Source organism: Lissotriton vulgaris, chromosome 1_1 (genome assembly GCF_964263255.1).
Source record: "Lissotriton vulgaris chromosome 1_1, aLisVul1.2, whole genome shotgun sequence".
NCBI classification, from domain to species: Eukaryota; Metazoa; Chordata; class Amphibia; order Caudata; family Salamandridae; genus Lissotriton; species Lissotriton vulgaris.
Genome location: NC_141685.1, coordinates 732687688 through 732809583, shown reverse-complemented (window position 1 = coordinate 732809583; position 121896 = coordinate 732687688). Strand labels below are relative to the sequence as shown.

At 48.5% G+C, this 121896-nt stretch overlaps 1 pseudogene; it reads right to left on the bottom strand.

Moving 5' to 3' along the window:
- Positions 1 to 13252: 13252 nt before the first annotated feature.
- Positions 13253 to 96877, bottom strand: LOC147747727 (uncharacterized; annotated as a pseudogene).
- Positions 96878 to 121896: the final 25019 nt, after the last annotated feature.

The following is a 121896-nucleotide window of genomic DNA, read 5'->3' as shown; positions in this document are numbered from 1 at the left end:
AAGCCACCGAAGGGAGTAACCGCTGTTCTTTCTCTTTGCATTTACACGTGTTGACCCTTTTTCGTTAAACGAACAAATGGGCGATTCTGACCTGGCAATGTGTTCACTTCGAGGCGTGCCCTTTCTCTGTGCCATCCGGGGACGTCTAGGCCCCTGCTTCCTCCCTGAACCGGCGGGGGAAGTCAGGTCTGCGTCACTTCTCTAAAATGGCTGGGGAGCCAGGCCCCTACCCCCCTTTAAGTATGAGTTGGGACATCCAGGCATTTATCCTCTCCCTGTACCGGTAGGTTAAGCTAGGCCTCGCTAAGTAAGAGCTGGGGCAACCATGCTCCTTGTCTCCTCTCTATCGGTTATGATAGCCAGACTGTTGCATCCTCTCTGATTCAACTAGGGCAATGGAAGAAAACCAGCAAGAGACAGAGGCCTGGTTAAATCATCTGGTTCAGGCAAGTAGCAGAGACCTGGGTGCTTCAACCATCTTACCCTGTGAACTTGCTTGGCTAACAGGCCTCCCCTCTTACAATTAATTCAACGCATAACCTGCAACCCTCGTTCTAAACAGTTTGGTGTAACCTGAACTGATTTCCTTGACTTGTATCTGCCTTTGAGGGGGACGCAAAAAGTGTGTAGAGGGAAAAAAGAGTGCTTTAAAATGGGCGTGCCCTAAGAAGCTTTAGATTGTAATTCTTCCAAAGATGCATAGCCTATTATTATTGTAGGCATAGCTTAAAACAGTTAAACTAAAGTTCTGTGCTGCCAACTGCTTACCAACCAACTAGTAATTGGGTGTCTCTCTGTGAGATTTCTATTGTATCCAGCAAGGCCGGCTCTAGTGGTGGTGGCGCCTGGTGCAACAATCTTTTATAGCGCTCCCCTAATTACTTCCTTAACCACGAATTTCATTAATATCACCCTCCCACAGTGCCCTTCATCTCTTAATCACCCCTCCCTCACATTTCATTAGCTTTTTAGTCCTCATATCAGTGTATGGTTTCAGAGCACTTTACATCACGCATACATAATACAGAGAAAGTTAATCATGCATGTGTAAATCAGTCTATAGCAAATGTTACATAAGACAATGAGGATTACATGGTGTAGGAATCATGTAATCCATACTAATAGGCAGTAAATATATCTTATGAGTGTTTGGTATGGAGAAGCACACACTTGGGATTTAAAACTTGCTACAGTGATTGAAGTTGGCATTAGTAATAAGAATGTATTTCCACCCCTGCTAACCCTTTTTAGCAATATTAGGATAATAAAAAAATGGGCAAAAAACATAACACTCTAACCCATGCCATGTAGTTTGCATGCAGCACTTTGAGTGTTCATAGGTCACTGTGCTATATTAGGATTGTAACATAGGAACGGCAAGTAACAAAAGGATCTCTGAGAAAAGCATTAACCCACTGAGCGATCCACATAAAATCACGTTCTGTGATATGCACATTTTTGCAGCAACCATATTAACCCTATGTGCGCCACTAGACAAACTCTGATCGTTCTCCAGCAGGAACATTAATCACCAGATTTATCTTGACATTTTTATTGTTGCCTAAAAGCTGCTGAACACACAAGGAACCCATAGGTTATTTGTAAATACAACACACCCCAAACTCAGCACCAGGTGCGGCTGCACCGGTCTCCCCGCCCCCCACTCTGGCCCTGGTATCCAGACATGTCAAACAGTGCACACAGTAAACTTTCCTCTGTAGTCTTTCTGTTATCCACTTATGCCCTTTTTGTACCCCACTTTCTGTAATCCTTTATCTGCCATTCGCACACTTCTTCTCTTTAATTTTCAGCATAATTTATTCACACTCCCCTTCATGTACTTCCTTGCATTTTTCACTTCACCATCTCCTACACACACGTTCTCCTACTCACTTGTAAGCGCTGTGTAGTCCTGGTTCTGCCCTAGAACATAGCTTTCTGTTTCTAGGTTACAGGATCTGGACTGTAGAACATGATGTAGCCTAGGAATGTGAGCTACTGGTCAGTTGACCGTTGCAAGCCTTGAATGCTGGATGGGGTCTTTACCGCTGTAATTTAATAAACCTACTTAAAGTCAACACTGGATTGCTGTTCTCTTCTTCTTCAAATCATCACTTTAATCTTACATTTGGCGACGACTGGAAGAACTTACGTGTCCACTGGAGACCCCAACTCATCGAGTTTACCTGATTGACAAAGCATCTTATGCAGGATGACTACGCTGTGATGATCATTGACGTGCCTTTATGAGACTGCTTGGAGCCCTTTTCTTTTGAATGAATTCTTGGGAAAGGTGCTATTTTTAGTCTTTATTCTCCCGCTGTCTTGCACATGAAGGCGGCTGTCATTAGGAGGTTTGGCACGCTAGGAAGCGCGTGCTGACATTCTTCGCATGCTGGTATTGTCAGTTGCAACAACTCTGACGTAATTACTGGTGTTCTTACTCTATCTCCAGGGTGAAGTACTCCTTACACGTTAGACGCATGTAATCACCCACCTCAGACATATGGAGGCCATTTTGGATTGGATTTCCTGTGCTGTGGACTACAGGAACTGCGTTAGACGTACTTACGCCTCTGCGTAGGACGCCCTGGAGTACATATTTGTTTGGGTTTTTGTCATTTCTTTTTAGTTATGTGGTTGCGCACAACTTCCTTCTTCTGACACTCTGATGCGCACAGCCTTGTTAACAATACGCTGATAACTGCAGACTTTGACAACTACAGCGCACAGCCCGATTCGGCAGCACCGGCAGATCTTCCTCTGTTTAACAGTACAGACAGCTAAATGTGGGTACTGGTTAGTGTCTTGCTGATGCACCCAGCATTTGTTGTGTTCACCATATGCTTTTCTTTATGTTCACGCTTAGGTCCACGGCTTCAGCTCCTTTGTGCTTGTCCTCTGCTAAGCTGATGCGCACAGCGTGTTCATATGCACTTCTTTATGTTCATGCTTGGGTCCAAAGCTTCTTTGTGCTCGTCATCTGCATTGTTGAAGCTCGCAGCTAGTTCATTATCAGTGTGAGAAATGAAAAATCTTTATCTCAACACTATTTTTTACTAATTGTGGTTGCGCTTAGTGGGTTGTGTCACTGAAGTGTATAATTTTCAGTTTATAAATATTTGATGTTCAATAATTGGTATAATCTGTGTGTGCTGTGTAGTAACCACTTGCTTCACAGAGAGGTCAATGTAACTTAGCAAGTACAAGATTTAATTTCTACAAGATTCTGTTGGGCAGCTTCATTTATACCCATGCAGAATGTTCCTCCTCCAACCTTCTTTTTGTCCTCACCTGGTAGCCGAATCTCCTTGGTTGAAATGAAAAAAGTGTTCACCCATTATCCTCGGGTATGCGGGATATCACTTAGTGCTGAAAAGAAAACATCTTTTGTTAATGCACTGCTTTGGTGCAGAGGGTCAATGAGTTTTTGAGCATCTTCCTGAGCTTTCGGATAGTGATTCGTCAGGTCTCAATGAGTTTGAGATCTGCATGAAACATTTGGATTTACTCTATTTTCTGATGGTGATTATGGTTCTGGAAAGGTATCACTTTGGCAGAAGAATGCAAAAACAAGAAGAATAGGTGGAACAGTATATCACTGAGCTGCGTAAGTTGGCCTCGACGTGCAATTTTGGGGCGTCAATAGAAGAGCGTCTCGAAGACCAGCTGATGTTGGGTTGTAGTATTGATAAAGCCAGAGACAAGTTTGTGGCAGTAGGATAATCCCTCTTTGCATGAGGTAGTCATGATTGCAAAAACTCATGAACATTCAAAAGTTTGTTTGGAAACAATTCGGAAAAGTGCTTCGCTTGATAAAGCTCAGAGTGCTGTTATAAAGTTGGATGAAGATAAAGACAAAGAAAAAAATAAAGGTTTCAAAAACTAAACTTTCAATAAGGCAGAAATTAAACCTGGCAGTTCAAACAATTTCCAGGGTACTTGTTTCATCTGTGGGAACTCTGGCCACATGGCGAACTTTAAGGACTGTCCAGGGTGGAACGTTTCTTGCAGCACATGGGGTGCATATGTCATTTTGCAAGATGTTGTAGGTCTGGAAGAGATCAGAAGAAAGTTAGAGAAGTGAATTTGTATGAGGAGGAGGTAGAAGAAGTTAACATTTACCATGTCAAAGGGTCTGGTGGCGATGGTTCCATAGAAGTGGTACTCGTTAATGACTCACCAGTGAAAATGTTGTTTGACTGGTGCCGAAGTGACATTGCCAATACTTTTTGTGAGCAGTATCAGATAAAGAAGGTCACCTTATTGAAGCCTGACATGCCAAGGATGTATGGGGGTGAAATTTTGATCTCCTAGGATACTTTTCAGGGCTCTCAAAATCCACTCGACCGCTCGCATATGCTAGCTAAATTTAACTAGGGCTAGCTGTTTTTAGGTCCTAGTCTTCCTTTCTGGCGAGTAGGAAGACAAACGAACCTTTGTCCTCTGTGAAAAACGGAGCAAATGTGACAAGATGACAAGATTTAAAGGCATTTTTGTAGCTCACAAAGTTAATGAGCAATAAAGATGCCTTTTTAATTCTGGTTATCTTGTCACATTTGCTCCGTTTTCAGAGACGGAGGTCAAGTAGGTTGCAATTAGGTCGAGGAGATTTTTCAAGGTACTAGTCCTGCAGGACTAGTACAATTTTTTGTGATTTGTCTAGCCCTGCTTTTAGGGGACAATTGATTATAAAGGTAGAATCATCCCGGGAAAAGTGTATGTTTCCATGTGAGGGTGAATCATTGATAAGTTGGTTTCACCAACGTGATTTATGTTTTTTTTAAGATCCCAATGAGAGCCCCTCTGTGTGTTTAAAAGAGATTCCGTCTGTCAGCTAAGTGGGTAGAGAATGCAAAACCTGGGTCAAAGAGATTCCTGCGGTGTTTGATAGCACACTGGGCTGTCTTAAGAAGTACATGCATCCTGGTTCACTTCCTAAGGTAGCAAAAGTCCGCAGTGTTCCACTTATGGTGAAAGAAAGTACGAGAGTTGAATTAGACAAATTGAAAACCAATGGGATTATACAGGAGGTTAAAGCAAGGGAATGGCTTTCTCCAATTGTTATGTCCCATAAGGCCAATGGGGAGGCCAGGCATTGTGTGGACTTAGGAGAACTCAAGAAGGTGGTGGTAGTTGATCAGTACCCTTTGCCCAACATCCATGAAATGTTGTTCTCTTGGGGAAGGGGGTGGTAGGGGGCAAAGAATTATTCATCACTTGATCTGACTTAGGTTTATCATCAAGTCAAATTACACTCCGCTTCTCAAGACCTTACTGCCTTTATTACACCCTTCGGTACCGTTACTTTTTTGAGGATGCCTTTTGGCTTGATCTCTGCAGCATCAGTATTTCAGAGGGTCACGGATCACATATTGAAGGGGGTTGATGTTGTCAAAGTATACAGGGATGATGTTTTGGTGTTAATTGTGGATTTTGAAGAGCATGATGGGAGGTTGAGAATGGTCTTGAGAAGACTGTGATGCTGGATTGATTTTGATGGCAAACAAGTGCACATTTAATGTGGTGGAAATTGAAAATTTGGAACACCTGGTGTCAGTGAGCGGTATTAGACCTAAGGCTGCTTTGACACAATTTGCAAACTCAGGACTCCACTGAACAAAGATGAATTTGTAAAATTCTTGAGAATGACTGTATTTTATCACAAGTTTGTACCCAATTTCGCCGGTGTGACTGGACATCTAAGAGACCTTTTGAAGAAGGGCTGTGAGTTTGTATGGTCGAAAGCTTGTGATGAAGAGTTTGAGCATCTTAAGAAGTGTCTTAGCGATGCGCAAGGTCTTGGCAGTTTTGATCCAAAGAAAGACTCCCGCTTCAAAGGTTTAAGTGTAGTATTGTTTCAGAAATCTGAGGGTGTGGAGAAAGTTATTTTGCCTATGTCCAGACGTTTGAGAGGTGCAGATTGCAACTATTCAGTTGTGGAAAGAGAGGCTATGGCTATTAATCGGTCTTTCTGTAAGTTGCATACATTTCTTTGGAGGAGCAAGTTTGAAGTATTGACGGATCATAAACCTTTAAAAGAAGTTTTCACTAAAAAGGGAATTTATTTCGTTTATCACCGTATACGAAAGTGGGTGTTGCCTTACAGGAGTTCAATTTTGTTGTCTCTTATTTGCCTGGTTCCAGTATCATTCTTGCTGATTGCTTATCTAGATTAGGTGATGGGCATAATGAAGGGTCTAAAGAGTGTGATTATTTTGGGGGTGAAGAATTTGAGGAAGAGGTTTCTGTTTGTCTGATTAGTGATGGTATTGTCTCAGAAAGTGATTGGAGAGACATTAGCCAAGGTGATGACTATGATCCTTGAGGGGTGGTGTGAGAAGGATTGTAGTCAGGACTTAAGCATTTACAATGCAATAGGTCTCGCATTAGGAAAGTTTGAGCTATTGGTCTTGTAAATTACAATTTTTTTATTTGTGTTGTTTTTGAAAATAGCTAAATTAATAGCTTATTCAATTACAATGCTAATAGTTCTAACTTTCGCAAATGTGACACCTATAGCATTTGTAATGCAACATGTTTTGTATTTACATGACTTAGATGTATTGATATTACAAATAACAATGGCTTTTATTTTTTTTAAAATAATTAATACTTGAATAAGTGATTGTAATTTATAATGGCAATAGCTTAAACTTTTGTAAATAACTTTTGTGAAGATTATGTTCAGTGTATTTTATTGTGACGAAAATCCAAGAACAGAAGTGAAATATTAACATATTTTTGTGACATTTGTAATAAAGCTTGAAACATTGAGAGAACATATTTGAACCAGTGATGCTGTGGTGGTCCTGGCAGATTTAAGCAAATTCATGTTCCGGTTTTTGGATAGGGTGGACTAAAAACAGTGGGAAGCAAGTTTTTATTTGTTACAATGCAGGGCGAGTTAGCAGCGGTATAAGAAAGCAATTTAATTGAAATGTACCTCACTGTTTTTTTTTTAAAGTGGCATTGTATTTATTTTTTTAGTGACTCTTCTGTGATTCTAGGTACTGTGAATCTGTGCCACTCAGTTGATGAAAAATTGTTGTCCTTTTATTTTTGTGAAATGTCACCGTTTTTGGTATTCAAAACCTGATCACTCGCAGGAGGGGGCTGCAAGTATTTAATTTCAGAAAAAAGACACTAAGTTCTACCTGATAATAGCAAAATAGTGGTGTAGCAGTTCAATTAAAAAGATCTGGATGTCATGGGGGGGATTAATTCACCGAAGGTGTGCTGAAATAATGTGTTGCTGACAGAGAAACGTAGCTTCAAAGTGCATTGTGATGTTTTTAAGTACCACAAAGGCGTCGTTGATCCACTGTCAGCTGAGCGAAACTGGTGGCGTCATGGAAACTGCAGCGAGACGCCAAGCTCTGCTGGAGCGAGGAATGGCAGAAAAAGCGGTAGTGGTGCCTGCCTGGAGACACAACGTTATTCAGAATGTATTTAGAGCCTCGCACATGAGACTGTTCCAAAACAAAGGAACTGCAACTTGGTGGGATAAAAACTAGAGCCACAGAGTCGGGTCTTTAATAAAAACGCCTTGATTTCTGTGTGAGGTGTGGTGCATACATCAAATCCTCTTTCCACAAAACATGGGTACTACATAATTGCAGCTTTAATGTAAGACAGTGCTAAAATAGTTATACTTAAGATACCCAAGTGCTCCTTCCCCATTAGCAGCCCAAGCATGACGGGTGGAATTAACTGCAAAATACAAAACTAGCATAAAGTCCCCAGCTTAACAAGGGGGTCAGCTTGCTGTGCTGCGCGGTGCCCACATCCCCAGCCTGTGGTGCTATAAACACTAGACCGCACTAAACTAGGATTGCCAGAAATCGAGCATATCCGCTGTGGCGGCTATCTTGAATAGTTACAAAGTAGCAGGGAAAGAGAAACTGTCTAGGAAACAATTAAGACATATATATGCACCATAACTCCTATTAAGATGTAGCTGAACGACTGCATTACAATGGCCGCCATCAGGGTTTTTTAAAAAGCTGTAATTTGGATATTTCGCTACAAAACCTATTTTTTCTGAGAAAATTAAGATTCATAAATAACCTCTTTCTGGGATCGAACATACTTTATAGAAAAGACATTTTTAAAACAATCTAAGTTACGTGTTTCATTGCGCAACTGCGCGTTCTTCAAAGTCGTTGGTGACAGCCAAGACGCTCTAATGAATGTGTCCTAACATGGATCGTGGGTTTCACCGGATGTCCTTCCTCTATGTTCATGCCGGCCCCTAATAGGAGTACACGCTGGGCTACTTCGGTCTCTTGGGTTAGGCAGAGCTCGTGGTTGTATGCCGGTTCAAGCGGCGGAGGATGGAGGCCGTAGGTTCCATGGAGGTGCACGACGGGGAAGGAAGCACCGGTGAGGAATTCACCAGCGTATCTCGCAAGAATAGCAGCGGCAATCGTAAAAGACAAGCAAACTCACCGCCGCAGCCCGGCTTCAACAGGAAGCCAGGCAACCTTTGTTGGGACGGGGCCAGACAAATACAGGAAGCAGACGGGAGTCTACCCCGCGCTCCTGTGCCCGCCGGAAGATTTGTGTCTCAGCGCGGCACCCGCCTGTTGCCCAGAATGACCGGATGGCTGCCGAGGGACACGAACGAAGAACCTGGTGAGTGGGGTGTGAGGGGGATGTGTGCACGCTGCCATGCTGTCGGGAGTCAGAAGCGCACAAGCCCAACGTTATCAATCCTTAGTTGTAGGGGGGGCGGCGGGGGTCTTGGTGCGCTTGTGTGTGTGCTCTGTGTGTGTGTGTGTTTGTGCGCGCGCGTGTGTGTATGCGACGGCGGGGGTGGGTTCTCTGTATGTATGGGTGCGTGCGTGCATGGGCGCTCGTGTGTGTGTGTTTGTGTGTTTGTGTATGCGTGTGTGGTGTTGGAGCTTCCGAGGGGGGGGGAGCGTGTGTGTATGCAGTGTGTGTATGCGACGGCGGGGATAGGTTCTCTGTATGTATGGGTGCGTGCGTGCATGGGCGCTTATGTGTGTGTGTGTGTGTGTGTCTGTGTATGCGCATGCGTGTGTGGTGTTGGAGCTTCCGAGGCAGGAGATGGGCACGGTGCCGTGCGCGCCCACGAGGTCAAATCTGCGCTAGTGCCACTCTTGTGTCTTCATTCCCCAAAACGGCTGACAATAGTTGTCGAGCAGACAGCAATGAATGCTTCGCATTGAATGCAGGGCGAGCTCGACCTAAAAAGGATTTTGGCAGGTCAAAGATGAGCTGACAGTGGTTGATGGTCTTCTTTTGAGGGGCAGCAGATTGATTACTTCTCACACTTTATGGGAAAGGCTATTGAAGCGTGCCAATACCAGTCGTCATATGGGGATTGTTAAAACTAAAACTAAAGCGAGATTGAGAGAAGCATAATCGTGGCCAGCCATGGATGTCTGGATTGAGAGGGCGGTTAGGAATTGTTCTGAGTGTGCGTGCAGCGTCAAGGTTTTGAAATGTAGAACGCAACCTATGGTGTTGCGAGAGCAGTCTAATGAGCCTTGGTCGATATTGCCATCGATGTTTTGGGGCTTGTCAAACTAAGATCTCGTGTTTAGCTTGTTCTGGTTTGTATGGGCATGTACTCTGGATGGCCAGAGGTTAAGGTTTCGAGCTCTGTTGAATCTTCGGTGGTCATTGACTTTTTGGAGGGTCTTTTTGAGAGGGAGTGTTTTCCTCGGTCTTTACTTTGACAGTGGTGTGCAATTTACCTCTGGTGTTGTGGAGGAGTCGCTGTCTACTAGGGGAATCAAACACAAGAAAGCAGCTCTCTATCTTCCGGAAATCAATAGTGTGGTTGAGAGGTTTGTGAAAGTACTGAAAAAAACTTTGCAACAGGTTGTAGCAACTGGAGTTGACTGGGAGGGGGCCATGAGAAAGAAAGTGGGGGAATATAGATTTACCCCACATTCATCTACAGGGTTATCTCCTTTCCGACTATTCAATAAGAGGGTAGTGAACACAGACGTCTGTCCTTCGTGGGTCTCCACTAAAAAATTGTGAGTCGATGAAAACTGTGATTGTGTGGAAGGTTGGAGAGAGAGTGGTTATGGAGAAGTGGAAGACATGGTTTGATGGGAGAAGAGCTGTCAAAGAAACGGTGGTGTTTGTGGGTGATTGGGTGAAGATTAGATCTCCTCGCTTAGGTAAAGGGGGTTCAAAATTCAGTGTACCTTTCAAGGTGATAAAGATTTTCAAGAATGCTATTAAAATTAGTGACCACAGGGTGTGGAACTTGAACAGAGTGCCAAATGTCAACGTACTGATGTGACTCTATGTTCAGATGTTTCTCCACAAGGGAAAGTTGACAGGCCTCGCAGAGTGGTTGGACGTCCTTTTAGATTGCAAGATTGTGTTTAATGAGTAATGTTTTATCTGGTTTTTGTAATCTATTTATTTTAATTCGTTTTCTCTATGTTCTTATTGTTTAATTGGTTGTTATTGAGAGGGATGTGATGTAGTGTCCTGGGTCTACCCTAGATCATAGCTTCCCGTTTCTAGATTACAGGATCTTGAATGTAGAACATGATGTTGCCTTGGAATGTGAGCTACTGGTCAGTTGACTGTTGCAAGGCTTGAATGCTGGATGGGGTCTTTACCACTGTAATTCAATAAACCTACTTCAAGTCAAAACTAGATTGCTGTTCTTTTCTTCTCCAAATCATCTCTTCAATCTTAAACACTGCATTTACTTTTGCCCTGTCAATATTTCAACAGCTGTTTACCTCCTTCAAACACTTTAGCATATAATTTATAAGTTATGGCCATTGCTCTGTCGTATTACATTTTATTGTTCAATTAATAAAGATTTACAAAACCTAGCCCAATTTGTGATTATTAAGCCGTTAACCACTGCGGTAATTCCGCTGCGGTGCGGGCGTTTCCGTGCGCGGGTGGGGCGCGTCGGCCATTGGCCGACGGCAGCACTGGGGAGGTAACGCTGCCGTCGGCCAATGGCCGACGGCAGCAAGGAAAGGGTTAAAAACATATATTTAATGTAACTTTATGAAAAAACTAACTCTAAAATAATGCATTCTCATTTAGTTTTGTGAAAATGAGCTTCAAGAGCTTAGCAAAAACACATAGGACAACTCAGAGATGTCCTATGTGCTCAAACACTACCTCACCTTGCATGTTCAAAGCCCCACATGAGTTGGATAATTGTTTCTTTGTAAGAATGCAGTCTGTCCTGGTATGATTCTTTTGATGCTGCGACTCATTTTCTCCTGAATTCGTTAATTGGGTCGATCTGGAATCTTATGCAGCTGATGTTGTTCCAATTGAACCTATTCATTGCCTAAAGTGTTTTTGGCATGTAGTGTATGATTCACAATGAATTGTAGCTTTACCGGAAAGTGCTGAAGTTCTTAGATCTTTTGTGCACAAGAGTAGTATCAACTTTGTTTTTAGCAAAGATTTTAGGGTTGTTTTCGAAGTTAATTTCGGCCATTTACAATTGATTTCCAGAGCTGTTCTTGGTCTTCCTGAATGGTGTACCAATGGATCTTTGGTGCAATCTTTGTTGTCAATGACCTTGTTGAGATGGAATTTCGGAGTTTCAACTGCAGAGAGTTTTATGCTGTAGCAATATATTAGGAAAGCTGCATTGTAGGCAAGATCTTGCATTTGTAAACCAAACTCTAAGCACACTTGTGAGCATGTTATGGCGTCTGGGAGACAAAATAATTTTCGGAAGATTTTACAGTGAATTTGATCTAATAAAGTATTGATTTTTGCTGAAATGATCGGTAGTATATAAGGGAGAGATGGTAGGAACAAGGAACTCCACCCTGATTACCTTAAGGATGGCGTCCTCTGATGGAGTGCAAACATATAAGTTGCAGCCGTGTTTTCCTATGTGTGAAAACTGGTGAACGCCGTTGTTGGGCATCTAAATTACTAGGTAACTTAATAAGGGTAAGAAGTCAAAATTCTTGGTCCTAGAAACCATTTCATTGCAGCTTTATTTTTATATTTACCAAAGATCATGATATAAGGCTCTCTGGTTCCCTACTTTATTCTGGTCTAGGATTACAAGGCTATCATCGTACTGCAAAATCCACAAAACACAGTTAAAGGGGGGCCTGGGGGTTAATATTGACCAGAATGCCATATAAGATAATGTGAAGATGTTGATAGTGCTGCAGTTGTGAAGTAAGCCCGTCTGATAGTGTTGGTTTCTCAGTAGCCCAGCATTCAATGTCTTGTAGAAGTATTTTGGCTTATGCTTTTGCCTCCGTATCTTAGAGGGCTATAAGACACTAGTTTTCAGGGTTTGCCCTTGTTGGAGGAAAATCTATTAAAGTAAGACAGAATAATTTTGCACAATAATATGGTTTTAATCAATCAATCAATTGGGAAAATCAGCCAGTCTCAACCAGACACCAGGGTCTGAAGTTCAAAGTTCTGGATTAAACGCAGGAGTATATATACTGGAAAATCCACACAAAATACGGGTTACAAATTCTTCTATGACGCAAATAGCAAGCTGGGCAGATAAGATAGTACCTAAACACTGTAGATGCCTATGTTTAGCAGAAGCCCCTTCTGGTGAGTTTTTCATTTAGTTTTTAGAATAAGAGTGAGATAATCGTAGAAACAAATTTTTGTTTTTCTGTATAGCGAGTGATTATCTCTTGTTTGACGTCCCCGGGCCAATCCCAGCCTATCTGACTCGAACATATTCTCAACAGGTTTGGGCCTAGGCAGAATCCACCATTGTTACCAGCCTCTACTCAGTGCTTCATGACAGTGCAAAAAACAATTTCTACTGTTGATCTCTTGTTTGTTAAACAGATACAAATGTGGTGACATTTTCTGTGGCGTCTATACTAATTATTGATGTCCTGTCAAGTTTGAATCTGCAAAGAAATTTCAATTTCTGCGTTTCAGCGCAGCTACATTATCCATGCAAATTTGATGTGTGTTTCCTAAAACTAATGTGTACTGTGACCTGTGTAATTCTGCGGAACCTTTTTTAGCACATCCATTTATTAGCCATGGCTGGTTCACTACTTACTTAGGTTCTGAACTGTCCCTCACCTGAAATGTTTCTATTGGGGTTTGGGATTTTATATTTGTGTGTATATGTCTATAAAATGTATTCCTATTATTTCTGTACATCGGTGCCTCCTCTAGTTGATTCTTCAATATTTTTTCCATCTACTAGGGGGATCACCTTATGCTTGCTAATCCATCCCTCAGCTTCATTAGTGGTTTTCCTAACCAAAAAGGCTCCTCACATTTTAGCTGTCATCCTTTTTCAATATGCTATTGCTACCTGAAAAACAAGACACATCTAGAGAAATATTGCTATAAAAGGCAACAAGGCCTTAAACAACCCCGACATCCAGGACGGCACCCATTCAAACCAGCCCTCAAACCACCCGTCGGGGGCATCCCCTTAATCAACCATTTTCTTGTGTAGGTCATGCAATGTCTGAACGGCCTCAGTCAATGTCGCATTGTCCTCATCGTCCTCAAATTAAATCAGGGTCGCCAAGTGACCTTATTCCCGCCAAGATGATTGGCCCCATGATTTCCCTCCTGGGACCTCCCATGTTAGATTTGGTGAACATTTCACTAACAAAAGGTCAGGTTCCAGCAGACTGGAAAAAGGCGGTGGTGAACCCGATTAGGAAAAAGGCATCTTCCCCATGGACAGACCTCTCCAATTTACGACCTATCTCCCTCCTACCCTACCTGGGCAAGGTTACGGAGAGGCACGTGAACACCTATCTCTCTCAACATCTTGAGGCGACGGATGGCCTGGACCATTCGCAATCGGGGTTCAGGCCAAACCACAGCACAGAATCAGCCCTTCAGACGGTGACCAACAACATCAAAATGGCACTGGATGATGGCAGCTCAATGATTCTGGTGCTGTTGGACCTTTCCGCCGCTTTTGATACGGTGTCTCACACGGTGCTCCTCAACCGACTAGGCGAGGTGGGTGTAGAGGGAGAGGCTCTGGCATGGATGAAGAGCTTTTTGACTGGTTGTTATCAAGAAGTTAGGCTGGGCTCCCACAAATCCACTCTTAGGGAGCTCAATAAGGGAGTGCCACAAGGCTCGTGTTTGAGTCCTACACTCTTCAATGTGTATGTGGCCCCCTTAGCCAACTTAGCAAGATCTTTCGGCTTCACCCCAGTGTCGTATGCCGACGACACCCAACTCCTTTTTCCCTTCAAAAACCTTACACCTGCAATAAAAAGATCTTTTGCAGATGGCATGAGAGCCATTGCAGAGTGGATGTCATCTAACTGTCTGCAGTGTAATGTAGGGAAGACGGAGGTCATGTGTTTTGGGCAAGCGGCGACACACTGGGCATCCGACTGGTGGCCCTTAGAGCTGGGCCCTGTCCCTATTCCCAAGAGTACAGTCAGGAACTTGGGAGTGCTTTTTGATCAGCAACTTACTTTCAAAGGCCACGTTAATCAAGTTGCTGGAAACTGCTTTCGGGCTATTGGTATGTTAAGACGTGTCTTCCCCTACATACCGGACCATCATAGAAAGACGCTTGTACAGGCTCTTGTCATCAGCAGGGTTGATTACTGCAATGGTTTGCTCCTTGGAGCTAACGAGGAGCAACTTAGTAAACTGCAGGTAATCCAAAATACAGCTGCAAGGATTATCCTGAATGCCCCTCCAAGGACACCCTCATATCCCCTGCTGATGAGACTCCACTGGCTCCCAGTGAGGAAACGAGTCCAGTTTAAAACGCTATGTACTATCCATAAGAGTATGATAGGGGAGGGCCCAAAATACATGACCAAAATTTTCCAGCCCTACACTCCAGGGCGCCTTTTGCGCTCCAGTCATCAGCAGTTACTGCAAGTACCCAGAGTAAAAAAGACCAGACAAGGCGGCCGTGCACTAGCCCATGCCGGACCAATACTCTGGAATTCTCTGCCCCCGGAATTAAGATCTCTCTCTAGTCACCTGACTTTCCGGAAAATTTTAAAAACCTATCTGTACCCTAGCAAATAATGCCCTGTAGCTTTTTACTTTAGTTTGGACATACGATTTAAATCAGAACTCTCCTTGTTGCAGCAATAGCGCGGAGATACCCCTTCAGGGGTCTAGTCTGGCGCTTTACAAGAATATAAAATAAAATAAATAATAATAATAATCGTTGGCCGGCACATAGCAGACCAACCCAGTCTTCTTACATACCCCTCCGTCCATGGCCGTCACGAAGTCCAGTACATGGGCTACATACCATCAGTCTAAGGGCTTGGAGTTCTTCCTTGATGGTATTGAATCTATCTTTAATTGCATTGATTGTCTTCATTAACTCCCAGCGTGTCGCTTGCAGCCAGCGAGCAGTTGCTTTTGCCTGAACAAATGGTAGGATGCTACCAAAAAAGAGCTGGGCATCGTTTAATAGTCTGTATTCCTGTGGGACTTCTTTCCAAACTGGCGTACCATGCTATTCCACAGTTTTTTGTCCGATGTTGATGAAGCAAGGTTGTTGGATGGCCTATGATGTGGTCATGTAACTGGGAAATGTCCACACCTGGTATCACCAGTGAGGGGGTGTGTAGAGCCACAAGGGAGCAGAGGCCATTCCAGTTCGGGGGGTGGTTGCATGCACAGCCTGGCCCCCCACATCCAATAGTGATCAGTCAGGCTGGAGGTACCGCCCTGCAAGTCTACGTTGTAGGTGATAATCTTGCAGTTGAGGTTGTTCCCAACCTCAACCTACTATCCCATTTCCTCTGAAACAAAGAGAAAACTATTAACTTCATTGCTTTTCTTGGTTGCGTGGTAATTCCTGTCCATGTATATCTGTATAATTGCATCCCATATTTCTTGACAATGGCTTATCTTATCAAATCTTAAGTGACCGTTTGTCTTGGTAACATCCCATAATGATATTGCTCTACGTGTGAACTTGGCTCCAGTGTGCCATTTGTCATGGGCAAATACTGATCCCTTCCTGTCTAAGACCTGGTCTGCTCGCTCAGTCAGGGGGTAGAGGGTTAGCTAAATAATTACTAAATTTGAACGATGGTTAAGACCTTCCAAAAATGCCTCGGTACAGTACCCCTTTTCCCACCCTGTGTGTGCCCTCTTTTGCCCTGTCTTTTTCATTCTTGATATCTCTTCCATTATCTCTTTTTTTTCTGTCAGAACTTGTAGGACCTCAGGAGTGGTGTCCAATCTAGTTGTTGTAACTCGTGCAGTTACAGGGACAACATGAGTTGGTTGTAGCTGTGCTTTTATTCTGCATAAAAGGAGGTGCAGTAGACGGCATGTAATATTTAGGGATACCTCTTTAGGGAGATGAAATCTGTCTACTGCAGCAGCACAGGGGATGAGTGAGCATATATAACAGCTTGTGTTGGATATGCCTACGCTATACATGTACTGGCACCACATATTCTCAAATAAAGCAGTATGGAAAGGGTGATGGTCAGTATCATTATCGACAGTTCTGCACATGCTTGTAATAGTTGATGTAGGATGAAAGGAATAAAAATGCACTAGGGCTAAGAATAGTAGTATTAGTGCACAAAGAAAGAAAAACAAACAGAAAATATACAACTGAAAAGAAGCATTGTTTATTGTTGACATGACGGAGGGGGTTTTTACTCCGGTTGCTCCTCCTGTTCTCCCCCCTCTTTTTCCTGCTCGATGTCGGAAGGGATGGATTGGATTGCATGGTCTGGGCTAAGTGGATATCTGTCAGATGAATCCATGGTTTGTGGCCTTAAACTTTCACCCCTATAATCGTGCTTTCAGTCACAGGAAAGGGTCCATTATATCAGCTATCCTTCAACTTGCGCCCAAAGTTTTGGGTGTAAACTAACGTTCCCAATGGCATTGGTGTCTGTTGGTCATCTACATGAGGTGCATGGTCGCGCTTGTCAGCTATACGGTTGGAGAAGAACTGAGCAATCTTTGTTAACTTTGACATATATACATTCATTTTAGTTTGTACAACTTCAGGTGAACTCGGTCTCAAACTTCTGCTTTGTTAATGGCACAAATGTGCTCATTGTTCGGCCTGTCAAAATTTGATGAGGAGTCAAATGGGGATCTGATCCTGGGGTGTTTATTAAGGCAAAAAGTGCTAGTGGGAGACAGTGCATCCATTTCTTTTGCAATGTCACACATAGTTTACTTATTTTATTCTGGAGGAGGCCATTAAGGCGCTCCACAATACCTTTGCTTTTGGGATGGTAAGCTGAAGACAGTTTGTGCATTATTCCCAACAAGGTGGTAAAATGGGAGAAGATATTATTGACAAAGTGGGAGCCATTGTTGGATCTGATCGCCTCTGGAATGCCCCACTGGGATATTACCTTGAGGATCAGGAAAGTATCAGCAGACTTGACATCACAGTGGACACAAGATCCTGCTTCGATCCACCTTGAGAATGGGCAAAATACAACTATGAGGTAGCGTTAACTATGAGGTAGCGTTAATTTGTTGCAGGGATTCTGCACATACACAAAACTATGCACAGGAATATGGGCCCTCAGTGCATAGGGGCTATGCCTTCCTACCACCTTAGTGCCCAGGACCGACTAGCGATGGTGTCTCATTTGCTACCCTCCTCACATATGGAGAACCTAATGATCAGACACCCCATAATGCACAACTTCCGGATCTCTCATGAATCGAGGTAACAAAACACACCCTTTCGCCAACACTCGTACCTGTCCACAGTAAGATCTGACAGTCATGGAAATATTTCAAAATGTTTATTTTATCTAATGTGCTCTAAGATGCAGTATACGTACGGGCCACAACAAGAGTAAATATGCATAACACAAATATAGTTAGCATTGCAGCAAGACCATACATAACAAAGGGAGACATCATTATATAAAGACCGTGGAGTAAGGACTATAGTGCCTAGGCTCCCTCCTCGTGGATAGAATAGGTATTGTTATATAATAGAAGATCTCTGTGCTTTGTCAGCAGACCCCATACCTTAGGACATAGATCGTCGTTCTACATCAAAGGTGCGTGTTGCTATGCTCCCTGGAAAGGTCTCTCTCCAAGTGTGTCTCACCCAAGCATGCATCCCCATTTTTTTTTTTATTTAAATCTGTTTTAATGATTTTTGCATTCTTATGAAAGGCAGCAGGTGCTTGGGAAGCTGTTTTTACAGTAAAAATAGGTTGGGTTATGATACATGTGTAACCATCAATCATCAGTATGACATGCATTTCTTTTTACGTTTGTGTAAGGCGTACAGTTGATAACGTACAATTCCTTCTGTAAGAGACCAAGGATCGCCCCTGATCTTCGACCAGTGTAACATTGTGTAGAAAATTACCTCTAAATACAATGAAGTATTGTTGGGACAGTTATGATGATCCGCAAAAGTCCTTCCAGTACATTCACCATGGGCCTCCGAACAGATGATGTATCAAAGAACGAAAACAACATTGACCGGTCCATATGTATTTATCCCCCCTCTGTCGTCTCCCCCCCCCCCCCCCCCCCCCCCCCATGCACGCGTCTATCTAGCAATTTCTAATCTGCCTAACATTTGTCCCCTCCTGACTGTGGTGTCCACTTCTGCGCAGGCATTTAGTTAACTCCTATGTGTTCACGGAATATCACAGCCTCCTCTCTGGGGGTGTATGTGGCTCCCATTACTGGCTCGCAGTCCTCCTGATCAGGTCGCCCCTCCGAACCTCCTCCCTCAGCTTGCTGCAGTGCGTGGAGGAAGACATCCCCTTTGGTTGCTATGGATTCTTTACGTAGCCCCAGTGTTTCTTCGTGATGAATGGCAGTTCCCCCCGCTTTGGCCCATGCTAGCAGCGGTGATGCCACACGTGTGTGCGGTGGGTCCTTCGTTAAAAGTCGCTTAGCGACCACTATCCCCAGGTCCAGAAACCTGGATATTACCTTTGTGGCAGGGGCCCTCCGAAAGTGATGCAGTAGGTATACTGTCCACTCAAAGGGTAGGTCGCGATCTGTGCATGTATGTAGCAGTCTGCCTATTGTGTGCCAATATGGATGTTTTCTAGGGCAGCTCCATAGCATGTTTATCAGTTCAGCCCCTGGTTCAGCACATCTTGGACATGCCGCATCTGTGCGGTGAAAGTAACGATTGATCGTTGCCGGCGTGAGGTATGCCCTGTGAACAATGTATAGCTGTATTTGCCTGAATCTCATATTTCTAGGTACGCGTACAAGGCTCTTTAGTATCCGTGTCCATTCTTTATCCGCTAGTTTTCGCCCCAAGTCTAGCTCCCATTTATGGCGAAGTGGGTCTAAGCTGAGTGCCGCATGGGTCCGAAGAGATGCCGTGAACCAGCGTATAAGGTACCGTCCACGCCCCATGATATGTAAGTACCATATGGTGAGGTGTGGGCTCAGCTCGGTATTCATGTCGTCCACCCCCCCCCCCCCCCCCCCTCCCCTCCTCTTCCTCCCATCTGGCTGTTAGTGTAGGTATCAGTGAGCGATGTGTTAGGAATTGTCCCGTTGGGAGCCCTTCGTCCCCCACTAAAGACATATACGGTATGAGTGCCCCATCACGGTACAGGTCTCCTAATGTCTGTAAATCTTCCATTTAGCTATTCCATGAGTGAATGGGACGCAAGTACTGCAGGCCCGCTGGGAGATACCTCTAGTGGTATTGCTGGTGCTTGGGGGATAATGTTTCTGGTGATAATTAGATATCTGCAGTAGCATTTGTATGCCACCGCTAGCAGTAGCAGTGTTGGTGGTGTGGCCTTAGTGGCGGGTTGAAATTGCCTGACTATTTTTTCCAGCGAGTATGGTGGTAGTGTGGTTGCCGTGTCCGCTTGGTTTCTATCCGCAAGCCAGCGGGCTATCCACTGCAGTTGGGCAGCCAAATAGTAGTGCTCAAAACGTGGTGCAGCAAGGCCTCCCTGGTCGGTAGGCAAGTATAGTTTCGCTAATGCCATTCTGTGTCTTGTGCTTCCCCATAGAAAGTCCCTGAGTAGTTTAGTTATGTTAACAATGATTTGTTAAGCGCACTGACACAGATTCGTTTCCTGGTGCTGTTGAAGACGGAGTACGAAGTCAGAGTTTAAAGCCTGCAGAGTTAGTGGTATGCTTGTTCGTAGAGCCAGGTCTTTAAGGATTTCCTAAATGACATGAGGTCCGGATATAGCCGGATCTCAAGAGGAAAGGCATTCCACAGGCGAGTTCCAGGGTGCCGAATCTGCAACTGCCCGAGCGTTTGCGTTTAAAGGATGGTGTCTGTAAGAGACATTGGTGAGCCGAGCGTAGATTTCGGGACGGGACATGCTTCATGATAAGTTTCGTAATAAATGTAGGACTTTTGCAGTGAAGCTCTTTAAATATCATACAGCCACCTTTGAAGGTGCAACGCTGGGCCACAGGGAGCCAGTGAAGTGTCTTCAGAAGGGGGGTGGCTGATTGACATCTGGGCTGGCTCAGAATCAGTCTGGCTGCATGATTTTGCACCATCTGAAGGCGTTTCAGAAGAAACTGAGGGAGGCCCAGATAGATTGTGTTTGCGTAATCTAGGTGGGAGATCACAGTAGCGATCACCACCTGTGTCAAAGCTTCCAGGGTCAAGAGGCGAAAAACCTTCCGGATTTTTCTCAATTGGAAGAGACACTTGGAGACCACCTGACCCACTTGTGAGCTCACTTTAGTGAGCGTAACAAAAAAGGTTGCTGGGATATATAAAGGCTAGTTGGCGACGTAGTACATGAGTCTGGGAACATCACCATCTTGGCAAGTGCCACCCTGCCAGTGACCGCCAACTGAAGTGTGCTCCAGAATCACATTTGCGACTGGATTGCTGTTAAAGCCCTCCCCAGGTTCCCTTTAACAAGTCTCTCGGTTGGCGGTATATCTGGATCCCCATGTAGCAGAAGATGCTCTCTCTCTCCATAGCACTCTTTTACCATTCAGAGTGTATCCTGGGTCTCGACCTCCCTCATTGAAGGCATATATGAAGGACTTGTCAACATTCACTCTCAGTCCAGAGATAGCGGCGAATTCCTGCAAGAAGTGCGCCAGTTGATCAGGTATTCTCTCTATGTCCTTAACTCTGAGTAGAGTGATACCTGGTGTATTTCATCTCCCAGGGGTATACCAGCTCCTATTGTCATTCGCATCGGCTCCGCTAGGGGCTCTATCTCAAGCGCGAATAGGAGAGGGGATAAAGGGCAGCCTTTTCTGGTGCACCTGCGCACTGGTATAGCATTAGATATGTACGGTCCTAGTCGCACACGGCCTGTAGGATTTGTGTACAGCAAGTTGACCATTTGGAGAAACCCCAGACCCGGATCGTATCGCAATAGTGCTGCAGATAGGTAGCCCCGTTCTAAGCAATCTAATTCTTCTTCCAGGTCTAATATGAGACACCCCGCCCTGTGCCATTCCTGTATGGCATTTGTTGCCACCATGAAAAACTGCCTCCCATTCAGGGAGGTGCTCCGTGCGGGCACAAAGCCGTTCTAATTGGTGTGGATCAGTTCGGGGACCACTTGTGCCAGTCTTTCTGCTAACACTTTGGCGAGTATATTATAGTCCGTATTGCGTAAGGCTAAGGGTCTGTATGAATCCAGGGCCGTGGTCTTCCTATCTGGTTTTAATAAGAATACGCCCTCTAGATTGGTACAACTGGGCATAGTGTTCCGTCATGGCCCTGTGTGTGAGCTGTGTGTGCGGTTAAATTATGGCATCGTAATCGCTCCAGTAGGTCTTCGTGTTTTGCGCGTAGCCGTTCCAGGCGGCTCAAATCCTTTGCAGCTCTTCCCCCTCACGTTCGCACCCTAGCAGCTGGGTTTCTAACTTCGCAAGTGGGCAGACAGTTGCCTACGTATGTTCCACGTGTCCCCCAAACAGTGCCCCCTGATCGTTATTTTAAAGGAGTCCCATTCTATGAGCGCACTGCTCGCAGTACCCTCGTTGAGTTCGAAATATGTGAGGATGGCCGTCTCCAATGACGAACGGAATTCTGGATCTTCCAGTGCAGTTGTTTGGAGACGCCATGTGGGTATTGGGGGGTGGTCCGCCTCCCAGCTAAGCTGCATCCACAGACAGTTATGATCGGAATGTGTCCGACCGAGTTATTCTCTTTTCACGACAAGCTGGAGCAGCAATTGAGAACCCACTAGTCTGTCAAGGCATACATGTAGGTCATATACCGCTGAGTAATAGGAGTAAATATGTTCAGTGGGGTTTAGAACACGCCATACAGCCGGAAACGCCCAGTGAGTGAGCCAGTCCGTGAGTGTGAGCGTTAGACACAGCAGAGGTTCTGTTAAGAGGGGGAAACTATCTATTTAGGTCAACGTTGAGCACCAAATTGATTTCCCCTCCCAGCATCCAGGGAAGCCCAGCGTAAGGGTCAGTGCTTGTGATGTACCAAAAAGGAGGGCCGGTCCACGTTTGGGGCGTATATCGATCCTAGCAGTATCGCTTGACTATTGAGCTGTCCTCGTACGATGGTGTATCTGCCCTCATCATCTATTGCCACTTCCTCGCAGACGAACAGGGTGCCCACCCTCACCCAAATTAACTCGCCTCTTGCGCGTGCGGAGTACACAGCACCGTATACCTGCCCTCCAATGCCTGCACAGTCTGTCTAGTTCTACTTGTGTCATGTGTGTTTTCTGTAACAGGGCAATGCCTACCTAATGTCTCTGGAGGTAGGCGAATATTGAATATCGTCGTGTGGGTGTATGCATGCCACATATATTCCATGTTAGTACATTAGCTTGTGCCATTGCTAGTATGTGTAATCGCCAAGGATTGCAGGAGTAGACATTGCGTTGGTGAGTGCGCGCCACGGGTAAGCAGCTGTGGACCGGTCTGTTGCAGCGAAAACATCAATTCAACTTTAAACATCATAACAACTGGGGCGAACTCTGCGAAGATGTCTGTCCAAACTTCGTATCAGATTGTGTGAAGAAACGATCCCAGTGTAGTGCTTGGTGGGGTCGTGTGTGCAACCGGCGCTCTACTGTGACATTTCCATTCCCTTCATGTTCAGTAGGTGTGCCATCCGGTTAATCGTCTAGGTCAGTGTGTGGGCACAGGTGAATGCAGGTTTTTTTTGATAATCAACTTTATTAGGCATTTAAAACAACAAAGGAAATTCATTAGTGCAGCTCATTCAACACATACAGTAATGTACAATCGTTAAGCCGTATGTCGGGTCAGTCTTCTCCAGTCCGTATACAAATCTTGTATCGTTAGACAAAAGGCAGGAGTCGCGCAGTATATCTCCAGTCCCGGTGGAATGAGATTGAACCACTTCCCCCAAATCCTGTGGAACAGTTCCGTTGCCCCCCTGGCTTCAAAGAGGGCCTCCTCCTGGGTCCCGCACCAATCAACCCCCCCCTCCTCCACCCACCCACAGTAGGCGGCGCGGCTCGGTACCAGGGCCTAGCTATGTCTCATTTGGCCACCGCTATCTCCGTCCCCAGCAGGCGCTTGTCCGACCTGGAACCATCCAGACCGTCAAAGACCCCCCAACAGCAGCCGCAATGTCTCGTGGGGAACATCCCAGCCCAGGGCCCTTTGTGAGCTCACGCTCCAACCCCCCCCTCCAGAACCCGGCGAACCCGAGGCAGAGCCACGCCATGTGATAGAAATCCGCGGGCGCTAAGCCGCACCTTGAGCAATTTGGGGAGGGTCGTAGTCGGGCGCAGAAGAGGCGCTCAGGGGAGAGGTAGGCCGCATGCAGATAGTAAATTTGGACCAGGCGTAGTTTGGCCGATGTGGTTAGGGTTCTAGGCGCCATGGGGGCATCCCTCCATTCCGCCTACTCCAGGGGACCCACCCACTCCTCCCAGCGAGCGCGCAGCGTGTCTAGGGACGCAGGGCCATTATTGACTAGGGAACGATAGATGCGGGATACCCGCCCCTCCCCAAGTTTCCCATCATTACCTGGGCCTCCTGCGGGCGGACTGGCAGTGGGAGATGCGTCTGGAGCTGCAGGTATCGAAAGTGCCTGGTGTGGAAAAGGACATGGTTCCGCTGTAGGTCCGCTAAAGCCCGGATGTGATCCCTGACCCAAACGTCCCCCAGAACCGAGACATCAACCAGATCCTACCGACGGAACCCATCCAGGGCCGCCACTTCCCGGAGCCAAGTGCCATGCCACAGTGGTGTTTGTCTAGTAAGTTTGTGGTTCCAGCCCGTGTAGCGCAGAGCTGCACGCCAAGCCATGAAAATCGTCCTAGTAATAGGTGCCAAAGAGTGCGGCACAGAACTGCCATACAAGAAGGCTTGGATTCGGGGGAAATCCGTTCTTGAGTTCCACCCGGTATGCTGGGTCGGACCAGCCCCCCGCATACCAGTCATAGACAACAAGGAGTTTGGAGGCAAGGTAGTAGAGGAAGAGGTGAGTCACCCCAGTCCCCCGTCGTAAGGGGGAATTCGGGTGCGTGCCAGGGATAAACGCGGGCGACCATTCCCCCATAGAAAGCGGGTCAGAAGACCGTCTAACTCGCGGAACCAAGCGCGGGGGAGGGAGAGGGAAGTGTTCTGTAGGACGTAGAGAGAGCGCGGGAGGACCATCATTTTAAAGAGTGCTCTCCTCCCTAAGGGGTTGAGGGGGAGCGACTGCCACTTTTTAAGCTCAGCCTTCATTCGGGCAACCAAGGGGGCAATATTCATTGCCTACTCCGCTCCGGCAGGATGGATATCCATATCCCTAGGTATTTGACTGATTGGCGCCGTAAAGGGATGTCCGACTGCCAGTCGAAGCAGTCTCTCGAGGGGTGTAATCGGAACAAAGTAGATTTAGCCACGTTGAGTTGGAGTCCGGAGACCTTTCCGAAGGCCGCGATGGACAGCAAGCTCTTAGGGCCCGAGGTCGCCGGTTCTGCCAGATACAGGACCACATCATCGGCGTAGAGGGCTATTTTATCTATGTAGCTCTCGTTCCAGGTCCAGCCTTGGACAAGGGGGTCCTGGTGAATGATCGCTGCCAGGGGCTCCATCGCCAGTGCGACTTGAAAAGGTGAAAGGGCACACCCATGGCGCATGCCTCGATGAATTGGAAAGGCCTCAGAGAGCACTCCATTGAACAACGCCCGGGGGTTGGCATAGAGGACCCCGATAAGACGGCGGAAGAAAAGACCAAATCCCATCGTCTCCAGCACATCCTTTAGGTAGTCCCAGTTCACCGTGTCAAAGGCCTTTTCAAAATCGAGGAAAAGAAGGGCCAGGTAGGGGGAGAGTCAAGCACAATGGGCTAAGGCCAAGTGGAGGCGCCGGATGCAATGGCGAGTGCCCCGATCGGGCATAAATCCGCACTGATCTGGGTGGATCAGGTCCGGCAGAAGAGGCTTGGGCCTCTGGGCTAGTATGGTGGCGTAGAGCTTGATCTCTGTGCTGATGAGCGAGATCGGGCGGTATTCCGCGCAGCTCGTGGAGGGTGGGTGGGTCTTGGGGATGACCACTATTGTGGCCAGGTCGGATTCGGAGGGAAAAGATCCGGTGTCTGCCACATGGTGAAAAAGGGTCAGTAGCTAAGGGGCCAGGGTGGCCCGGAAGGCGGCATAATATTCCTGCGGGAACCCGTCAGGGCCAGGCGTCTTGCCGGGATGTAATAGGGGAATAGCCTAAAGCACTTCCTCCAGGGTGATGGGGCGATCTTAGGCCTCCCTGGAGTCCCGCGGCAGCGAGCGAAACATAGCACGCAAAGACGCCTGCTATGGCCTCCGGTCGTATGCAGGGTGTCGTCCTGCGCCTGGATCTCTGGGATGATACGGTGAACGTTGGGGTATGACCCGAGATTGTGGAGGAGCTTACCATTTTTGTCGCCCCACCCGTATATGCGCGCCACCGAAGAGCGCCAGAGCATCTGGGCCAAATTTAGGGAAATCTGCCGGATTTCCTCTCGAATTAGTGCTAGTTGCCGCGTAGGGTCGGTCCGCGCGTTCGGCGAGTGCTTGTTCCGCTTCCATCCGCGCCGCCCTGGACTCCAACTCCACAAGTCGGCCAGCTGGTTCGCTCGTTTGGCGTGTACAAATCCTCTAGCCACCCCCTGAATCACGGCCTTACCGGCCTCCCAAAGGGTACCGGGCGACGGGACCGACCCCTCATTGGTCAAAGTAGTGGGTTAGCTCCTGATCGAGTGAGTCCACCAGCTCGGGGTCCTGGAGGAACCAGGCGTTAAGACGCCACACTGCTCCCGGACCTGCCGAAGGCGAACAGTCAGAGGGAGATGGGGGAGTGGTCCGATAGCCCTCGGGGTAGAATAGCCACCCCGGAAACCGAGTGACAATCAGTAGCCGGAAGGAAGAGAAGGTGAATTCGGGACTGGGTATGGTGAGAGGCCAATGTGTGGGTGAATTGCGCCTTGCGAGGGTGCCAGACTCTCCACACGTCGCACAGTCCCAGAGTGGAGGCCCATCCTGACAGGGCTGCAGTGGAGGAGATCCGAGCCGCGGACGGGGTGCCGGTCGTGTCGCACCGGGGCTGCATGACAGCATTGAATTCGCCCCTCACCACAGTCATGCCCCGTGGGAGGGTGGAGAGGATTCCCGTAAGGCAGCGGAGCGTCGTGGAAAGAGGTGCAGGCGGGATGTACAGGCTCAGGATATTCAGGGGGCACCCCTCCAGCACACCCGAGATCACCACGTAGTGCCCCTGAGGGTCGGTGTCAACCCGGGTGAGGGTGAACGGCAGGTTCTTCCTAAGTAGGATTGCCACCCCCTGGGACCCACGCGCAAACCCAGAATGCCAGACAATCGCGAACCCACAGCGGGCCAGGAAGGTACACTGCGTGCCTAGGAGGTGGGTCTCCTGGAGTAGGACATCCGCAACATGAGGGTGGGCCTATCGGAGGATGGCCGCGCGCTTAATGCGGTCCAGGAGGCCGTTAACATTCCAGGAGAGGATGTGGAGGGGTTTAGTTGGGGTGTAAGCCATCAGGTGGAAGGCAGTTGTAGGAAGGCCGATAAACTCTGGGGGGGAAGACCCAGGAAGAGGGGAGAGTCAGCACCGTGGGGACCAGGGGGAGGCAAACCAGGCCTTCCGGCGGACTAGAGGCGCCAGGGGCCGATAGGGAGAGGGTGGGCAAGGGGGGGGGCAGCCACGGGGTGCCTCTCATGGCGGCCCCTCAGCGGCTAATAATAACAAACCAGTGAGTCATTGGGACTAGGAGTCAGACGGAGACCCTTCCACTGCGACGTGCATAGGTGGAGAGCTGCAACCTGCCACCCGCGAGTGGCAACAACATGGGCCGAGGAGCTGGAAAGACCAGGCAAAGGGCTGCCCATAGGTGGCCAAAAACAACAACCAACCAAGGGGAGCCAACGGACTCCCTAAAAACACCCCGCACCCTACACTTCAAAACAGGAAGCATCTGTCGCCCCAAAGTCATTCCCACAAACAAGAAACAGCGCCTTGAAGGGGAAGGGTGCTAAACTAAAACGGTTAGCAAAGGGTAGGAACAGTGGTCAACCCATTAGGGAGGACCCCCCTCCATGGTGTAGGATGTTTACCAACAGTGACAAGTGAAAAGACCTCACATTTGAAGGATAGGAGAAAAGAAGGGTTACATTCTAGAGATAGTCTTGTGTCTCTGGGGTGGTGCAGAAGAAATCTCAAGCCCCCAGCCGCAGGGCCTAAAGAGTTTCAGTGGGTCCGGTTATCAGGCCCCAGCCGAGTTCAGTCCCGGCGCCTCGAACATGGGCGCGGGTTCGGGCCCAGGATCAGAGCATTGCATTGCGGTGATTCCGCCAGTCATGAGTCGAGTCCTTCTCGGATCTGCGAATCATCGGGCTCCTGGAGAGGTTGGTGTCCGACATCGAGCATCGTAGGGCATCTGAAGGTCCGGGGTCACCGCCCAGGTCAACTAGGGACGGAGCCAATGGTGGAGGTTCAGGAGCACTCCGGTGCGCCTGGGGTGAGGTCCGCCGGGCCCTCGGCACTGGCGAGTGGGACCCTCGCCCCTCGGCACACACCCCTCCTGCGGGATCCAGTCCTGTGGCGCCTGGGCTTGGGCGCAGCGCTGTTCCGTCGGTCTGGGGCCCTTTCGGGCAGGGACTGGGTCACTGGCAGCCGGAGGGGCCTCTCCTCTGTGAGCTAGGTCCACGCCACCTGTGGGGAGTCAAAGAAGAGGGTCTGCCCCTGAAAGAACACCTTGAGTCGGGCTGGGAAGAGAAGCCCATAGCGTATGTCCATGGCCCTGAGTTTCTGTTTCACCTCCTCGTAGGAGCGACGCTGGGACTGGACTTCCCTTGAATAGTCCGGGAACACCATAATCCTGGATTCTCGATAGTGCACCTACCCCAGCTCCCTGTATGCTCTCAAGATGGCGTCCCTGTTGCGGAAATTGAACACATGGAGGATGAAGGCCCGGGCCGGGGCTCCAGGCGGTGGTTTGGGAGCTAGAGATCTGTGGGCGTGCTCGATCGTGAACCAAGGGAAAAGATTCTCCTTGGGCATCCAGGTGCGGATCCAGTCCTCTAGGAAGGTCGTTGCACCCGCCTTTTCAACCCCCTCCGGAAAGCCCAGGAGGCGCAAGTTATTCCGGCGCGCCCTGTTTTCGGCATCCTCAGCCCTACGGTGGAGCTCCGAGGTCTGGTACTGGAGGCGGGCCACCTGGGCTTTAATGGTGGAGACATCATCCTCTACAGTGGAGATCCAGGACTCCGCTTCTCTAATTAGTTCCTTGACTTTGCGGAGGTCCTGGCGAATAGGGGACACCTCAACCCTTACCTCTCCTATCTTGGTCTCGACAGACGTTTGGGATGCCGGGATCGCACTCCAGCCGGGCCAGGGCCAGGTTTCATCTCCGCGCCAGATCCCTGGTCCACCTTAGCGAATTTGTCCAATGTCGTTTGGGACGTTGGGCCAGAGGTTGAGGACGCGCGGGGTTTGCCCATAATTGCGAAGGGCCAGTCGCAGGGTAGAACACCTCGGCCGCGTGACTGTTTAGGTGAGGGATCCTCAAGTTTGTATCTCACGCAGACCTTGGCACCACATAGGAGAGACGGCTGGGGCGGCGGGCTGCCCAGTGCGGGGGCTGTAGTCCGGTTGAGTCTCTGAAGGTTGATCCAGGCGTGATCGCATCCCCGGGGGAAGGCTTGGGCCCGAAAGCCCTCAGCGAGGTCAGGGAGCAAAGTGGCTGCAGCTCCCCAGCGGAGACCAGGGCGAAACCTGGGACGAGGGCCCACTCGCCGTCCCAGGGATCCCACCCGATACGCCAGTCGATCGGGCCTCCTCGCCGGTCAGAGGGGGGGGGGCGGGATAGCACCACGGCACACCGCACACCCCACCACCCGACAAGATGGCCGAACCTCTCAGCACTGCGTAGCCCCTCCGGTATCCGGGCATCAACCCACCGGGCCGTCGTCAGTGGGTAGATTCCGGGGGGAGTACCAGCCACTAAGCAAGTCGCAGGGACACTGACTCCCACGCTGGGGCGGGGGGGCGGAGACAGAAGGATAGGGTCTCTCACTGCACAGCTAATGTCCGCCGTCGCGTCCCCCAAGAGGGCATGCCAGCACTGCCCTCCAGCGTGGACGCGCGTAGGCCGCAGGGGGCCCGGTGGTGTGGTCGCAGGTAGGGCAGAGAAGCGTCAAGCCACCATCTTAGGGCTCCTCAGGGGCCAGCTGCGACTCAAGTGGTCAACCCCCCCTCCCGGAGCTCCTCACCTCTGCTGCCACTCCTCCAATATGGATCTGCCCGGGATTTTGACGAGATGCTGGCCCAGCACCGACTAACAACACTAGGGGGCCCCCATTTTGTCCGCAGGCCTTCAGTGTCTCCGAGGCGGCAGCAGCGGTAGGGCCCAAACCAGCACGCCAGGACCGGGCAGGCAGACAGCGCGAGGGAGGCTTACCAGAAACTCCCTGAGTCCGGGTGGCGCCTCGCACACCCACAGCTCCTCCAGCTCGATCTCGGACGGGCCCCCACCGCCTCGGCACTTCGTCCACAGCCCCGGGCACCGAAAGTCCTCCTTTGCCGCCACACAGCAACCCCCTGCTCCGGGAATCTGAGGGCACCAGCCGGGGTCCGCCGCCTCGCCCCCTCCGCTGCACGGGAGGACAGGGATGCAGGCACGCCGCTCACCGGGACCCCGAGTGGGAGAGGGGTCCCGGGATCACCAGGAAGACGCCGGAGCGCGCTCACTGGGGGCCGCCATGCTGCCGTCCGGCCTCCGGGACCACAGGAGCGACTCAACGGCTGGGAGCATTAAACCGGCTCGTCAAGGGCACCAACAGAGAGCAAACCCCACAGGGATCAGCACTGGGTAAGCTGATGACCTGCAGGAAGGCAGTTAACAGCAGATGTCATACGGATGGAGGAGGGGGTCCAGGAGCACTCTTAGAGTGCGACCGCCATCGTACGCCTCAGGCCACGCGCCTCGAATGCAGGGGTTATGTGTCATAGGTCGCAGCAGCATGCGTGCAAAGTGCCCTCAGTCATAGTGTATGTGTCTAGGTGGTGCTCCAGCAGTGTGGCCCGTGTGCACTGACAGACATGACATCCCCACCCGTGTAGCAAAATGCCTCTGACCCCTGAGTAATTTAGGGGGCATTATCTTTTGGCTCCACCGATTGACTAGGATGTGATATGGTGACATAGGACTGCTGGGTCATAGACATCGCATGCCACGTGTGATAATTGCCTTAGTTTTAGAAGGCACACGCCATTGTGGCATGGCAGAGTAATGCCGTGTATGCGCCTATTCTCTGTAGCAATTTGCGTAGTATGTCCAGTTCTTATCACTAGTGGTGCCTGGCTATCGTGCAATGCACCTTGTGCGGTTACTGACCCACCAGTGTCGCCCCACGCATGTAGCACTGGAGTTCTGGACTTTTTGGTTCCGTCCAGAGGTGTCAGGGATAACACCGAAGACCCCGGAGTTCCACCTGTCTCGGTGCACAAATAAACAGAAACACGGGCTTCTCGATGGTGGCGTCAAAGACCAAAGGTTTATTACTGCAGGGACACAGAAGTCACATAAACTACACACGGGCAGTGTCTAGGAGCCTGTTCGATTTGTACAAGAAGGGTTGCTTAGCCTTCAGGCGGCTTCTTCACAATGCCAGTACATTCCCAAACCTTTGTGTCCTAAACAATAAATATTTGGCGTTGCACAGGAATCGTCGATAATATTTGATGACAAACATTACGAAGAGGGGTTCCCACTATTCCATCACAATTCCATGTCAACATTTCATTCAAGAGCCGGACCGCCTCATCGTAAATTTCGTTGCCTCCCCCTAATAAAGGCCCAGAAGGAAAGGAGCAGAGCCAGGTGCAGAAGATAGAAAAGCAGGATAAGGGATGTTTGTGGGTCGTAAATGGGCAAGGCTACCGGCTTTGGCCGCCTAATCATGATCAGGCCAACGAACACGAGAACCAGTATAGCAAGGCTGGCCTCGGGCAGAGGAGGCAGCCTTTGTCGAGTCATGCAGCTACAGCATGTTCTGTTCTAAGGTGCACGTGTCACTAGAGAGGTGAATCGCCGGCTAAGCCTACGTGTCCTTAATCGAAATGAAGTAATCAGAGGTCATTGCGTATGTGAGGGCAAGAAACACAAAATGGCTGCCATGATCTAAGATGGATGCCATGGGTAGATTGGAAATGTGTTCGTAACAGGAGTACTCTTGCTCGTAGCATAGCGAAAACACCAGGATATGCTAAATGGACCATTTGCGGTTCGCTGATACCAAAATTATGTATTTACGACAATGTTGAAAACACGGGTTCAAATCGTCACGGAACCTCAGACCCTCCTTTTGCCCTTACATAGGCAATTACTCAGTCTATGTCAGAGTCTAACTCTATGCTCATCAGGTCAGTGACATGCTGTTGTATCATCATCCTTTCTCGTGCCTTTTCTCCAAACGCAGGTGGTTTTCTGAAACAGGTTGCAGCACAGAGACTACACAAAGCGGGACCACACTGGATAATCAGGCAGCATGAGAATAGGAATACTAAGATGACACCAATGACCATCAGAACCTTCCATCCCCACGCTGATATCAGAGTCCACAACCACTCCATGAAGGACCAGTTTCCCTTGTCTACATGTATAGAGTCGGACATCTTGTGTAGCTTAGAGATCGCCTCATAGACTGTTGGAGCATTATTGTGAATAAAGACACAGCAGCTCGATTGGATCATTCTGCATACCCCACCTCGATCTGCAAGTATTACGTCTAGAACCATACGGTTCTGCAACGTCATGAGTCTATCCGCCTGAAGCTCAGCTGTCAAATTGCTAAGGGCACCAGCAGTTTCGGTAATAGTAGATTCAACTACCCGTGTTAGCTGACGTATGTTTTTACTATTGGCCATAGGCCCCCAGAACGGAAGAAAACCTTTGAAGAAGTCTCCAGCTTCCTGACCAGCGGTGTCTTCCTTGCTGAAAACACCTCTTGCTACTCTGGTCTTGTGATAGTCTGAAGAAGCAGTGTATGTTGGAGGCAACAATCGAGCAATATAACATGAACGTGAAAAGTCAGCAGGCAACCATGTATACGCTCTGTCTTGACAGATGAAGTAAGTACCCCTAGCAGTAAGGAAGGCAGGGGAAGAGTTGGACGTAAACACGTAAGTCTCAACGCACTCACTTCTCCCTAGCTGAGCTCTCGGATTTCTCCCATTTCCTTGCAAACAGACCTGACCTCGGTGAGGTACGACCCAGATTGGAGTGGAGCTTTTACGCTTGCTTTCTCCCAAACTAAGGCGATACTCTGTAGAGTTCCAACTCAAATATACTCGTAATTCGTCTCTAGGGTAAGATGGAGTATTATTGACGTCCTTGATCATGTCAATAATTCCCTGGACTAAAGCTTTGTTGGCAGAGTTATATTTAGTGGAACGTGGTGGACGCGGAGGATAGGTTTCAAGGGCATAGGCAAAAATGGTCTGAAAGGCCTGAAATGATCCATTATAACTAAAAGGCAAAACCAGATAGGGAATGCCTTTATCCATAGTGTGGGGTATCAAGCCACACACCCAGCAGTCTGTAGTGTTGACCACCAGTTGGTGTTGGTGCAAGAGCTGTACGAAAGTTTTATTGATAAATTCTGAGCGTCGAGCTTGCTCATGTTCAGGAAACGAGTGAAAAGAGTGCATAGAAGAAACAGTAGAGGTAGCAGGATCAAGGGGAGGTACTGTAGTTACTGGCATAAAAATTAAATTTATACCAAAAACGATTCCACCCACCAACGTTATCAAAACCATTAAAAATGTAATAGCACATTGCATCAGAAAACATTTGCTATGAAGAATTCTGTAAAGTCTGTTTGTGCGAACATAAATCACATTTTCTCGTTGCAGCGCAGGAAGCTCCATCTTCTACAATCCGCTCGCGACCACTGATGATGTGTACGTAGATGAAAATGCCTCTATCAGCCCTGGGAGTTCCCAGAACCAACAGAAAGATCGACCTTGTGTCTGACCCCCGCAGATTCAACTAGGCACACAGCCACGACCCTACGGCTACCCAGACGGCAAGGCAATTTTAAAAACAATAAAACAATAGCAAACTTCCTGGCTGAAGGCAAAGTGTTAAAATTTCAAATGTGTAAAATAGGCAGTTTCCTGCTTTATTTGTCCATATTGCGAGATCGTAAATTGTATCTCAGTTTTGCAGGAACTGTTTGATCAGGAAACAGTGTATTATCAGCAGAGGTTGCAATGTTCAAGTTCGCAGATGGCAAAGTTTCTTCTGATGCAGAGGGCAAGTGTTCAGGAGTCAAAGAAGTAGTTTCAGGAGGAGGGTCAGAGTTCGATGTGTCAGTTATCAGTTCGGCATCGCTGAAAGGGATAAACTTGGGTGTTCGCTCGAACTCAGAGGCACCAATTCCCTTCTTAATCCAGTTGTCATAAGGAAGTGGCAGGGGCACACGTTTGACATGCGTCGCATGTATCCAGTGTTTGCGTCCGGCCACACGAATAGCAGTTCTCGTTGCTAGCAGTACTTGATAGGGGCCGACAAATCTGGGTTGAAGGTTCTTCGTCCTCGCAAAGTTGCGCACCACAACGTGGTCACCTGGTTTCAGCTGATGACCTGGACTCTCCGGTGGCTTTGGCAATGCATCGAAAACCTGTTGGTGAATAAGACTCAATTTAGCAGTCAAGTCGTAAAGGTAATCAATCAACATTGGATATTCCAGAGAACAGAACTCCTTTGGCCTTGGCACTCCCCAAATATTAGCGGGACGACCAAAGACAACTTCATAAGGACTAAGCCCTACTCTAGAATGTACAGTCGCTCTCGTGGATAATAAAGCCAAGGGTAGTGCGTCTGGCCAGGATAAACCCGTGGATGCCTGTATTTTAGCAAGTTTTAGTTTGAGGGTGCCATTGTAACCCTCAATTAAACCAGCAGACTGGGGATGGTTTGCACTGTGAAACTTTTGCTTGATCCCTAAACCGGCACACACACTCTGCATAACTTTCCCTATAAACTCACTTCCGTTATCTGACCATACAATCCGTGGCATTCCGAACCTAGGGAAATATTCCTTGAGGTATTTTGGCAGTTGATAGGGCAGTGTTGTCCTTTAGTGGATATGCTTCGATCCATCTGGAGAAAGCACAAACTACCACCAGGACGTACTTTAGGTTGTTGCAACGATCCATGTGAATGAAGTCTAACTGAATCACTTCAAAGGGGCAAGAGGGAGGAGCGAAGTGACCAGCAGGTGTAGGGACTCCCTTGCCAGGATTATGCATCAGGCATACCATACAATTTTTCACCACTCTCTCTGCACATTTACTAATCCCATCATTCTTCCAGACTGGAGCCAACATCTTACAGATTCCTTTAGAACTAATATGCGCTACTCCATGTGCCATTGTCACCACTGCAAGCACATACGCATCAGGCAACATCCAACGCTGTTGTTCCGACAAATCAATCCAACACCCACTCGAGTCCAATTTACCCGTACTCTCTTTCCATGCACGCTTTTCCTCCTCAGTCGCCTCTTTCTCAATCTCTTTCACACTTTCCACTGTGTCTTCGCACATTCCAGACTCAGAAATCCATCTCGCAGACGTAGCCACATACATTCCACTCATCATATTTCTAGCTGTCTGTTTAGCGGTCTCATCAGCAAAAGCATTCCCACGACCCACATCATCCGTGATTGCTTTATGAGCACTGCATTTCACAATCGTAACTTCAGTCGGCAAGGTTAGAGATTCCAACAAGTCGTTAACTAACTGACCATGTTGAATCTTAGTCCCATGGGACGTAATGAAACCTCTTTCTTTCCACAAACGGCCAAAATTATGGGCCACTCCAAATGCGTACTGACTATCTGTAAACACATTCACTCTCTTTCCCTTTGCTAAAACACACGCTCTCGTTAGAGCGATTAATTCTGCAGCTTGGGCAGAATTCTGACTCACTCTTGCAGTCTCCACAATCGTACTCAAAGTCGTTACTGCATAAGCAGCAGTCACATCACCATTCTCCAATTTAAAGCATGACCCATCAACATACAACGTGCCATCTGGATCTGACAATGGAGTGTCTTTTTTAAATCAATTCGTCCTTTTGTCTCCTCCTCTGTTCTGAAACAACAGTCATGGGGTTCGGAATCACTCGACTCTTGATAAGCCGGCAACAGTGTTGCTGGATTCAATACATTGCATCTTTTGATCTGAATATGACTCGCTAGCAGTGTCAGCTCGTAGCCAGATAATCTAGCACTGGTAAGGTGTTGCGTCTTGGTTCTGTTCATGAGTGTATCCACAGCATGAGGAACCATGACCACTAGCATGTTATTCATCACCAAACCAGCAGATTGTCGAATGGAAGCCGCAGCTGCCGCTGTAGCTCTCAAACAACTAGGCAACGCTCTAGCTACCGGATCTAATGTTGATGAAAAGTACGCACAAGGGCGTTGTTTATCACCGAATCTCTGTGTCAGAACACTCAACGCGCAACCTTCTCTCTCGTGAACATAGAGCGTGAATGGCTTGCTGTAATCGGGTGTACCCAATACAGGAGCTGAACATAGTGCATTTCGTAACTCAGAAAAACTCTCCTGACATTCAGCAGACCATGGCACCGGACTCGGAACATTTTTCCCAGTCAAAGCTACCAATGGTTTTGCTAAAAGAAAAATTTGGGATCCACTGCCTACAATAAGAGGTAATACCTAAAAAGGCACGTACTTCTCTCTGTGTGCGAGGAACACTCATCTGCGTAATTGCTTTTATTCTCTCTGGGGTCAACTTCCTTCCCTCCTTTGACAAGAGATGACCTAGGTAGGTCACTTCTTGGCAGCAGTATTGCATTTTCGAAGGTGACACCTTGTGATTCAAATTAGACAAATGATGCAATAACGAAATTGTAGCTGCTTTGCAAGTTTCCTTGTCATCGGCAGCCACTAGAAGGTCATCTACATACTGCACTAGAGCAGAACCTGGAGGAAGTACAAAAGAATCTAACTGACTTTTTAATGCCTGACTGTAAATGGATGGGCTCTCACAATAGCCTTGTGGAGCGCGTTTAAACCTGAAGCTTCGACCTCCTAGACAGAAGCCGAAAATATCTCTGCTTTCCTCGGCTATCGGAATGCTGAAAAAGGCATTCTTCAAGTCGATGACTGAAAACCATGTAGCTGTTGCAGGAATCAATGTTAACAATGCAGTAATATCTGGAACCACAGGAAACTGCGGAACCACAATTTTATTAACTTCTCTGAGATCGATAACAAACCTATATACTGGAGGCTTTGAAGGATCAGTACGTTTCAAAATTGGCAATACAGGACTATTACAGACATTTCCTCTAGTTTCTTCAACCACCCCTTTCTTGATCAAATCTTGCACAATCAATAAAAGTGCACGTTCGCCTTCACTAGATATTCTGTATTGAGGAATTCGTGGAAATTTGACATTTGCTTTCAAAGTGACTACATATGGTGGTATTTCCAAAAGGCCTACATCGTTAGGACCAGTCGCCCAAAGAGTATCAGGGAGAGAACGCAGCTCTGGCGGGAGTGCATCCATTGACAAGTACATCGGAGAGGTGATTCGTTTACCCAACGTAAGCTGTACTCCTTCCGGAGAACAATACAATGTCGCATATAGGCGTTTTAACAAGTCTAAGCCAAGCAGATTTTCATTACAACCTGTCGTTAAAATCAGGGGTGCTTTCAATTGACACGGTCCAACAGAAATAGACAAAGGACCAGATACTGGATTGTAAACGGGGGCGCCTGAAAAACCTACAGAAACATTTGTTAAGCCGGACAAAGGTGCGCCAGGGAGTTTCGCATGAATGATAGAACTTTTTGCGGCACCAGTATCCAACAGAAACGGTTCGACTACACCTGATGTTGCTACTGCGACATAAGGCCCACTCTGATCCACTGGAACTGATACTACTCCCTCTCTCTGTCCATGGCTGTCCTAGTACTCATTTTGCTGAAATCCCTCGTCATTTTCACAATAGTCTTCGACATGATACTGTTGCGACCTATTCTGTTGAGCAGACTGTCCATTTCGCTGATCAAAGTGATTGGAAGGGCGATCGTTTGTTTGTGGAGGCATAGCACCTCGTCCTCGACCTCTAGAATTTTGCACAAAACCACCACGACCTCTCTGAGCTGCTGCTGCGTTATTTTGCGCTAAGACTGGACACTCATTTTTATAATGACCCTCTTTCTTACAATACGCACATTGATTCCACTGGTATTGCGGTCTCTGAGAACCATAATCTGTCCTTTGATACGACCCTTGCTGTGTATTATTCTGATTCATGCGAGGCGGATATGCCTGTTGCAGAAGAACTTTAGTCTTTAAATCTTTTGTTTTCTTATCTGATTTCTCTTTCTCCTCTTTATCCCTGTTTTCATAATACTGTGCAGTTGCAAGTATTTGCGCAGTTGTAGAGACAGCCCACGCACTCTCGGAATCTTTCAATTTATTGCAAAGCTCTGGTAGCAGATTGTGTACAAATTTATCGACAAACAATCTCTGTCCTCCTTCTGTGCTCATATCCTGACCACTGTGATCTACAAAAGTCTCTTCGAACCTCGTGAAAAAGTCGGAGACACTTTCGTCTTTCTTCTGCCTGCATGCGGACAACTTGTCCCAGTTAACGCGCAATGCTGGCATCAGAGTCTTCATTAAGTCAATTATCCTACCTGGAAGATTAGCAATTAGAGGTTCGGGTTTGGAACCACCTATTTGCTGACCATCTGCTGCAATGATAGCTGCCCAATCACCACCTAGAGCAACTGGATGATTCTCTTTACGAATTTTAGCCCAAATTGGTTGCGGAACTACATTCCCAAATAACATGTCAATGTCCGCTAGATTCATTACACAAGCCTCAACTGTCTGTGCTAACTCCTTATAGTATCCGGCAGGATTCTTACGCGGATCTGGCAAGGCCTGTTTCACTGCTAACACTTCGGCTCGCTTCCACGGAATGTGTATCCACACTCTCTGGAATTGCGCCGCAGCGGCTGCAATACTAAGTCTGCATCAGCTTGTATAGCTTCGCGCCAAATTGGTGGAACCTCTCTCATTGGATATTGGCGATTCTGCTTTGTACTACTGTTCTCTAAGTCCCTTGGTGAACGAAGTGATGGATCATTCCTATAACTTAAAATTAATTCCATCGCTTCTTTTATATTTTGACCTACTATCATACCTGCAGCAAACTCTTTTTGGACCTTAATCAATTCTTCTAAACTCGAGTCAGAGTCATCTTCTTCTAACTCTTCTCGTAAAAGAGAGCACATTTCGTCGAACACATATCGTTGTGTTGGTTCGTTCCACTGCATAAATGTATCCAATACATCTCTAGTACTGTATCTTCTACTCTTCGAAATCCATCTGAGAGCCGTGGAATCTAATATTCCCCGTTCCTCAGTACTTGGGAGCTGACTACGTCTTTGTACAGAGTCAGAAGTAGGAGTCTTAATTAAGGTTTTATAGAAAGGAGACAGAATGTTAGAGACAGAATCAGTGATTCTTCGACGAACAGAAAGTGGAGTCATAATACTAGCAGATGTAGAAAACACAGTAGCAGTTGGAACAGATAGCACAGGGACAGTAGGAGTATCAAGTAAGGTAGCTTGTGAAGCAGTAGGTGTAAGCGATACAGGTATAGGCAAAGAAGTCGGCAACCCAGGAAGAGGGGGTGCCGAAGGAACATTCATATTAACCACAGGAAGTACAGGAGCTTGATTCTGAGGGGCAGGAGCAGGAATACCAGGTTGTCCAGCAACCGGCAATTGAACATTCGGTACAGGCGGAGCCGTAGTACCCTGTGCATACGGTGGGGGTGACTGTAACAAGTAAGACAACAGAGGATCGTTTTCGGGGTCCTCTACTATCTTAGTTGTACTCGATGTCAAGGCAGGGTAGCACTTGTCTATCGCTAAATTACGCTCTCTAGTAGCTATCTCCATTGCCTTCTCAGACTCGTTGACTTGCAGCTGCTTAGCCGCCTGTTCTAAAGTCAACTCTTGCTCTTTCTGTTCTTTCTTCAACCTTTTAATTTCTCTCTGTTTAGATTCTTTTCGCCAGTAACGGAAAGAATCAAACATTGCCTGCCGGGCTTTCTTTTTAAACAATTTCACTTCTAAATTGTCAAGAACTTCAGGTTCAAAACTACCATGCAGTGGCCAACTAAGGACACCGTCTTTTTCAGTGTATCGGACCCACACCTCATTATAAGATATAGGACCCACACCATACTTACAATACAGGTCATAAAGAGGAGTCCCAATCGGAGGAACCAAACATGAGTCCTCCAACCGGGAATCACTGTTGCAACCAAAACACGACAACATACAATTTTTCCGACTTACCATTTTGTAATCCGAAACACAGAACAAACAAACACAAACAGGAATGTGCACTCGAACCAAGAACTTAGGCCTACCAAAAAGCGAACCAATGTATCGATACCAGACTAAACCAATAGATTATCGTAACCAGAACAACCAGTGATAATCTTACGAAACCAAACCAAGAACTAAAAGGATTTTAAACAACCCTTACGAAGTAACCAATTAGCAACCACTAAATACTTAACTGAGGCACTGAAGACGTCACCAAGGAGAAACCCGTCACGTTTCGCCGTACTAAGGACTGCACCTCGGGTCCAAGACAGGGCGACGGTCAAGGCAACGGACCACTGCAGCCGTCCTGAACGGGAACCCTCGTGGAAGAGAACGTCGGGCCACTTTTGCGATATGCCGGGATCGATGAAGTGGGGCGCCTCCCTCAGGAATCTTCACACGAAGCTTCTCGAACTCTTCAGGCTTTTGGACCGGTACCGAATGACGTCGCCCCACGTGGGGCGCCAATTGGAGTTCTGGACTTTTTGGTTCCGTCCAGAGGTGTCAGGGATAACACCCGAAGACCCCGGAGTTCCACCTGTCTCGGTGCACAAATAAACAGAAACACGGGCTTCTCGATGGTGGCGTCAAAGACCAAAGGTTTATTACTGCAGGGACACAGAAGTCACAGAAACTACACACGGGCAGTGTCTAGGAGCCTGTTCGATTTGTACAAGAAGGGTTGCTCCTTATATACAAAATATTAGCCTTCAGGCGAATTCTTCACAATGCCAGTACATTCCCAAACCTTTGTGTCCTAAACAATAAATATTTGGCGTTGCACAGGAATCGTCGATAATATTTGATGACAAACATTACGAAGAGGGGTTCCCACTATTCCATCACAATTCCATGTCAACATTTCATTCAAGAGCCGGACCGCCTCATCGTAAATTTCGTTACCTCCCCCTAATAAAGGCCCAGAAGGAAAGGAGCAGAGCCAGGTGCAGAAGATAGAAAAGCAGGATAAGGGATGTTTGTGGGTCGTAAATGGGCAAGGCTACCGGCTTTGGCCGCCTAATCATGATCAGGCCAACGAACACGAGAACCAGTATAGCAAGGCTGGCCTCGGGCAGAGGAGGCAGCCTTTGTCGAGTCATGCAGCTACAGCATGTTCTGTTCTAAGGTGCACGTGTCACTAGAGAGGTGAATCGCCGGCTAAGCCTACGTGTCCTTAATCGAAATGAAGTAATCAGAGGTCATTGCGTATGTGAGGGCAAGAAACACAAAATGGCTGCCATGATCTAAGATGGATGCCATGGGTAGATTGGAAATGTGTTCGTAACAGGAGTACTCTTGCTCGTAGCATAGCGAAAACACCAGGATATGCTAAATGGACCATTTGCGGTTCGCTGATACCAAAATTATGTATTTACGACAATGTTGAAAACACGGGTTCAAATCGTCACGGAACCTCAGCACCCATTAATATACATAAACTTCAAGGACAAGTCTCTAATTGCGTGAGCTGCCTCTGGCATAGATCAAAGCGACACTGTTTCCTCATATTATAACATCAGAAGTCTGAGTTACTGCTGGGAGGCTCATATCCTCAGTCTTCTGGTACTGGGGACGACGAGCCACTGGCTGCAGCCGAGTCAGTGGAGCATGCTTCCAGACGCTCCCTATATTGTGTGTTTCCGAGACTCTCGACCGCTTCCAGGACGTCTTGCCGCTCCATCCTAATCTTCTCTGGGCTCGGAGCAGTTGTCCCCAGTTTTGCGTTTCTCTGTGCCTCGCGCCTCCCCCGTCTTCGGACTCTTCTTCCGGCTGTCTTGTTGGCGTCTGGGCGTGAAGGAAGAGTTCCTGTCCACAGTCCCTATTCCTCCAGCCAGTCCCATGTTTCTGCAGGGGAGTCAAAGAAGCGGACCCCTCCTTTTGTTACCACTCTGCCTGACAGGGAATAGTAGAGAGTAGGGCAATTCCAGTTCTCGAAGATGGTGCTTCACTGCCGCGTAGTTACTTCTACGTCTTTACACTAGCGCTGTGTAGTCTGGGAACAGCATAACCTGGCTTCCACTCACTTTGAGGTCTGCTAATTTTCGGGTTTCACGTAGCACTGCATCCCGGTCTCTATAGTTTAGGAGTTTAAAGAGAAACGGGCGCGGTCGGGCTCCCGGAGGGGGGTTTTGCGTTGGTGCTCGATGTGCCCTCTCTACTGCAAACTGCATTGATAATGATCCCTGGGGCAATGTGTCCCATAGCTAGCGCTCAACATAGAGTTCCAGGTTCCTACTCTCCTCCCTCCGGGAGGCCCACCACGCGGATATTGTTGCAGAGGGAGCGCCCTTCCGCGTCTTCAACTTTATCTTCCAGTGTGTGCATGCAATCTATAATGTCTTGTAGGGCAGCAGTGTGGCTCTGGGTGACAGGTTGAAGTTCCATAAGTGTCTGGCTGTGTAGGGTGACTTTCTCAGCCAGTTTACGATGGTCCATGTTTTGTAGGGTGAAGTAAGAAGTGACCTTGTCAATCTGTGATTCCAGGGAGGTTCTTGTTCCAGTGCAGTACCAATGCTTTTCACTGCCGCAACAATGGAATCCATTTTGGCTGCAAGTGTTTCGGTCGGCGGTTCTGCTGTTGTCTCCTCTCTCGTGTGGGGGGGTTCAGAGCTACCCAAACGCAGGGCTCCTTGCTGCATGTTTGCTCGCATGCTTCCCATCACTAGTTGCTGCGCTGTAGGCATTCACGCCCAGCGGACGCCTGTTGTCCCTTACTTCTCAGAGTCCCGCAACCCGGCTTGGAGCGTTAGTGTTCTCAGCAGGTGTCTGGCAGTGGCATGCGCCCCAGGGCTAGGGCCAGTCTGGTGTGTTCATAGTTCAGAGACACTAGAGCCGTATGTGTGGACCAGTGTGTTGGAGTCTGTACAGCATTGTGCAAAGCCATGCCCAGAGAAGTGAGGTCTTCGTCGCATTAGCCCTGTAACTTCCGCAGTAGGTCTGTTACCCGGGGCGTCTGACCGCTTCCTGTTCGCGGGCCTCCCGTTTCGGTGACTACGTGGGTACCGGGACAGGTACTAGGTTGCAATGTGTCTCTTCAGCGGGCCGTCACCCCTGTTGCTTGTGTGTCTTCTCAGCGATGGGTAGCTCACTTCCTTGTCGGCGCTTGTGGCTTCGGGCGTCTGCCGCAGGTGGCGTCTCCAATTGCCATGTTTAATGGGCAGCTGTGTCTGAGCCCGGTTGCATACGCATAGTTCCGGCTAAACGGTTTTCTATGGCCTGTAGCGTGATTGTGGGGTCACAGGCCAAGTGGATTCTGCTGTATACTCCTGCGGCACACACCAGCCGCTGTCTTTTAGGTTTCTCCCCTTTGGCTGGCGCCGTGCAGGTGGGGGTCCCTGAGGTTCTCCCATTCTCGTACTGCAGTTGGAAATCTCCCGGAGGAGGCCCCCCAGCACCTCGCATCTGTTTACTTCTGGCCGTTTTTTACCGGCCGCCGCGCGGCTGCTCTAGATCGTCTGAATGCTGTCTTGACGATTTTTTCCACTCGGGTCCCTACTGCTTCCCCGGGGACTGCCTGTCTCACTTCGCCTGCAGGGACTCAGCTCACTCACCTGGTTGCGCTTTGGCTTTAGGATTGTCCACTGTGGTCGGCTTCTGTGTTGTCTGCCTCGCCAGGCTTGGACCGGCACGTGCCTGAGCTCGACTATTGGTGTCTATTCCCAGTGAATCAGGCCTGCGTCCGACAGCCTACTGTGGTGCTGCTGTGAGGCCCAGGTTCTAGTAGGATTTGCTGATGTCCGTCACTACGACCTTTGTCCTCTGTGGCTGTCCCCAGCCGTTGGGTCAGTCCGCGACCTCCTTTTTGGGTTGCAACTCGTGGGTCTTCGTCTCTGTGCAGGTGAGGCCTCTGCAATTCTCTCAGCCTAGTGTTGCTCACAAGGAACTCCGGGAGCAGGGCATCCCCAGCATCGTTTTCCGGCTTGCTACTGTCTGTTTCGCCAGCCACACAGTGGCCGCACGGAAGCATCCATGAGTGGCCTCAACTGCATGTCCCGCGTCTGTCACAGTCTTCTTCCCGGTGACTGACTGCCTGCCTGCCTGCCTCTCCCTGCCGATAGGGTCGTAACAGGGATCCTCCCCGCCGTCCACCTACCGGGTTGGGCTCCGATTTTGAAGAGCACACGTCGCGGCAGTCCCCCGCACGGTTCACCACTTCAGATCGAAACTGCGATATCAGCAGCGCAGCCCTAGTTCCAGCATGGGCCGCTCCGCGCCAGTCACACTGTTACACAAGCGGCGCACTTGATGCAGCGAGGGTGTGACGCCGGTTCCGGGGGCCCAGCAGGATAATGATAGTTTTTGCCTTCCGGTGGGTTGCGTTCCAAGTCAGAGGCACCAGCTCTGGTGTGGGTGGCCTGTTGGCCGTGTCCTGCCTCCGCGCGGACGCCTGGTGTGTAGGCAATGTTCTTCATCTCGACGATCGCTCCGGCTGCATTTTTTTATATGGCATTTGTCCGTGTTTTCTGAAGCCAGTGGCTCTATGCTCTTCTGGATATGCGCTTTTCCAACACGGATGACCAGGTGGAAGAATAATTTTGTCAGATAACAAAGATATGTCGGTCGGAGTGCTAGGAACTTGCGTCCGCCATGTTGGTTTGCTTGCCGACCCCCCCCCCCCCCCCCTCCCAAGCATGACTCCCCATCATGTCAAAAGTACAATTCTGCAGCAGGACCAGCTGCATGGGGATGTTTTGTCTAGGTGCTAGGGCCTGACCAGAACAGAATAACGAGGCATTGATTTTCATCCTTGTACACGTTGTTCGGGCTAAAGCAGAGAGCAAATATAGCACAGTTCTTATGTGAAAGGCATAAATCGAGTCGTGCAAAAATAAAGGCTTGTAGTAACGTGCGCAAAAGCAGCCTCCTGGCTTCAGGACTCGTGCTAACTAAAAGAGACCTGAAACTAACCCTCTGCCTGCGTGAGAGAGCATGGCGCAAAGCCTATGACTCAGACTCTCGCTCAGAGTACCTCTTTGCGTTTGGAACTTACAAAAAAGCCATCCTAGCAAGGAAAGCCGAATTTAATGAACTTAGGATCACCACAGCAAAGGACACACAAAAATAAACCTTTTGTGTTCTATCAGAGCTGATATAAACAGAGGCATTGAAGCCCGCCCCTAGCCCGGAAGACTGCAATAAGTTTCAATCCTTCTTTCTAGGAAAGGTTAAGGACCTACTGAACAAGATCTGTTACTCCCATCATCACCGGTCCCTCCGGTCCCCTCATATGCTGCACCGCTCACCGTCTTCCCCACACTGACTACTGACTCTCTGCCTCCTTTAATGGGGCGGGTCGAGTCAGGTTCCCCAGCGGACCCTTGCCCACCGACAATTTTCAAGATGGCACTACCAGGGATTGAAGGGGAGGTACTCTCACTTCTCAATTAATCCCTGGTACACTGCATCGTCCTCGCTAACTTTAAAGAAGCACATGTCATCCCACTTCTAAAAAAAACCAGGAGCTGATAGGAAGAACTTAAAAAACTTCAGGCTTATCTCCCAACTCCCCTTCCTAGCGAAAGTGATGGAGCAGCTTGTGTTGAAATCCTTGTCCCACCATCTTGAAACAAACAACCTCCTCTAGCACAACTAGGCAGGGTTCAGGGCCCATCACAGCACAGAAATGGTTATGCTAGCAGTGCTAGATGATCTCAGGCTTCGGGCAGACAAGAAAAGCTGTGTGCCCTGGTCTTATTGGACCTACCCGCGGCATTCGACACGGTCAACCATAACCTACTTTTGTCACGGATACATAACCTTGGCATCCAGGACACAGCCCTCAGGTGGCTCACATCCTTCGTCAGTGGTCGATCTCAGAGATTACAGCTGAGTGACCACATGTCTGACTCGGGTAGTCTCGCTTGTGGAGTCCCGCAGGAATCGGCGCTATCTCTTCTCTTTAATGCTTACCTACAGCCCCTGATCGCTTCTCTAAATACCATGGAGTGTCAGATCTACAACTAAGCTGGCGATACTCAACTCCACATCCCGATCGACGGCTCCCCAGCCTCCCACGCAAGAACACAAACACCCTCAAATTTATTGCCAACTGTATGACAGCCAATTCCCTTAAAATCAACCCGGACAAGTCCGAGGTTTTGGCCATCACAACCGACTCTTAATTCCTGGAGCAACCTCTTCTGGCCTCAGGAATTGGGCACCGACCCGGACCTGGCCGTGGTTGTTAAAAGCCTAGGCATCAAAGTTGACGCTAAATTATCAATGACCCAGCAGGTGTCTGCAGTAGCGGGAACATGTGCCGGCTTGATCAGACAGCTACGGAAGCTTGCCCCCATTCTGACTTGTACCACTCTCAGACTGGTTGTGTTGGCCATGATAGTTTCACGTATTGATTACGGAAACGCCCTGTACATTGGCCTCCCGGAAAAGGTACTTGCCAGACTTCAGGTCACTATGAATGACGTTGCCAGGCTAATATTCAGACTGCCTAGAGGGGCCCATGCCACCCCTCTCCTTCAACAGCTGCACTGGCTCCCGGTCAAGCAGAGAACTAAGTTCAAGGACCTCTGCATTGCGCACAAGACCATTTGCGGCTAAGCCCCCACGTACATCAAAGATCGTCTAAACCTCTACAACTCGAGCAGGGTGCTTCGATCCTCAGAGGCCAGCATACTGGCATGTCCTCCTTTCAGCCTTACCTCTAAAGGGGGAAGAGCGGTCGGAAGGTATGAAGATGGCGGAGTGAGGAGTCGCACACTCCGTGAGCTCCTCAGTCCTCGACTTCCCCGGGCCGCCTGCCGCCGCACTTCTCCCCTAACAGAGCAGTAAAGGGGGTGGGAGACACCACAGACTCACCCCTGCTGTTTTATAGGCCGGTTCTGATTGTTCTGGACTGGTTGGAGACTGAAAAGGAGCAAGCCGGCAGCCGGGACGCTGGTCGGGGCACCCGCAGAGAGGCCTAGAGATCCTGCACGGGGAGACTCGCTCCGGTGCTGTGGCCTGCGGTGGCCGCCATGCACATCAAAGGGGCTGCGGCTGTCTTATTACGCCACCCCGGAGGGGACCGAGAGGAGTAGGCCCGGAGGAGCCGGTGAGTGTTGGCGCCGCGCCCCGGTCGGAGGCACAGCTTTTGAGAAGCTGCAGCGGGACCGCCTCAGAAGGGAGTCTTGCCGGCCACCTCCGCGTCACCTGGGGGCACACCACAGAACGTCCCGAGCTCCCCCAGTGAACTCGGGAGCCAGAAGTAATTGAGGCCGGGGCTTCGGCCTGCGCCTGGCGGAGCCGGGGCCTGGCTGCGTGGGCCGGCTCTGCGACCTAGGAGCACAAGCCCCCCCCCCCCCGAGAGACACTGTGGCAGCAGGTGAGAGGGACAGACTGCCCCACACCCACCGTGAGCATTGAGGAAGGCCCTTTAGATTCCCCAATCTGAGGACCTGAAGCATACCTTGGGGCCCAGCCTGAATACACTGCCCATTAATGCATGCGGAGGAGCGGGAGGCTCATGTGCGCTCGCCCTCCCCTCCCTCCTCCTGCTGCTGCGAGAGCCGTCCTATTGGGTAGGTGGCAGCTGGATCCAGAGGGACTGGACACCGGGGGCGAGCCGGGAGCACTTCGCCTGCCGGCCGTCCATAGGAGCCCTTGCGGCCTACCCCGCTGGCGCCTGAGGAGGAGCGACAAGAGGGAGCCTTCATACCCGCGCACACTGGCTGGAGGGGGGCGCCGCATCTCTACACCCTGCCCCCCCCCCCCATCGTCGCCCCCCCCCCTTCCCCCGGGGCCAAAGCAGGCAAGCAAGTCAGGGACCTCTGGGGAGGGCACCCGGGCCGTGTTGAGAACGCCGCAACGACCTGACCCCCACCAAGAGTAACAAGATGGCGGGCCGAGTGAAAAAGGGGGAACGCACCCTCCCTGAAATGCTGAGCAAGGGACAGTCCAAGGAGGATAAGGGACAATCACCCCCGGGCGCATCCAAGCCCCACCAAGAGGCCACCGAAGGGGAAGTACCCATCACCAGATCCTTCCTGGAGGCTCTTTTCAACTCGCTCCGTGAGGATTTTCACACTTTGAAGCAAGAAGTCGCGGGGGAAGTCCGAGAGATCAGGAGAGAAATCGACGGCCTTGGTGAGAGGGTGTCCACCATAGAAGAATCGGGGCGTGCAAGGGACAAAAGTGGAGCAGCTACAACAAGAGGTGGTGCGGCCGAAGGAACAACAAGTCGACCTCCAGGCCCGTGCAGAGGATTTGGAAAATAGGTCCTGGCTAAACAACATCCGGGTCCGAGGTGTTCCATCTGAAGAAGAGGGCACGGACATTACGGAGTACCTACAAACCCTCTTCTGAGACATCCTGGGCGAGCCTGCAGACTTTTGCATCCGAATAGACAGAGCTCACGAAGTAGGTCTACCACGGCGGACATCGGACCCACCTCCGGACATACTGGCGTTCCTACCGGACTACCCTCTCAAGGAGCGCATACTCAGGGAGGCGCGGCAACAGCATTCCCTGAAGTTCCGGGGCCACCCGGTGGCACTCTACCAGGATCTGTCAGCAATCACACTCCAAAAACAGAAGGCCTTTAAGGTGGCGACCAACTTTTTGAGAAGGAGATTCCATACGCCTGGGGGCACCTTTTCTGCCTGATCTTCCGGTGGAACGGTGCCCTAAATCAGCTCTGTTCCCTTCAAGAAACGTGCTCTTTGTTGGGCATTACCCAGACTGAAGAGAACGCATCACTGAAGCCTCCTAAGCGGCCATCTAGGGATGGGTGGCAGCAGATCGTTCGGTGACGGTCGTTGGGAACAAGTGCAAGGCTCGATGCGCAAATCATCAAGATGGAAATGGACAACACCATCCAGGAGGTGACCAAAGACACCGCTCTGGTGGAATGATTTACCTCCGGGGGAGAAATCTTCAGCATCAGTCATCCTGCAGGTCCGGAGGGAGGGGTGGGGGGCGCCGCGGGGAGCGATGTGGCTGGACGTCCATACAGGTGATGCACAACAGACCTGCACGGCAGGAAGGCAGGACTCGGACTATGCTTAACAGTTGGGGTACTGCACGGAGGTGGGAGCGGGACGTTGGATTTGTGGGGCTTGGGGAGGAGAGGCAGGGGACGTTCGGGGAGAGGGGGCTGTTGGGGTGGTTGTTTGGGGGGGGGGGGGAGGGGGCTTCTCTTTGTCCACTTTTTGTCCCTTTTTTGTTAAGTTCCCGCACGCCACACAGCGAACTGGAATCCACCCTAACGGACTATGATGCTCTACAGCTTTAAGGTCCTTTCACTCAATGTGCGCAGGCTCAATAATCCAATTAAGCGCCGAGCAGTCCTCTCCCTTCTGGAGCACTCCACAGCTGACATTTTCCTCCTCCAGGAGATTCACTTGTTGCATAAAGACCAACACTGTCTTCGAACACGGGCCTTTCCCACGCAACTTTTCTCATCCTCCTCCAAAAAGGTGGCCGGGGTGGCAATACTGGTTTCCAAATCTTTCACCGGTAGGGTCCTACAGCGGGAGGCGGAGATAAAAGGGCGACTATTGGTGTATCTCTTTCTGATAGCGGGGCTGACACTACTGGTGGGCTCGATCTACGCACCCAATGAGGGACAGGAAACTTTCCTCCACACCGCGTTAGCGACTGCTACCGCCAACACTGACCGACACCTGCCATTTGGGGGTGACCTTAACCTCGTTTTCCATAACATAGCTGATCGCTCCTGCCAACGGTCAGGCCATTAATTTTAATGGGGTAACCCAGTGACCCTCAGAACCTGGGTAATACGTGATATGCAAATAGTGGTTCTGTCGGATTTTACTCAATTTCTTTGCTCAATTACTACTTTGCTTAGTATTTGTTCATATATCTTTTTTTTTTTAAAAAATCATGAAAATACTTTTATGAAAAATGCACACACCAAGCGTTTTTACTGTAAGCAAAGTTGTAATTATTCAGTCACTTTGCAAAGCTTTTTTTCTTTTTTTTCAAACATTAAAAGTTCGGTTGTCCATACAGTTTAAAAATGAAATAACAATAAAAAAGTGCAGAAGTGAATAAACGTGATCTGTGATTAATGGTGACTGTTGTAGTGATACAGTTTCATGGAAATGCAATTAGAAACACAGGTCCAACAATAACTTCAATGTACTCAATCAGTATAGTTATTCATATTTTTCTGTTGAAATGCAGTGAGGACCAATTGGTGGATTAGCGTTGACGTTTCGACCCAGCGGTATGGTGCTGATTTATTAGCAACCGGTCAGGCCAGGCGGGAACCCTCTCTAGGTCTAGCCACGCACACCTTCGAGTTCTAAGCATCACAGATCTGTGGCGACACATACACCCACGTAGCACTGCCTACACATACCATTCCGGGGCTCATAAATCCTATGCCAGGCTAGACTACTTTCTCTGCACCTCTGAGATGGTACCACGGGCGCGGGAAGTAGAAATTCTGCCAGCCTCACTGTCTGACCACTACCCAATGGAAGCCACGTTCCGCTTCCCGGCCACTCCACTCCCACAACGACAACGACAATGGCGTCTTGGGGAGAACCTTCTTCACGCCCCATCGATCGTAGACCGTATTCAAACCACCATCACGAATTTCCAGACACAATGACAACGCCGACACGACGCGGGCCACTCAGTGGGCTGCCCTCAAAGCGGTCCTACAAGGTGAATTTATCTCTATCGCCATGGCCAACAACCGTGCGCAGAAGCAGGCCGAAATAGCACAAAGGATGTCGGAGCTGGAGCAAATGCACCAACGCACAGGGGCTACGCGGGCTTGGCGTCAACTCTGCACCGAGTGGAAAATGTTAGCCGCGCTAGATCCTGACGCGGCAGAATACGCGGCCCTACGTCCCCGGCACGCCTACTACACCGGGGGAGACCGGTGCGGATGGCTACTAGCGAACAAATTGTGTGAATAACGCCGGGGGACTGGGTACAGGCTATACGGACGGAACAGGGTGAGGTTGTCGCGGACGACGCTGCGATAGCGGAGACCTTCGGGTCGTTCTACAAATCGCTTTACTCCAGTGACACGCTCGACCTGAAGGCGGGTCTGTCTTATCTACACGGGGTGCGCCTCCCATCCCTAACCCAGGCACAGGCGGAGTACCTGGACCGACCCCATAGGCTTGGAGGAGGTGGTGTCTGCGATCTCGCGCTTGAAGCTTGGGAAATCTCCCGGTCCCGATGGGTACCCAGCATCTTTAAACAAAACATTTTGCCACCAAGTGGCACCCATCTGCATGATCTTCATTTTAACTCCTTTTCTCAGCCAGGCGCGATCCCCGCAGATTTTTTAGATGCCGCGATTTCGGTCATACCGAAACCCAGTAGGAACAAAGCTCACTGTAGTTCCTACCGCCCAATCTCGCTATTAAACATCGATTTCAAATTATGCACCGGAATTCTAGCACGTCTGCTTGCACCATACATGCAACAACTGGTGGAGCCGGACCAGGCGGGCTTCATACCGCAACGGCAAACCAGTGACCATACTAGGAGAGTACTACACCTCATTGAGGCCGGTTCACGTGTGAGGCCAGATTGCATGCTCCTCACCATCAATGCCGAGAAGGCGTTTGATAGGGTGCACTGGCCCTACCTGGAATTGGTGCTGCGTCACTTTGGCCTGGGGGATGTCCTCTGCACTCAAATCCTAAACTGCTACAAGCAGCCTCCGGCCTCTGTGCGCCTCAACGGACACACCTCCTCTCGCTTCCTAATCGGCAGGGACCCGTCAGGGATGCCCCCTCTCACCTATCTTATTTGCCCTATACATGGAACCATTGGCGCAGTGGGTCCGGCAGCACGCCCTTATTAAGGGCATTCCATTCGGGAGCGACATACACAAAATTTGCCTCTACGCGGACGATGTGTTACTCTCTCTCACTGAACCGGTCCAATCACTTTGTGCGCTCTTTATTGAACTTCATGACTTTGTACTCTCCTCCGGGTTCAAAATCAACACGGACAAATCGATTGCCCTCAACGTATCCCTGGCACCGGAGACTCTGGCAGAGGTTCAAGAGGAACATGCTGTGCAATGGTCCAGCACCACGGTTCCCTATCTGGCGATCCTTCTAGGTCCCACTGTTCAGGCTACTGTCGAGGCGAATTACACCAGACTTCGTACACAGCTCCGCGAAGAACTCGGGCGCTGGAAACGCCACTCCCTCTCCTGGCTAGGGAGGATAGCTGCCACGAAAATGACGCTCTTGCCACAGATACTTTATCTGTTCCAGACCCTGACCCTAAGGCCCCCCGAAAGGCTGGATCAAGAAAACTCAATCTGACCTGGCACGCTTCATTTGACAGGGACGTGCCCACGCTTTAAGCACGATATTGCGGTCCTCCCGCCTGCCCATGGAGGCGTCGGCGTGCCGGACCTCCAACTTTATTTGAACGCGACACAACTTTGATGGTTAGTGGAGTGGTATCAGCTGGAATCCGGGAAGCTATGGCTCTTCAAGGACCAGGCAGTAGCGGGCAGGGCGCTCCAGGGGATTCCCTTTCTCCCCAGACTCCATCGGCCACCCAATCTCTACGCGTCCCTAATCACAGGCACGGTTATGGAGGTGTGGGATCGGGTCGCCGCCAAACACGAGTTAACATCGTTCCTTTCCCCTCTAACACCTCTATTTGCTAATCCCGACTTTACCCCGGGACTGGACCCTAAGGCTTTTGAGGCCTGGTGGCGCTCCCCTGGTAGGGCTCTGGGGCATCTCTTTAATTTGAATGGCATCCTCTCCTTTCCACAGATGGAGGACTACGGGATCCCGGAAGATAGCCAGTTGTCCTATATGCAGCTACGCCATTAAGCACTCCATCCTGAGGTCCGCCCTGGAGCACAGCGATTTCTAACTCCCTACGAAAAATGGCTGGTCACCCGCACCTCCGAGAAGAAATTAATTTCAGACCTGTATCAACATCTCCTCACGGGCACTTACACATACAACACGGGCAGATGCCGGTGGGAGCGGGAACTGGGGAGGGCCCTCACACACAAAGAATGGGACAGTATCTATCATAGAGCACGGCATTCCGCATACCACGTAGTGCTGACTGAAACTCGGACTAAAGTGGCCACCTACTGGTATCACACGCCTGAGCGCTTGCATCGGTTTGATCCCCGCATCAGTGATCGCTGCTGGAGAGGGTGCGGCGAGCTTGGTGCCCTGGAACATTTGCTCTAGAGCTGCAACCGCATTCAGGGGTATTGGGTCACGATAGTGGATGACATAGACTCACACTTAGACACCCAACTCCCCCGATTCCCAGCGTGCATCCTGCTGGGACTGCCTAATGCCCTGATGTAGCCCTTGAAATCCCGGAGGGGTCGCCTGATCGCTATTGCATTAGGGGCGGCTATGCAGAACATTTTAACACACTGGAGGACTACACAGGCCCCCCCCCCCCCTATACAGGCTGGCTACACAGGTTGTGGATGGTGCTTGCAATGGAGAAGTTATCCCTGGTACAGGCTGGTTGAGGGAACGAATTCCCGGAGCTATGGCGGCCATTCCTTACTCTCCTCACGGGAATTTTGTGAACTGAGTTCCCCCGGTACCTCCGCCTTCTCCGATTGGCAGACACCCCAATCCCAGATTAAAAGGCGCCTAAGCGCAAACAGAAGCCACGCGCTGATGCCACTCTCGCACATTGACTTTCCTTTTCTTAATAAGGATATCCTTTTGCATTGTGGACAAAGGGTGCAGGGAGGAGGGGAGGGAACTGTTGGTTTGTTTGGGGGAGTTCTATGTGACCTACCATGCCGATCGGCTTCATCTAACTACATACAGGCTTACTATTATTGCATTAAAGCTTACCGTACTACACATGCCTGACACAGTGTGGTCTGGTTGTTATATCTTTTGTGAAAACTCAATAAAAGATTTAAACCATAAAGGGGTAAGAGCCTTTTCCACCTCCACCCCCCCTACTCTGGAACAAACTGCGCAAGGAGCATGCTCTTCTCCCCTTTAGGAAGAAGTTAAAAACGGTCCTCTTCTCAGAAGCTTGGGGCTTTGCCCAAATTTAACTCTTCAGTTCCCCAGGCCAGGACGTGCCTCTCCCTCTTGACGGTACAAAAAAAAGGGGGTGGTGATGGACGGAGCATCTGAATCAATCAAACACTCACACCCAGTCAAAAGATCTGGGTTTAATCCATCACCGTTCTTTAGCCCACTCTGCCACCCAAGTTCAGACATGGCTATATGCAAATCAGTCTGACCCTATGCCTCGTGGGAACAGTCCAGCCCGAACTGCCAAGCCACGTCTTCCCTGGACCGGAAACAAGCTTCCGAGGACCGGTTTCTGGCATTCCAGCCGTCTTCAGCACAGCTTGCTTGAATCCAGTGGCAAAGTGAGCAAGGGACTCGCGTCTGAGCATACCCTGCCACACTCATGGCGGCCAAAAGCGGTACAAAAGGGGGGGGTGATGGACGGAGCAGCTGAATCAATCAATCAAACACTCACTCCCAGTCAAAAGATCTGGGTTTAATCCATCACCGTTCTCCCTCTTGACAGCGCTTAGAGATCTGGCTGTGATAATGCGCTCTACAAATGCGAAATACATACATACATACATACATAAAAGCTGTCTACGATGTTCCTAGCAGCCATGTGACACCCTCCCCATGGCCAGATGATAGCACATAGCGAAAACATATGGCAATGGTAAGCAAAGTCCGATTGCTGTAAAGTGAGTGAGAGAGTGTGAGGAGAAGAGTGTTCAGGGCGTGTCAGCGAAACATAGCTGCTCCTCTGAGCCTCTGAATGCAAGTTGTTCTAAAAAATCATCCATGTTGTTGAAGGCAGACAGGGATGCCATCCAGTTGAACAGATCGAAAGAGCATACGCGCTCTTCATAATCCAGTGCTTCAAAAAGCACATCCGGTTAACTCGCATGAAATTCAATGAAACTTTGTTGCAAGAGACTTTGTGAAGCCTCACAAGTATCCCAAACCGCCAATACTCCAAGTACAGCTGCACGATTCAAACTATCATCGCCAGAACATTCTGGTCGTGGGCCAACAATAGGCCAACTAGCAGTTCATAATCCGGTTCAGCGTGTGATGTATTGGAGAGGCAGATATCCATGTTCCAAGAGAACTGGCAGTGACTGCACCAGAACACAGGTTGCACGCAAGTGAAATAGGCGTTTTGGAAGGTGAGGCCATAACTGACACTTAAAGTCGCAAGCGGCAGACCCCCAAAAAGTTCCCGCATTCACCTAGTGTACAGCTGTAGTTGGACCGGATGGTCGAGAACCACAGGATGGGCAGCCATTACAGGGCAATAGTAGAAGCCCTAGCACGCCGTACGCCAGTAAGAGGATCACTGGCAATCCTCCGAATGCGCTGAAAAAAATAGAATGAATAAAGGCAGGAATCACTCAAAATCGCCTGAAATGATTTAATAAGGCCACATCGCACAAGTTAAAAACAATTATCAAGGCCTTCAGTTTTAGATGCATTAAATATCTGGTGTACGAGCTCCCCAAAATGTAGTGGGAGATTCGTATTTAGCAGGGACTGGATTTCACTAGAGGTCCTGGCCAACTGCAATTGGAAGGTCTCTCGAGCCGAAGTGAATGTGACTTCTTGTTGAAACAATAACGCTTTGAATCAGCTTAATTCATTAAAGTCTGTTTTCAAAGTAGGAATGGAAGGCCACGGCAAACTAGCTACAAACCCTTGTGGGGGTGGAAAGAGAACATTGAAACAAGTAACACGTTCGGAAACTGTCACTGTATACGGTATGCCTACCCGTAAACCGCAGTAGTTGTGGTTATTAAGGATAAGATAACTTCCATTAGAAAGCACTGTTAGCGTTGGAATTTTGTAAGGGACTGGAATTCCTTTGAGAAAATAGGCTAACTTAGGGGCAGAGACGCTACAAGCGCCGTGCAACTTAACTTGTTTACATACTAAAGCATGACCTACAGTTGAATTACAGTCCTCCCTGTTACGAAAACGTATTTTTCATCACGTTGGCAGTGAAATTGGAATGGTAGGGACCACACCTCTTGAATGAAATTACTACCAAGGGGTTCAAACCTACTGATGGGATAATGTTTCTGGCATGCAGTGAACTGAAATCAAGAGATTGGTAAAGAAATAACCCCATGTATTAGCCACACAGAGGAATCCGTTTCTGCAATTGAAAATGGCAGTTGTTCTAACTTTTCAGTGTGTAGCATGGTGTATGTGGAGTCATTAACATAAGCTTCTGTTTGGCTGTTAGGTTTAAAGGTGAAAACGGGGCCGTAGTATTTAATTAGAACATTGGAATGTTGGGAGCTCCATTGCAGACAATGGAGTGCTCTCTGCTTCTACGGGCTAGTAAAGGCCCGCAGAGCAACATTCCAATGTTCTACAAAGGCTTCTCGAAGCTCGAGGGGATTTATATCCCCTCGAGCTTCGAGAACCCTTTGTTTAATTTGTTAGAACATTCTGCCCCCTAGTGGCAGAATGTTTTAATAGCCTTATAGCCCATCGTAGCAGGGCTATACCGGCAATTAAAGTCCCGCTGTCTCGTTAAAGTCCCTCGCCTTCGGCTCGGACCTTTAACGATTCAGCGGGCCTTTTATAGCTGGTATAGCCCGCTACGGCGGGCAATAAGGCTATAATAATCCCTCAGAACGTTTCCACTTTTTATTGTTTATGTCCAACCAATCTGCCTCACAGATAGCGCTGATTTTGCCCATGATAAAAAACAAACGCCAGATTGCACAACGTCAATAACAGATGAGAGAATATTATCCAAAGTGTAAATACATGACAAAGTATTAATACTGTTATCGACCACATCAAGCACCTTTCTTAAATTATCTGAATCAATTTGTTATAAGCGGAAAGCTGCTTCCATTTGGGACTATTTCCAAAATTCATTATAAGCAGCATTTGCAAATGTTTAGGACGTGGTGATTTTGGACCCAAAAGAAAAACAGATCAACATCGCTGGACAAAAGAGAGAGGTGTTGTTTAACTGATGACAAAGTTGAATATTCCAACCATTGTTGCCACATTTTACCCACAGAATAGGTAGTGACTGTGTGTGATTGAGGGAGGCGTGGATCAGGCCTATTGAGTGTAAAATCACTAGACATTCAAAAATCGTTTTTGACGGGCATTAGTTTGCAATGGCCAAATTAACCAGCCAAATGAATCAATAGAGGATGTGTTAAGGGTACCATTTTGGACCATTGTATTTAACTCGTCCAGAGTATAATTAGTATATTGCTGCCAGGTATCATAAGCAGCTAATGATGGAATTGCTGGTAAATTAAATGTTTTCGCAGTTGCCAAACGAATACATGTAGTTTGAGTAACACTTTGATTTAGAACAAGCAACTGCAATAGGATTAAATATGCACAATGTAATGATTCTGTTCCTTGAACCTGCCAATCTTTGGCACCCCATATTGATTTCAAATCAATTATGTCTTTCCAATAATCGTAGCCTTTTAAGAACAAATCGGCTATGAAAGTTAAAGAATATACCAATTTAGTGTGGGTCAGCATGAATTTCGTGGGTGTTTGTGCAGTCAATTTATAATAATACAAAAACAACATGCTCTCCACACCACTGGAGTCAAGCTATCCTTGCTGAAGACGGCTGATAGCCAGAAACCGGTCGTAGGATGCTTGATTCCGGACCAGGAAAGACCGGGCTTGGCAGTTCGGGCTGGACTGTTCCCATGAGGCACAGGGTCAAGGCTGATTTGCATATGGCCACGTCTGAACTGGGGTGGTGTGGAGTGCATAAAAACAATGGATTTAGGCCCAGATCTCTGTACTGGGGTGAATGTATGACATTGTTCTGCATTCTGTTAATCAACTGTTGTTTTTGCATTTTATAATAGGCTATGGGGTCAGATAGATTATAGCCTGAAAAATAGACAAACCTAGTTTTTTGTGTTTGGGCACTGCCCTGAAATGGAACGGACAGTGTTCCCATTGGGTATAGTTGACCTGATTTCTCACAGTGTTGGACTTGTGTAAAAAAGGATGCCCATAATGTTGAAAGCAGAATAAATCAGCATAATTTGCAGAATTTAAATACAAATCTTCAGATTCAAAGGCTGTATAATATTTCAAATCTGAAAACAGTGAAAGGACAGCATTTACATCCCAATTGTTGGAACGCTTCCCAGGCGTGATGACATCACCCAAGATACACGAAAGACGTACGGCCTTCAAATGATCTCGGTCAGGCCATTAATTTCGAATAAAATTTTATCCCAAACAATGCCATCAACAACCGTAATTTCTGAAATGTGGACGTGCGTTTGATCCCTTTTCATCTTATGTGATGATGTATGTGGGGCCAAAGCGCCATCAACTAGATGAACAGCAGAGCGTTCAGGTAAATAATGACCATTTATAAAGAGGAAAAAGACAGTCCAAATCCCACTGACATGAAGAGAAATATCAAAATAAGCACCATCCAAATAAAAATCCAGGGGGAAACTGCACAGTGACGTAGGACCTCAGTGAATTAGGGTGTGCCAAAACTCACCTTAGTACCCAAAATACCCTACCAGAGTAGCAATTGGTGTCACATTAGCTCCTATAGCAAAGAAACCAATGATTAGACAACCTAGAACATGCGACCTAGAACCATCTCAGGATTGGTGGGAAGCTAGAACACTCTTTTGTTATACGCTCATACCAGTCCACAGCAGGAGTAAAATAGAGACCGGGTAAGGTTAAAATGTTTAATTTAACGAAGTGATCTCCAGCGCAGTATTTTAATCACCATCAGCATACATATGGATGATAATAATACGGACCGCATGGTAACAATTCCATAAAATACAAAAGGAGGAATCCTGTTACAATGATAGTGAAAACAGGTGATAAAAGCGCCTATTTAAAACACCCTCCCTATCTAGAAACTATATATTATAAAACTACAGAAGGTTTCTGGAGTAATCTTAGGGGGACCCCATTTACCTGTCCGCTGAGTAACTGTAGATTACATCAGGATTGGTTAGTCCCTCTGCATGCCTGGAATCTTCCAAGTGTGCGCAATTCTGGCAAGTGTGCTATGATAAAGGCGCCAGAATCCTACTCTGCTTGCAGCTGCCAAATTGTTGTGTCTAGAATGTGTTACAAGGACAAGCCAATAAACGGGCTCGCTTTATGATAACCAAGCACTCACTGTACAGACTACGGATACGATGTATGTCTAGAGATGTCGAAAAACAACCCGTTTCCCATGTATAGACCTTTATCCAAGCAAAGTCAGTAAAAACAGCTAAGCAGTGTTGTGTGCAAAAGCAGCAAAGGGGAAAAATGGCGTTTCAACTTCGTAAGCCATGCTAACTGAACATACTCGCAAAAGAGGCCCACAAACCATACAACACCCCCCCATGTTTGGGGAACACACAGCACTCAGGGCAAACAGGGTAGAACGCAGAGTTCAATTTCGAAGAGGACAGAACCAAGTTCAGAAAGCCTGTCGAGTTTGAAATTTAGGAGTGGAAATCCAAAATGTATTCAAGCCAGTGGGAATACAACTCAGATTTGTAAGGAAAAAGCAAAACAAAAATAAAAATATTCACAAGTCCAGCACGTGTCTATGAAGCAAAAAATAAGCAATATTTCAGTCCAACAACGTGTAAGCACCAAATGTTGCAACTGCTTCCAACTAGAAGTCATTGTTCTCATCCGTTAACGTATCAGCCATCCAATCTAGTAAAGGGAAAGAACATACATGTTCCTCGATTGCCGGAGCCTCTAGCACCATCAGAGGACATATCTGGCTTACTTCAAGAAAACTGCGATCCAGAAAGTCATTGACCGCAGTCCAAATGTTCCAATTGCCTAGAACCCCTTGTGCGCTGCGCAGGCCATAATCCCGGTGCCAGAACAGCCTATTTCATGAGCAACTAAGGGACTCATTAGTAGATCAAAATCAAGATCAGGAGACACCGTGTTGCAGAGACACAAATCCAGGGCCCATTCGAATTCACAATCCAGGCAATGAAAACAGGCTGCACGCAAGTGAAGAAAGAGAACCGGAAGGATAAACCATACCCTACACTTAGTCGCCAAAGGTAGCGCTCCATAGTATTCTAGCATCCGGTCACACAGGTGAAGCAGCCGGACTGAACGTCTAGGGGCACATACAGCACATCCATTTTGCAATAAAGAAAAGCAGAATGCTTGCACCCAAAGCCAGGAGCAAGGGGAAACCCCCAAAGACGCTCCTAAAAAATTGAATAAAAAATGCAAGGATCACACAGAATATAGTCTGAAACAAGGTAACAAGGCCAGAGCATACAACTTTAAAAAAATGATCCAAGCCAGTAGTCGACGAGGCATTCAGGATCGTGTGGATCAAAGCACCGAAGTGCAAGGGCAGGTCCGTGTTTAATAAAGCATTTACTTCTGTGCGAGGAGTATTTGCAACGTGGAGGACGAATGTCTCATGCGCAGATGTAAGGGGAACTTCCTTTTGGGACAATAGAGCTCTTATTCTGCTCATCTTTTTTAACTCTGCTTTCAAGGTCAGGAATCGAGGGCCAGATGAAAGCATAAAGCCTGCCATGCGGAGGAGGGAACAGCACATTCTTGCAACAAGTAACACGATGGGAAACGGTAACAATGTAAGCAATACCGGCGGTCAACCCACAACACATTTAGTAACAAATAACTACCATTAGCAAGCAGTGTGAATGTTGGTGTAATTGCCGGGACTGGGGGTGCCTTTTAAAACCCACACTAAATTCGGTGCAAGTACATTACAAGAGCCATGCAATTGAAGATTTCTGCATGTCAATGAATGATCAGGTGTAGAGATACAATCTTCACGATTTAAACGCACTTCCTCACCATTCCTTAAACATCTGTAAGTGAACGGGAGGTTCCAAACTTCATGAAGGAATGCTCCACCCAGGTGCTCAAATCTGCCTATAGCATAGTGTTTCTTGCGATTCTCGAATTTAAAAAGAGAGAAAGGTAAGTTTATTGACACGTGAATAAGCCAAACAGCCGAATTTGCTTCTGCTACAGAAAAAGGCAACTGTTCTAATTTTTCAATATGCAACAGGGAAAACGTGGCATCTTTCATTGACATAAATTGCTGTTTCAAAGACAAATTAAAAGGCAGAAATAACAAGCTTGTATTCATGTAATCCCGTGGAACGCGACCATTCTTAAGTGTTTGCAAAGTCCAGGCAAACTGCATGCAATTGATTTTGCCCATGATACAACACTGCAACATCTTCTTGTACAATATCGACCACAGAGGACACAATATTATCTAAAGTGTAAATTCGGGAAGAAAGGGTGTTAATGCTATTGTCTACCACAGCTAGCACTTTTTCCCAATTAGCTTGATCTATAGCTCTAAGCCTAGAAGCAGCTTCAATCGGAGACTGTTTCCAAACTTCATTGTAAGCAGCATATATCCATCTTTTCGATCTGCAACCCGCAGGGCCCTTAACAAAATCATTTAAATTGACAGATTCAGTGAGTTTGGACAAATGCGACTTGACAGACGATAAGGATCAATGTCTGAGCCAACTCTGGCACAACTTGCCAACAGAATAGGTAATGACTGAATGGTGAGTTGGAAAACGGGGATCAACTCTAACCGCCTTATAGCCATGGGTCAGACCCAGAAAGCGGTGCTGGCAGGAATCTGCTCTTTTTTGCCATTGCAGCCAGCTTTTGGGATTAATGCTGGAAACATTAAAAGAGGAATTACTAAGCAATGCCTGTATTTCATTTAGAGGTGCACTGGTAAAATGATTCCAATCGGGCTATGCACCCAAATCAGGAAAGGAAGGAGTATTCAATTTTTTAGAAGTAGCCAATCCACAGCATGTCGTTTGTGAAATAGTGTCATTCAGAAACAAGGTATGGTTCGGGGTCAGACAAGCACGATTAAAAGCCTCAGTGCCTTGCACTTGCTAACTTTTGGAACCCCAAACAGATTTAAGATCAATAGTATCTCTCCACAGTTCACAGCCCACAACAGCCAACTGGTCTATAAAGGACTTCGAATAAAGTAATTTGGTGTGGGTCAGTCTAACCTTGGAAAATGACTCTCCAGTCAATTAAAAATAAAATGCATTAGGGTCGGTTTGATCAAAACCAGTAAAATAGGAAAACTTTTTCAAAATGTTTTTGTGCTGCCTTCCACTGGTGCGGGACAATGTTCCTTTCCACTGTGTGTAATTAACCATACTTTTGAATGAGCTAGTCTTATGCAGAAAGTGATTGCCAAAACGTTGGTAACAGTACAAATCGCCATCATTTGCAGATTCTAAAGATAAATCTTCAGCATCGAAGCCAGCATAATATTTCAAATCAGTAAATAAAGCTTCAACCGCTTTAATATCCCAATCATCAGAGCGAATATTCTCTTTAACCACATCCCCCATAGAAACACGGAGTACTTACTATTGAGAACATTAATAACCTCTGTGAGACCATGAATCTGGAACTTTACAGCATCCTATACGATCCCATCTAAAATGGGCCAAGCAGTTATATTCACAAATGTCTGGTCCCTCTTCATGATGTGCGAAAAGGAGTGGGGAGCCAAAGTTCCATCAATCACTCAAATTGATGTTCTTTCTTCAACATAGTGTCCATTGATAAAACGAAAAAAGTATACCACAAATCCTATGGACGTGAACAAAAAAATTGCAATCAGCACCAGCCAAATGTAAATCCAAGGAGGGATCAAAAAATGTTTTAGACCAGGCAACAAAAAGTAACCCTTTTGAAGGGGTCTTTGATGTGGATGAGCCAGAGTCAAATGAAAAACGGGATTGATTAGGCACAAGGGTTTCCAAATCAGGCATAGACAAGTCAGTTGGATAAGTATATTCAGTGTCATTAAGAGGATCACCAACAGGTAGATTCACTATAGGATTCGTAAGTGGACTCATTTCAATGGCAACATCAGGCCCGATGGCAGGATCCGGGGCCAAAACAGTTTCTCACCATTGCTGGACACAAAACCTCCGGCATGATACTATACAGTATCGGCCACCCTGTGTGGTTTGACATGGTCAATTGAAATGTACCTGTTCCCCTTTCGTCCAGGAAGAGGAGGTAAAATGACTGTTCTTGTACCCTGCACACCAAGCACAGCAACTGGAGCTCGATGGGAAGGACCAAATTATTTTTTGTTGTCGATCTTCTCTTGGACCAGTTGTCCAACCTGGGGTAGCCAGCGGACTAACGGAATATGCAACGCAGCTTCAGACGTGGAGGGTAAGTGTTCCTTTGCAAGACTGTCTCTGGTCTTTTGTAGGTTCTGTAAAACATTAGAATGTTAGTCTACATCAAAGGATGTGGCTCCTGCCGCCATGTCTAGACCGTCAAGGTCAAACATCTTGAGGCCCAAGAGCATTTCGTATGGGGTCTGCCTACCCTGAGACCTTCTAGGGAGATTATTAAGTGCATGTTGTACGCCATGCAAGTGGGTAAGCCAATCTCTGCCAGCACCCAACACCTTCGTTGTCAATGATTGCTTTAAGTCACGGTTCATCCGCTCCACAACACTATTGCCCTCAGGCCTGTATGGAGATAAAAATTTGACTTGGACCCCCAATGAACCCATGGCATCCTTGTACGCCTTAGAGGCGAACGCTGGACCCTGGTCCGAATGGAAGGTGCCACATGCAAAAATTCCCACAAAGACATGCAAATCTCTTATGACCGTTCTGGCATCAGTGCTCCTTTGAGGCTACAGCCACACAAAGCACGTGCAAGAGTCAACTGCTACTAAGATGTACTTATATGCTGTATCAGAGGAGAAAGGACCGCAGTGATCCTAATAAACACACGCAAGTGGCTTATTAGATATGTACAACTGAGTTTGGGGCAGGCGTGCAGCAGAAGAAGGCTTAATTAATTGCTGACAAATGCCACATTGAAGGACAAAATCACGTGTCTGTTTATACAAACCTCGCCACCAGTATCGTTGTTGAAGGAGAGATACAGTAGCTTAAGTACAAAAATGAGAGGGGGGGTCCTAGGGGATGTTTACCGACCATACATTGCTATTACCCCTAACAACTATTATCTATCAACAATAGAAATAGCAATGGGTCAACAGAAATTACTAACTGTGTGTCTGTGAGGTACAGCCGCGAAATCAAACCTCGGGTATTTTTATGGTGAGAAAAATTGTTCCCATCAGATTACCGACCTGTACCACCCTGCATCATTTGGTATCCTTCACCATGAAGGTAAGTGGTTATACCCACGATAGATTTGGCAGATTGCAGCCCAATCTAATGAGTATGTCCCAGAGTGAGTATGGTGTATTAAAGCATCAAGTGGTAATCTGACTAGCAGTGTTAAACAAGTGAAAAATAATAAGTGAATAGTGTGAAAACCTCATAAAATTGGGTAATGAAATGATGAAAAAGCAATTTTAATGGATACCTATTCACGCCCAAATTTTAAAAGCAGTGCATAGTAGTATAAAAAAATGACTACTAAGGTAGATGTTGGGTCGACCTGTTTCTGCAGTTAAATCGGGGCCATGTGGTCTCCTACTGCTTCTTCAGGACCGTGACTAATGCTACTGCTAGATATAAAGTGAAATTGTGAAAAATAATAAGAGGAGATATACAATATCACCTAAAAAGTCGCCTGTTGTTGTGGTCCAATAGGCACCGAAAGAGAGCAGACAAACACAAAGACCGACACACAGAAAGAGAACACATATCAATTAAGTGTATCATTCCTCAACAAAATGCCATCTGGATATATTAATCATTCAACGAGCAAGGTTGCCAAGTTCTGTTAAAGTAACTCCGGTGATATTGTATCAGTTAATTTACATTCTCACTTACCTAATTTCTAGGGAATGCTCGCCCCACCTCACCTGGCCACAGCGCAGGTAAAACGGAGCACCACTCTGATAGAGAGAAGAGAAGGTATTAAAGGAAGGATTAGCAAGCTGCAACATCTAGATCAGACGAACTGCCCTGATAACGAGTAATCTTGTTCGTGTGTCTATTTTGCACTTTCTTTGTATTTAACTCGTGCGTTAAAAAGATCATAGCGCAGTAGTTATCAAAACCTCAGAACTACTGATAGTTGGTATGGGTTTCCATGATGAGGGTCAATTGAGATGTCGCTGCCATTTTACGTTACAGTGGGCTAAATATGGGCCATAGCTGTTTGCAGATCGTATTTCAAACGCCACTGAGACGCGCTATATTTGTTAGGCTCATAGTTACAAGTTGAATTTAGAAAAGCCCGCTAAGGTTGTTGCGACTTCTTCGCGAGAGCCATAGTAAAGGTATACGAGTCAGGTTGTCTAAAATGCTTGTGTGCCTGCCAGCGCTTACCTGTCCGTCGTTACCCCGGATGTCCTTCTGGGCTGTCTAAGGGGAGGTACCGGACGGGAAAAGCGGCGGCCATTATATCGAGCCCCTTCCTCACGAATTCGACGTCTCGCGTGTCCTCACGCGTGAAGTTAAGGAAACATGGGAATTGTAGTTCGTTCTACGTGGGGATCGATTGAAATTAATTATTCTACCGCTATTTCTTCTGCGCCATGTACGAGTGCCCTACACTCATTGGGGTTGTAGTTGGTACTCGTCGGAACTTGCCCATAGATAATGATACAGCCAGGCTAACAGCGCGGACCATATTAAGAATACGCTTTCAATTAATATGGAGGTGCACACTGAAGCCAGTAACATATATCGTGTATTTTGTCAGTAGTATTTAACAAACAGGAATACTTGCAATGTAGTCCCGCCGATAACTATTATGGTATTTAAAAAGCATCTTAACGAGTTCAGTGCACCATCTGATGTTCATTGCTGCACTCCGAGGGTAGAATTATGATTTCCTGACTTCTTAAGTAAGCCTTCGTTTAAGTCATGGCACAGAGGTGTATAGAGCAGTAATGTGATATTTGTTACCTGCAACGAGATACAGATTAGCGGTGTATTTTCGTTTAAGTCATGGCACAGAGGAGTATAGAGCAGTAATGTGATATTTGTTACCTGCAACGAGATACAGATTAGCGGTGTATTTTCGTTTAAGTCATGGCACAGAGGAGTATAGAGCAGTAATGTGATATTTTTTTACCTGCATATTAATTGAAAGCGTATTCTAAATATGGTCTGTGCTGTTAGCCTGGCTGTATCATTATCTGTGGGCAAGTTCCGACGAGTACTAACTACAACCCCAATGAGTGTAGGGCACTCATACATGGTGCCGAAGAAATAGCGGTAGAATAATTAATTTCAATCGATCCCCATGTAGAACTAACTACAATTCCCATGTTTCCTTAACTTCACGCACGAGGACACGCGAGACGTCGAATTCGTAAGGAAGAGGAAGGGGCTCGATATAATGGCAGCCGCTTTTCCCGTCCGGTACCTCCCCATAGACAGCCCAGAAGGACGTCTGGGGTATCGACGGACAGTTAAGTGCTGGCCGGCACACGAGCATTTTAGACAACCTGACTCGTATACCTTTACTATGGCTCTCGCGAAGAAGTCGCAACAACCTTTGCGGGCTTTTCTAAATTCAACTTGTAACTCTATGAGCCTAACAAATATAACGCGTCTCAGTGGCGTTTGAAATACGATCTGCAAACAGCTATGGCCCATATTTAGCCCACTGTAACGTAAAATGGCAGCGATATCTCAATTGCCCCTCATCATGGAAACCCATACCAACTATCAGTAGTTCTCTGCGGTTTTGATAACTACTGCGCTATGATCTTTTTAACGCATGAGTTAAATACAAAGAAAGTTCAAAATAGATACACGAACAAGATTACTCGTTATCAGAGCAGTTCGTCTGATCTAGATGTTGCAGCTTGCTAATCCTTCCTTTAATACCTTCTCTTCTCTCTATCAGAGCGGTGCTCCGTTTTACCTGCGCTGTGGCCAGGTGAGGTGGGGCGAGCATTCCCTAGAAATTAGGTGAGTGAGAATGTAAATAAACTGATACAATATCACCTGAGTTACTTTAACAGAATTTGGCAACCTTGCTCGTTGAATGATTATTATATCCAGATGGCATTTTGTTGAGAAATTATACACTATTAATTGATATGTGTATGTGTTCTCTTTCTGTGTCTGTCTTTGTGTTTGTCTGTTCTCTTTCGGTGCCTATTGGACCACAACAGGCGAATTCCAGGTGATATCGTATATCTCCTCTTATTATTTTTCACTATTTCACTTTATATCTAGCAGTAGCATTAGTCACGGTCCTGAAGAAGCAGTAGGAGATCACATGGCCCCGATTTAACTGCAGAAACATGTCGACCCAACATCTACCTTAGTAGTCATTTGTTTATACTACTATGCACTGCTTTTAAAATTTGGGAGTGAATAGGTATCCATTAAAATTGCTTTTTCACCATTTCATTACCCAATTTTATGAGTTTTTCACACTATTCACTTATTATTTTTCACTCGTTTAGCACTGCTAGTCAGATTACCACTTGATGTTTAATACACCATACTCACTCTGGGACATACTCATTAGATTGGGCTGCAATCTGCCAAATCTACCGTGGGTATAACCACTTACCTTCATGGTGAAGGATCCCAAATGATGCAGGGTGGTACAGGTCTGTAATCTGATGGGAATATTTTTTCTCACCATAAAAATACCCGAGGTTTGATTTCGCGTCTGTAGCTCACAGACACACAGTTAGTTATTTCTGTTGACCCATTGCTATTTCTGTTGTTGGTAGATAGAGATACAGTAGCTGACACGCTGGCATGTGTCGAAGCCATCCCTGCATGGGCTGCTGTAATCAAAGCCTGTCCGCGGTCCGCGTTGGGAATCAGTCTGTCACCAACGTCGTTAATTCTCACATAAGGAACCTTATCGGGACTTAAGTGATAAGTGTACTTTGAAGGGAAACCCTTAGGATAATTACCTCCCTTCTCAGTTGCGGCAATAGCTGCCAAGATGTCATCATCAATCTTACTTTTGGAATGTGTAACCGCTGCCACTGCAAATGTTACTACTGCTGTCTTTGCAGCTTCGTCTGCGAGACAGTTGCCAAAGGCGTGTACTTCCACGCGCTGATGACCCAGAGTATGAATTACAAAAACGAGTGAGAGATGCTCTTTTAAGTTCTGCCTCTCGAACCCAGTTCACTTTGTTTTATTGTGCAACCTTTGGAGTCACAATAATCATTTTGAGTCCAAAAGGGTAGATTGTCATTGAAAGACTGTACACAGTAGTAGGAATCGCTTACATTAAGAGTAGTCACACTGGGGTCTGCGTACTCCAATGCAAGCATCAGAGTACATAGTTCTGCTAATTGGGAAGTACAGTCCCCTAATGTCTGTATGCAGGACATCGGACTTGAATTCACCATCCACATCCTCCAATAGACGCGTAGTCAGTGGAGCAGGATGAACAAACTCATACTGCAAAAACTCCTGAGTCTGCAAAGAGGATTTGAAAATTAACGTTACATCCGGGGATGTCAAGTATGTAGCCCATTGGATCCACCGAGGGTGCAAAGCCTTGGAATTAGGTACACTGGCCTTTGTCACTGCCTCCAAGGCAGGATACGGAGAAGCAACCACAATGCATTTCCCTGCGACAGTGCACGTTCCTTAAGAATCGCCATTTGCACTGATGTCAAAACTTTTTCCACAGTGGAAAACCGCAACTCTGCCGAACTGTACAGGTGTGACTTGTAAGCAATAGGTACAGTGTCTCCCTCATTAAAAGTGAGGTACGTGAAACCCACCTCCCTTAGCACAATTCTTATCACCTGGTTCGTGTGGTTATCACGAGTCGACAAGAATTTAGATTAAAGTAGGTCAGCCTGCAAAAATTGCAAGATGGCTGAATGTTCTGGCAGCCAGCACGATTTGGAGACAGTAGGTTGTATCCACGCATAAAGCGGCTTTGCACCCTGGGCATATTCCGGAATGTATGTACAACCAAAATTCAAAAAGCCCATTAGGGATTGTAATTTTTTTCAGCGTTGTAGGAGCGCGCAAAAGAGCGCATTTCTCCAAGAAGTAAGGAGCCAAGCCTCTACCTTCGTTGTTGAGCTTGTAGCCCAGGAACAACACTGTGTATTCTGCAATGTGCGATTTTGCAAAGTTGATTTTATAGCCAAAGTCCGGAAAACGGCAAATTATGCGGTCAACACGGCACAGATGCCGCCATAATTCGTCGTCTGTGAGATAAATGTCATCCACATACGAACATGCATCTTCGTCGAGCCTCTCAAGCAGAGAGACAACACGGGCAGCAAAAACTCCTGGACTGTTCTAGTAGCCCATGCCATGGGCAAACGAAGAAACTGACTCTATTTGCCGCCACAGGTAAAACTCGTCCACTCGCTACTAAAAGAGTACAAGTTATGGGCAAAGAAGCCATTGGAAATGTCAAGTGTAGTTTTGAACCTTTTACGCACAAGACTATCCACTAGAGCAGAGCTGTGAGTATTCTGCACCGCACACGTACGACAATGTGAGTTTAAATGGCGGTAATCCAATACCAAACGGTACGAGCCATCGGGCTTGGTCACAGTAAAAAGTGGGTTATTCATCAGAGACACAGACATTTCAAAAACACCTTGATACTCCAATTGTTCAAGGATTTCGGCTACAGAGGCTTTCGCCTCACGCCGTTTGGGGTTTTGGGGTTGTGGCTGTGGCACCGACCGCAAAGGGATCTCATGTCGAGGGGGTGATTTGTCCCATCCACAATGAGTACGGTACAACTCCGGCGCAAGCGCCATAGCCCCATCTTTTGCAAAATGCAGTGCCTGCTCCTTCAGCACAGTGTGAGCGAAAGCGGGGAGGATCATCTCCTCCCCTTGCGGAGCGGTTAAAACAAACAGTGGGGGCCAGTTGACCACCGCCAACAAAATGTCATAAGTAGTCGTTAGATTTTCCCAAAAGACCCCTTTTATGGTCTATGTCACCTTCAATCACAAGGACTATTTCATAAAGCCTGTCGGGGGGGAGCCACTCTTGTGTCTGCTGTCTCAACAACAACAAAGGTGTCAGTCGCTGTCACCTTCAGTAGTGGACGCAGCGCCTCTCGAATGATCTCAGCCGCGCTATCCAGCAGGGTCAGATTCCGAAGCTGCGCTCTCACTATCTGTGGCATATCTCGCTGTTACAGCAGCAACTTTCTTTTTCTGAAACTGGTGACTCTGACGCGGTGTCTTGTCCTGCTTGCCTTTTCTGTCAGCCTTACGAGGCTGCTCACGGCTTTGTTGGGCATCTTGACCTCTGCAGCTGCCTCCTCCACCGGTGGTTGCAACCGATGTTTCCTGCAAAGAATGAGGAACGTTGTTCAGGAACAGTGGTGGCTGGTGACTTTTGAAAGTGGTGAGGCGTAAACTCATCACAGTTAATATTAAAAAATACAGACCGGTCCATTTTAATATTATTGTTACTCCAGCAGACAACATTTGGTCTATGACAGGGGGTTGGGGGTATCACAAATTCAAAACACCAGACTGACCCTGTTCAATAATTTACGTTATTCTACTGACATATTCATTATATCTCACGTGTGTATTCCATCAAGTGATCTTTCATGTCATTTCACTGCCACATGAATGCGATACCTAGACTGGGAAGACTTAGATGCAGCATCTTGTGTGGTGTAACCTCTGTTCTGTCAGCTTATGTCTACCCCTGGACAAGTACCTGCCTGATCTGTACTGTGATAGTATATCTACCCGCCCAGTACCTACCTCCTGGACTCTGGACAGCGTAGCACCTCTGTAATCTGAAGAGTGACACAAACTACTACTTGTACATATCGTCTGGATTGCCAACTTAGATAAATGACCCCCTTTTGGTGCTGAACAAGCTATACGATCATCAAGCAAGGCTACATTTACTTGAGACTTAGCTTTGTGGAAGAATAAATACGCAGACATGGATTGCAAACAGGTCTGAATACCTGAACACGTGCGTTTATTGGTCTATGAATTTGCACATTCCATTAGGAACACTGGCCCGAACATAGCTCAGCGAGAAGTGACTCAAAACTTGGCCTCCGAGTGTCAGGGTGGCAATCTATCATACACTAACTACCATTAATGAGGGTATGAATATTAAACCGAGGGTGCACAATGAAGGATTAATGCCTTCTGTTCCTAGTAGGTGTGTTTCACCTATAAATCAAAACTCATGAGTGATTCCGAATGTTTCTGTTTTATGAGCCCCAGCACTCAGGAGGTCATTAAAGAACCAAGCTGCGCTTCTGCTTCTATGAACTACTGTTGTATAGAATTAGTCCACACTTCCTTTGACGTGAACTCGGACCACAATTCCCGGAATACTATAGTTATTTATTGTAGGCCCTGATCATTGGCTGCTGTGATGGGAGTCATCTGCTAATTAAGTTCGATAAAAAACGAGCAAGGAATGCAATGTCTTTCTGCAGCCTCTCTCCTGCACATTTCCCAATTTTACCCCTCTTATCCTAAAGGCTTGCCTTTGTAATACATGCTCTGCCTGTTTCACAGCGTGCATGGCAGGCTCTGCCCTCTGCTGAAAGTGAGCTGTGGCTGCTCCCTCTTGCTCGGGCGTCTGTGGGGGGGGCCCAGTGAGCCGACTTGCAAAAAAATAGACAGTTGCTAGATAAATATGGCACCCAATACCAGACCATCTGTTTCACCTTAGGCTAAGGAGAGGAGAACACGAGAGAGAGAGAGAAAAAGATTGCTATGGGAGAGACTTGCTGCCTGAGCCCAGGCCATATAGAACCAAGCTTCACATATTATTGTTCACATCTGATGCAATTGCAATTGAAGGTAAAGTGTGTCTACTATATCTATAAAAATATGGGATCTCGATTTTGAGATTCTAATCTGTACAACAATGTCACACGGATAAGTGTACATCTAACGTAATTATACTACATATCCCAACACACACTCCCTTCGTTGAGCGTGTCCCAACTATAGGGTCCTTATTAAGCTTTACATAAATGTCAATAAGGTGCACTGTGCGCCTTACCTATTAAGCTGCCTAATCGGATGAAAATCGGAATCCGACGACACTGTATTGTAAAAAAGGTCAAAGTGCCTAGGAAGAAAGTGCAAACAATAAATACATCTTCAATGCAAGAACGCGAAGTGCGAATAATTTTTGCTACGCACTTGCACAAATCACACTGGTTTGGCCCCATTTGGGAAATCCATACGAGAGAACATCTCATCCTATCACACGATTTGAGGCGCAAAAAGGTCCACAGGCCCCTGAAGGTCAAAACAACCGCGGTGCACGTTTTATAATGAGCGGTCCTCAATTAATTAGCGTCCCCTCTAATAAGGTGTGTGCAGCCGATTTTCAAATTCTGATCTGTACGGCAGAGTCACACGTATAAGTGTACACCAAACATCAGTCGCAGCCAGCATTACGGGGGGGGGGGAGGGGAGAATTGGGTCGTCGCAGCCCGAAGGGGATAAGGCGGGAGGGTTTTAAGGGGAAAAAAAAGATAAATACAAAAAGCAAAAGTAAAGTTCGAACTTACCATTATGGAGACTCCACGATTCCCGCCGTCGTCTTTTTCAATCCCTGCAGCAGTGAACGTCATCAGGAAGGCGGCAGGCAGTCTCCCTCCCCTCCACCACAGCGCAGCGCTGTGAGTGGTAGGGCCGGCTGCCCCACCTACGTAATTTCTCTCTGTATGCTGCAGCATACAGAGAGAACAGGGAGAGTGGGAGGTGTTTCTTGAGGACAGGGGGGAGTGGCTTTCCCACTGTTCTTCATACTGACTGCTTGGGCGGCCTCAGGCTGCCCAAGCAGTCCGTATGAAGAAAAGTGGGCAAGCCACTCCCCCCTGCCCTCGAGAAACCCCTCCCACTGTTATTCAGGAACGTGAGCTTTCTCGCCGTGCGAGAAGGCAGAAACAAATGGTAGTTAATAACTACCATTTGTTCCTGCCTTCTCGCATGGCGAGAAAGCAGGGGGGCGGCGGCGCCCAAACGCCCCCATAGAGGAGCCGCCACTGTTCAGGAACCTGAAACCTATCAGGCGACCTAATAGTACTGCAGTCGTGCAAATCATATTTACACTCAACAGGGGCAGATGTAGGTGAAGCGGGACGGGAACCCTGTTTCTGCTGCTTCCCCTGTTTTTTGTTCTTACTCCAATTTTGTTTCTGAACTTTCAGGCGGTCATCCTTATCAGATTACCCTTGCTGAGCTTGCTGTTGTTTTTCTTTCTTCGCGAAAGGCTTAACACCTAAACTATTACGTCCCACAGTCTTATAAGCCTCCGTAATAATTTTCGGTAACTGACGGGGTTTGTCGGCATCAGGCACCTCGCGCAGAGCATTAGAGACTTGGAAACTTACAGCATCTCCCTTGAGATTAGCAAGGACGAGATCACGTACCATATCAAACGCTCTCATGAGGCGCATTCCCAATTCCACTGCTGCCTCTGGCCCGTGCTCATCCTGAACACGCTTGATCACAGTGGGCAAAACAGTCATTGACGGGGTGCCAAAGCACCGAGTGTAGACTGCTGCATAAATCACCCCCAAGTTGTACACTCTGTTACGTCAGGCACTAAGTCTTTCTGCAAACTCACGGTGAGAATCCTATGCTTCTCCACAGGTATCGTATTTGGGAACACTGCTTCCAGTTGGTCAAATTTCTCTGCAAGCCAAAAAGGCATTTTTTTCCTTATCTTGGAGACGCTTGCCCATGACCGCATTAACCATGACAGGACTAAGTTTGAGTCCGCCACCGCCAACTGGATGCGCTGCACCAGCCGGGGCCCCACCCGGGAGGTTGCGAGAAATCTAGTGAACCAGATGCCTAATAACTGCGACTGAAGAGGCATACAGGGGTCGGAGTTGTTGAGCTGTCAAAGCACCCGCCTGGGGATGCGGAGTGTAAGCAGCCAACACAGGCCAAGTAGCGCCTGAAATGGACAACGGTCCTTGTCTGACCGCTGTAGTAACGTGTGGAAGGGCGCCATTTAACCAAACGGCATGCTGCCAAACCGAAATCAGAATTTCTACTGTCCGATATGGAGCGTACACTGCAGGAGAATCAGCGGGGGTATACGAGTGATAAACACCAGAAACAGCATCCACTACAGGAAATGTGACCCAAGAGTAATACAATTCAAACGGGTACGCAACGTCAGCAGAGACTACAAAAATCACTGCCTGTCCCTCAAGATAAACGAGGTATTGCTGCAAGTGATTACACACAGCTACACAACTGTGAGCTGGGATATCAACCGCAGCCATATCGAAACAGCAATAAAGAAGCACTAGACAATACTAGAATGCGGAGACCAGTACCCTGCTGTCTCTTCATCTTGCACATCGACGGTCACGGGCCCGGCTGGGTTGGAATTATCACCAGCTGTGCGACCTTTTGATCTTGACACAGCCATTTAGCCCTGAGGATTCGCAATAGCGATGAAACACGTGTCGGCTGGCTGTTTGACTTATTAAAGGACTCCAACGAACCACTCTTCCACTGGAGTTTCCGAAAATCTTTTGTCACTTTGATTTTTGTACTGAACGTTGTATGTTACATAACAATTGCTCCACTGTTGATTGAGTGCATTGGCAACCCCTTCATTGTTATACGCTCATACCAGTCCACAACAGGAGTAAAATAGAGACACGGTAAGGTAAAATGTTTATTTTAACGACGTGATCTCAAGCGTAGTATTTTAATCAACATCAGCATGCATATGGATGATAATACGGACAGCATGGTTACAATTCCATAAAATACAAAAGGAGGAATCATGTTACAATGATAGTGCAAACAGGTGATAAAAGAGCCTAATTAAAACACCCTCCCTATCTAGGAACTATGTATTATAAAACTATAGAAGGTCTCTGGAGTTATCTTAGGGGGATCTCATTTACCTGTGCGCTCAGTAAGTGTAAATTACATCCGGATCAGTTAGTCTCTCTGCATGCCTGGAATTTTCCAAGTGTGCTATGATAAAGGCGCCAGAATCCTACTCGGCTTGCAGCTGCCAAATTGTGTCTAGAATGTGTTACACGGACAAGCCAATAAACAGGCTCGCGTTATGATTAAGCCGGGCGTAGTTTGCGTAGCAGCACTACACGTAGCTTCATATAGTATACTTTGAACTTCACGTAGTCTGCGTAGCGTAGCTGATGACACTGTGTACCTGTCTGCACTGTGAAAAAATTGCTAAATAATTGCAAATGGCATCCTGCACAGTGCCAGTTAAGATAAAATAAGTATCTCTATCTTTATATGCTAAATTACAATATAGTACTTTCACAAAAGTGAAACTGAACAATTAGCAAGCAGTGAGAGAGGTGATGATTTTGGGATCCTCCCTAACCTAGGGGGAGTACCAAACAGATGCCTTGAAAACAAAAAATCACATCTTATTGAACGATTTGGTGGTGGTCCCATCCTCTTAGGACCACCCCAAGCACAGTTATTGGCAAAAAAACATTCCCAGCCAAAGGCCCTACAAAGCATTATGGGATGAGATTAGCAGTGGGCAATGAATATTATATAGTATCCAATATCAAAATATTTCTACCAAGAGCTACAGTTCAACTGGTGGTTACTAGATGTCCCTCACGAGTAAAATGCAAATGCTTGATGAAAGGGTTTCAATGGTTTTGCATTTGACTCGTGAGGGACATCAAGCAACGACTAGCTGAACTGCAGCTCTTTGTAGAATTATTTTGATATTGGATACTATAATATTCACTGCCCACTGCTAATCTCGTCCCATAATGCTTTGCAGGGCCTTTGGTTGGGATTGTTTTTTTGCCAATAACTGCTTGGGGTGGTCCTAAGAGGATGGGACCACCACTGAAGTTCAACAAAATGTGCTTTTTGTTTATGCTCTTTCTGTTCAAGGCATATGCTTGGTTCTCCCCCTAGGTTAGGGGGGACCCCAAAATCATCAGCTCTCTCATTGCCTAATGTTTTTTTGTAAATGTTCACTCTTGTGAATTGGTTACATACTTTTAAGCATGTAAAATTGCTTTTTCAAATCATCTGAGGATATTGTTGATTTAGCTGCTACGCTACGTGATTATTCACAGTTTTGGTACTGTACTACGTGCAATTTGCGAAGTGCGAATTAGTACAAACTTTGCATGCTTCGTTAGCGTAGTATTATGCCCAGGGTTAGTTATGATAACCTTGGCGGCTTAGCACTCACTGTACAGACTGGGGATACGATGTATGTCTAGAGATGTTGAAAAACAACCCGTTTCCCATGTATAGACCTTCATCCAAGCTAAGTCAGCAAAAACAGCTAAGCAGTGTCATATGCAAAAGCAGCAAAGGGGAAAAATGGTGTTTAAACTTCGAATAAGTCATGCTAACTTAACATACACGGAAAAGGGCCCACAAACCATACAACAAAACCAGATAAGTTCTTCGGAGCCATGAAAATAAAATGCATATACGACTTGGGGGTTCCTCCACACTTGAAGCAGATGAAGAGGATGATGAAGTTAAAGAAAAGTTTTCTGTCTATGTAATAACCACTAGTACCTAAACGAAACAATGGGGGCTGATCAGCATTAAAAGTAGACTAGAGCGTAGTAGCAGGAATGTCCACGGTAAGCTCCAGTTGTGGCGAGGCATAATCATGAGGAGTAGCAGTTGAAGTTAATGACCGAACTGGCAACACATCAGTTGTGGTCTCCACTTCACGGTCTTGTCGCAATGGAACTCCAGTAAGTGAAACATCCTCCGTGGGACTGTTTTAGGCTTACTATTCGGTATTTGCCAAATGGTACAGCTTGACATGCTCAATGGAAATGTATCGATTCTCCTTGCGTCCAGGTAATGGAGGCAAAATTACTGTAAGAGTACACTTTAATCCAAGTACCGGGACTGGACCAAATTCTTTTTTGTTTTCTATCTTCTCCCGACCAGATCACCAACTCTAGGAAGCAAACCTGTAACAGGAATCCGTACTGCAGCTTTGTCTGGCGAGTGCAACTGAGACTTTGCAAAAGTATTTTGAGTCTTTTGTAGATCCAGTAACATAGCAGAATGTATCTATGTCAAAGGTTGTGTCAGCCGCCGCATCGTCTAGACTATCCAGGTCTGGCCTAAACATTGTGACGCAAAAGAGCATTTCATAAGGGGTCCGCCCACCCAGAGATCTTAGGAGATTATTTAATGCACGTTGAACACCATATAGTTCATTCAGCCAAACATCGGCTAGTACTTAAGACTCTAGCTGTCAAAGATTGCTGTAAGTCACGGTTCATTCGCGCCACTTCAGAATTGCCCTCAGGCCGGTTTGAAGACGGAAACTGCAGTAGCACCCCCATGGACTTCATCGCATCCTTGTACATCCTAGAGGCGTACACTGGACCTTGGTCAGAATAGAATGTGCCACACGCATATGTCCAGACAAAGACACGCAAATCTCTTATGACATTTCGAGCGTCAGCACTGCGTTGCAGCCAAACCCACCGGAATCTAGTGCATGAAACCACTGCACCCAAAATATGTTTATAAGCAGTGTCATGAGGACAAAGGACCGCAGCGATCTAGATAAATACACTGAAATGGTTGATTTGAAATGTAAAGCTGCGTGTGTGGTGGCCGTGCCATTGGGGATGGTTTAAGATGGAACTTAATTACCAGTTTGTCTGTACAAACCACCCCACCAGAAACACTGCTGCAAGAGAGACACTGTTGCAGAAACTCCAGCATGTGCAGATGCCATGCCTTCATGCGCGGCAATGATCAACGGAAGCCTACGGTCCTCGTTGGGAATCAGCCAACCCCCAACTGCCGGAATTCTAGCAAATGGAACTTGCTCAGGTGATATACGATAAGAGTACATAGCGGTAAAACCCTGTGGGATCATAGTCCTATCTTTCGTCGCAGCTATATCTGCAAGAATGTAATTATTAATTTTAGTCATGGACCTTGTAACTGCTGCAACAGAACACGTGGCACCTGCAGATTTGACTGCTTTATCAGCCAAAGAATTACCAACAGCATGTGCTACCACAAGATGATGGCCAAGAGTATGTATAACATGAGTGAGCGGCAAGCCCGTTTTAGAGCTGCCACTTGAACCCAAAGCGTTTTATGCTTAATTGCGCTACCTTTAGAATCACGATAGTCGTTTTGAGACAAAAAGTGGAGATGGTCAATAAAGGATTGTACACAATAGAAAGAATCTCACACTATTAAGTGTAAGTACATCTGGGCCAGCGAATTCAAGATCAATTTTTTTTTTTTTTTTTTTTTAACATCATTTTTATTGCATCACCAATATAATTGTACAGACAGAATAATCAGCAATGTAAATACACCATGTACAAGATTATTATGATCTAGTTCGTTCTTCTCTGGGAGGTCCACCCTCCTTCTGGTGCGGGCGGCCGTATCCATGAATGCCTCCCGTATCATCTTACCTTGTCTGACAGTATCAGTCGGCAAATATTGCTGGGTTGCTTTTGTGGTTTTCACCCCTCCCCCTCCCCCAATTTTGGTTCCCCAACAGCCCGCCAATTCCAGCTTCCTACCCACCCTCCCCCGTGGTCGCTCTGCGTCGAACATCAGTGTAAAAGTGTCTGGTGTGTGTTGTAGGAGGAATCGACTTTCGCTAAGGTGTGCTCTCCTGCATAGTGACAGGGCCTGCCCCATCCAGCTCACTCCCGCCCTCCAGCTCCTCAGCGTCCATATCCCGGAGCGCCTGTACCATCACTTGCCATGCAGTAGCCCTCTCCAGAGCCTTCTCATCGTTCATCCTCCAGGCCATCTGGTACCTCAGGGTACTTTCACATGCAGCCCACCTCAGGCATTCCCCATACCATCTTTTATATGTGGGCCCCACTCTCGACTTCCAGTTCCTCGTAATCTCTCGCTTGGCCAGAATAAGTCCCAAGTCTATAAATTTGCTAGTGTTCTTATTCCTAGGCGTGTGTGGGAACCAATGGAGGATACTAACCGCCTTAGTGTACTGGACATCCCTGTCTGTCGCGCTGTTAAGGGCCCGCCCAACTTCCTGCCAGTATTCTCCTAGAGAAGGACAGTCCCACAGCATGTGACCCAGGTCCGCCCCTACAGTATTACATCTGGGGCAAGCAGCGTTGTCTACCCCAAAATACTGTTGTATCTTCCCAGGTGTAAGGTATGCCCTGTGAATCACATAAAAGTGGATTAATTGAAACCTGGCGTTTCTCGAGCTCTTCCGTGCTCGCCTTTACAACTGGCCCCAGGTCGTGTCAGGTATCTCCACTTGAAGGTCCAGCTCCCACTTGGTCTTCAGGGCCGTCAATGGCTGCAAGGCCTCCCGCTGCATTCTAGAGTACAAGCAAGTGACCGCCTTAAAGGTCCCCGCTGCCATCATCGCGTATTGACAGGCCATAGAGGTGCCCGGCTCCTGCAACCCTTCCCCCCAGTGGGCCTGCATAGCGCCTGTGACCGCTGCATGTAACAAATAGTCGCCCCTCGGCAAGTCGAAACGCTCCTGCAAATCTTGGAACGGCAGCAACACCCCATCCTCATAAAGATCACCCAACATTTGTATCCCCGCCTCCTCCCAACCTAGCAAGCGAGACCAGTCCCCTCCATGTGGGAGGGCCGTGACCATCCCTAACGGGATTTCAGGGGCATACATAAGGCGGACTCCCGCCCGTTTGCGGGCCCGGTCCCAGCAAAGCCGGAACGTCTGCTCCTCGACCGTCAGGTCTCCTACCCGGAGCTTCTGGTGTAGCGCGATGTATGCCAAAACATGCCGCGGGGTGCCTTCTCCTCTGGCGTCCTCAGGGCCTCTATACACTCTCGCCACCTCCTGGGTAAAAATCTGCAACTGCGCAGCCAGGTAGTACCCTTCAAAATCCGGCACCGCCATTCCTCCCTCGTCCTTGGGGCGCAGCAGGGTGTCGAGCGCTATGCGCCTCCTTCCCGTGCCCCAAAAGAACGCTATGACCAAGGACCTCAGGCGTTTAAAGATAGAGCTCGGGATCCACACCGGGAGTGTCCTAAAATAATACAAAAGCCTGGGTAGGGCCACCATTTTGAGCAGGGAAATCCTACCAGCCAGGGATAACGGCAGAGTCGACCAAAAGTCCATGGACCCCCGTAGGGCGTTAATACAACGGGTGATGTTACCTTCCAACAAATCAGCTGGGGTATGATCAACATAGACCCCCAGATAATGCAGACATTGCGGCTCCCATCTAAGTTCTTGCGCGGTGAGTGGGCACGGTTCTCCTGATCTCAGGGGGAACAGGCAGGATTTAGGCCAGTTAACCCTCAGGCCCGACAACCGGCCGAACCGCCCTAGTAGCCGCCGCGCTCCTTCGAGCTCAGGGCCCGCATTGGCCAGAAACATCAGCAGGTCATCTGCGTACAAAGAAATGAAATGCGGCCTGCCCCTAAATGATAATCCAGCATAGTAGTGGCCTAGCCTGGCCTCCGCAGCGAAGGGTTCCATCGCCAAGGCGAACAAGAGTGGAGATAGGGAACATCCCTGCCTGGTGCCACGCCTGACCGGGTATTGCTTCGAGATCAGAGTACCCACTCGAACTCTTGCTACCGCGTCAGTGTACAGGACCTTGGTCCAGTTTATGTATCCGTCCCCCAGTCCGAAGCGTCGCATCACCTCATACAGGTATCCCCACTCGAGGCTGTCCAAGGCCTTCTCGATGTCTAAAGATCCAAGATCAATGCGCGTAAGTCAGCCAACTGAGCCGTACAGTCTCCAAGTGTGTGGATGACGGAAGACTGAAACTCACTGTCAACCGTAGAGCCAGCTACTATAGCACAGGCTGCCAAGTAAGCATGCTTAGAACCAACGGCTGGCTGAGCAGAACCATTGGTGTAAATGATACAAGTGTATTGGTCAAGAGGAGGTTAAGATTGTGGGGCAGGATGAACTTGTTCGTACTTCAAAAATTCTTGCATCTGCAACCAGGGGGCAAAGATAAAAGTGACATTAGCTGATGTCACTGAACTCGCCCATTGTATCCAACAAGGTGTGCTGCTTTTGAATTTGAGACTCTTGCCTTTGTGACCGCTTCTAACGTAGGCACGGGCGAGACCATGAGAATGTGTTTACCCTGCACATGAGAGCGTTTTTTAAGAATCGACATCTGTACAGCAGTAAGAATCTTTAAGTAGTGGAAAAGCGCATCTCTGATGAAGTGTACAAATGCGATTTGTATGCAATGGGGACTGTATCCCCCTCATTAAATGTCAAAGAAGTGAACCCCCCGTACCAGGCACAATCCGTATGACCAACTTAGTCGTGCTGTCACAAGTTAACAAGAAGTTGGTCGCAAGCAGATCAGACTGCAACAACTCAAGAATGTCAGTATGTTCCTGCAGCCAGCTTGAGGAGAAATATGTGGGTTGTATCAATGCATATAAGGGTTTGATTCGCTGGGCATAATCAGGAAAGTTAATCCTTCCGAAATTTAGAAAACCCAGCAAAGATTGTAATTTTTTCAGAGTTGATGGAGGTTACAGTTGTGCACATTTCTCCAGAAAGTGGGGGGCTAACCCCTACCTTCATTGTTGAGTTCATAACCCAAAAAGAGCACCACCAAGAAGGCGATGTGAGACTTGGCAACATTTTATTTGCAAACTAAACTTGCAAAAGACATTATCATGCGATCTACACGTGCCAGATGCGGTATTAATTAATCATCCATCAAATAAATGTCATTGACGTAAGAGAATGCATCCAGGTCAATATCACGCAAAAGAGACACCACATCGGCAGCAAACACACCAGAACTGTTCTCATAGCCCATAGGCAGGTGCGTAATTTTTTTCTGATTTCCAACTGCGATGAATGCGATGCAGTCACGGCTCTCAGGGGCCAAATTCTGACTGTAGAATCCATTGGAACTATCCAAAGTGTTTTTATACTTTTTTTCGGACTATATTGTTTTACAAGCGCAGAGCTGTGAGTGTTCTGTACTGCAAAGGTACGAACCTGACTGTTCGAATTTCTGTAATACAATACTATGCGATATGAACTATGAGGTTTCGATATCGGAAAAAGAGGATTATTCATGGATGAAACAAAGTTCAATTAGACCCTAATATTCCAATTGGGTTAAAATTTAATTTGCTGACTATTTTGCTTCATGTCTGATCGGATTTTGTGCCTGTGGTTGTGGCATTGGTCATAAAGGGATTTCATGTGCTGGGGAATCTTTGTCCCAGCCCACCTGATTACGATACACAGCCTTCGCCTTGGCCAATGCCCATTACGATGCATAGTCATGTTTAGCCTCCTTTGGCCCATAACGCGAAAAACTCGAAGTATCACGTCCTCCCCTGCGAAGAAGCCAAAAGGAACGGAGGTAGCCAGTCTGCCTCCACCAGTAGTTTGTCCTATGAAGAGGTAAGAGTGTCCGAAAAGATACCCCTAATTGTACGTTCTATGTCACCCTCAATATGAAGGACTATTTCATATACTCTGTTTAGGGGAGCAACTCGTGTATCCGCTGTTTCTACTGTAATGAAAGTGTCAGTTGCTCTCACCACCAGTACCTCCCGTACTATGGTAACTTCCGCCCCACTGTCGAGGAGGGTCACAGCCCATCTTCAATCGGGGAGCCGGGTTCTCACCGTCTGAGGCATATTTTGCTGTTACAGCTGCAACTGTTTTCTTCTGAAACGGGGCTCCAAATTGAGGTTGTCCTTGCAGTTTGGCTTTAACATCAAACTGGCATGGCAGATCCCGTCGCTGCTGCGCGGTCTCGCCTTTTCTACGATACTGTCGCTCCCCTCCACAGCACTGTTGATCCGACGAGTCCTGAAAGGAACGAGGAGAGTGAGGATCAGGCACCTGGAACCTCTCACGGCGTTTTAATTCTAGAGCGGTCTCGTAAATCATATTTATTCTCAAGCTTCAGATGTTGGTGAACAAGCACGCGACCCTTGCTTCTGCTGTTGTTGTTTTATTTTTATTCCAATTCTTTTTAGGAAAGAATGGCCGTCCCTCCTTCTCAAGAGGGGGGTTTAGTTTGAGTCTGATTAAAAGATCTAACCCCCAAATTATTTAGACCCAAAATTTTATAGACTTGTGCAATTATTCTTGGTAATTCGCCCTGTTGATCTGCTGGTGCTACTTCTAACTTATTACGCACCTGCAACGCTATAGCCTCACCTTTTATGTTAGCAAGAATCAAGTCGGAGACTATAGGAAACTGATTCACCAATCTCATCCCCAACTCCAGGGCTAGACCAGCCCCATGTTCATCTTGAACTTTCTTTATAACTGCCGGCAGGACGATTATGGAGGGGGTGCCGAAGCAAAGTGCATACACTGCTGCAAACACCGTCCCCCATGTATTGCAATCTGCTACGTTAGGAATAAGGCCTTTTGTCAAACTCATTGTAAGGATCCTGTGTTTATCCACAGGGGGAAGTATTGGGAAAAACAGCCTTGAGTTGCTCAAATTTCTCAGCTAACCAGAACAGTAAATCATCCCTACTCTGAGGGTGTTTCCCCATCGCTGAATTAATCATGATGGGGCTTATAACCATACCTCCATGGGCCGGTTGCTGTGGAGGGGCTCCAGCCGGAGCCGCCTGGAAATTGTGAGACATATATTGTATCACACACCTGTGTATATGGACTAATGTTTCATGTAATTGACGCAGCTCTGCGTGAGGTACACCACGATAATTAGGGTGTGGTGTGTATCCAGCCAAAACGGGCCATGTGGCTCCATTGACATAAGGGGCCTAAACGGACTGCAGTAACAGGGTGATAAAGGGCTCCATTAAACCACATATTAGGCTCCCAAGCCATCAATGGAACTTCATGTAAATAGTATGGATGATAATCTCGTGGAACATTAGCATGCACATACTCATTAAAGTAATTATCTGCCCCATCCACCACTGGAAAAGTAACCCACGAATAGTAAACTTCAAAGCGATAAGCCCGGTTCGCTTTCACAACAAAGACGAAGTCTACCCCAGCAACTGGAAACCCATGTTGCATCAAATGAGCAGTATCTGTAATGAGCAATTATGCAAAGCAATTGCAACAGCCATAAATAAACCTTAGATGAAACAAAGCAATAATGGTAGCGCACTACCTGGCTTAGAATAACAAAAATGAAAACTTTTTTAAAACTCAAGCTTGAATAACCTATACAATCTAATACAGGAGGTTAAGCCCATGCACCACAGACGTCTCCGGTAATTGGTGAGAGGGTATTGTGGACAAGCACAAGCGCTGCTCAGGGGTAACAGACCAAACGTTGGTGTTGCCATGTTGCAGGGATTCTGCACATACACAGAACTATGCACAGGAATATAAGATGTTGGTGCATAGGGGCTATGCCTTTCTACCACTTAAGTGTCCACAAGCCTAAGACAGACTAGCTATGGTCTCATTCGCGCCCCCCTCCCTCCCACTCACATATGGCGAAACTAATGATTTGAGAACACAACACTCCCGGATCTCTTATAATCGCAGTAACAAGACCCACCCTTTCACCAACACTCTCGTACTGGTCCACAATAAAATGTGACAGTCACAGAAATAGTTCAAAATATTTATTTTAACTAACGTGCTCTAAAATGCAGTATACGTGCCACAACAAGAGTAAATATGCAGAACACAAATATAGTTGGCATTGCAGCAAGACCATACATAACAAAGGGAGACGTCATCATACAAAGACTCTGAAGTAAGGACTATACTGCCTAGGCTCCCTCCCCGTGGATAGAATAGGTGGTATTACATAATGAAAGATCCCTGGGCTTTGTCAGTAGACCCCATACCTTAGGACATAGATCGTCTTTATACATCAAAGGTGCATGTTGCTCTGCTCCCTGGAAAGGTCCCTCTCCAAGTGTGTCTCACCCAAGCATGCATCCCCATCATGTCAAAAGTATGATTCTTCAGCAGGCCCAGCTGCGTGGGCATGTTTTGTCTAGGTGCTAGGGCCTGACCAGAACAGAATAACAAGAGGCATTGTTTATCGACCATGTACACATTGTTCAGACTAAACTCTGAGAAAAGGCATAGAGCGAACATAGTCGACAGTGCTCGTGTAAAGGCATAAACTAAAGGATTGTAGTAACATGCGCAAAAGCAGCATCCTGTCTTCAAGACTCGTGCTAACTTAAAGCTGTCTACGATGTTCCTAGCAGCCATGTGACAAATTATTACACCGGTCAATTGTATCAATGTGCAATTCCTTAAACAGTCCTTGTGGTCGGGGTATTATGGAAGCTATTACCTTGAGGGAGGGACTTGGTAAATACTGCTGACACACTGTACAGGTGTGTATGTACATTGTTATCATCTTATGTAGGTTGGGATAAACCAATCCTGGTGTAGTTGGAGGGACATGTGTCTGGCAGTATGTGAAGAAGATGTAACTGGTTTAGAGCTATCAGTAACAATGCTTGGGGCATGACAGGCTTTCCTTTTGATATCTGTCTATATATTACATCTGTTCCAGTCTGTGTGCATCCACTAGCTTCCCACAACTGTTTGTCATGCTCTGGGGCACTTTCTTGTATCTCTCTGAGAAGGAGGTAAACTGTCTCAGTGTAATGTCTGGATGCATCCAAAGGATCCAATAGTGTTGATGTGTCACTAGCTACTAAAACTGTGGTGTGTGTGTGTGTCACTAAGGGGGCGTTTTGCTGTATCTTTGGCTGCCCAATCAGCCAAGGCATTTCTGCGGTATACAAAATTCTGTGCACTAGTGTGGGCGTCACACTTCATGACTGCAACTGCATGTGGCAGTATTAAAGCTTGTATGAAGTTCTGTAAGGGGGGACGGTGCATGACGGGACTTTCATCAGACTTCAGGAATCCACGTCTGCTCCACCACATAATGCTAGAGTGCACTGTTGTGGTAACATAGGCTGAATATGAGTATACTGTTATTGTTTCTCCTTCCCCTTGTTTGAGGGCTGCCACTAAAGCTACTGATTCAGCAGCCTGGTCTGTATACTGAGGTGGCAATTTTATCTGTTCTATTATCTGTAGTGTCTGAAGATTCATGCTGCATCGCTCTGACCACTGCAGGCCCTATGTCTTACATCTGTATCCTGGTCTATTATGGAAAGCTCATCCACAAAATATAAAACGCTACCCAGAATGGGGGCTTCTGTTGCTTGGCTACACTTATCTAGAGTTTATGTGGCACAGTACTGTACATAATCATCTGTGTCTGAAATGGGGTGTGCATAGAAGGTAGCAGGGTTGCCTGTGTGACCTTTAACTACCTTCAGGGATGGCAATGATAATATTTCATATTCTGGTACTCTCTGTGTTCGTGTTTTAGCTTTCTGAATTATTGCAAACACTGCATGTTCAGCATACAGCGTCGGAGGTGCATCCGTGACAATGGGGGAACGTTTCTCGACTGCAAAGGCAGCTGTAGCTAGCCCTTGTTCACAAGGGTAATGGCCTTTCAGGACAGAATAAAGTAGGACACTAAAATACGCAATTGGCTTGTGGGCTAAAGGATAGGTTTGTGTGAGGACAGCTGCCGTCACCTGGCCATTACAGTGGCAAAAAAGGAAAAACACTTTATTGTAATCTGATTAGTCTAACACTGGTGAATTTGTTATCTCGGTTTTTAACTTGTTAAATATTTGTTTCATCTCTAATTCATGTTACCTTGTCTTTCTGTGGTTTAGGCTGTTTGATAGATGCAAGCAGTGAAGATATTATAGTACTGTAATCAGAAACCCATTTTCTGACAAAATGACATAAGCCCAGGAACTTCTGCATTCCTTTCACTGTCTCATGCTCTGTCATCTGTCAAATAGATGCTTTCCTTTCGGGCATAACTCGGCGGTTGACCCAAGTATTGGGCTTCTTCCTGACAGTACTGCAATTTGTCCTTGTCCACCTTGTATCCAGGGTTCCTGCGCAAGGTCCATTGTCTTTGGTGGCACTGGAGAAAATTCTTGGGACTGTATCCCTCCTCTCCAGTGTGGGGCGTAGAGGTACACTGTCTTGGAAAACAATCTCTGTTCTTCTGGGATCAACAAACAACTGGTCCTCTGTTATGTCTCCCACCTATATGTGGAGACATATCAGAAGGGATCATGAAAGATGCCACATGCCCACATCGCACTGGTGGGGTTACTTGCCGTCAGTGTCCCATAGGTGGGAGACACGCCCAGAGCCTTTTTTTCCAGAATTAAGTCTTTCTCTAATACTTTAGAATAGGGGCCCTGTCGCCGGAAAAGAAAGTTCTTAGGTAATTCAACTAATTTCCTTTTCAATTCTGGTGTGTCTGCTATGATAGTGTACACTGCTCTCATGAAGGCTAAAAGGTCTGTGGGTCTAGCCCTAACCTGGTCACAGTCTAAAAAGTGTGTGACCACAGTAATAATAATCCACATTTGTAAAGCGCAAACAATCACCCGTAAGGGTCTCTAGGCGCTGGGAGCCGTCGGGAAGAGTAAGCAAGCTAATGCCCAGAGTCACATGGTGCTGGGCTAATCTGCCACAGGCCCCGGGGATCGAACCGTGATACCCAGATTCCGAAGTCAGTCACCCTGGCCGCGGCGCCACACCTCTCCCTGTCATGTCTCCCAGTCATGATGCGTGTAGAAGATACGCCTGATGTTGAAAATGTCATAGATCCATCTTTTCCAAAATAAATTGTCATGTTTAACTTTGTCATGAGATCACATCCTAGCAAGTTAGCCTGGGCATTTGGGGAGAAAAAGAAATCGAAGTCAACATACCCCCCACCCCCTATTTCCATCTCCACAGGTTTATTGAAAGGAACTCTCCTCTCAGCCATGCAGAACCCATATGTGCCCAATGATGAATTTGACAATGGGAGCCCCCTCTCATGCGTACAGGACCTAGTGACCCCAGTGTCGATGAGAAAGGTGTTCTCCTTTTCATTTATGGCTACTGTCACAGTGTGTTCCTCGTCTGGCCTGTGAGTCACCATTAAGACTGGACACATGAGGCTACTCCGCGGGCACTCTTCATTAGGCATATTCTCCCATGTAATTTTTCTGGAATAGGTTCCCTCCCCTGACAATTAGGGATTGTAGGGGAGGGGAAGTAGGGCATCTGTAACGTTGACGACTTGGGACATTATGAGAGAAATGAGAGTCCATACCTGATGTAATGTGATTTCTGATTGTGACACTGATTTTGATTGCTATTGTAATATTGCCATTCTTACTGATTGTGTAATAAAAACAGTTAAAAAATAAAAAATAGGAAGGCGAAAACTTATTCCTAAATTATATACTAAATAGCATAAACTTATATACTAACATTATTATGTGGACACATTTCGTACAGGTACACATACACCAATACTAAATTTCATACTAAGGCAATCAAAACACTACTGCATTCATTCTACATTACATATTAGGGAAAATAAAACCTCACTCGTGGTCACTTCTCTCTGGCTTCATAGAGAGCACAACCTTTTACTATTTTGTTAAACATACATAAATTACTCCGCCTCGAACCCTGTTGTGCCTTGACCACTTCCAACTTATTTAGTTGAGTCCCTAGTAGCTTCCGGTCTTACCCCAGGGATTCCCTAATATTGTATTAATACACAATCTTGCATGCGAACAATAAAATTATATATTATTGTAAACATTACTACTGTCTTTCCATATGAATCGGAACGGATGTCGCACAGTTCCTACCATTAAAAAAAACAACAACAAAAAACACAAAACACCCGAGTCCAACTTGTCCCTTGGAGTTGCTGAGACTTTTACTGAACGACTGCACCTCATTTTACCTTTCAAAGGTGAGCAAGTCACTTCTTTGGGGGACAGGAAATATTCTGGGCTGCCAAATGGTGAATTCAAGCAGAAGTCCTGGCTGACATATCAATATGTTGGAGGAAAATATATAAATAAAGTAAGACAGAACAATTTTACACAATAATATCGTTGTAATCAATCAGTCAATTGTGAAAATCAGCTAGTCTCAAACCGAGACCAAGGTTTGAAGTTCAAAGTTCTGGATTACATGCATTAGCATATATACTGGAAAAGCCACAAAACACAAATTACTAATTCTTCTGTGACGCAAGTATCAAGCTGGGCAGATAAGATAGTACCTTAACACTGAACATGCCTATATTTAGCAGAAACCCCCTCTTGTGTGTTCAGTTTATCAGGGCGAGATATTCATAGAAACACATTTTTGTTTTTCTGCATAGCGAGTGATTATCTCTTGTTTGACTTCAGTGGCCCATCCAAGTCTATCTGACTAGCATATTCTCAACAGGCTTGGACTAAGGCAGACTACACCCTCGTTTACAGCCTGTACTTAATGTTTCATGGCGGTGCAAAAAACATTTTCTACTGTTGACCTCTTGGTGTATTTGTTTAACATAGAAATGTGGCGTCCTGTTAAGTTTGAATCTGCAAAGAAATGTAATCTATTAATGTGATTCAGCGCAGCTAAATTGTCCATGCAGATTTTATGTGCGTTTCCTAAAACTAATGTGCACTGTGACTGGTGTATTTCTGCGGAACCCACAGTTATCTTTTTCAGCACATCCATTTATTCGCCTTGTCTGGGCCACTATCTAGGTTTACATCTGTCCCTCACGTGAAATGCTTGTAGTGGGGTTTGGGATTTTATATTTGTATGTGTGTCTGTAAAATGTATTACTATTATTTCACTGCATCACCCTGTCTCCCTTTTTAGGTCCCGCCTAGCGTTGCAGCGCATGCGATGCTCGCTCGGTGAGAGCTATAGCGAGAGAAGACATTTCAGAAGGGGACTCGAAGCTCCATTCCTAATTTTTATTGCCTTGCGTCACCGTTCATGCTAAACGGTGGCCTGCCATTGGAATTGTTTTATTTTTTTTGTCGCTGCCCTTTCTCCTTTTCAGACGGCCCATCCAGACTGGCTCATCTGCTTCACTGCTGTCGCATAGCAATTCCTTATCTTTAAGGGGGCCATCAGGTTTTAATTAGCAGCGGCGCGTAGGTGCCATCTGTTTCAAACAAAGACCTTCACACCCACCCTCTCCATAATGTGCTCCGGATCTTTCTCAAGAAGTTTGCAAGAGTAGCGCCGGTACGTGCAGTGCTGTAAAGGGCAACATTACAAAAGACCACGGGTATATCAAGACATGAATCTGACGTGTATTCTGCACCATTCATAAATTATTCTTAAACACTGCCTATCGCCAGTGAGTCTTATCAGACCGAGGACAGCCCTCTAAGGCACGATGGATGAACTCGCCAATTCTTCTTGAATACCACTCCCTGACTCTGTGGCTTTTCTGACATATAATCATCTAAGTAGCACTTAATACCCACATTTAGCCCAACACAGATGTTTCTAATGTAAGTCAGATGTAGGAAATGAGCAACAGTGATTAAACAAATTTGTCCAGGATCACACATTGAAGTCCAGTGGGACAGCTAAGATTACAACTCCGGCATCCACAATCTAGGATGGGCACTTTGCATGTGTGCACGTTTGTATTGCGGTTTCTATGTATGTCTGTATGTGGGGGTAAACGGGGTAAAAGAAATTATCTTTTACAACGCCATTACTTGTTTAATGCTACACGACGGGAAAAAAAAGCAATCACATTTTCAATGCCAATAGCGCTAAACAATGTCATTGCAAGACCTATTGCATTATTTGTTGTGGATTGGAAACAGGATGGAACCTTTTCACAAATTTGGGACACCTGGCAATTCATAAGAATAAGAAAGAAAACAGGATCTAGCCTGGTCACCCAACCTACGGGACCTTGTACATTACTTTACCCATGTTTATTGATATGCACCTTTTGTTGTGCATTACAGAGTTGGTAAATGAACATGAAGCTTCTTTCATCTGTTTGTACGTTGTCCACTGATGTCTCATGTGAGCAATATTAATGTTAATGTGGGCCACTTGGAATTGGAACCCACTCTTTTCCCTTCTTGTCGGGTCTTTGATGTTTCTGGCGGGTGAGCCAGACACACACAGCCTGTGGGTTGACACAGAGTGGTATTGGTCTTCACCAGATGCATCGCTTGAAGTCGAGGAAGGCAGGCAGGTTCTCATCTTTGGCAGTTGCAGCATTCAGTCCTATGCAGCAGCTCCTCTCAAGTGGGTTTATTCCACTAGGCCCCCTGGGGACAGGTGCAAGGACACCTGACAGGAATGCGTTGATTTGTGAGTATTATTTTGCCTGACTCACAGCTAGAGTTACAACTGGAGACTGAGGACTCTGCTGGCTTCAGTCATGAGCAGGTAGGTATGTCTTGGTGTCCCACTCTTCAGGAACCTGCGGGACTTATCCTCCTGCCAGGTATTCATCTTCTTCTCTCTGAGCAGGCAGGCAGACTTCTCCATCAAATTGAAAACATAAGGTAATGTCCATTCACCCCTGGGAGACTGGCTGTTATGTGTATGCAAACCCTGCTCTCACACCAGTACACACCCAAGGTCTTGAGGAACTTTATTCTGGAACAAAATGGAGTGGTTTGGATCCCATTAGTATATACATTTTCCAGATGGGCGATGTGGGTCCGCTACCAAAGGTTTTACTGCCCATGAAGAGGGTGCATTTGGTGCACTATCCCTGGGCACAAAACCATGTTTTGGATCTCGCGTTCTCAGCAGCAGGCTTAGACTTCTTTGCACATGTTCAGTTATGACTCCAGGGCCAGAATTTATAAGCATAGTAGCATAGTAAGCATGCAGGTGCACACTTCGATTTACCGCGCAGTAGACTGGTCATCCCAACAAAGTGTTTCTCACAGGATTTGAGATTAGAAATATTGTAAGTTCTGTTATTAACAATTCAAATTGGCCGTCACAACTTTAGTATCTGAGATCATGAATAAATGCAAGCCTTTAGGTTGTTGATAGACTGCGACCTGTATAAATACTTTTTTTTCCATCATAAACACAGTTTACTTGCTTTGAGTTTGTAGGAGGTTTAAGAGGATGTATTACATTTATGATCACTAAGTCTGCAATGGCGAGTTCTAGTCTGGGACTCTACGTTTCTCTTTTTTTTTTTTTAAAAACAGATTTTATTTGTTGCATGATAGGAACACATCAAGTAATCCTCTGACATCCAGAGGCAATCACTAGAACAAGTTATCACGGGCTTTGACATGCAAACATTTTCATATGTAAATAAGCAGTCGAGTTAATAAACAAAGAAATGCATTATTGTACAACCCCCGCCCTCCCCCACCTACCCTCAACTCCCCCCTCCCTCCCTCCCGGTGCTCACTCCGTCCGCCATATCATAGGCCATCCGGCTGTTAGATTAGTTGTAATTCATCCTCCTCTGGAGGCGGGTCCAGGTCCAGGCCCCGATAGTCCGCCCACCGCTTCCATATTTTGTAATGCTTGAGCGGGCACCCCCTTGCTACATACACAGGCTGTTCCAGGCCCATACAAAAGTCCATTCCGTTCTGCCAAGCTATGAATGAAGGGGCACGGGGCGCCTTCCAAGATTTCGCAATGTCCCTTTTGGCCAAGGTCAGCCCCAACAGTAGCAAATGGAGCTTATACGGTTGCCCCCCACTCCAGCCAGCACATGAAGGAGAGCCAATTTAGGGTCTTTCTGTAGCTCCCAGGACAGAACCTCATTCAAACATCGAAACACTCTGTCCCAGAACCTCTGGAGAACCCTGCAGTCCCACACTGTGTGTAGCAGCGTCCCCACCTCTGTGCTGCACCTAAGACAATCAGGGGATGCTATCAATCCCGCTTTCCAAAAGCGCTGTCTAGTGTAGTAAGTGCGATGAAGGTACCTGAATTGTATCAGTCGCAAGCGCGTGGAGATGGCCGCTCCCCTGGGTCCCTCCAGCGCCCCCACCAAATCCTCCTCGTCTAGCTCCCCAACATCCTGCTCCCACTGGGTCCTGAGATGGGCAAGGTCTGAAGCACTGTGTCGTACAAGGGTTTGGTATATGCGGGATATCTTTTTATCCGGCAGTTCTCCCATAAAGACTTTGGCCTCAATAGGACTAAATTCTGATATGTCTTCCACTCCCTGGAGATACGGGGTCAGAGCGTGACGGAATTGGAGGTATCTATAAAATTGTGTATGTGGCATTTCGAACTCCTCCGGCAACATGGCAAAGGACTTGAGCACTCCTCCCGACATGACATCGCCCAATGTAGAGATGCCTATCGCATTCCAACTCCGGAAGCCCACCAGGGCCGCTAGCTGAGGTAATCTTCCATTTTGCCACAAAGGGGTCTCCAGCGTCAGGACATTCCACCAGCCTATCCTGTGCAGGGCCTGTCGCCATATCTGAAAGACCACTTGCGTGACGGATGGCAGGGATCTCCGAAGAGATGCAGAGTATAGCAGCATGTGTAGGGAGGCAGAGCCCATGAGGGCTCGTTCCACCGCATAAGCAGGATCTCCCCTGTCCGCGTACCACCAGTCGTTCAGTACTAGAAGGTGGGATGCCTGTTAATAGGACAGTATGTCCGACGTGGCAAGGCCTCCGGTATAAGTGGAGCGAAAGCAGGTCCGCAGTGCGACCTGCACCGTGCCCCCCTCCCACAGAAAGCCACTCAATGCCGCGTTCAGGCGCCGGAACCAAGATTGTTGAACCAACACCGGGTGATTCTGTAATTGATATATAATCGCGGGAGCGCAACCATCTTAAAAATGGCAGATCGGCCCTGATTGAAGAGCGGCATCCTGGCCCATGCCTTAAGATCTTCTCGTGTGCGTTCCCAGATAGGGGTAATATTACGCTCCATGGCCACGGACACATCCTCCGTGAGGTACACCCCCAGATATTTCACTCCATCTACAGCCACCTGAATGCCATCGGCCCATCTCACCGATTGGTTGCGGGCCCCCTAGAGTCCAGAGGGTGGACTTCCCGGGGTTCATATAGAGGCCAGATGTTTCTCCAAAAATTTGGAGGATCCGCAGAATGCGAGGCCCCGATTGATCCAAGTCGGTGAGAAAAAATAGCACATCGGCGTATAGGGTTATCCTATCCGCCACACCAGTCGACCACTGAAAACTCCTCAATTGGGCATCGATCCGCACCCATGCCGCAAGGGGTTCCATTGCGAGTGCAAAAAGGTACGGGGAGAGGGGGCACACCTGCCTAGTTCCCCGCTGGATACTAAAAGAACGGGAGATTCCTCCGCCCACATGCACCGCTGCCGTTGGGTCCGTATATAGGAGCCGTATATATGCCAAGAAGCGGGGCCCAAGTTCAGACGGCCCAAGAGGGCAAATAAATACGTCCAGCTCAAAGAGTCGAACGCCCTATCCATGTCCGCCAGCAGCAGCGCAGCCCGTTCTTCCAGACCCCGCCAGGCCGAGATTGCAACTTGAGCTCGCCTGATGTTATGCCGAGTGGCTCGCTGGGGCATAAAGCCGGCTTGGTCCGGGTGGACCAGGTCCGTGATATGGGGCTTGAGTCTGTTGGCGAGGGCCTTCGCCAGTATCTTGGCCTCGGTATTAAGCAGCAAAATAGGTCGGTAGGACTCGTGTATCTCTGGGGGCCGCCCTGGCTTCAAAAAGACTACTACCTCCGCATGTCTCCAGTCCGAGGCAGCGTACCCTTCTCACGGGCCTCTTCGATAACTGGTCGAAAGTGTGGTGTCAACTGCGTCGCATATTGTCGAAAAAATTAGCTTGGAAACCTGTTCAGACCCAGTGGCTTGCCCGGGTTCAGTTTGCCCAGGGCCGTGGCCAGCTCGTCGTCCGTCAGTGGCCGGTCCAGTGCATCGCAAACCTCATCCGAAACGGCCCTCTGTGGAAGATCATCTATGAAACGCTGTACCATTTCGGCAGCCAGACATTCCCGGGGCGCATACAAAGTCTCATAGTAGGAGGCAAAGCTACCCGCTATCGCACCTGGTTCCAACAGCGGCTCCCCATCCGGGGCAACTATCTGGGGTAGTGGCTGCGCGTGCATAATGCCCTGACACAGGCGATGAAGCATTTTACAAGACTTGTCGCCCCATTGGTATATGCGGCTTCGCGTGGCTAGCCAAGCCTGGCGGGCCTCGTCCAGTAGTATCGAGGTATATTGCTGTTGCGCCAACACTAGCTGTCGTCTCTCTCGTTCGCCATCTGCCCCGACCCCTACGCTCTAGGTCCTCCAATTCCGCCTCCCGCCGCACCAGGTCCCTACGCGTCTCCTTCCACGCCGTTGAACACCACGAGATATCAATGCCCGCATAGTGGGCTTCATGGCCTCCCACAGTACTGCCGGGGATGCCACCGAACCCACATTGGTGGATAGGAAGAGCGCAAGTTCGCAGGTAATGTGGGCAGGATAGGAGGGCTGCATTAACTGCCAAGGCGACAGGCGCCACCTGAACGGCTGCCTGGAGTGCCCCGTGTCGATCAAGAGACAGATCGGAGAATGGTCGGACAGTGCCTGGGGCAAGATCTCCGCTGACAGGAGCCTGTTGGCCATTGCCCGCGGAAGGAAGATGTAGTCCAGGCACGAGAACGAGTCTCGCGCAGAGGAAAAGTATGTGAATTCCCTGCTCGCCCCTCATTTGTATCTCCAGGAGACAATGCAGTCCAATCCCATGACCATGGCTTTCAGTCGAGACACCCGCCCCTCCCTCCCGGTCGCCTCGCCTGCAGCGCTCCGCCATCTATCACACGATACGTCCATGAAATCATTCCAGTCCCCCCCACAATAAATAAAGCTGTAGGCATATCTACCCATAGGGACATCAGCTTGTCCACTAGGGCCCATTGCAGTGGGGGCGGCGCATACACACTACCAATGATTACCACCTCACCTCCAATCTCACCTTGCACAAACACATACCTGCCATGCGCATCTAGCCACGTACGTCTATGAGTAAAGGGGACTCTACGATGGATCAGAATGGCCACCTCTCGCGACCCCCTCGTGAATCCAGAATGGAAAGCCTGCGTGAAGCCATTGCGCTGAAGACATAATGCCTTAGTGCCCAATAGGTGGGTTTCCTGAAGTAGTAATATGTCGGTTCCCCTTCTCTTAGCCCAGGCAAAAACAGCCCCTCTCTTCACCTTGTCCAACATTCCTCGTACATTCCAGCTCAGTATACGTGACCCACAGGGACCTAGCCTTGAACCCCCAGCATCAGATGACATTTGTGTAAAGGCATATAACTTACATATGTCGCGCCACAGGCAACAATAGCAGCACTCCTCACGGATCGGAAGCAGCACAATAAGCACAGACCCTTCCCCTGAACCAGAACAACCCCAAACCCCAACAACCCCCCCCCCCGCACGCACCTCCCAAACATGGAAGCTCCTGTCGTGGTTGGAGTGTGTTCGCGGCCCCAACTGGGAGCACCCCCTCCAATGTATCCCCTCAGCACACCCCATGTCAAACTAGGCTGTGGCCCCCTCCCAACCCTGAGCAAGCGTGGCTCCCAGCCAAGCTAAAGCGCCCTGGTCAACGATAAGTCAAGTGGATGGGCAATTGTTCCTTTCCCCCCACAGTCGGGGCACATCGTCAGTAGCCTCCTGTGACTCCTTGTCCTTGCGAGTTTTGGACCGCGATTGTGAGCTGTGATTCAATCGAGATCTGCCTCTGCGCTTACGCTGGTCTTCAGGACCCCTACCCGAGTGGCCCCCGGTCGACGAGTCAGACTCTCCGCCTTTTGCCGTGTTGACCCGCACTCTGACAGTCTCGTCCGTCCACTGAAAGACGGCTTCCGGGGTGTCAAAGAAGAAAGTACGGGACTGGAAGACTACCCGCAATCGAGCCGGGTATAGCAATGCATAGGGTAGTTTCAGGCCCCGGAGGCGGGCCTTTGCCGCGGCGAAGGATTGTCTCTGCTGCTGCACCAACTTCGTGTAATCCGGAAAGATAAGGATATGAGAATTCTCAAACATAAGTTGGCCTTTCAATCTCGCCTGTTTCAGGATAGCGTCTCTGTAAGCATAATTCAGCAGTTTGGCGATCATGGGACAAGAGCGTTCTCCCACTGGAGGTTTCTGGGTCAAGGCCCGATGGGCCCTCTCTACCGCGAAGCAGCGTGAGAGAGTGTTGGCCAGCATCCACCCCTCCTGCCATTGTGTTAGGAAACGCTCAGCATTGCCCTTTTCGCAGTCCTCTGGAAATCCCAGGAAGCGAAGGTTACTGCGCCTGGCACGGCCCTCCGCCTCCTCCGCTCTCGTCACCAACCCTTTCTGCGTCCTCTCAAGGGCAACGACCATCTTCTTTAGGGTAGTCATGTCGTCTTTAACGGCTGAAATGCGCGTTTCCGTGCCCGTTTTATGCGTTCCACGGCGTTTCGCAGGTCCTGCCGAAGGACGATAACATCGGAGGCCACTGCCCCAATCTTGGCATCTAGGACGTCCCTGGACTGCGTGATCGCGGCCAAGAGTGCAGCATTGTCCGGCACCGATGATTGCGCCCCCTTCGCGCCAGCGGCTTCGGTAAACTTATCAATGGGCCCTGTTTGCCCTGGCTCCCACTTCCGCCCCGTGTCATGGTGATGTGACGTGGGGCCTTTCACCTGCCGTTCTCTGTTGAAGTCGGCGCCGCCCGCCACCAGGTACCTCGCAACAAGATGGCGACTCCCGGGAATAGTTCACTCTCTGCGGTCCGTGAAGAACAGCCTCATCCCCAAGCTAGCTCCCCAAGATCTCCAATCAGCAATATGCGGTCCCCGGGTCACTCAAGACCCACCGCGGCGGCCAGCAAGCTCCGGCCGTGCCTTCCTTCTAGTTGGGCCCCGGTCTCGCGGCGGATCGTCGTTCAGGAATGCGGGCAGAGTAGAGCCCGGGGCCCGACTCGACCCCCGATTGGGCAATGTGGTACTGCGACCTCCCCGCCTGCCTTCCCACCGGGCACCACTCTGACCTGGCTCTGCAGCCGTCCCTCGTCAGGGCAGCGCAGCTCTCTTCATGCCAATGGCGGCCCTCCTCGCGGTGAAAATGGCGGTCGCGCTCCCCGGCTCTCCTCGCTGCAGGGATCCGCCAAGCCCACTCCGCAGCTGCCGCCCGCAGCGTCGCCCGGCGGGAATCTCCTCTCCCGGGGCCCGGAGCCGTCGATCCACAGCAGTGCCGGCGCTCCAGCAGCACTCTGCTCGGGCACCCCAGCAACTCTCGGCGCGGCCCCTCCTGCCCGGCGGGACACTCCGAAAATCGAGGCCCTGACTTCACAGGCCGCACCAACCAGCTCGCTTCTCGGTTCTTTAGGGCGCCTCACCGCCTCAGGATGCAACGCAGGCGGCCCCGGCTGCTGATTTTCAAGTGTCCCGGGATTCGGAATTAGGACAAATTGTAGGGAGCCTCAATAATCGACCAGGGCTAGGATATTTAAGCAAGGATGATGATCGGCTGGTCGGAGCTCCGGCTCTACACAACCGCCATGTTCGCTGGCTAAACCACGCCCCGGACTCGACGTTTCCTGACATGTTTTTACTCCTGCCACAATTTCGAATTTTGAGTTTTTGATGAAAGCACGGATGCCTACCAAATATGCCTCCATTGGGCTTGCATTAATTTAGAAGCATTGTAATACATGGTGGTCTTCTGTTATGGTAGTTCTCTTGCTTTAACGCTATGCTCATGTAAAGCCTGCATCTTCCTTTTTTAATGCTTGATTTCAACGATAAATAGGTCGACAAACGAATAATCGCCGTAACCAAACCTGCATATCATTTAGAGACAAAGGGGCATATGTATGACAAACCCGTTTTGCAAGTCCTTAATAGCGATTTTATTTTTTGCGAATCTCAATTAATGACTCGAAAAATGGAATGTATGTAGGAATCGCAAAATTAATTGCAATTCCGTAATATTTCTTAATTGCGGATCGCAAATTGTGATTCGCAATTGAGGAATACTTTCTCATTCGTGCCTATGGACCTAGAGGCCTATAAGAATGAATGGGAAGGCATTCGCAATTTGCGAGTACCCATTAGGTACTCGCAAATTGCAAATGCAATTTTAATAGTGCAAGGGTGTCAAAAGGACACCCTTTTGCACCCCTGAAATGTGTGCACGCACATGTGGCGCACATACATGCCACTTTGAAAAATGCAATAAAGTGCATTTTTCAACCACCAACTTGAAGTTAGTGGTAATTTGCGATTTCTTATGCCAAAATCGCACAACTTGGATGGTTCCTGCATCGCATTTAGGGAATCAGTTTGCGATTCCTTATATGCAGTCGCAAAATAGGGAATGCAATTCCCTATTTGCGATTCCCTATTTTGCAATGCCCTTTTAGGATGATACATCACAAAAGGCCCTATCCCGTTTGCAAACAGGCCGATTCTCAGAATCGGCCTGTTTGCGAATTGGAAAAGGGCTTGCTACATATATCCCAAAGCTTCCTAAATATTATCATACAAATAAATACAACGTACCTCGCACATTATATTTATTCATTCCCCTTCCCTTCTTCTAATCATGTCAAGTTGTACTGCCAAGTTTTTTTATTAAGAACAAAAACAAGACTGAGATATAACATTCTTGTTGCTTTAGGCACAGTACACAAAGGTTGACACCGTAAGACAGCACCAACATCTCCTGTTACACCTTTTCCACATAATCAAGAGATATATCAAATCAGTAGTCTTAACATTACAGTTCACCATGTTCCCCAACTGAAACTTACAATTAAATCTACAGTATAAACAGAGAGTTCGTAGGCCATAGCCCTCGCTCCAGTCGGCAACAGATCTTAGATCCTTGAACGCCTTTACTCGCACTATACTGCAGGAGAAGCGACTCAGTGTGTCCTGTTCGTCTCAACAGTTAAGTAAGTTTGGTAAAGCCCCCAGAAGTTTTTGGGTCGATTGCGGTGTCATATAGATGCTGCTTTTCTATATACTGTGTTAAGTTAGCATGAGTTTATTAAGTGTTTAACCCCTTCCATGCTCATGACGAGCTCAGCTCGTCATGAGGCACAGTTGAGCTGTGCTGATGACGAGCTGAGCTCGTCATGAATAATAGGATTCAAGGAACTGCAGCACAGAGGGGAAATTACTGCTGCAGTCAAGGTGTTAAACAACATATTTCCTTTGGCTTCAGTTTGCACACAACACAATTGTTATTGTAGCTTTCAACCTAGACGAAAGATGTGATTTATTTGAGAATAATATGTTATTGCTCTGATATCAGTCGTGCTTGGTACACTGTCTGAACAGTGAGTGCTGAACCCTCTAAGAATAACCTAACACAAGGTTGCTGGGAGCTCTGATCCTCGCACCACTAGACATAACACAAATACAGTTGCTGCCAACATTGGGCTCTAAGCGGGTTTAAGATAGAGTTACTGAGAATGCAAAAACACACTTGATAGAGCTGGTAGCTGATGATGTGATCCTCTCCTCCTGACATTTAGAGGTATGGGCCCGCCCTGCTAAAACCCAAATGAGACCTTCTTAGATATAATATAGTATGCTAAATAGGGAGCGCGAAAAATAGGTGATACAAATTTCTATTGATTTTTGCATTATAATATGCTATCACCGTTTGCTTATTATGGATTAGGGACTATGCTGATAACTCTGATTTTTATTATGTCTTCTTGTATTATATAAGATACTGCGTCTGAGAACCTTGCATTGAATAATAAATATTTCAAAATTGCACATGTCCACAATTACTCCACGTTCTGGTTTGAAATGATTATAGAGCGTGTAGGAGAGTAGGGTCTGCAATCCTATGATCACCCAGATTTTTTGCTTTTGTTTCACTGGTTTACGACTTTCTCTGGCTGTGGGCCTGCCAATCAGACCCACAGCCTGGCTGTTCTCTCTCTAAATTACGATATGTGCCCTAGGTGCATTTACCAATTGGTACTGGGCCACCTTATCAGACCCTGTAACCCAGGGCATAGGTGTACCCAGGGCCGCCAGGGGCTGCAGCATGTATTATGCCACCCCTGGCTGGCCTCCTAAATCTGACACAACTGGCTGCATGACAGCTGGGGCGAAGTCGTGTAATCACCCTTTGCTTTAGATATAGTAGCCCTATATCTAACCCTCCAATGGACACCCGAGTTCCTATCAGTCACTCCTATGGCAGGCCTTGACAATCCTGAAGGCAGAGTGCATGGGCTCGTGTGAACTAAGCTCTGGCCCGAGCCGAGCCCGGTTGCAGCTTGCGGAATCAAGACCCAATGGCTGTTCCATGATAACGCGTACCATATCGGTAACTTCGGTGTCGCGTTATCAAGACATGTCGAGTAAGGTGGCATACGAATCGGGATGCTGCCCTCTCACCAACTCTGGCGACGAGGTTAGCATTCCGCCCTTCTAGAGGGACACGACATGTACGTAACTGTGAACCCCGGTTACAGTTAACGAAAGCCTCAGCTCCACAAAATGGATGCTGCCACCACAGACACGAGTCTGACCTCCTGCTGCTGGGAGTCCTTCCAGCGAGGAGCACTTGGACAAAGGGTTTCCTGTCAAGGGCGGTGTTCGCACCGTCCCAGACAGGGTTTGTGTATTCTGGGTAGGTAGGGCTTTTGCGAGAAGGTGACTGCGGAGTGGCACCCCGGTGCTCACTACGCATCTGCCGGTTAGAACCAGTTCCAGGGGCGACAGCCCTGGCCTGGGGAAAGTCCGGCAGGGGAGAGGGGTGTAACTACCCCCCTTCCTGGTCCCACCCTTAGGGCAGGACCTAGTCATGTACCCACCCCTTCCTTTAGGATAAAGGCCGGAGCGGGGACCCTTCCAAATTAGATCATCTTTGAATCAAGAACTACTTTCTACGAAAGGACCTTCAAGACTCTTCTCAAGATTTCTCCCTTGTGGCTAAGGAGTAGTCACCCTGCATCAGCGGGCACCATCTAAGAACTCTGCGGTTTGCTGTAAGTCCTTCCTCAAGGAATCCGACGGCCCAGCTCGACGAGAACCGGCTTCCCTGGCACCTCTGACCTCTACCCACGTCATCAGCTCAGCTGTGACCTGTGGGTGCGACGAGACCTCGAGGGACCGGCCATCATCAGAACCTGCACGCTCTTAAGAACCAGCACGACCATCGAGGTAACTCTCTGGTGAGTGCTCTGGGGTCCGAGAAGCCCCGACCCTGAGCCGCTCCAGCACCGAAGTGCAGTCTCCCAGCATCTCCACGATCTGCGTGGGGCCCTTCTGCTCGCTGCTCAGCACGTTGTCTGGTCACTAGCCGCTGGCTCGTGTCCTTCTGTGACGACATCCGAGAATCAACACTGCCGGTCTGGTTGCTCCAGACTGGCCCTTGCTTCCATCTTTTCGAGAAGCACCCCGGACCCTCCTGGTCCACTCAAGACGCCGACAGCGACATCCGTCGTGGGACAGCTCGCACCTCCACCGTGGTCGCCGACAACGCCTCCTGGTCCGAGAGACTGCAGAGCCTAGCGTCGCCCACTCACCTGGTCGAGGTGACGGCCAACCGGTGCCTTCCTGGTACCCTCTGACTACTGGCTAGTAGTACGAACTTGGTCCCCTCTGCTTTCAGGTTTCATCAATCTACCGATCCAGGCTTGGATCTCTACGAACTATTCATCACTGGTCGCCGGCCAGCAACTCCTTTTCTTCCGGCTCCTGGCTCGTCAGCGAAGACCCCGACGCCTGTAAGACTTGTGCAGCCGCAGCCCTCGTGGCTAGGTAACTCGGCATTTCGGTGCCTGCATAGCCTCCTTACTCTAGGGTCCCGAGTCCCTCGCTTCCGACTTGCCTTAACCTTTCCGTGTCCCCGGACACTTGTTTTAAACTGTGCACTTGAAGTATTTACTAAAGAGATTTGGTTTGTGCTTAGTACCCTGTCCTCATAAAGAGTACAGGGCTGTTGTGATTCTTAATAAATATACTGTTTATTTTCATAACACTTGTGTGGTGTCCTTTCACTGGGTGTTCAAGGGGTACATGTGTGGTAAACAGCTGGCTTAACACGCCCTCTCGAGTCTTTAGCCTTAGACTGCTCGTATCCACGCTACTAGGATAGCTGGTCTATAGGTTGACTTACAACCAAACACCATAAGGGTCGTTGGAACGATACATAGCGGTCGCTAGAATAGCGAACGTTGCATATCGGGCCAACTTCTCACAGAGCGAACGAGTGTTCATGTGTTCCACGATACCTGAGGTAACCTTAGTTCATGTTCTGGTTTGTCTAAGTCATTGGGAGTTTGTTATGACCAATGAGACACTGTAGCTAGCTCGGTAAGGGGATTTTGGATACTGAGGTGAGTTATGGGTCACCATAATTCACTGAGGTTCCTGATCTCTATGCACAGTTCTGTAAGAGAACGGAATCCCTGCTACATGGCGCCCTTACGTTGTTGGCCTTATATCATGACACTCGAGTAGTATATCATTCAAACCTTAACCCCTTCATTCCCGTTTCCGGAAAACGGTGGTGTCGGAAAAACCTACCTATTGAAATAGGTCTTTTCAAGCTTGAATCTATCTAAAACAGTTTCCTTGAATTACTACCCAGTTGTGCTACAAAGTAATCTTTGTTTTTTCACATTCCTGTGCAGTCATGGCTCAAGCCGTGGACATTCCGCTTCATAGTCGCATTGCGGTACGTGATCATTTGCGGGCTTATAATGTTCCTTTAAGGGTTTGGCTGTGATAATGGTGGTTAGTGCGGAACACGCTTATCCATACGAATTGTTTTATTCGTGGGTGACGTTTCCGGCGGTGGACGGAAATTCTGGAGTGTTCCACACATACACTGCCACTCCTGTACCTGCTGAGTATGCGCCGTACAGGGCACAGGAAGTATCTATTGATGTTTGGCAGCATGGAGTTTGGTTTGGTGGCGCCCTGCCCCCTTCTTTGACCGCTCCGAGATTAGGTCCTTTGTCCATTCCAGGCGCAAATTGGCCTGCTTTGGCTGGATTTACACCTCACCCTAATCACGGCAATTGTACTTTGGCTGAAATTAGGCGACTTCATGTTGTCGCTATTGCAGTGATTAGAGCATTAGTACATTACACGAGCCGTAATGTTCAGGTGCGGCGCTTCCGGCAGGGCAGGCTGGTCTGAAAATCAGTCCTGTCATGGTTAATTCTGTAATGGGCAAGAAGCCCCAAGATAAGGATGATTTTCCTTTCTGGCTTGCTGAGAAATTTGACCAACTGGAAGCAGTGTTTCCTAATACGACTCCTGGTGAAAAACATCGGATTCTTATGCTTAGTTTGCCGAAAGATTTGGCCCCTGAGCTTGTTGACTGTGAGACCTGGGGTAAGACTTTTGCAGCGGTCTATTCGAGGTGCTTTGGTCTGTGTCCAATCTGTCTACGGTCCTTAAACGTGTTCAAGATGATCACGGACCGGAGTCTGCGGTTGAGTTGGGTATGCGCCTGTGTGGCTCCTTTGATGTAGTTTGCGATCTGATCCTTGCGAATGTCAAGGGGGATGCAGTGAACTTTCAGGTGGCTAACGCTTTGGCGGTACTTCCCGATGCCGAGAAACCCCGACAGTTGGCGAGGATAATTGTGGCGGCTTATAAAACAGTTGGCCGCAATGCCAAGGGTCTTAAGCCTTTTTCTGATAAAGAGAAAAAGCAGCCCCAGGGACAGTCTTCGGTAGCGAGTGTTCAGCCCAATTCCAATAAGAAACAAAATTGGCCTAAAAAACAGAAGCAGGGTAAGCAACAACAACAAACACAGGTTTCTCGTCCTGCGTCTCCGTTGCCTGCGCAGTCGGAACGTGTTTATGATTTGCGCGACCGTGCGATGATTAAATCACCTGATCGGTTTCAGGCTTCTGACCAACGCTCTCCTCGTTCCTTTCAGGACTCATCGGCTCCGTCAACCGGTGGTGGAGGGGGCGGCAGGGGGCGGGGTGCCCAGCAAGGACGTGGTCAACCCCGCCCGCGCAACGGTGCAGACAAGCAGGAGGGCTCTACGCCTCAGAGACCGCAGTTTGCCATGAAGAAAGTCGCAGCCTTAACGGCGCATCGATATGCCCCAGATTGTGAGAACGCGGCTTCGGAATCTGACGTGGGCTCTGACCTTGCTGGACAGCTCGGCGGAGATTACCATAGTGAGAGAGGCCCTCCGTCCACTACTGCAGGTGACAGAGACTGACACTTATGTTGTGATTGAAACAGCTGATACAAGAGTGGCTCCCCCTGATAGACTTTTTGAAATTGTCCTGTTAATTGAAGGTGACATACAGCGTACCATAAAAGGGGTATTTTGGGAAAATCTTTCGTCCACGTATGACATTTTGCTTTCGGAGGCTGACTGGCCCCCACCTTTTGTTCTTGCAGCTGCGCGAGGGGAGGAGGTAATCCTCCCCAGTTTCGCGAACACTGTTTCGAGAGTGGAAGTGCTGCACTTTGCAGAAGAGTGGGCTCTGGCGCTTGCACCGGCTGTGTACCGCAATCAATGTGGCTGGGATAAATTGTCCCCAAGCCACGAGATTCCTATACGGTCTCAACCGCAGCCTCAACCTCAATATCCCATCCGACGTGAAGCAAAAGCTTCAGTCGCGGTGATCCTTGAACAAATGGAATATCAAGGTGTAATTGAAACATGTGTGTCACCGATGAATAACCCCCTTTTTACTGTGAACAAGCCGGACGGCTCATATCGTTTGGTTTTGGATTACCGGCATTTAAACTCGCATTGCCGTAACTGTGCAGTACAGAATACTCACGGCTCTGCCCTTGTAAATAGTCTTGTGCGTAAGCGGTTCAAAACCACGCTTGACATTTCCAATGGTTTTTATGCCCATACATTGGACAGTCTAAGTTCCCAATGGACTTCATTCACATGCGGCGGTGTCCAAAAAATGTTTCGGCGTCTCCCAATGGGCTATAAGAATAGTCCTGGAGTTTTTTCCGCCCGCATTGTGTCTCTGTTGGAGAGAATCGACCCAGATGCTTGTTCGTATGTGGATGACATTTATCTCACAGACGACGAGCTTTGGGAGCATCTGTGTCGAGTGAACAGTATTATTTGTAACTTTGCAGACATGGGTTACAAGTTTAACTTTGCAAAATCGCACATTGCAGAGTACACAGTGTTGTTTCTAGGCTATGAACTCAACAATGAAGGAAAAGGCTTGACTCCTCACTTCCTGGAGAAATGCGCACAGCTGCGCTCTCTGACAACACTGAGAAAATTACAATCTTTACTGGGCTTTTTAAATTTCGGGAGAACAAACATTCCGGAATATGCCCAGCGTATCAAGCCTTTGTATGCTTTGATACAACCATCTTTTTCCAAATCATGCTGGCTGCCTGAGCATTCAGCTATTCTGCAGTCTTTGCAAGCTGATTTGCTCCCTTCTGAATATTTACAGACTCGTGATAACCAGACCAACCTGGTGATAAGAATTGTCCCTGGGACGGTAGGTTTCACGTACCTAACTTTTAATGAAGGAGATACAGTACCCATTGCTTACAAGTCACACTTGTACACTTCGGCTGAAATGCGATTTTCCACTGTGGAGAAAGTTTTGACGGCTGTGCAGATGCAATTCTCAAGGAACGTGCCCTGTCACAGGGAAAACACATGTTGGTTGTTACCCCGTGTCCTGCCTTGGAGGCAGTGACGAAAGCCAGTGTACCAAATTCCAAAGCTTTGCACCCTCGGTGGATACAATGGGCTGCATCCTTGACATCCCAGGATGTCACGTTTATTTTTGACGCCACTTTGCGGTCGCAGGAGTACTTACAGTATGAATTCGTTCATCCGGCTCCTTTAGCAATGCGGCAGTTGGAGGATTTCCAAAGCATCATTTACACTGATGGTTCGGCGCAGGTTGCGCATGGCTCTAAACATGCCTACGTTTCCGCGTGCGCCATTGTGGTCGGTGCCATGGTGAACGATGAGTTCAAGTCCAGTGTTGTGCACACGCAGACACTTGGTTACTGCACCGCACAATTAGCAGAGCTTCGTGCTCTGATGCCTGCATTGGAGTACGCAGATCCTTGTGTGACGACTTTAATCGTAAGTGACTCTTACTACTGTGTCCAGTCTTACAATGAAAACTTGTTCTTTTGGATTCAGAATGAATTTCGTGATTCCAAAGGTAGCACAATAAAACATAAAATGATCTGGGTCCGAGTGGCGGAACTTAAAGAAAAGTTACCACTCGTGTTTGTGATTCATACTCTTGGCCACCAGCGTGTGGGAGTCTACGCTGTCGGTAATTTGCTTGCTGATGAAGCGGCGAAGTCAGCAGTATCAAAATACTTAGTTACAGCAGTTACACGGTCCAAATGTAAAATAGATGATGACATCTTGGCGGCTGTTGCTGCCACTGAGAAGGGAGGTAAATATCCTGCGGGGTTCCCTTCGAAGTACACATACCACTTAAGTCCCGATAAGGTTCCTTATGTTAAAATTCCTGATGTTGGCGAACGTTTAATTCCCAACTCGGATCGCAGAGCTACTTTGATTACAGCGGCTCATGAAGGTGTGGCATCGGCGCATGCGGGCGTCTCAGCCACTGTAACTCAGCTACAACAGAGGTTCTGGTGGCAGGGACTGTACAAACAGACGCGTGATTATGTCCTTCAATGTGACATTTGCCAGCAGATAAAGCCTTCAACTGCTGCGCGTCCGCCTCAGACAGTTGTACATTTCTAATAAACCACTGGGGTGCGTTTATTTAGATCACTGCGGTACTTTTTCTTCTGATACTGCGTATAAGTACATCTAAGTAGCAGTTGATTCATGCACACGCTTTGTGTGGGTATGGCCCCATCGGAGCGCTGATTCACGGACTGTCATTAAGGATTTGCGAGTTTTTGTAGGGATTTTTGCCTGTGGTACCTTCCATTCGGATCAAGGTCCGGCTTTCGCCTCTAAGGCGTATAAGGATGCTATGGTTTCGTTGGGGGTCCAAGTCAAGTTTTCGTCTCCGTACAGACCTGAGGGTAACAGTGTAGTGGAACGAATGAACCGTGACTTAAAGCAATCTTTGACAGCTCGAGTTATAGGCACTGTCAGAAACTGGTTGGCCCATCTCAATGGCGTGCAGCGTGCGCTTAATAATCTCCCTAGAAGGTCTCTGGGTGGGCGAACCCCATACGAAATGCTCTTTGGTATCAAGATGTTTGTCCCTTACCTAGACGTTCTAGACTGCAAGGCCCAGGCCGCGGCCTTTGACGTAGATTAACATTGCAATTTTTTACAGGATCTACAAAAGACCAGAGACTGTCTAGCTAGGTAACATTTGCCATCCACATCGGATGATGCGTTGCAGATCCCGGTAGTTGGCTGGCTACCCTAAGTTGGTGAACTGGTTCGAGAGAAGATCGATAACAAGAAAGAGTTTGGTCCCTCGTATCGTGCACCGGTTCGAGTTCTTGGAGTGAAGGGCACGAGAACAGTCACATTACCACCACTTCCAGGTCGTAAGGAAAACAGATTTATCTCAATTGACAATGTCAAGACACACAGGGTGGCCGATTCTTCATAGTATGACACCGACAGTATCCTGTCCTTCCATGGTGAGGCACTCTGTGTTGGCAATTACTTCTGGTGCTGAGCCGGAGGTGTCCCTCGAGATGCCTGCTATTTCCAGTCCTTTATTAAATACTATTCCTGTTACTAACACTGATGAGCTGCACTACACCTATCCAACTGATTTATCAATGCCGGATTTGCAGACTCGTTTGGCCGGCTAGTCCAGATTCTGTTTTGACTCTGTTTCAGAACATTCAAAGAAACCCTCAACTATTGCAAAATATGGAGGGCGGAGCTAGCCGGCGTCAATGGTGGACGCGTAAGAGCGAAGCTCCGAGCCAGCGCCAACAAATATCCGGCAAAAATCCTTTCTCAGCGGTGAACACCGAGCGATACCGGCAGGAGCTGCCGCTCCTGCCCCTGACAGACCTCCGACTGCAGTCTGGGCGAGGAGCGGGCACGGAAAACCTCTTTTTGCACGACTACTCGGAGAGCGCCGGACCAGGCCAGGATCCCCGGCCTTTCCTGAACCTCGGAGCCGAGCTGCGTCACCCGACGTCCGGCCGGGCAGAGCGAACGACCCGGGGCTGTCCGGGACCCGATGGAGGCGGTCCTCACAGTTCCCCCCCCCCACTTCTGAAACACGCCCAAGGGGGCCCAGAAAAGCCCTTGGGGGCGTCAGGAAAAGCGAGAGAGGCGCCATCCCAACTACGGAGCTAGTGGAGCACCGCGTGGCACCAACGAAACCACGTGAAGGTACACGCACCCCTGGCCCCTAACAAACAGGCCCCCCCAGCAATTCAGGGGCGCACAGCAATGTTCGGTGAGAGAAAGGCGGATTGAGGGCCTCCACCACAAGAGCAGCGCGCCGAAGCGGCCCTGGGCAGTGCTGGTGAGACTGGAGAGTGAATTATCGGCGGCCTGAAATCTAGGCCTACACGCCTGACCGAGCCCGCCAGGGCGCACGAACTGTGCAGTCTGGTCGACGGCCCTCCTGTAACGGCCAGCGAACTGCGAGGGGACACACGCAGAGCACTAGAAGCCTATCTTGCCCTTGGACTTGAGGTGCCCAGCCTCCCCAGTAAGCGCAACGATAGGCAAAGGGGACAGAACGCAGACGAAACTCTCGTTCGACCAACGTCGACAGAAGGAGCCAGAACAGCCGGTGGCCCAGTCTCCGGGAGCTGCTGGTGACCCGGGTGCCTCACTGTGTGCGGAAATAAAAGGGATGCTTACGACCATGGAGAAGGGCCTACAGGAGGGCATGTCGGCCATTGGCAACAAGATAGACGCGCTGGCATATCGAATGGACCGTATGACGGAAAGAGTGGACAAGCATGCGGAGCGGCTGGATATGGCGGAGCGCAGATTGACGGAGGCGGAGGAGGCGCAAACGGAATGGGACGCCGACCGCAAACAATTTGGAAGGCTGCTTCAGGTAATACAGGAGAAGTCGGAGGACTTGGAGGCGCGTTCCAGGCGATCCAACATCCGCGTCACGGGAGTGGCGGAGTCGACCCAAACGGGCAAAATGGAACTCTTCGTTGAGAAGCTACTGAAGACATTGTTGGGGGAGGACACCTTTTCCCCAATGTTTATAGTGGAACGCGCCCATCGCACACTGGGGCCAAGGCCTCCCCCGGGCGCAAACCCTAGACCGATCATAGCGAAACTGCTAAATTACAGGGACAGGGACGCTGCCCTCCGTGCTGCCCGTGAGAAGGGGAACCTACAGTATGAGGGAATGAACATATCACTATACCCGGATTTTACCTCAAAAGTGCAGGAGGAGAGGCGGCGATTCGTCCCGTACAAACAACAACTTAGAGACTTGGGGTTGGACTACGCCATGTTATACCCGGCGAGGCTGCGCATCAACAGACAAGGACATTCGCACTTTTTCACAGATCCCAAAGAACTGCAAAAATCGTTGAAGATGTGGATCAGGGAGAACCGGGGGAGCCCGGAGGCGCGTGCAGCGGAGCGACCTGGCAATGAAGACCTTGAGGAACAGTACTGACGAGAGGTGGAGTGACTGTGACACTTAAAAGAAACTCAACTGCTTATGCACCTAAGACACCCCCCACATGGATGAATTGGAGGCGCCCACACGGAGAGAGTCACCGCAGTCGCTGGACTACTGTATGCTATACTGTGGGTGAGATCTGCACGTTTTGAAATGATTCCAATGTGGGGCTGCGCTGTCTATACTGTTATACTAAGCAGGGGAGGCCTTACGGGGGTCCGGCACAAGCAAAGAACAGAGAGGTTGGGGTCGGGGGGGAGGGGGGTAGACCCAAACATGTTGGTAGAATACTGTGCTTACAAATTACTGCTGCACTCGACTATGGGGGCGCTGGCGAGGGGCATCTTATAGACGTTGCACGGAAGTTCCGAAAGGACAGTGGACGGCAAAAGGACTAAGTAGGCTACCTCTGCCCTAGCGCTTGCAGTGGTTACGGCTCGTATTGAGCCTGTTTGGGGAAGTGTTGAATGGGATTGACTATGGGTGGGCGGAGGGACGCAGGGGATTCGGTCACACCAGGTTGGGGTTGGTTGACTGTGGGAGGTGGGAAGAGTTGGAAGTTCTGGGGTCAGGGAAGTTGGGGGGGGATCCAAACTGTGCTCTGAAATGTTACATTCCACAGGGGTGATTGGCACATGCTGCATATGAAGGGTGGCGGTACTTGTACTTGAAATGCACATGAGGTATTGTTTCACTGTCGATGGCTGATACACCACACGAAGATTTACTGAGTGATACTGAGACCTTCAAGGCGCTGACTTGGAAAGTGAGGGGCTTAAATGACTATCGCAAACTCCGCAAGGTGCTGCACTACCTTCAAAGACATCACATAGACCTGGCACTACTGCAGGAAACTCACTTACCCAACACTAGTAAGATGCTCACACATAGGGGGCTTCAGGGAAACTCAACTCACGCAGGCTTCACCTCTCACGCAAGGGGTGTTCTCACATGGGTCAACCCGAAATCCAAATTATTCCTTACACTGTTGAAGGCAGATCCGGAAGGAAGATTTGTACTGAGCAAATGTACAGGCAAGGGGCATAACCTACTGGTCATGAACGTCTATGGCCCGAATGACGACTCCCCTGACTTCTACGCGGCAGTCGCGGGACACTGTACCGAGTTGCTCACAGATAGAATGCTTTGGGGGGGAGACTTTAACTTCACTTTTAGCCCGGAGCTAGATAGATCGGCGGGCCCCCCCCCGGCGCCCGGCGGCAGCCGCGCAGCAAATGAAAGCAGAAATGGTGAGACTGGGGCTGGTGGATGCCTGGAGGGAAAGACACAGAGCTACTCCGCGTACCACAACATCCACACCAGGATAGACTATTGGTTGTCCACACACACACACTACTCACTACGGTGAGGGGCTGTAGGGTGCTCCCCCCTACACTATCGGACCACTCCCCTGTATTTTTGGTACTGAACACCCCCAAGCAGAGAATACCCCCGTTCACGTGGCGTTTCCCACCATATTCCTTGTTGGATGAGACGTTTAGGGCCGATCTGGGGGAGGACATAGATACTTTCTTCGCTACTAATTTAGGCACAGTGGGCAGCTTCGGGACGGTTTGGGAGACATTTAAGGTCTACATCAGAGGGATGGTCATGGATAAACACTCTAGTGTCCTGAAAGCCATTAGAAACAGACTGATGTACCTAGAGGGGCAAATAGGAGAGTTTGAGTGCCAACAGCTGGCAGACCCAACCCCAACGGGGGATGGGACCCTGCAGGAGCTACTGAAAGAGTTCCATGAGGAGGCGGACAGAAGTCAGGCACCTAGGAAAATATGCGACAGCGCGCACGTATGGAGAGGGAGACCGGCCAGGTTCGCTACTAGCCAGGATAATGAAGGGTTCCAGGCGACGGCAGGTAGTCATAGAAATGCAGTCTTCAGGGGGCGCGGTGCTAACAACGGAGGAAGACATCCTAGCGGAATTTAAGGGATTCTACGAGGAATTATACACCAACAAGATTTCAGGAATAGAGGACCAAATTGACAACTACCTAAGCTATATCAAGATGCCATTCCTCGAGAACTGGCAGAGGGAATTCCTGATGGCCCCTATACTCCGAGAGGAGATATCGGACGCGCTAGACGGCATCAGATCGGAAAGCGCGCCCGGGATTGATGGATTGACGGTGACCTTTTACAAAGCGTACAAAGACAAGCGGTTACCTTACCTCTCCACCCTCTTTTTTTTTTTTTTTTTTTAATTTTTTGAAAACCTTTATTGTGCCTGAATAACAGAACAAATACGGGCCCACAACCTTCAGGCCGGCCACGGTGTGACATCAGCACAAGTGCAAGCAATACAGTCCCCCCGCGGATATAGTCAGAGTAGCAAGCAATGAACAGTACATTGGAAAGAGTCATGCCACCGGGGGAGAGGATAAATGAAGGTTAATTTTTCAATCTTTTTTTTGTCGTTTTCATCAAAAGAAGGCAGTGAAGATAAAATAATAAGAGGATTCGAGTCCGCACAGTAACTTCACACTACGGGTAGGCGACGTTATATCTGAAAACATCAACGGAGGTTTAACATCCAGTACTGTATGGCGGTGCAAAGCAGAAGCAAACAATCTACTACCATTCATGCACCCCAAACATCGTCGCCCCTTCCCTACCATACCCAACCCAGACCCGGAGTCGAACCAAAGTAAAGCACAGAAAATAGAAAAGAAGGCCCATAGGACTAAGATAATATCAAGTTACCCCACCCACCCTGCAACATTGTGGAGGCCACGGCCTGCCCCACCCCCCACAGAGTGCCTGTCGCCCCATATAACCCGAAATATAGACAAGGAAGAAGAGAAGAAGGAAAAGAAAAAGAACATTAATACCTTTAATATAGGGGAGTGAGAGAGAACGAATCTATCTACCGTCCCAAAAAGAAGAATGGGGGGGGGAGGAGCCCACTCGATACCAAATCGCCCGGAGATCCCAACCCTTCACTTAGACCCACAACATAAACATCGGCATTCCTGGAAGTCAAAGCAGAATCAAATAGCCTTACAATACAATTGTGTAGAAGCGTCGTGCGATGTGCACCCAGTAAACACGTTAGCCAGTTTCAACCCCATCCCCTTCAGCCAGCTAAATCAATCGGCAGTGAGAGGGCAGCTCAGCCCTGTCCCGAACGTGGATGTAATCTCCCACAGACTTCCCCGGGAGAGCCTCTCCCCCCCGTGTACATCAGGGCAATATGGCCGCCTGAAAGAAGAAGACGAAGCAGGATCCCAAAATGGCCACCGACCATCTACATAAGTTCCTTTGTCCTCCATGTATAAGTCCGTAAAGGCCACTGAGGAGTAGAGAGTCCACTGGGAGAAGGGTGAAGACCACCAGTCAGAAGTCGACACGTAGTCCCCAAATAAACTCGGTGGTGCAGGCGGCAAAAAGTCACTCCCGGAGGGAAGGGGAAACAATGTAGCGGTCACGGGGCTGCAGGGCTGCAAGCCGTAGGCTTCGGTAGAGGCAACCGCAAGTGTAGCATCAGCACAGGCATGGTGAAACATTGCCACTACCTGATGCTACAAAGGCAGATTCTCACTCAGCTGGGGGCAGGCGCTGCGTTCGCGATTCACGGTGGTCAACATGGTGTCCAGTTGAGCATCCAGTGCTTTGAAGCCATCGTACATCTCCGAGCGGAGTTCACGGAGGGCGGCAAGGATAGTTCCATAGGATATTGCGGGTCGAAGTTCCCTGGAGGCGAGTTCCTGCACCGGTGTTCTCAAAGCGGTGTCCCGCGCCGGCCGGGCAAGGCAGTCGACAGGCAGGAGCGTACAAACTTTCTCCGGCCGCGGGAGAACAAAGGGAACCATGGCGTCGGGCATTTGATAATGGAGCCGGGGGGGGGCGCCTCATAGGCGAGTATCCCCAGGAGACCTCGACACCGTCAGCACCAAGGGTAAAACGATCACACCTCCCATCCGCCGTTCCCCGCAGGCTGGGCAGTGGGAAAAGTCAATAGACGTCGCTGTGCTGGTTCGCCGGACACCATGCGCCGCTCACCTTCCACCCGGAGTGACAACTAAGGGAACCACCGTCCACGGGCTTCCCAACTCGGCTGTTCCAGTCCAGGCGCAGTCCGCATTGGATGTCAGCTGTAGTGCGGCGGCGACTGCCTCACTCGTGAAGGCGCCGCCACGGAGCCTTCTGCCCCAGCTGAGCGGATCGCATCAGATTCCCAGGAGCCGACGACAAGCGGCAGTACAGGCGAAGGTCCGGGGCGGGGAGCCGTACTTCGAGTTTCCCCAGCACCCGGGCACGCCAGGAAGTCAAAAACGGGTCCCCACGCTCAGCTCGCCTCCATACACAATCCGCCGCCGGATTCGATCAGGAAGGACAACAGGATTTCTTAGCGGAGCTCAAGGATCGGCGGAGCCGGGCGACTACACGTCCGCTCCGGTCGCCATCTTGGCTCCTCCCCCCCTCTCCACCCTCTTTGATGAAATATGTGAACACGGCGCTATGCCGCCCTCTATGAGAGAGGCACTCATTGTAACAATATTGAAACCAGGCAAGCCGCATGACCTTCCAGGCTCATACCGCCCATTGTCACTTCTCAACGTGGACGCTAAGCTATATGCGAAGGTGCTGGCGGCCAGGCTGGCACTTGTGGCACCTGAGCTGGTGGCCCCGGAGCAGGCAGGGTTTATCCCGACTAGGAACCTCACTTACAACATCCGCACGGTCATGGGAGCCATGCAGCACACCAAGCATGACACCAAGGCCGTTGCAGTCTTCCTAGATATGGAAAAGGCGTTTGACTCCGTAGAGTGGCCTTTCATGCGCAGAGTACTTAAGAAGTTAGGACTGGGAGAACTATTCCTCCAACTCCTGGGCGCGCTTTACTATAAACCCACAGCGAGAGTTAGACTGGGGGAATGCAGTCTCGGAGCCGTTCGGCATAAGCAGAGGCACGAGGCAGGGGTGACCCCTCTCCCCGCTACTCTACGCACTAGTGGCAGAGCCGCTGGCATGTGCGATTCGGGAATACCACTCTTATGAGACCATCAACTACCCCACCTACAAGATCCGTACGCGGATGACACCCTGCTATACGTCCGAGACCCGGTCAACAATCTCTCATCGGTCTTGAGGGAAGTTGTGAGGTTTGGAGCACTCTCGGGACTGAAAGTCAACTGGTCAAAGTCAGTGGCCTTCCCCCTGACCCCAATTACCAAACCTTTCGAGATGGAATACCCGCTCCAGTGGTCCACAGAACCGATAAGGTATCTGGGCATAATGCTCCACACGGATCCTGACATTATGCTGAGGGAAAATTACGGAGTTGCCTATAGCAAACTCGCAGATGACGTTGAGCTCTGGATTAAGCTCCCGCTGTCTCTGATGGGAAGAATTGCTATGATGAAAATGGTTATTCTCCCGAGGTTTCTGTTTCTTTTTAATAATCTCCCGATTGTCCTGTCTAAAGCTTTCTTCACAACCATAAACAAACTTCTGGTGAGACTGGCATGGGCTGGAAAACAACCTAGAGTGCAATGGAAGGTACTTCAGTTGCCATACGAGCAAGGGGGACTGGCTGCACCAGACCTGGAACGCTATTATAGGATAGCGCAGGCCTCCCACCTCCACACCTGGATTCACGGTAATCAGGACATCCCGCATGTGATCCTGGAAAGACTGTTTGCAGACCCTACCCCGCTCCCAGCGACTATCTGTGGCCCTAAGGACCGTAGAGTAGGAACGCTGGACTCCCTCTTGTCTACTAACCACGCCTGGCACTCCATATTGCAGAGGCAAAATTAAGAACTGATGTATGCACCCAATATGCCGATACACTGGGCACTTTGGCTTCCCACATTGACGGAACCAGGGGTACACAGGGCCCTCAGCGAATTGGGCGCACGCACACTGGGAGACCTATTCGAGCAAGGGAGGGTGAAGACGTGGGACCAGCTGTCACGAGGGAGAGATCCCCCTCACTACTTCAGCGCTTCCAGTACCATAGAGTGCGTAGTGCCCTTCTAGATCTGCTAGGCCCCGACATGGAAGAACCCCCTGACGTTCCGGAACTAGTGTATGTCATAGATACGGAGTCATCGAAGAAGCTGATTTCTAAGCTTTATAAGATAGGACATGCACACACGGCACTGCTCTACACGAGGGCGCGATTAGCCTGGCAGACCGACTTAGGCAACCAAATAGACGACAGTATGTGGGCGTACTGCTGTGCGGCCTCCAGGCGGATCTCACTGAACGGGAGGCATCGCTTGATCCACTTTAAATTTTTACAACGGGTGTACCATACGCCGGAAAGGCTGCACAGGTATGGACTCCGCGACACGCCAGGCTGTGAGAGATGTCACGCCCTAGTCGCGGACTTTCTACATTTAGCCTGGATGTGCCCGGGGGTTCAGAGGTTCTGGACCAACGTATTTGCTGAAATGAGCACTATAGTGGAGTTGGACTTAGAACTGGACCCAGCCCTCGCTTTACTGGGCTACACGAGGATGATACCCGCCCCAGTGAGAACTGGTGAGCATGGGCATGCTACTTGCAAAACGAGTAGTCGCATTATGCTGGATGAGGGGCCCTCTACCTACGCTGAAACGATGGGCCAGCGACATGACATACTGTAACACTCAAGCGGAGACATACAGTGAACTACTTCCGCACCGTTGTCGACCAAAGAACTTCTGGGGGTTATACCAAGCCTACCTAACTTCCAGGATGGATGAGGACGACTTAGTGGAGGGGGAGGGGGAGGAACAGGGATGTGACCCGCACCTGGATCCTGGATGAATCAGACAGGGCTGCCCCTTGCACAACAGCGCGACATTGGTCAGTAGGAGTTATGACATCCCTGGAAGTGTGAGAACATAGGAGTGGTCCCCTGGAAACATAGAAGGTAGCATGCAGCACAAGCCACAACACACCAACAGGCCACACGCTAATCTACAGGAAGAGCACAGACTGGGGTCCGGTTGAGGGGAAGCGGGGTTCTTGGGGTGGGGAACAGGTGGGGAGAAAATGTTAAAAATGAATAGATTCGTCCATATACACACAGTGCACATCGCACCTTCGATGGTATTGGCCTAACGAAGGAGTCCTGACTCGGTCTGCCTACTTGTTCGACTTGAAGTTGGTGTTTTCTTTTTCCATCTGTTATGCTTATGCGTCATGCATAAGATGTGATGACCCAATGCCGGCCCGAGAAGGGATGTAGGCGACTGACTATTTGAGCTTTGTAATGTGCTGTTTCACGATAAATAAATAAAAAAAAAATAAAAAACTATTGCAAAATATGCCACTTTATTTAAAAAACATTTTTTAATTCCCCCTTGGACATACATTTGGATGATTCTATTTTCATTTTATCTTTTTATGTCAATTGGTTTTGTGTTTTATTTTTTCCGTTTGATCGATGGCCACTATGTCAAAGAAAGAACAGGAATTCGGTACCTTAATGGAACATTGGCCCCTCTTTCCTCTTCACATTCAGCACACAGACTGAAAAGAGATTTGAATACAGTTAACATTACTGCTTGGCCTGTTGTTGATGGATTGTGTGGGATGCGGTTGGATTTCAAATTCATGGCCCAACTGAAGTGATTAATGTTCCGAATGTGCTTAGAGTAAAAATGGGGGATGTGGTAAAACAAAATATACGTTCTGATGATTGGGATATTCAGGCCGTGGAAGCATTATTCTCTGATTTGAAATACTATGCTGCGTTTGATTTTTTTTTTTTGGGGGATTTTTTTTTTTGAAGACGTTTATTATTGTGAAAAAAAAATGCAGTACATATAGCAAAGCCTACAACCCTGTGGGCCGGCTGCAAGAAGTCCGTGCATTGTTGGGGCATAGGGTACAGGGGAAGGCATTATGCAGCGTCTCGTTCGTTGTCTGGCGTGTCTTGTCGCAAATAGATTATGCATATTCTTCACATGTTGCACACGACCATTTCTATAATTGACGTCTCATTTTACATTTTTCTATAATTCAACCAGTAACTCCTCAGCATAAAACAGGGCTGTTCACTTCGGTGTGTCCCAGTGTGTCTGTGGTGCCACTGCTGCATCACGTACCAACTGCGCGCACGGCACCAATGTCCCATCAACTTGTTAGGCATGCGCTGGTGGCGCGTCAGTGAAATGTGGGATCTATGGCTCGCTTGTATGGGTAGCTGTAAAGCTGGTGGGGGAACAGGCCCGGTGAGCGGTAATGTCCCCCCAACTGTCGGTTCAGTGTACGGCGTGTGTGGCAAGACATATGTGTCTCCCCTGTTGCACTGTTCGTGGGTGTCACCCGCTCCCGTGTTCCCTGCCGAGAGTTCAGTCAGCGGCACCTGTCCGCCGCTGTGTGATGGTGGGTATACACGCAGCTAGTAAGAATAGGAGTGCGAAACTTTTAACGTGGGGGTGTGTAGGGGGCGTCGGGAATAGGGGGGGGGGAGTGTACTCGTGGGGGTTGTGTCTAGGCTATGGTGCTAAGTGCAGTGGTTGGGCCATTGTGTGGTGGAGAGCCCCCGTGTATGTGTGTGGCCAATTGGGGTCGGGACTTGTGTGCCGGGGGTCGGTGTTGCTCGCATGGGGGGGGGTGTAAGCGCAGCGCGCAGTCCTGTCTATGGCGTCGCCGCTCGCGGGGCGCCTACCCTTCTCAGCTGTCTCTGCGTGAGCCCCCTGGCCTCGCCCTCCCCCCGCAGGCACCCTAGGATGTCATCCCAGACGTGTGCGATCGGGAACTGTCTCAAACCCGCTATCTCCTCTCCGCGCAGTGCCGTGCCCTCTGCTCTGGCCCAGTTAATAAAGGATGTGTACCAGTGTGCGGGAGTTGGCGGTTCTTTTCTTTTCCAGTGTCTGGTGAGCAGGCGTTTGGCCGTGATAAGGCCTAGGTCCCAGAACCGGGCTTGTGTTTCATTTTGTTTAGTCCTCTTGTATAGCCCAAGAACGCATGCCTCCCACGTGTTAGGTAGCCCCGGGCCTGTGCTGTGTGTCAGGAGCTATGTCACCTCCCCCCAGTATGTGGACCGGGTCGGGCAGCTCCAAAGCATATGCAGGATGTCGGCGTCCAGCAGGTCGCATCTGGGACATGCTGCGGTATCCGTCGCGAAGTATTTGTTTATTCTATCAGGTGACAGATATGCCTGGTGCAGTATGTACAGCTGAATAGTGCGGAAGCGGGAGTTACGCGGGACGTTCACAGGGCTGGCTAGGACCAGTTTCCATTCTTTGTCTGTCCATTCCCTCCCTCGGTGGGCCGCCCACTTGTCCCTAATCGGTTGTGTGGGCCTCTGGGTGTGTATGAGGAGCGCCTGTGCCAGCCAGTGTGTAATGTGTGAGCCTCTGCCCATAACATGTAGGTATTGGATCAAGTGATGGAGCGGTGGCTCCTCCCGGATATCCCCCCAGGACTCCGTGTACGTCCTCACCACTGACGCATGGAGCAAGAATTGCCCCGCCGGTAGGCCTGTGCTCTCTGATAGTTCCGCGAAAGGAAGCAGGCCCCCGTCCGTGTAGAGGTCTCCCATTGTCTCCACTCCGGCTGCAACCCAGGGTTCCATGTTGCGTAGTGACACCATCCCATTCCTCCGGGGGGTACCCAGCAGGGCAAGGGCGGGGGCATACGGCCTGACGTTCTTAGTCAGCTTCAAGCAGCGAAGGAAACATTTGCGGGCTACGGCCATGTGGAGGGGCAGCGGGCGAGGACCCTTGGTCAGCGGGTGAAACTGGGCACACACCTGCGGGTGCGTCCATTGGTAGTCCGCGTTGGCGGTGTCGTCTAGGTGCGAGTCGCTGAGCCAGTACGTAACCCACTGCAGCTGTGCTGCCAGGTAGTACAATTCCATATTGGGGACCGCCAGCCCTCCCTCCGCCGTCGGGGAGTACAACTTCGCCAAGGCTACTCGTGGGCGCCCCGTGTTCCAGATTAAGCCGCGGAGCATCGACTCCAGTTCGCGGAAGATCCATGTGGGGACATACAGTGGGACATTTGCAAAGTGATAGAGTAGTCTCGGTAGCGCAATCATTTTAGACAGGGCGATCCGGCTAGGCACATTCAATGGCAGGGTCTTCCAGAAGTTCATCTGGGCCCTCAGCGAGGACACGGCGCGCACCAGGTTGCCCTCCAGTATATTCTGCGGGTCTCTGTAAATGTGTAGTCCGAGGTACTTGAACGTAGTATACTCCGGACTTGGTCCAATTGACCCTGAGGCCCGACACCCCTTCAAAGGTCCGGAATATGTCCGACAGCGTTGCAGGCACCGCAGTGAGGTCTCGCACATAGAGTAATAGGTCGTCCGCGTATAGCGAGACCGTGTGCACCCCGTCAGCCAGCGGGATCCCCCATTCCACTCCCTTGTCCCGCAGTAGAGCTGCCAGGGGTTCTATGGCCAGGGAGAAGAGAAGGGGCGACAGGGGGCAGCCTTGTCTGGTGCCCCTGCGTACCCGCACCATCTCCGACAACAGCTTGCCCGTCCGCACGCGGACGTTAGGTCTCTGGTATAGCAGCCCGACCATGTCCATGAAGGCTTCCCCTACGCCAAGTTTGTCCAGCACCGCTCCTAAGTACGGCCACTCCACCGAGTCGAAGGCCTTCTCCAGGTCTAAGACGAGGCACCCCGACCTCGGCCAGTGTGTTGTGGCCGCTTCCTGGACTCGGAAGAGGCGTCGCAAGTTACAGGAAGTGCTCCTCGCCGGCATGAACCCGTTTTGGTCTGTATGTACCAGCGCCGGGACCTCCAGGGTCAGGCGGCGGGCCAGCAGGGAGGTGAATACCTTGTAGTCCGTGTTCAACATGGCTAAAGGCCTGTAGGACCCCATACACGTGCCATCCCTGCCTGGCTTCAACAGCGAAACCAGGTTCGCCTCATTAAGCGAGTTCGGGAGCGCCGAGTCCTCGATCGCATGCGTATATAGCTTGAGCATCTCCGGGACCAGTACGTCCGAGCAGGCCTTGAAGAACTCGGCAGGCAGGCCATCGGGGCCGGGAGACTTGCCGTTGGACAACGCGAAGATGGCCTCTCGCATTTCCTCCTGGGTAAATGGGCCCCCTAAGTCTTCCTGCTGCGCGTTTGTCAGGGAAGGCAGCTGGATATCAGCAAGGAAATCCGCAATGGTAGCCGCGGAGACCCTCAGCTGTGACTTGTATAGGGCTTGGTAGTGCCCCACAAATGCCTGGTGTATCCTGCTTTGTGTGTACGCGATCTCCCCTCCAGCTGTCCGAATAGCGGATACCGGTTCCGTGCGGGACTCCTGTTTGACCAGCCAAGCCAGCAATCTCCCCGGCTTGTCGCCGTGTTGGTGCACCCGCGCGGAGTGGGCCGCGAAGTTGACGTGCCTCAGTCTTTCTAGTAGCGCCGCATGTTCCTCACGGGCCTCCCGTAGTTGGTCACCCGCGCCGGACACCGCCTCCCGCTCCCAATGGAGCAGGTCCGCCTCCACCCTGCATAGGTCTGCTTCCAACTTCCTCTGTATGCTCCCTTGTGTGCTCAAGCAGTGACCCCGTATCACCACTTTGAAGGCGTCCCATTCCACACTCGGGGAGGACGCCGTGCCCGAGTTGTCGGTGAAGTACTGCGCTACTCGGGCCTGTAGGGCGTCTCTGAAGGGGGCGTCGAGTAGGAGAGCGGGTTGTAGCCGCCACGTGGGATACTATGCTGCCTTTGATGCTGAGGATTTATATTTAGATTCTGTTAATTATGGTGATTTGTTTTGCTTTCAACATTATGGTAATCATTTTGTGAATAAAACAAATTCCAGAAGGGTTGCTGTAAATTACACACAGTGGGAACATTGCCCAGCTCCATTGAGAGGCAGCTCCAGTACATTTCTGAAAAAATATACTTATTTTACAGACTTTAATGAATCAAATCCTGA